The sequence below is a fragment of the Mustela erminea genome, chromosome 8 (genome assembly GCF_009829155.1).
Source record: "Mustela erminea isolate mMusErm1 chromosome 8, mMusErm1.Pri, whole genome shotgun sequence".
NCBI lineage: Eukaryota > Metazoa > Chordata > Mammalia > Carnivora > Mustelidae > Mustela > Mustela erminea.
In genome coordinates, this window is record NC_045621.1 from 101,267,154 (window position 1) to 101,411,332 (window position 144,179).

At 44.5% G+C, this 144,179-nt stretch overlaps 1 protein-coding gene across 1 annotated transcript; it reads right to left on the reverse strand.

Moving 5' to 3' along the window:
- Positions 1–6,260: 6,260 nt before the first annotated feature.
- CCDC93 (coiled-coil domain containing 93) lies at positions 6,261–92,831 on the reverse strand. Its single transcript, XM_032353845.1, is given in 25 exon segments — positions 6,261–6,664; positions 11,103–11,216; positions 16,058–16,142; positions 17,488–17,525; positions 18,608–18,690; positions 22,239–22,347; positions 24,501–24,563; positions 26,276–26,329; positions 27,707–27,778; positions 28,242–28,323; positions 29,483–29,556; positions 33,158–33,220; positions 36,286–36,402; positions 51,232–51,318; positions 52,168–52,218; positions 52,494–52,586; positions 55,612–55,648; positions 63,659–63,743; positions 63,746–63,758; positions 72,703–72,759; positions 73,543–73,641; positions 78,362–78,473; positions 86,714–86,808; positions 88,274–88,387; positions 92,629–92,831. Coding segments are annotated over 25 exon segments (1,893 nt in total). The 5' UTR covers positions 92,671–92,831; the 3' UTR covers positions 6,261–6,610.
- Positions 92,832–144,179: the final 51,348 nt, after the last annotated feature.

The following is a 144,179-nucleotide window of genomic DNA, read 5'->3' on the forward strand; positions in this document are numbered from 1 at the left end:
TCCCCCACATAGGTAACCCTCACCGATGGCTCATTCCCTCATTAATCACGTGTTTGTTTGTTTATATTTCCTTAATGCTAAGAACACAGATATCCTAAAGAGACAAACAATGGAGAAACTTTTTTCTAGGCTGGATTTGATCACAATTTTGTATTCAAACTTCTGAAACAAAACAGCACACAAGTCTAGAAAATGCCCATTCTCTTACCTGAATTAATTTGAAAGCATGTAAACATTATCTTTAAAAATTACAAATATTAGGAGCGCCTGGGTGGTTTAGTTGGTTAGGCGTCTGCCTCTGGCCCAGGTCATGATCTCAGGGTCCTGGGATCGAGTACCTGCTCAGTGGGGACTCTGTTTCTCCCTCTCCTTCTGCCCCTCTGTGCTCTCTCACTCTCTCTCTCTCTCAAATAAATAAATAAAATCTTAAAAAAAATAAAAGGTATCAAAATTAAGTTCATGCATCTGGTTTTCTACATGACAAAAATAAAAGCATGTAAAATAATGTGCAGTTTATAGAATTCAAAGAAGATCAGGGTGGCTAAGAGTCAGGTCAAAGAGGCAATTAGGGACAGGAGACATTTTGTAAGGCGGATGCACTGGTGACATCTATGGCAAGGCTGGGCAAAACCAGGAGGCTGACACCGAGCAGGCCCCTATAGGAGGCACACCACCGGGTACGTGTCTCCAGTAGCCAGCAAATTAACTGGCGCTCTGGTGGTTTCCAGAATGAAAACCAAGGTAGCGCTCAGTAAAGAATGCAAAGGCAGTCCCTAACTATTCAGTATAAAATTGCAAATCACCACCAATCCAGACACTCCTGATCCTTCTCCCTTAATTAGCACGCTGAAGCAACAAGCGCTGTAGCTTACATGGTCTTACCTTGCTTGTATGTCTTCCCCGCTAGAGTGTAGTGAAGGCAAGTGCTTCTGTCTGCTTTGCTCACAGCTGTATTCCCAGGGCCTGACCCACAACAGAAGCTCAAATATTTGTTGGTTGAATGAAGGATCTGTCAGGGATTTATTTTTCTCATGGAACAAGGAATACGGGGGTGCGGGGCCCCTGGGTTGGTTCAAGAGGCTCGTCATACCTTCAGGGAACCAGGCTCTCCCTGTCTTTTCTCTCTGCCCAAAGCTCTGCATGTCGGCGTGTGTCTTCTCCTGGTCTCAAAATGGTTACGGCTGCTCCAGACACCTCATCCTTCCCCAACAACGTGCAAGAAGAGAAGCTCTCCTAACGCATCTTGTGCTGACACCAGCAGCAATGTCTCTTTGGCTCAGGGGTACTGCCTCCATCTTTTGCACCCCCAAAACCAGAGGAACAGGGGTGGTGCTGTGACCGTCGTGAGAGAGGGGCAAACCAACAGAGGGGAAACTGCTTCACAGTCCACTGCCCCCTTCCCGTCACTGCTTCCTCTCCCTAGAGCTGCTCTGTCAGAAGAGGCGAGCCCCCTTTCCACTTCCCTATTTTCCCCAAGACCCAAGAAAGGGAGAGGTTAATTATTTTTCCTAAGGAAAGCAGATTTACCGAACATGAATCTTCTAGCATGTTTCTGATTGGTAGAAAATGAAATCAAGTTAAGATTTAAAAACTTTTATTTTTTGAATAGATAATACATGTACATGGTATAAAATTCAAAAGGTACAAAAAGTATACAGTGAAAAGCAATTCCCACCCCTCTTCCCAGAGGCAACTGAAGCCGTCAGGTTCCTATGTATCCTCCCAGAGATAGTCTAGGCATATGCCATAAGATCCGTAGTCAGATGTGCATGTTTGCACCACACATGTGTGTATGCCCATCGACACGCATTTTTCTCCACCCTTTCCCCCTTTTCAAAAACAAACACTAGCATACCAAGAGCCTCTTGTCCCCTACTTTACCATGTGCCTTAGGGATCATCCCACGGCAGTACATGCAGAGTGACTCCGTTCTTCTAAATCTAAGAGCCCGTTGCACGATTCACCATGATTTTCTTATCCCCTGCCCTATGTTGGTGGTAGTTTCCGACTTTTTGCTATTACAAATAATGCTGCATGAAAATCCCTGTACGTGGGGAAGATTCCCAGAAGTAGCATTGCCGGCTCAAGAAGTCTGGGCACTGTTCAGAGATATTGTCCGACCACGGGTCTGCACAGTTCGTACTTCTACCAACACCGCATCCCAGTGCTGCTCCCCACTTCCTGGTTTCATGTGGCTGAGTCATGTCAACTAGTCAAGTGACCATTAGGTTCATGACATACTTTGAACCAAATAGACTCATGACCTCATAGTCCCTGACACCAGTGTGTTCCCTTTCTCTTTCCCCATCTGGGGAGAAAAAACCCACATGAAAGGTAATTGCTTTGAAAGGTCTGAGACCTCTGACACCTCTGTCGTTCCGACGAGGCTGGAGTCTGACAAAGACACTCTAGGAGATCCTCACAAGCTGCCGAGTGAAACTGCCCACCTGTATGCAAACGGAGCATCAGTTAGATGCCAAGTTTCATTCCAAACTCTGCTAATACAGGGATACAAAGTCACAATTTAGAGAAGCTATTTTTTTCCCGCCAGGATTTCCTGGCCATGAGCCTGAGCAAGACTCTGGGAGACTGCGAGGTAACTGCTTTCTCCCACTCTGTGGGGTGGGCACGCAGCAGACTTCACAAAGGACTGAGATCAAACAGTAAGTAGCCTGTGCCACCAAGAGAGACAGCAGGGGAAAGTGCAGAAGGTGATTGGTGCTGCAGGCCACCACTGAATGGGTCTATAGCAGATTAGGAAAGCCACTGCCCGTGACCTTGGATGGACGGCGGTCCAGGCAGAGGCAGCAGCAAGGACAACAGCCACGGGCAGGTATGAGCTTGGCGCGTCTGAGGAACGGGTATAAGGCTGATGCGGAAAACCCACAGTATTCCCCACAATGTCACATGAGTCATAGGCCAGCTACTGGATCCCCTCAAAGCCTCTACACGTTTATCGTGAGGAGAGTGGGCACCATGACAACAGGATTTTTTTACATAGTGTTTTTCAGCCTGTCGCCATGTGCTGTTGGAAGAAAGGCTCTGGACTTGGGGAAAAGCACTGAGAGAAGGCGTGGGGATTGTGGGGGCTCTGAGGATGCCTCATATAAGGTGCCCCACCTGACTATTGTGTGGCCACACAGATGGCCAGCAAGTACCTCACCTTGCTGGGGCTCTTTGCCAGACTGCTGTGTGGTAAGGGCTTGTACCCTGAAGCCGACATCAAACCCAAGGAAAGCATAAAGCGCTTCCTCAACGTTCTTCCCTGAAGCAAGCTTCAAGCCAACTCCACCTCTCAGGCTCAGGCAAAGTACCTGTTACAGTTTATTGCTCGAATGGCTGCTTCCCTCTACACTGATCATCAGTCACGTGCAGAGAGGGCATGACCAGGCCACGCCTGGGGCACAGGAATCAAGGTGGCCTGCTTACAGGCCACTGCTTGCAGTCCAAACCTCTGCTGGCAGGCCTGCTCTGGTCACTACAGACGTGATCAGGGCCAGCAACAGTCAGCCTGAGGTCATGGGGATGGCGCTTGGTGAGGTAGTAGAGGGCTGCCTGGGGCCATCCCTGTCCTCTGCTCCTGGTTTCAGAGGGTCCCAAGAGCTACGCTGTTTGTCAAGGAGTGCTTCCCCAGCCCGAGAAAGGCCTGCTATCTGTCCCAGCCCCTCGGCCTTCTGGTCCTGCTTTAGCAGACACTGGCAGGCCCTGGCTACCCACAGAATATGGGCAACGGACCAGAACCCAGTGAGAACCATACACTCGAGACTCTAACAAGAACTTAGGCCTGACAAACCTGGAATTTGCTCCGTTCAAAAAGGAAACACACCCCGACATGTCACCTTGGCAGCATTCTCAAACATTTGACACCTCCCTCTAGCACAATGAGCTGACCCCAGGGACCCATGAGACCGAACCCAGGCAGAGGACAATAAGGAACACGTCTCAATGTCTCCGCATATACCTCGTGGCCCTCTGGTTTGTACTGCTCAGCAGCTCTGACTTCGGTTTATACCAAGGCAGCCATGTACTCCACGAGACGTCTGTGTGTCAGGGAGGACGGCGCTCCACCTGAGGCTGGCGAAGAATACCAGGGCACCCGGACAGCAAGCTTATGGCTCTGACTGAACAGGGGCAACAGAATGCTTCCTGGGGAAGCCTCATTCCTCCAGAAGCACACATTTCATATAAGTAACTTAAGCATGTTCCTGCTGCCCCCCCCTTTTTTTTAAACTCCAGAAAAGTCTGTGGGCTTAGCACAATACCCAGTCATACTCTGGGCCCACGAGATGTCCCGGAAGGAACTCTCCTGAGGGGCTTCTGAAATGAAGGGGCCTCAGGGCATCACACTGGCCTCTAAGGCTTGACTGTAAGGCATGCTTATGGTCCTAATTCCTCACAAAGACACCATCCACTCTGTGGGTCACCTGAAGCAAACACAGACTTTTCTAATCTGGCTCCTGCAGTCTAATCAAGATGTGTCCAAGGAATGGGAACGAACTTGTCTGTATTAGGCCTTGTGGGTTAAAAGGGGAAAGGAAATCTGATACCTCCCTATAGCAAAACCAAATCAAAATGAAATTCTTTGGAAACACAGCCCAATAAATGCCCCTAAATGGTTATTAATTAGTAGCTTTGGATTCGTCATGCCATATTTGCCCTGACAGCAGAGGTGGGCTACCGAACCCCAGATATAACCTACTCTCCTCCCTATGACCTCTGGACAAATAGACAATTTCATAACGGCTCAAAACAAGGCTAGGGAGTGGGTCCATTAGCTTCTCAACACGAAAACACAGATGTTTCCCCAAACCTGAAATAATTGGCAAACAGCTGCCCCCTCCCCAGCCCTCAGAGGGCCACCTGCTTTCTGGCTGTCACTGGCTTCAACTTCATGGGGCCGTTTCAAAAATCAACCTGCAGCTGACAGCAGCCCCGTGGGAGCCACTGAGGGGAGACGTACAGGGCCCAGGAAGGGCACACTTGGCACAGGGGAGCATCACCTCGGGACCTGCTACTTCCACAGCTCTGGGAGCTAGACAGGCCTTGCTGCCTGACCACAGAAACCAGTGCCTGCTGCTAATCCAGCAAGGGATTTTTAAAGGTCTGTGCACATCAGATTTGTTTACTGCACATCTCAGAGAACTAAGAATGGATATGCTGTTCCTGTGACTGCACTGAACACCCCAGCTGCCTCCCTGTATAAGCTTCTATGTGTCACGTTCGAGCCCGCTGACAAGCACGTGTGCAAGCACGCAGAATGAAATGTCCACCTCGTGCCAGGGTTCACTGGACACGGCTGGGCTGCCGGATCCCTGACAGCCACGAAAGGAGGGGCTCCCCATCTGGTCCTGACTGCTCATTTCTGGAGGACAGAGTCTACTGCTCTGCCTGCCTTCAAGCCCCCGCCTCCCCTGGTCCTGAAGGCTGGTCCCAGCCGGCCGTTCCTGCAGAGACAGGCCCCTCCACTCCTTGCCCAACAAGCACCTTGTACTCTCCCTGCACCCTTTCAAGTTTCTAATTACAGTCATATTTATCCAAAGTGGCCTTCCCACCTATCTCCGCCTGTTAAAATGCAGCTCCCCGTTCTGCTCTAGTCCCAGTACTGCCTCCCCCACGAAGTCTCCTGGATCTCTGTGTGCCTCACTGTTCTTCCTCCTCCAATGCCCTCTGCTTTCTGCTCACAGCATTTATCACGCAATCCCTGGAGCCCAGTGGATGGTGTGTGTCTCATCTCGTTGCTTGGCCCAGGACCTGTCCATACATGGAGCTCCTGGCATGTGTGCCTAATGAAGAGGGGGGCACCACGTCTGGCTGGGACTCATGTGAGAAACAGGGCATATTAAGGTGTCCTTCTTGTTTACGAGGTCCTCAATATGAGGCCCCTGTTTTCAATTTTTGGTGAAATAAACTTGAGTCATGTGTAAGAATTCAGCCACTGAGCTTTCATTCTTGTGGCTACACCATTAAGACTGCTGGCTGGCACCTCGAGGAGCCAGGAACAAAAGGCACCAAGGGTAAGCAAAGGGCCCACGTGACCCATATTCACGTGGGCTGGTCATTCAGCTAAAAGCCTTTGCTTACTAAAAAAAAAAAAAAAAAAAAAGAAAGAACCAAAAAACCTCAGGTGACTGAGCTGAGCTCTGGGTCAAATGGGCTGTTTCTGCTCCCTGGGCCACTTGCTGGCTGCCCGAGGCACAGGGCCTGGATTTTATACTTCTGTTTCCCTCAGTGCCTACTTCTCAATGGTTGCTCAATTAACATCTGCTGAACAAGTGAATTCCTTTTTATTCAGAGTCCACACAGATACAGGTACCTTCATATGTGCAATGTTACTGGAGAAATTCAAGCTGACCCGACACAGAACAGATACTGCCTGCATTTCTTCATAGGATGACTGACGGGTGTTCTCCAAGCCACCGCGTCTGCACCGTCTGGTTCCGTCAACAACAGAGAGATGAAATGGAAGCAAATGGGAGAAAGAAAATATCCTGGTGCTGCGATCACGGCCCCTGCATCTCTCTACTGTAGTGTTCAGAACTATCTTCACCATCTTGCAGTTGATAAATGGCGTTAAAAAAAACTGATGACATATGGTGATGTCTGGGAATCTTCAAGAGGCCTTGGCTCTCATCTTGGACAGCAGCACCTCATTCTTGCGGCCCTCCTGGAGAGGAAACAGAGAATGTGTCCATTAGCTTTCCCTAGTCCCCGGAGACACAGCGACGGGCCAACTAGACTGGGCCCCGTGCACGCTGCCACCAGCACTGTGGAGCGGCCGGGACGGGTTCACCTGGCCTCCGGTGCCAAAATTACTGTAACGACAACTGGCTTCTGGACTGTCAGACTGAGAGCGGGGTGAGGATTAGGCACTGTCCTTCCAAAAGACTTCATGGAACCCCTGTAGCTCTCAAGGGGCCAGAAGCAGCCAGCAGACACTTAAGCGCCAATCCTGGACCACTGTGGTAACGAAGGAAGGGGAAGGTACTGGGAGCCCGCAGCTGAAGGAGTGATGAAAGGCAAACCTAGTTCACACAGCAAGCAGAGCACATGGCCAAATTCTCACCCTGACAACAGCGAAGACTGGGTACATCCTTAGCTTTAAGAAAACAAACTCACAGAAGACTGGGAGAGAGATATGCACTGAGGGACCCTCCTCTTTTACAAATAAGCTGTATGAGATCCATGACTGCGTGTACTGAGGGAGGTCACTGGTCCCAGCCCTGAGTGTGGAACCTGATGTCACCTCTGCATCACTCTGTATCTGCCTCTTCAAACATGACCCAGAGCTGCTCACTACGCATGCTCCTTCCCTCTTGTTCCCACTGGCCTTGACAACTCAGGATACCTCCATCTGCTGGCACTCACTGTCCCCTCCATCCTTGGGCCCCGTCACCAGGAGCTGGCTTTAAACTGAGAAGTGAACATGTTAGCAGGAAGGGCCTGGAGAGGCAAGCTGGAGGGGCCCAGCCTGAGAGTGAGGCCAGGTGTCCAGAAGCCATGCTCCCCTGGAGAGGCCCTTAGTGTGGAAGAAATTCTTCTACCCTTGAGCCCTCTGCAATCTCTGCAAAGTCAACATTTCCATCTCCCTGGTCCTAGCCAGGTGCTCCCAGCTCTCTGCAGGCCCTTGGTTCTTTCTGGCAGTATCATAGCTCATGGCTGCGGGGACCCTGTTTTAACTAAGTGCCAGTTCATGTGCAGGTACTTAGCCTTCTCCTCAGGGCTGGGCTCTGGGCCGGGGGTAAGGCTGAATTACTGTCAGAAGCAAGGCACTCTGACACTTTCTGACTGCAGGTTCCTGGAGCGGGAGGCAGTTCACTGGTCCTGGGGCGCGGGAAAAGAAAGACCTTTAGTAACATTTGTTTTACTAGAGAAGAAAGTTTTCCTCTTTAAAAGGAGTTACTGAAAATAAAATAAAATGAGTTACTGAGATTTGCTTGGGGAGAAAAGCTTTAGCCAAGAACAAAGTGCTGGTGTGGGGGTAAAGATGGAAGAAGAACAGGCAGAGAGTCATACTATTATGAATCTCTCTACTTCTGTGTAATTTTTGAAAATTTCCGTAATAAAAAAGATAACAAAGCCATGAATAAATACATTCAGGTGTCACCCACTTTCACTTCTAAATGAGGCAAAACAACTCAGCAGTGTCTGCTGCACATAGCGTCCTCAGCAGGGGCCAGGGTATGCACAAGACGCCGACATGATGCCGGAACATTCAGGACGGGTGTCCTCCCGTCACTTGCTATGTGTGAGCGCTGACGAAGTCTCACGCAATCTAGTGGAGGCCTCTGGGGAAGCTACAGAATGATACTGTCCACCTGTTCAAAGCAAATGCAGAATGGGTCCTTTAGGCATTTCCTTCCAGAAGAGAAGGGAAAAAACCTCCTTGCCTCTGTTTCTCTCCTACTGAAGATGGCATGCGGCCCACCACGTGCTGGACATGGAAGGTCAGCCCCCTCGAAACTGTACTCAAAGTCAGCTTCATGAAAATGCACGGCCTGCATTCGTCAGTGCGAGGCTAGAATTTAAAGCTTGTTTTCATGACCTTAAGAGAGACTGTGGTTTAGAGGCATGGCTAATTAATGTGACACAGCAGCTGAAGAGATTTCAGAGTATGTGTTGTTCCCTGGCAGACTTGCTGTCAGCAAACCCGGCTGCGACAAGCAAGCCCACGGAGACTCAGACATCACCGGATGTCCGTAACCAGTGTCCTGACACCAGAGGAGGCTGGGGCTCAGGATGGGGGGGGGCGCCATCGCGGCTCAGTGAGCATGCAGGACACAAACCCACTGAAGGGCACGATGGAGGTGGCCAGGGCCAGGCTCTGGATGCTGCGGTTGTGCTCTGCGTGTGGCTGCTGGCACGAGCACCAGAGACTGGGAAACGGTGGGCACAGGGAACCCAGCGGAGACCAGGCAGGCAGGGGAGAGGCAAGGACAGAGAGCAGAACAGAGAGGGTTCTGGAAGAAGAGCCTGGGATGAAGGTCTGCTCCTTCAGATGGATCTTCCACCACACAGGAGATCTTATCAGGTAACTGCCCTCTGGTGAAAGAGCAGCACCACTCGGGCTGAAGGAGTGGAAACCAGAGAGCTGCAAGCCTCTGCTGCCTCTTCTTCCTCAAGCTGCGGTGGCCCCAAGAGGGGCCACGTCACCTCAGACGAGCGGGTGGAAGAAGTTCAAGATTTCGGAACACTGACACGCAGTTGCTAATTTTAAATCTTTGCCAGGTAAAATGTTAAAAAAGAAAAAAATAGTAAATATTATCACTTTCATGTCAAAAACCAAAAAAATAGGCTGGTTTTTTGTTTTTTAAAGGTGAGTCCCTTAAATGAAATCTATTTAGTTGTCTGAAGAACACACACTCCCCTTTCTCTTTTTCCCCTGACTTGTTTTGGATGGAGGAAAATGGCACAGGCAGGCACAGGGTCTCGGGGGTCTCAGCGGCTTGGAGGCACCCCCTCGTGCTCCCTGGTGCAAGAGGCTCTGCGCCCAGGGAGACAGGAACACAGAAAGTCCGATGCTTACCATCCCTGAAGGAACTGCTGCCTTAGGAGGTCATCTCAGTCCTGAGAGCGCGGAGTACGAGAATGAGCTTGTCCATTTTGCTTTTATGTGCTTTGATTTGGACAGCTTATACTTATCCTCCTCAACTTATCTGTTTTCTGTTTCTGTTGTCAAAAGGGCAATGCTGGCTTGCCCAAGCAACATTTCATTCCTCCCTGCTGGGCCTTTTCTCTTTCTGAATTATTTGCATTAAAGGGGGAAAAAAAAGTTCTGCTGGGGAGCAGTGAGTCCTGTTTGATCCCTCAGCTCACTCATTAGCCTTTCCAAAACTTCAGCTCCAGTCCCTGCTAACCACATGGGGCTCCTGACCCCAAGCACTTCACCCAATCACTCTCCCAGCTGCCCAGGCTTACGTCTCCTGCTGTACCCATGGCCAAGTCCGCACCCGAGACAGACCTTCTCTGATCGCACCATCTCTGTTAGTGCCCCTTCCCCCAGCCAAAACTGAAGTTAGTTATTTGTTACTACTTGTTTACCAGGATTTGTGTTTTCTAGCTTGCTATCTGTCTCCCCAACCACAACATTAAGCTTCTTGACACAGGGAGTGGGTCTGTTTAACAACCTGATATATCCCCAGAGGCATGGAAGGACCTGGAAGAACATTTATGGAAAGTGTGAAAGATTTTGCAATGTCTGTGGGTTGTGGCCCCCAAAAGTTAAATTTAAAAAAAAGGAAAGGAGAAGTAGAAAAGGAAAAATTGGGAAGGAGAAACAAATTTTTAAAAATGTACAGAAATAAAATTTTTGGTATGAAAAGATCATACTTTTCACTCTGCAGACCCAACACCAGGATACATACAAGCTACATCTCTAGCTGTCTATATTCAGCAATCTCTACACTCTCTGAAATCACACGGATTTGAGTTAGAAAGGGGGAAGGAATTCCTAAAAATGAAGTTGCTGATACCCCAGTAAGTGACAAAATGAAGTCTCCTTTCTGGAAAATCTCATAAGAAAAGGGCAAACACTTTTCTTTCTGAGCCCATGGAGCATGGTCCATTCCCAAATGCAGGGAGAGAAGACGGAGACAAAATTCAGCTGAGTGTTGGACATCATAGGACGCAGACGCCTTTATCCCTCATGTGACCCAGCAGAATCCACCCTTGAGGAAACAGGTGTGAGGGGATTTAGCCACTGCCCAAGTGCACAGCTCAAAGTTCACTCTTCCCACAGGCTTCTCAAGGTCCCTTTCCCACCTCGGATGGGATGAAGGAAAATTCCAGATCTGAATGTGTAATGAATGCTGTTTCCAGGTGGCCTTTGATGCTATTTTCTTATGGGTTTAATATGCTTACTAAACGTTAGGGGAATGAAAATGAAGATGTGATGTCTCTCAGAACGTTCGAGACTTGAGAATGGGCCAGCGAACCACACAGTCCGGAACTAGCTAGATGCGGTACTTCACTGTGGGATCACACAGCTGTGGCCCATCCCCAGACCAGTGGGGAACCAGGCAACGGCTCTGGTTTTTCAAGGCTCGTCTTGAGAGACACACACCGCCCCCCACAGCCTTCTGTGGCTGGCCCCATCTCCGCCTTACCTCCTTGAACTCCTTCACAGTCTTAAAGTACAGCCTCTGCTTTTCTAACAGTTCCAAGTACTGGTCGTTCAACTGGTCTCTTCGCATCTTGTTCTCTTGCTTCTTCTTCTCCATCTGCGGAAATAGTTCGGGAAATGGGGAGGAAGGGGCACACTGTGACCAAGGGCTGCTGGCAACACTCAGAAGGCGACTATTACCAATATTTTCATGGACTTCCTTCCAGTATTTCTCTTTCTGCACACCACTTCTGAGACTGACCTATTTATTTGGGTGAAATTACAAAGAGGCTTCTCTCATTTCTTCAGCAATTCTATTACTGGGCACTAACTGTCCCATTTGCGTGTGTGTGTGTGTGTGTCTACAGTTTCACAATCAACGGCCTGGTGCTTCTCAACCAGGGGCTATTCTGGCCCCTGAAGAGCATGAGGTAGTGTCTGGGGATGGATTAGGTAGCCACAGCTGAGAGGAGAGGGTCCACTAGGAACCAGGGATGCCGCTAAACCTTCCACAATGTGCAGCCCAGCCCTCACACGACAAGGTGTCATCTGGTCCAAAATGTTAACTGTGCTGAGGCTGAGGAATTCCTATGTAAATAACTGAGTCTGCTTTCATGCATTATTTCCATACATTTTCATAGTATTTCCATGCTATTATACACTTTCTACAATCAAAACCTAAAAAACTCAAGGCACCTGGGTGGCTCAGTGGGTTAAAGCATCTGCCTTCAGCTCAGGTCATGACCCCAGGGTCCTGGGATCTAGCCCCGCATCAGGCTCTCAGCTCAGCAGGAAGCCTGCTTCTCTTCCACTCTTTCTCTGCCTGCCTCTCTGCCTACTTGTGATCTCTGTCAAATAAATAAATAAAATCTTAAAAAAAAAAAAAAACCTAAAAAACTTTAAGAATATTCCCAATCATACAGCTATTTTACCCATTTTTCTATTGGTGGAAAATTTAGGGTGTTTCCAGGACAGTGACCTCATAAATACAGGATGCATTTGGGTTAAAGAGACTTTCCTAAGGTACCGAACAGCTTAACATTTGAACAAATATTGTGTGATCACCCTGAGGACTAAACGTGGTGGTGACGAGGTCATGTGACTGTTCCCGTGGAGGGTGCGAGCTAGAGGGGCTGATGCTAACCACGCATCTCACACAATGAGCTCCATATGCAAAGTCCTATTCATGATCACCACTGTGAAGACAGTGACAGGGCTGGAGCACAGAGGTGGGTGGGTGCACGGCCTCTTCAGGCTGGAGGGTCAGGGAGGGCTCTCTGAGGAGACGACATTTGGGCAGAGTCGGCAGTGGTATGTGCATGATTTCCAGCAGCAAGCGAGAGCATCGCAGATGGCGAGGGCAGAAAGCTGTGGAGGCAGCTGGTGCCTGGCTCACAGCAGGTGCTCATGAGTGCACTGGACGAGCTCACTGGCCTCTGATGCCTGAGCAGCGCTTCTGAGGTACGCATTGGAAGGGACCGCCCAGTAAATTCAAATTAAAGTTTCACTGGCTGGACGGGATCCCAGGCATCCCCAGGCCCATCACCTGGTGAACTGCAACCCGGTGTCCCCATAGCCTATCCCACCCACAGAGCCACTGATCTGCCTGGACCACTCCTGACCATGTGTCCAGCTCCAAAGTCACCTGGTGACCTGATCCTGAGCCCCCTGCCCTCTCTGCACATGGACACTGGTCACATGCCTGTGACCACATCTGGAGTCTGCTAACCGGGAGGCAGGCAGTCCCCTCTGGAGATGCTGGTCAGGGCCATCTTACACTTGGCCCTGGCTCAGCAGGTGGCCCTGGTCCCTTCCGGAGGACTTCCTGATGCTGCCCAGATGACCATGGTTCCTGTAACCCATGTCCACAGCTGCTAGGAACATTTTCTGCTGAGTGGTGGGACCTCTCTGCTGGGCCACCACCCCTTGAGTTGCAAAGCCTGGCAGTTGGATCCCAGACCTTTCCTGCCTGCTCTGTCCTCCAGCAGAAAATTTGGCCATGAATAACTACATTTTAGTGATATAAATAGGGAACTTGAATAAATTTAATTTGAATGTCCCAGGACTCACTGTAAAAGGTAGTACAGCAACCCCGAAATGGACTGAGCTTGAGGACAGAGAGACCTGGGTTCCAATCCTACTTCTGTCACTCACTGTGTATACCTGGACAGGTTATTTCATCTTTTGGAATGACAGGTATCCTAGTTGCAAAATAAGAATATTATCACCTAGATCACAGGTCACAAGGTACAGATGACATTAACTGTGACGTGAACGACACATCACTCAGTTCAAGGTAGCTCTTCAACAGAGACTAGGTTTTGTCTTCACACAACACCCAGAATGTGAGTGATAACAAGCAGATAGAGCCCCTTCACCCTCAGAATCAGGAGATGACTCTTAGGTCTGAGTTTTATTTTCACACTGTCCTAGAAGCCCGTCCCCAGGTACACTGTTCCCATTCCTTGCTCACCCCCACACCCTAGATCAGGAGCCCCAGATTCTTCTGCTGAGCACCTGCTCCCTGGATTCACCTCCTTGGGATGAGGTGCAAATGCCTCCCAGCGGGGCACCTGGGCGGCTCAGTCATTAAGTGTTTGCCTTCAGCTTGGGTCATGATCGCAGGGAATGGGGATCGAGCCCTGCATTGGGCTCCCTGCTCTGCGGGAAGCCCGCTTCTCCCTCTCCCTCTGCTTGCCACTCCCCCTGCTTGTGCTCTCTCTCTCTCTATCAAATAAATAAAATCTTTAACAAAATAAAATGCCTTTCACTACGTGACTCTCTCTTCACTCAGGAGCCCCTCTGTGTAGCATACACTGTTGTGTGTATACACTGCTGGTCTATGGTCCACTCTGTGTACATCCCACAGCCACCGATTCTGGGGGTGTGTGTGCTCCATGAGGACACAGACTCCCTGCCACATACACTCTGAGCAGAAGCCACTGTGGCATCCATACAGGGAGTTTTGGTTTTTAAACAAATACATCAAAAGACTGCATTCAAACGCATGCTGTTCTGCAAAGACAGCCTTCTTGCATTTGAAGTGCCAATATTCAAACCTGACCGGGAACCCTCTTTGAGAACTGCCTTTGCAGTCAACTGAACGAATTCACTCACTCAGCAAACAGTTCCTGAAAGCCCACCGTGGGTCAGGTGCCGGGCTTGCCACTGGTGATGCACACATGAAGAAGAGAGCTCTCTCTGCCCGTGGGCACACCCATCCCCCCCATCTTGTACCCCACCACCTAGCTGGGGAGGCAGATGCACAGAGCAGCCTCTTCCACCGGTCAGCACTGAGGTACCAACAGCACGAAGTCTGGGGAGAATGGAGACGATGAACGGATCACATCTGCTTCCTTCCCTAGGAAGGCATCTCCTGGTAAACAGGAAGGGGAAGCCAAGGGGAAAGAAACAAACCCCAAATCGATTGCCAGTGTTCTTTACTATGGACAAGAGCAGCTCTGCAGGTTGCCAGGTGGTTCAGTGGCTTGAGCCACTGTCTCTTGATTTCAGCTCAGGTTATGATCTCAGGGTTGTGAGATGGAGCCCCATATCAGGCTCTGTGCTGGGGTGGAACCTGCTTAAGATTCTCTCTCCCGCTCCTTGACCCCCACTCAGCAGCTCTCTTAAATTCTCAAAAAAAAAAAAAAAAAAAAAAAAAGAGCCACTCCCTGAGGAGCATGATGGCATGAAGGCAGGGCGGAAAGGTCTGCCACGCTGTGATCTTATTAAAGGCTTGTGGTCGGCTGGGCTCTCTGTGCTCCTTCTCTGCTACACCCTACCTAGTTCATCAAGGGGCCGTCCTGACTTGGGTTTGTGTACCCGTGCAAGGCAGGCCACGTGCTGCTTCACAACTGCTTTCATTTTTGGGGTCGAATAGTTTTGTCACTAGTGGTAATTTTTTTTTCCTCCACTGACATCATTTTATTGAAGTCACTAAGGGGGAGATTACTTTTTTTCTAGATGGGAAGGGATATAAAGAGCTTCTGCCCTTAGTTCATCTCTTGTGAGATGAAATTATAGGCAGCGTGAAGGTTGGCCATCTGTGCGTGGGTTTTTACGAAGACAAGTACCACAGACACTCTTTCCTTTGTGTGTCTGAATTCTGGCGTCACTCCCAATATCGCTCTGTCCAAGCTCAAGACAGCAGGTGCCGAGTCCCCAGAAGGTCACACGGCCATGCCTGAGGACCATTCCAGTGTGATCCATGTTCTTAAAGGGATCAAAAGTAAGAGATGTGGGAGTATTAGTGAGTTCCGGTCTGGTTATAACAGCAGAAAATTGTGGCTACGTCTGATTTCCAGACAGTCATCAAATTCCTACTGCTGTCAAAATGGCCCAAGTGCAGAGCTGCAGAGTGATATAAACTCCATGCTGGCCCCAGACTGAATGATTCTCTGTAAAGCTATCTCTGGAACTCTTACAATGCTTACTGATATCTCTCTTCTCTTCTGAGGCATAACACCCTCTCACTTCAGAATTCAGTTTGGTAATTATTTGCATTTTTTACAGAGGATTCCTGAAAACTAAAATGCTCTCAGGATCCTAAGGAATGAATCTCTAATGGCAGAAATAAAGGAACCAAAGATCCAGTGAGGAAGAGACTGTGGGCAAGAAAAGAAGACGCTGGTGAAAGTTAGTTTCCTCATCTATACAATGAGGGCAACACTACTCACTTAGGAACCTTCTAGGAGGACTAGCACCAGGCTTGCCCCATAGTGGGTGTTCAATCCATGGGGCTACTGTTAAGAGCTGCCTTTAAATCACCAGCCTGTGGAGCTGGCACAGCCCACTGCAGGGTCGGAGGCACGCTGGGCACACACGCTGTGGACATTGAAGGTGGGTCTTCAGGACTGGGAGCACATTCTCAAGACAAGCAGAAGAGGCCTGCTCTTCCCAAGACCTTTTCTGAAACCAGGCTGAGATCCCAGCTGCACTACAGAAAACGAGCCCTCTCACCTTCATTCTGCTCTGCTTAATCCCTTCTACGATCTGTTCCATCTGACGTAAAAACTGGTCCCGGGCAGTAGGGGAGGCCATGGCTCTGAAAGGAACAATCAGCAGAGTGAGGAAAAGAATGCGGGATGCTGAGGAAGGGGGAGGGATTGAGTCCGAGGCAGTTAGGAATTCTAACCTCCGAGGAAGGCACGACAATTAGCCTCATCTCATAACTGAGTATCAATCTTCTTTCCTCACTTTCTCTACAAATTGCTTAAGTAATATGTATTTATGTAAAGTAAAACAAAATGTTATTAAAATCAACAAAAGCATTTCTTACTTTGATGATGACATACACTGCCTAAAAAATGATTTCCATTTAGTTTTTAGAAATCTGAGGATTTGGAGGCACGGCTCCAGACTGGCAGACGTCTTCTGAGATTTTCCTAAATACACGGTCAGGAAACCTGGTCCTGTTTCTCAAGGCAGCAGCTAAATGAGTGGATTTCCTGGTGTCCTGAAACTGTCCCCTTCACTTCCTGTTCTGTGCTGGGAATGGCACCACAAGGATCCAAGCCCACAGACATAGGGACTGAGAATTCTTTCACAGGATGGCTGACAGAGCAGAGCTCATCATGGCACCATCGAACACTGCAGTGTCTCTCAATTATCAGGAATAATGAGGAAGTCACCATTTTTTAGAAATGTCACAGGGCTATAAGTCACTAACTGAATCTGAATCTTATCAGGGAGCTGTGATTTTTAGTTAGAAATGAAGTTTAAGATCCAGAGTTTGTAATCCATTCGGATCTTAGTTACCGGTCACCTCTCAGGGGCTAAGAGAGGTTTGTGCTGGAAGCAAAAGGAGCCTGCTGTATAGACAGCAAGCCCTGGGCTGCTGGACGGTGAGCAGACCACTGGGCACACTTGAGGGCTGGTATGACTTGGGTGCAGGTCGGCCTTGCCATATAGTTCTTGGAGAAAAAGGATTCCTATCTGAATAAAGTTGTTTAGAAGATGCACAGTGACCTAAAAGCAAAATCTATCATTAGATTTAAAAATCTTTTAAAAAATTAGATTATTTCATTATCTAGACTGTGAAGCATCTCTACGTGCTCAAGAACTAATGGTATTGATCAAATCTTAACAAGACAAAAAAAAAAAAAAAAATGGATTACACTAGTGAGGCACAAATTACTTGGTAGTTACTTTTTTCCCCAAGATATTCCTTGGTGTTTCTCAAACTCCCTCTAACATCACGGTATTTTTGCAAGAACCCTGAGACTGTGTAAAGCAAGACGCAGGTGCACTTCGCAGTAGGGGTGAAAGCATAAAAACCACCTGTCTAGCCCCGTCTCGCCCCTTGTACTTGCTACCGCAGGGAGGTGAGCAGAATGCACCGTGCAGGGTACGCCCGGGTACTGATGGGAGGGAGGGCTGCCAGTACTTACTGTGAGAAGTTCTCATGAATTGAGTTCAGCAGGCTGATCTGAGGAGGAAAGGAAAAAAAAAGGAAAACCTATAAGCAAAAGGAGGTTAAGAGCCTGCTATGTGCCCATCACTGTGGAAGACCCCAGATATAGAGAAAAACAGAACTCAATGCCCCTCCTCAAGAAGTGTCCTCTAGGAAGACAGAGATTGATCTGGTTTGGCTGACAACAGCCCAGAAAGGGGACGCTAATTACACAGGCCTCCATTTGGGGCCAGGTCAAAGATGCACCTGTGATATGGTTCTTATTGAGGGGTAATCAGTGTGGGTTGGCCCAGTGATGAAATGGAAACAGATTCTGCCCACCTGGAGGTGAGGGGTGGGCAGGACTAGTATGTCCTGCCTGGCGTCACCAGATGCAAGGACCTTCACCGTCATATCCCATTCTGTCTCCGTCATAGTCCTACAAAGCGGGTGCGATGCCCTCTTTACAGAAAAACCCCTAAACTTGTCCAACTTGAAAGCGCATACAGTCGCCACCGCGCTGCGCTGCTCCTGTGAAGACCGCATTGTTCCTTCTCTTCTTCCTTCAACTACAGCTGCACACCCTGCCGGCCCGCTCCAGTCATCTGCTGCTGGACGGGCGGGAGCCCGGAGTCATGAGTGTATTTATGCCGAGCACTGGAGTGATGCGGAGGGCGGCGTCAGTGTCTGGGGCAGCCTCTTCACTCTTGGCGAACGGTGATGACGAAAGAGCTAGTTTCCCCGCATCAACTGGAATAAGCCCACCATCCCCATTTTATTTAGCTACTTCCCTCCCTTCCTTTAAAACTCAAACATAACTTTTGCCAAGCCGGGCCCCCCTTTGTGTGAGCCTCTTGTGTTTGTTTCTAGATGTCATTTCTCATAGGGCACCATGAAACCACGCTCCACCAGTTCCACGTAGGCTCAGGTGTGCGTGCCACGTTAGCTCCGAGGTGACCCTTTCACAGTAACTTTGTGACCCAGCACGGGGCGCACAACAGGCTCTCCTTCCACTTACGCTGACGGCCTCCCGCTCAGTTTGTCTGACCTTCCAGGGGTCAACAGCCCTGGTCTCTGATCATCTGATTAAGTTATATTCTTTTCATACAGGTTCTTACCTCTTTTTCCAAATACACCTTTTTATCATCCAGGGTATTATACAAAGTGAAGAACTGCTTGGTTTCTTTGTGCACTGCTGAAACTGTAAATGCAAAGAAATTGACACACGAATAAGAAAATGGATCAGAACACTCCTAAGCACCCCCTGCCCCAGGAAGCCCGCCCGCAGGAGTCCGGTGTGCTCAGGTGTCTGTGCAGAAGCCCCAGTGCACACCAGCCTGTGCAGAGCTGCCAAGGGCTGGCAGGAGCCGGCCTCTTGTGACTGGCCCAACTGGGACGAGGGGCTAGACAAACCTGGCAGCACCTGGGACAGGCAGGTTTCTCAGGTAAGGTGTCCTGGGTCAGGCAGGGGGAGTGGCAAGGATGAGGAAACCACCTCATGCCACCTCCTCCTGTCATGTGGCTTCCCTTCCTTCCCACATCGCTCACGAGAAGGACCCACAACGTGCTGCTCCTTTTTGTAATCCCTATGCTTAGCAGGGGCATATACAGCAGGTCCCCCCAAATTATCTACAGGATGAATGACATGCCTAACCCAGGGCAGCATATGTACCTGGTAAGTATGAATATTCTTCCCATTTCTGTGCATATAACTAGGGGGGGAAAGTCTTATTTACCAGGCTCCCAGCACCCCTTCCTGTAACATGACTCCGCACCTCTGTCCGCCTCATGTTCTTCACTCTTCCCTACAGAATGACTTAGGAGGAAAGCACCAAATTCCAGGGCTGGGTCTGGGCCATATTCACCAGGGGATGAGGTCAATGGGAGGAAGGGTTCCGGCCTCAGCTCATCCTCCTGCTTTGTGGCTGCGTGCTTGGGTGGCCCCCACGTGGCTCTGGGCCCATGTGCCATGTGCCTTCCTCATTGCTCTGAGTTCTCTTTAGCAATCCATGACCTGGATTGACAATTAGGCTTTGGGCCTAACCTGAGCCCTCCGACGTAGCTGGAACCAAAGATCTGGACGTTTAATGGTGATCAGGCACTGGCCAGATGACAGTGGGGTCTGTCTCCCCAGGGGCTTTTGCTCCTTGAACACAGGTTCCCTCTGGAGCAGGTCCCCTCATGTCGGGGGAGGAGAGAGAGGCACAGCAGGCCGTGGGCACTGGTGGTTTCCTTGGGTGACTGCCACTAACACTTAACCCTGAATCTTTAAGCAAACTGGCCAACTTTTAATTTTATCACCAGGATAGCTGTGTCCTCCCGCAGTGGGGTGGGGACTGGCGATGCTGTCGTACACGTTTGGTAACAGAAATAAATAACCCGATACAAGTGTTCTGAGGCAACAGTTAAAAACATTCCCAATATCGAAATGTCTAATTTGTAACAAAATCACTACATGAACTACTCAGCATAAAACATGATTCTTGCTCAGAACTTCAGAACAGTGGATGTCAAGCCTGGCCAAAACATGGAACAGTCTGGGGAGTTTTAAAATCTCATGACCAATGAAATGAGATTTTCTGGAGGTGGGGTCTGGTGATTACAACACATAGCCAAGGCTGAAAATCACTGCCATAAACAAACCAATCAACCTTTAGTTTTGTTGCTCAGGAATGTGCCTGTCACCCTTCCTCTATCCAGATCAAGGACTGGGTTGCGGCTGTAGATATTTGACAATAATAATAATGAAAATGATATAGATATTTTGGTAAAACTCCTTGAAAATTTCTTTGATGTAAAAATGTGCTATCAAAAGGACTTGAATATGTGTCAAATTTTGCTCTGAAATACACAGATGCAAGGTATTGTTGATTATTATTACTGTTAAAAGCTGGAAAGTAGGGGCACCCGGGTAGCTCAGCAGGTTAAGCCTCTGCCTTTGGCTTGGGTCATGGTCTCAGGGTCCTGGAATCGAGTCCCGCATCGGGCTCTCTGCTCAGCAGGGAGTCTGTTTCCCCCTCTCTCTCTGCCTACTTGTGATCTCTGTCTGTCAAATAAATAAAATCTTTAAAAAAAAAAATTTGGAAAGTAGGCAGGGATACAGAATTACGGGAAAGACTGAACTTAAGGCAGAAACTATTTTCTGCTGAGAAGCTGCCACTGTTGATACCTGGCTCAGACCACCTGAACCAAGCTCAAGGCTGTATATAACATCAGGATGGGGGCAGACATGAAGTGAAGCATGACTCGAACCTGAGTAAGGACACTGCTCTGGCCTGAACCAGGAAGGATGTTTGAGAAGCCAAGAGCCCAAGGCAAAACCTGAGGGGGATTCTAGAAGAAGGGATGGAGTCTGCCAAATGAGAATTGTAGGGCAGTGGCATTCTGGACTTGGGGTACAGCTCACAGGCCAAAAGGCAGATGTCCTCACGAGATGGGTGAGACACTGAGGGACAGCTAGGGAAGCTGGCCTGACTGATGCAGGACACTGATCAGTATCATGAGGACCTGAAGATCCTCCAATGATTATGGAGAGCTACTCCATGTTAATGCTTTTAAAGCAAGAGTATAAAGTGATCAAATTTCTGTTTGGGAAAGACTTCTCAGACAAGAGTGCAGACTCCGGGCAGTGATGAGAAGGTGGCTACAGCAACAGTCCAGAAGAAACGGACTTGACCATTACTTGTATACAGAACCAGAAGAGCAGCGAGAGCCAGAGAAGACTAAGGGAATGGGGGTGCTAGACAGTGATCCCTGTGACCAGAAGGAGAAACAGGGTAGGGAGGCTGAATTCAGTTTTGTATATGCTGGGTCTGAAGAGTTGGGAAGGGGTCCCAGGTACAGGTAACAAGAGGAGTCATGGTCTAAGCTGTGTGTCAAAGTGCATGGTGTGTGGAGGGGTGGTGTGTGGACTGGGGAAGCCAGAATGTGGGCGTGGAGAAGGAAAGGCGGGCTCCAGGCAGGCTGCTCAGACTGGGGAGGTTCTGGAGATAAGAAGGAGAAATGTTTTCTTCAGTAGGCCCACAGAGCTCCTGAAGACTGGTCAGCAGAGAGAGAGGGCACATGACAGGGGGTGAGGGACTCAGACCAGCTAACGGTCATTGAGCTGAGCTCTGACACAAGTAAGAACAGTTACAACAGTGGCAGTGGGAGCAGAGTGGCAGTGACAACTCTGAGGGTCACTCTGAACCTGACAGGACCATCTCACTGATTCTAGCTGAGGGAGACCCAGTCCTGGATTACTGGGTGAACGCAGGGCCGTCAAAGTCAGGACCACATGGGCAAGAAGGTTCACCTAGAAGAACAGTGACCAAGGACTGATCCAGAGGCCTATATCATGGAGTGCTCATGTCCTGGGTAAGGCTGGAAAGCGGACGGGGAGCTCAGTGGCCAAACGGCTGACCAGGAAGAGGGTGGGTTCAAAACGTCAAGCTAGGAGCTCAGTGAGCTCTATCTGGCCACAGAGAGGGCGGTAGAGTGTTCCAGGGCTGCTCCTGGAATTAAGAGTCACTTAGCAGTGGGCTCTGCGGAATGAGGGCCCAGGGGGCCTGATGATGGCAGGTGGTGGTTCTCACTGACTGCCCTGATGCACACCCTAGCCCGCGCACATGGGACAGAACCCTTGCCCCCCGTGCCTCCCAGACTCAATGTGGAGTGATGCATGCCCTAGCCCACGCATGTAGGACAGAACCCTTGCCCCCTGTGCCTCCCAGGCCCAGTGTGGAGCATGACTGTGTTCACTGCACCTACTCTGACGGTAGAGTTCAATGAATCTCTTCTGATACTGTATTAACTCAGCTCGGCTGGGGACTTCGTCAATCTTGCGGTGCAAAATTGCTATTTCTCGATTTCTTCGAGCCTAAAAGCAAAAGGAAGGGGGAGACAATGCTATTTGGTAAAAGGTCTTACATGTTCTCTGGGGAGCCAAAATATTGCCCCACCTCCTTCTGAGCATAACCACACACCCCACCCCAAAATCTGCTATTGGCTTGAGGACTCCATCTCAGACGGCCCCTCCTCCCACTTTGCAACACAGGGAGAAGGGGTGTGTGTGTGTGTGTGTGTGGCTATGAACAAGAACCAGAGAAGGCAGCAAATGAATGGTGAGGTATGGAAGAGTCCGAGTGAGAAGGGCTTCTGTGGACAGCCCTCAGCCATCCCTCCAGGCCGCAGAGGACTCGAGCAGCTGACTCCGCCATCAGCAGGTGGGGAGCGGGAATGAAAAGGCAGGCCTCCCAGGTGACGGAGAATGGATACCACCCTGCTACCTCCATATAAATTCCAAATTCCTTAGCCTACTGAAACGCTTGAACAACTTATTCTTATGGTGTGTTCCTCCTACTTCTGCCCTACCATGGACTGTGTGGTACAGCAGGCAAACTGGCCACTGACGGCACCTGGGGAGGCAGAGCGTGGCGTGCGGCGTGGCTGGGCTCTCACACCGTCCCCTTTCTTCTGTGCCACCTCATCTCCCTTGCTGGCCTCCCTGCTCACAACAGCACGTGGGGGTCTCTAAGTACCGGGGAAATGCAAGCCTCCCGGAGAGAAACCCACCAAACCCAGAGCAGGGTCTCTATGGGTCTAGTCAGAGGGGAAAATGTGCTTGTCCTGTTGGCCAAGGCTCCCCTGTCCCTGGAGGCTCAGGCTCTGACTCCTGTATTGTGTTTGTTTGTTTCAGGAATCTTACTGCTTTTACTGCCATCTGTAGCCTTTCCTTTTCTACTGGCTCCTTCTCACCAACATTTAGATAGGCTAACGTCCCTCACCCCTTAAAAGCCTTTCTATTTGGTTGAGTGCCCAACTTTTAAGAGCCACAAACAGATCTCAGTAACACTCCTACACACACACACACAGACACACAAACCCTTGAACCCTGTTCTTTTTTTAATGCTTTTTCTCAGTGAATAATACAAGTACCCATCTGAGTCAGAAATTCAAGCACCAGCTTCTCAATCTCTCCTGTGCCAGTTCATGTCTGCCTGGGCCCATGGCCCCCACTCTGGCTCAGGCCCTCAGGAGGCTTATGGTATTACTGTAGCTTCCCTCTATCGAGTCTGAAGCTGCCCACAATAGGCAATTTGCATAACAACTCCCTTGTACTTGCATGGATAGGGATATCTCTTGGTTCTCAAATAGCCAGCCAGCTCCCGGAAGATGGGCCATCCCTTTTCTATTCCTGGCGCCTAACACAGCACTGAATATACATACAGGAAACACAGAGTCACAAAGTCTTCAAGCTATATACTTTCCAGGCTCCATTTAATTCTGTTTCTTTAAAGATTAGCAGTGTCCCCGTATCAAGGACAAATCTGACGTACTGAATCTAACCAAACAGCTGAGCAAAGGAAGCAAGAGCCAGAGACAGGAGAGAGGCTTACACGCCCTGCAGCAGTTTGGCTGTTCCCGCCGGAGCCTGGCTTTCTCTTCGCCGAGAACAGGGAGAAGGCCCACGGCAAAGAACAAGGGATAACTCCAGGCTGCCAAGCTTCTGTGAGTCACATTCTGGCAGTGCCAGGGAATTGTGCAATGAAATTATGACTCTATGGGACTTCAGCTTTGGAACCAACTCTAAAACCTACTTCCCTCATATTTGATGGCTTTCTCACAAACCTCCAAGTTTATCAAAGAAGACCGCTAAAATGGGCACATGGTTTTAGAGGAAAAGTACTAGACAAGAGCATCGGAACCTGAAGGCTGGCTTTGGCACTTACCAGCTGCTTGACTTTGGACAGTACTTAACTGACTGGAGTCTATCTCCTCGTACAGAAAATGAAGCTAATACCTACTCCCCATGCAGGGATCGCGGTCAAATCCATCGAGATGACCGTGAAGTAATGAACTGATGTGAGGCATTACTGTCAACATCTTAAACCACGCAGTTCCCCTCCAGACTGAAGACTGGCAAATAGCAGCCTTCGTATCCATTGTTCTTAGACACTGAGACGTTTTTTTTCTCTCCAGGATACCCAGGCAGGTAAGTGTACTTGTTCTTCTGCTCTTGCTTTTACTTACCTGTAGCAAACGGATCTTGTAAAGTTTCTCTTTCTCCATGTTATATCGTCTGTCCAGGTCTTCCTAAAAATTGGAAAAGGACAGGACACAATAATCTAAAAGCAGGAAGCATTCGGGGCACCCGGGTGGCTCAGTGGGTTAAAGCCGCTGCCTTCGGCTCAGGTCATGATCTCAGGGTCCTGGGATCGAGCCCCACATCAGGCTCTCTGCTCAGCAGGGAGCCTGCTTCCTCCTCTCTCTCTCTGCCTGTCTCTCTGCCTACTTGTAATCTCTATCTGTGAAATAAATAAATAAAAAATAAATAAAAGCAGGCAGCTTTCAATCTTCGATAAATTATTTTCAAACTGAATTTTATTTTGATCACATCTTTCCATTCCAAGGCCCCAAATTTCTTTTCTCAAATGGCCAAGTTTAGGGTTTGGGTCCCGTGTCCTGTGAATCCCTTGAAAATCTTTCAACCTCACTTTATAACAGTTCTTCCTTTTTCTGGGGTCTAGCACACTTAAGTGAAGTATCCTCCAAATTTATGTGCCTCCCCCCCTCCAAAACCATGATGATAAGAAGATAATTATTAAGGAAGCTGTAGTTTGAAGTCGCCGTGTTTATAGTGATACTGGTTTGCTTTCTTTGTTTCTACTTAGATTCTATTGTCCAACGTGATAGACGCTAGGTGTGTGTGGCTATTTAAATTTACATTGAATGAAATTTAAAAATATTCAGTTTCTCAATTGCAACAGCTGCATGTCAAGGGCTCCGTAGCACAAGGAGCTGATGACTGTCGTACTGAACAGCGCAGATACAGAACACTGCCCTTGCTGCAGAAAGTTCTTTTGGACAGCACTGAAGCACAAGAGAGGAACTAGCTTGTGCTGAGCCCAGTGAGGTAAGAGACACGGTGACGTGGTTTGTTGCACCAAAGCAAGCGACGAACAGCATCAGAGGGGGCTTCTCCCCAGCACATGTATGTACACGTGCAAGCACCCCCCCCACACACACACACATACTCCGTCTCCTCCACAGGGCTTGGCGGCACCCAAACCCCACACGGCTGTACTACAGGACTCCTGAAGCTCGGTCTGAGGCCACGAGGGGAAGAGGTGAACCTTATAGGAGGCAAACCTTTAGAGGCTTTCCTGCTTTGCTCTTCTTCCTCCTTTCCTTTTTTTCTTTCTCCTGGATGTTTATTGGAGTGTGGGGAGCGTGGGTTTAACTCAGAACAGGGGTCAGCAAACTTGCCTGTTGAGCTAAGCCTTACTGCCTATTTTTGTAGATAAAGTTTTATAGGAACATAATTATGTCCTTTCATTTGCAGACTGACTATGGCTGCTAGAGTGGGGCTGGCACACCACACTGAAAGTATTTCCTATTTGGCTCTTTACAGTTTGCTGACCTTGAACTGTAGTACGGTAGAGAGTTTTTCCCCGTGCATCACCTCCACCCCTTAGAGCCTATGTGTTGTGACAAGCCTGTATGGCCAAGTCATGAACCTCTCCTTCTCAGCTGAGATGCCAGAACAGACACAGATGCCTGGGACAGGCACAGAGTTGTGGGAGAAACCCCACCAGTACGGCAGTCTTAAGGGCCATCCCTGCAGAGAACCCGCTTCTGACCGAGGGGCTACAAGCGTACAATGGGGCAAGCCCTCAAGACCCTGCCTGTGAAGCGGTGTCCTAGAGAAGACAAGTCGGCAGGAGAAGCTGTCAGGGGAGGGCACAGTGCTGGCCACTGCGCCCGAGGAAGACAGTGGCAGTGCTGATGGGTAGGCGGGCACTTACACTATGAGTCATCACGGGGGTTAGGCCACCACGTGGCTCTCCAGCAGAGAGGCTCTGAAACAAAGAAAAGGAACACACACTTTCCTGAGTAAGGGAAATGGGACGGAAGCTGTGGGTCTGTGCTGCAGGAAGCAGTCGGGGTGGGCATGGGGGACAGTTCACTGACCATTTTCAGGCCCCAGATTTTAAATTGTTCCTAAATGGGTGTCACACCCGAACAAGGTAAACGGCAACTGTCTAATCCCTCTAACAAGATGGGACTGCCAAGAAGAAAAACAGGATCCTGAAAGTCTGATTTGTACAAACTCAGAGGCTGACTGGGCTGATGACTTCAGCCCTAAAGGTTCAGAGTTTTAGAAACAACTGGAAAGGCCATCTGGGTGTTGACGGTCCCAGGACACCACAGCACTGCACGGCCAGACTCTGCTATTCCTCTGTGCCAGGCCTGTCCCAGCAGCATGGAGGCAACTCCAAGATACACGTGCTGCACAGCCAGGGGCACGGTCCCCGAGCGGAGGGCATGCAGACGGGTGCTGGCCAGCTTGGACACAGCCAGGGGCACGGTCCCCGAGCAGAGGGCATGTGCACGGGTGCCGGCCGGATTGGACACAGCCAGGGGCACAGTCCCTGAGCTCAGGGCACGCAGATGGGTGCTGGTTGGCTTGGACCAGTCCCGTCCCCTCCCTGAGCCTTGAGCTGCCCAAGCTAGTTCTAAAGAGAGAGAGTGCGGTTAAGGGGGGTCAGAGACCAGGTCCAGCTCATGCATCCTCAGCCTAGAGGGCCTCAGAGAATGAGCCGGGAATGAACTGTGAGAAGGGAAAACACAAACAGCAATCCCTACACTCTTATTTGGTGAGAGAAACATTTTTCTTTCTGGCCTGTGTTTTAACTTAACTTTTAATGGAAATTCACACTAGCTCCTTGGAGGACCAAGGCCTCTGTCCTGAGAGCACTGGTCAGATATGTTCCATATGCCCAGCAATGTTCAGTGCTGTTGGGGCTCTGATACTACCTCTAGTTCCTTGCTTACTGCTGCCTTTTAGGAGTGGGGCCTGTCGCTAGGCAGGAGTGGAGGACGGAATGAATAAAGCAGTAAAACACTTAGAGGACGTGCTGCACGGGCAACAGCGGGTTCCTAGAAATACCCTTCCCTAAATGGAAGGAGAGGCCAGATCTGTCATTCGGTTAGTCCTGTCTGGAGCTGCTGCTGAGCACACCCACTGCTGCTTTTTACCCGCCAGCAGAGGAGAAAGGGCAGCCACGGAAATCTAAGGTAATCCTGTGAGGAAAACAGTTGAGAAGTGTGCGTGCAGAGGACCGGGAAACGGGCTGGTCCTTCTCAGCATCAGACTCACTGCTGGAGTCCTCCAGAAATCCTTCCACTGGTAAGTCACAGCAGCACCTAACAGGTCCTCCGGAGCCTGCATTTACCTTTTCATCTCCGCCCGGCACTCTCTCAGCTTTCAGGTTTTCAATATCCTGCTGCAGCCGTGTCATTTCTTCCTTTAAAAGGGAAACAAACATTGACAGAACTCAGAGTGCTAGTAAATGGACTTGGGCACACACCGCCCCACCGTCAGACCGCCAGGGGCAAGGGCTTCTCCCGTGATCCACAGACAACCTACGCTGACGGGACAGCCCTGGGTCACATGAGGCTATTCTTTCACACTTCATGAGACTTTTAAATAGATACTTGTTCGTAAGTTAATGTTTGTAGACTGTGTTTGTGAGACTGTGCTCTCAGTCTGGGGTTTGGCACACCCAGGTACTAATCTCACTCACTTCCGGTACCATGGGGAGCACCCACTGTCGCACCCCGTTCCTCTTACTCAACTGACAGAACTGCTCCGGGAATCGGCTTTTCTGATGGCACCTGAGTAGGATGCCACAAGAGGACAAGGGGAAGTAAGGTGACGCATTTCACAAGAGTCTGGTTCAAGGTCTGCTGACATCAAGCAACACTTACTCGACAATGTGCTTTAAACTCTTGTTCCTGACTTTTCAGATTTTCATTCATGGCTACAAGTGCTCTCAAGTTCTGCAGGAGACTGAAAAAGGAAGACCAAACAATGACATACAGAAAGCTGTTGTGATTTTCTGAATCACAACTAAAACCTAGCCCCCAGCTAAAAAGGGACTCCCTTCTTAATTTCCCTTGTCTCTTGCAAGAGCTTCCAATGGGCTCTCCACAAACAATAATTTAACTGACTACCATTTACTACCATTTAACTGACATTATTACTCATTTATACACCCAAGTCCATCAGGCCACGTCCAAATAAATATCATAGAATGTAGAATGAAAATGTCAATTGCAGAGACATCAGTGAGTTCAAGAGCCCTGGGTCTCCTTGGTACCAATTACTCAGCAGTACTCAGAGCATAGACAGCATCACAACCTGTTTCTAATTTCCAGGAAAAGGAAACAACTTGCTTAAGGTCATTAAAAGAATTAATTTGAAAATAAAAATACAAGTATCTGACAGGACTTGCTCCATATCATGAGAGAAGGGACTCTAATTACCAAGCCAAATAATCTGTGGGTCCTTCTTTGCTAAAAGTGTCCTTCAAACCTGGGACTACTCAGTCTGGGCTGGAAGTTTTTAGGATTTACAGTATCACTCGAGTGACACTTAGGGAGCATGGACCAACTAACTGCTTTGGAGCTAAGAAGGTCAAAAGTAAGTGTGTCTTACATGTAATTTAAATTGTTAAAGACAATTAATTTAAAATGAAAAAAAAAAAAAAAAAGACAAAAACATTGCACCTTTAATACCAAGGAGGCAGGGCTGAAATGTCACCGGTAAAAAACCCAACCTGGTAGCAAGGGCTGACTCTAAGGAGGAGAACTGGGTGGCTGGCGCATGGGGGTGGGAGGAGGACTTTCACCACATGTCTTTTTGCTCTGTGAATGTATTATTTGGTTCTTAAAAACCCCCAAAAAAGCAAAATCAAGAACGTGCTGCATTGGCTCCCAGGGGGAATCAGGTGAAGGAGGTGGCAGAGTCATGCGGCCCCGTATGTCAGCAGGTGCCTGAGCAAGGGTGAGCTGCCACATTCTGGATCAGGTGTGTGAAAGGAAATGACTGACTCGGGGCTGGAGGCAGTGACCCTGGGCTCCTTAGCCCTGTGCTCAAAACAAACCACCCGGCACTGGCAGACTTACTTTCTTTAGGGAGGAAACACACACAGGCAGAAATCTCTCACCTGGGGTCTGCTTTGGATTCTATCTTCTCCAGGGCTGCCTGCTCTTTGTCCAGTTTCTCACTGTGACGCTTCAGCTGCGAGACACAGAGAGAGAGAGGGGAGGAGAGAGAGAGACATAGAGAGGAGGTGCTGCTGCTGGGGACTGGGGAGGACCGAAGAGTGAGTGCGTCTTCCCTCCCCCGGCTCACATCTGCGCCCCACGTCTGGCAGCTGGCCCGGGCCTCCGGACTTGGCTTGGGTAGACGAGGGAAACAGGATGGGGGTGGGGAGCACAACAGGGAAGGTCAACACTGGACCCTTTTAGACACATTCTGATGGTCCAAGAACCTTGGCAATAGCTGTGAACCTTGGCAATAGCTGTAAACCACAGCAGCAGACAGGTGGGAAGCCGAAAGCAATGTGGACAGCAGGGGCCCTTTGGCAGGTCAGGAGGAAGGGGGAATAAGAGGCTACAAGCGACAGACCTGGTTGAAATGCCATGCATGGCTATTAGCAGGGGAAGGGTTAAGTTCATCCTCTTGAATAACTTCACTTTCTTTTTCTGAGTCAAATGGTGAGGATTTTAAAAAAGAAATTTTAAAGAAACTCCTATTTCCATTTATAAGGTGTACTGTTATAACATGGAATGCTAAGCTGTTAAGAAAAGGTAAGAATAAAGCAGCTTTTTAAGGATGATCTCTAGGATCTACTGTTAGCTGGAGGAAAACAGTGTACAAAAAAACTGATGCCCTGTCTTTCCAGTGTGTAGGAGGGAATGCATACCCTGCATGTAGACATGTATGAAAGGATATACGTGTTCCTTGTATGTGCATGAAATATTTCTGACTCTTAAGAGACTGGTTCCCCTCTGGAGAGGGTAACTATACGGTTGGGTTACAGTGCTACAACGTTTGTGCTTTTTGAATTTTGAACTGTGTGAATTGTGTTACCTACTCAAAAAACAAACAAATAAACAAACAAAAAACAAGTTAAAAAATGTTCCAAGGGTACTAGCTGAAAACAGAAGAGCACAAGGTGCGATCAGCCCTTCTTGCCTCCAGCCCTAAAAAACCCAGATGACTACGCTCAAACAAGGGAGCAGGTACCTCAGGGCCAAGAAGGTGGCTGACAGAGAAGCAGGGCCTCGGAGGCCTCTGTGTGGGATCAGCAGACACGGGAAGAGTGGTCTGCAGAGCTGGGATCACAGCAGGAGCAGCTGGGCTAAGCGGAGACACCGGCTCCTCTAACATCCAGCTGGAGCTCAAGCCCTAGAGGCAGGCAGGATCCCGGAACTGGCGAGACCGGGTGAAAGGTGGAGTGTCCAGACGCCACGTACCACTTACTACTGGCTGATCTCACCCAACAGGAGAACCCACCCTTCTAGAATAATCACATAAAGCCCGCTGCATACAATGGGTACAGAATCCACACAGTTGGTAATGGGAAGTTTCAGAATCAAAGATAAGCATGCCACCAAGAACTATCAAATTCATGTGCAGAACGATAAAACCATAAATGAGAAAGATAAAATAGAACAAATGAATTTTGATCTGACGAAAGTTTATAGATCAAGAAAAACCTTAGATACAATTAACGCGCTTAGAGAAATGGGAGAGAATATTGCATATACTACAAAGAATGAACCTTACACACAGGAAATTAAAGTCGCGACTGCTGAAATTAAAAAGCGGACAGGCTAGAGGCAGGCGGCCTGCCAAAGCAAGGGCGCACAGCCTCCCTGCAGCTGTCAAGTGCTGCCATCTGTCCTTGACCTTCCCTGCCCTGCTCCACTTTACTCAGTCCTCTGGAAAGACAGGTCGTCCCTGTTTTTCGGTACTGCCAGGTTATCCTGGGAGGGCAGGTGTCACCAAGAAGGTGAAACCAGCGCACCAGGAGGTGAAAGGGGTCAGAGTACTTGTGTTGGCCAACCCTTGACTGAAACAGATAAGGAGGCTGAGGCCCAAAGGTGAAGTTCACCACTTATCCAGGGGTCTGGTCTTCAGTATTCTGACCAGGCAGGCTTCTCCAGAAGTTGCTGAGCGCTCGGTTTGGTACAGATCCCATTTCCCAAGATGGGACTCGGGGTGAGTGCCCTAATACACAGTGAGTGAACCCTCAGAGAGGCAGGGCCGGACAGCCAGTGCTGGAGTCTGGCAGCCTCTGCACGACCTCAGTGCCCCATCTGCAGCACAAGGATGGTAAGAGCGTCGCCAGCGTGGTTATGGCGAGTCAGGGGACCAGTACAAGGCCGGTGCCTGGAGCACACCAGCACACACTGAGGTCGGCTACTATGATTATCTGAGGATAGAACACCAGCTCCTATTATCGACTTAAATCACATCCCTACCCTTCTAGCACATCAAAGGAGCTCAACAAATATCTGATTTAGTGTTCAGTACAAAGAAAACGACTTCAGAGCCACTTAGGATTTATATCCTAAGGCATGTTAAGTGTCCTAGGAAACTGATATCAAGATGCTTTGCCTTTAATCTCCCCCAGATGGCTATATAAAGACTGATCCATGACTTGGCAAGCTTCATGCCAGGGACTCTGTGGCATTAACATTTAGATAGCAGCAGGGCTTCCCCCCAGGAGTCTGCCATCCAGCTCATAGGAATGCAGTCACAGAACAGCGTAAAGAGAGCTCATCTGTACAAATGCAACACAGGCATCTTTGGAGAGTAGGACAAAGAATTCATTCCAACTCACATTCTTTTGCCTGCCCTTTTCAAACATTCTGACAATCACTGAAGAGACTAGCCCAAGTCAGAATTACAAAGTTTTGTCAATCTGACAACAAGGCAATGAAATGAGTGCAACACATGGCTACAGAAACAAGAACTTTAGGCAAATTTCATGTGAAATTTAAAGAAAAGGGGGGGCTGCCTTGGTCTCAGAGAGATCTCTGAAGATCAGTCCTGTTTCCACCTGGTTCAGAAAGTCCTGGGCAGAGCCCCACCCCGCATGTGGTCCTTGTAGAGTACAGCTAGGGCCCGAGCACCAAAATAACAGAGGAGAGACCATCAGATCCAGATGAGGACAACTTTCTATGGAGACGCGAGGGACAGAAATATCGAAATTCCCCTCCTGACACAGTGTTTGTTTTCTTGGCCTGGTTTCCTAGGCAATGAGCAGTGGGAGGAAAACAACACTAACACTGACAGGAGACGGCACACTCCAAACGCAGGTGAGAAAACAGGTCACATGGTTTGAAATACTCCTACCACCCCTCCTCCTCCTCCTGAGACCCTGTCCCCCATCCCACCTAGAAGAAAACTGGCAATTCTGAATAACAAATTACAGCCCTCGGCAGTTCTCTCATCTTATAAAAAGAAACCCCCTCATTCTTCAGGAATTCAGGATTTTGGAGCTGTTCTCTAGCCTGCGGCTTGTGGAGGTTAAGAGGAGCGGGGCCCACTTCAAATTCTGAGGCCCGTGCCCCGCCCATGAGCCTGGCCTTCCCCAGGAAGCCCTTCCCCATCCTTATGGCCCATGGCCTTATGGCCCGTGTCCCCTGCCAAGATTGCTGAGGCTTTTGAACATGGCAGTGTGGGTAAACTGACGGCAGGGGTCATGGGCTACAATGTGCTTATCCTCTGTCCCCAGATGGCCCCTGAGCCCTCAGAGTCCACAAAGGCTGACAATCCAGGGTGTTCCATTAATGATGCAGATCAAAAGCGGTTCTGAAAATCTCACCTCTGTCAGAGTTTGCTTTGTTTCATCGTATCTGGCTTGTAGGCTGGTATGACTTGCCTGCAGCTGGAAAAGAAAGGGAAAAGATATCGGCTCTTGTTCAGTCCTCAAAACAGCACAGCTGTGAGGGGATCCCCATCTCACAGAGGGGAAAATGGAAATTCAACAGAGATTTAAACTGAGTGAATGTGGGAATTTTAGAATGGTTGCTGACAACAGATGAAGACAAAATTCATATAGTTAGCACCGACTATATGTCAGGGGACAAATGAGGCGTTCTACATGAATCCTATCACTGAATCCTTATATTCAAAGGAAGAAGACATTTTTCTCATTTTTCATATGAGGAACTAAAGACTCTGAGGGGTTAAGTTACTGGACGAAAGTTTCACGGCTGCTAACTGATAAAGCCTGCTAACTGATCAAATCCAGGTCTAACTTTTCTGTATGGCTACGGAAAAGTAGCCAGTTTACTTACCCACTGTGCCCATTCCCAGAATATAAACTGCATTTCACAACTCAGGATGCTAGCACAGAACATGACTGGCTGGCAAACAATCTGAGATAGATGAAAGAATTCAGGACTTCAACACGAAGAGACAGAAGATGAATGACCTTTCCTGTTCAAAGTTACATGATTGCAAACTTACATCAGGAAAATGTCATTTCTCTTTTCCTTACTAAAAGATATATTCTTGTGCTATGAACTTTTAAAAATCTGAAAACATTCATCGAAAGCTCAGAGTCTACACATTTCCACTTTTGAAAAGGGGAAGTGGCAGAAAATGAAAACAGACTCTGGCTGTTACCCGCGTTCAAATTAGCAAAGATATCCTGTATCTCAATGATTGCTTCAAAGTAACTTGCCCCATCCTGAACTGTTTAAGTAACCCATTAAAGAATTATGCTGCCTTCAGGAATCACTACTCCTAAATCATGCTTCTAGTCTTCATAACTGATGAATGGTTACATTTCCCAAAAGGCCTATCAAGAAGCCAACTCAAGCAGAGAGCAAGAGTGATAAAGGAGGGAAGCAGGTAGGCTCCGGCTTCTCCCTTTTCAAGGAAGCCATCTGTGCAATGAGAACTTTCACTGACATGTTTGTGTAATTGGCAGAGAAGAATTATTTCTGGAGAATTTTTCTTTTGAAATACTAGTGACTGAACTCCTGAAGCCCTTTTGAGGCTCCAGGAAGGGGTCCTGGCATTTCCCACCTTCCTGTCCACCTCTCACCCATGCACTCACCCAGTCCCCCATCTAACATTTACCCAGTGCTCTGCTCACATGAGGCATTTAGGAGAAGGTGAGGAACATGACCTAGTCCTTACCCGCAAGGAGGTGGACGAGTGCACCAGGGATCAGAGTATGAGAATATCTGGGGAAGAGCCAGGCCCAGAGGAGGTCCCAGGACAGTCTGGCTTATCAGCATGTCTAAGGCAGGCTTCACAACAAAGACTCATGCGAGCTGGATCTTGGCAGGGACGTAGCCTGCTAAGAAGTGAAGACTCATTTCTTCCACTTGATTAACTTGTAAGAGCTCTCTTTATCTGCTCATCTGACCATCTTTTCCCAAACACGGGATGTCTCAGTAGCTTAGCCTACTTTTCATCTTGCTGGAATCCTTCATGATCATCCTGCCCTCGTTTTCTTCTTCAAAATTAACTCCTAAACCCAGCCCCAAATTCAGCAGTAGATTACCATCTCCTTTCCGGATTCCTCTTTCCTTCCTCAATGTCAGGTTTCTGCTCAGCTACCTACTAGCTACATTCTAGTTCTATGCCTCTATAATGCATTCCCCTGTTGGACCATGAGATACTCTTTACTCCTTCTCTTGCTTTGGCCCTTCTTCCATTTCTCTGTTGGGGCAGGACTCTCCCCATGGTTGTCACCAAGGCCATGAGTGCCTCCTGCTTACTTTCCACCTGCATGATCTTGGAACAGGGGTTCCTGGATTTAAGGAGTTTGGATTCTCTCCTATATTATTGATAAACATACAAACTGGTAGAATGTTTGGTGAATAATTTGATGGTTTTAAGCAAAATAGAAAATGCCTGTATTTTTGACCCAGCAATCCCACTTCCTAAAGTCATTCTTATACAAATACATATTTGCACAAAGATGACCATATTACAAAAATGTTCATGGTAGTGTAAATTTGCAGTTGGGGGGGGGAGCCCTGAAACAATCTACATACCCGTGAACAGGGGACAGGTACAGTAAATTATAGTACATATACACTATGTTGCGTTATGGGGTCAATTAGAAAAATGAGGTAGATCTATGTATTCAAAATTTTGGTTTTACCATTAGTAAGCTGTGTAATCACAGGCAAAACTACCTCATGTCTCTGTTTCTCAGTTTCCTTATTCATAAAAGGAGGAGAACAACAATACCTCCTCCACAAGGATGTTGTGTGAAAAGAATAAGTTAGTTCTTCGTTCATCTCCACAGCCGAGTTTTAGGCCTAGCATGGAGCAGCGCTCAGTGAACACTGTCAATCAATAAATGCTATTCTTTTTTTTTTTTTTTTTTAAAGATTTTATTCATTTGACACAGAGAGAGAGAGAGAGAGAGAGAGATCACAAGTAGGCAGAGAGAGGGGGGAAGCAGGCTCCCTGCTGAGCAGAGGGCCCGATGCGGGACTCGATCCCAGGACCCTGAGATCACGACCCGAGCCGAAGGCAGAGGCTCAACCCACTGAGCCACTCAGGAACCCAATAAATGCTATCCTTAAGTCTTGTGATGTTCTTCTAGCACTGGGTTGGCAAATTTTTTCAGTTGGGGCCAGACAGTAAATATTTTAGGCTTTGTGAGCCACATTTGGAAAGGGCCAAGTAGTAAATATTTTAGGCTTTCTAGGCCATGTGGTCTCTGCTGCAATTACTTAGTTCTGCCCTGGAGCTTGAAAATGGCCACAGAAAATACGTAAACAAGTTGATGTGCATATATTCCAAGAAAACCTTACTTATAAAAACAGGTGGCAGCTGGATTGGCCCAAGGGCTGTAGGATGTTAATCCCTGTTCTAGAACCTCCACTCTAACATGAATATCTTCACTCCTTCCCTGGTTTCTCCCTTCTTGAAGAAAAGCTTCATATTACTTGAAAGAAATTATAAAAAGAAAACACCAACCTCTTCCAGATGTTTGGTCTTCTGTAGAATCTGCTTATTCAAGGAGATGACTTTGCGACGATGAAGTTGAGAGGTTCCTAATTTTTCTGGACTTTCTTCGGCTGACAGCTCAGACTGCTGTGGGAAACACGGAGGGCAAGCCCAAAGGATTTAGTAAGCCCACCTCAGTCTGCGTAAGAGACCCAGCCCTGCTCACCCTGGGCAGAGCACTACCTGGCAGCCTGTCCAAACCAAGCCAGCTCAGCCATGGGATCCTATGCAACACCCAGGTCCAGATGTGAGGAGCCAACACAACGATCAAGACCCTTACCAATGGAATCTGCATTCCTGGCAGAGGGAACGGCATGTGCAGAAGCACAGAAACACATATAATAATACGGTTATGTGGAGGCAACTGGCACCATCAAAGCAGTAACTGTCTGGAAGCACTTAAAATGAAAAGCAACAGCCTATTCACTTGTTTCTCCCCGTCCACGGATCCATTCCCTTTTAACCATTTCTTATTTCTACTCTTTTGGTGTCCACAGATGATAGAGCTGAGAGGGATGGAAGCTGCTGATGGGGCAGCAGGACGGGGGGGAGGTGGGGGGAGGCGAGGGGAGGCGAGGGAGAAAAAGGGTTGCACGGGTGGCAGGGACCTGCCAGGCCTTGAAGGGAGTCGGGGAGAGATTTCTCGGTGAAGCAGCAACAGCACTGACAAACCACACAGAGGAGGACGGAACTTGATATGGACTCTGAACACAAACACCAGCCTCAGGACAAACAAATTAAAAGGTTGATCCTGTTGTAACAGGAGTCCTTCCAGTACTTCTTGGATGGTCATATAAAGGCTTAAATGAGCTTTATTAAACAAACGCCCATTTCTACCACATTTCCCTTTTCAACTGGAAGTATCCCAGTACCAAACTAAGCACTGACTTTAAGCCCAAGTGCAACAAAACTGTTTGGGTATTTGATTTTTTTCTTGCATTTTTTAAGTGATCATAAGCCTTGAAAGTCTGGAAAATCTGTCCATGGGGAAAAGAGATGGGAAAGTGAGAGGAGAAATTGGATGGAATAGTCACCATTTATTTTGGTTAAGGATTTCCCTGAATAATTCAGCAGCACTACTAACGGATGATGAGTTTTTGCTACTTAACGGTTGCGGAGGTGGGGAACAACCAGCAGGATGTGGCTGCATAAAACAGTAAGGAACATCACTTTCCATCTCCTAGACTGGTAGGCCATAACAGAAATAGAAAAACTGAGCATTTGGTACTGCAACACACCTTGCCTTGAAAACCAGGATTTCGGAAAATGTCAACTAACATATTCCAGCTTATTAGATCTCTGGAAATCGGAGTTAACATTTAAAAATACATTTGGTCGTATCAAGATATTCACAACCTATAGTCTGGGGAGGGAGAATGGTTTCTGAAAATAATTTGAGTATATAAAAAAAGAGGGAGGAGGAAGGACCACTTCCTCTCGATTTCCAAATCACTTGTCAGAAACAATTACAATGAGCTAATTATATCTCCTTTACTTGATAGTGTCACCCTGAACTATGCTATTAACTTGGCCACTTTTGTCTGCTATATATTTAATAGCTTTTTCTTATAGTTCATTTTCAGATTTGGGTTTTAACATCCAACTCAGATTGCTGGACACTGATTTCCAGCATGTCTTTGGCATATCCTCACAGCATTTAACGTAACTTGGAGAATTACCCAAGCCTTCCAGCTCACGATTTATTGACATCTGAAAGAGAATTCCTTGTTCACTGGAATTACCCCACAGGTTATGTCCCTCTGTTTGATGTCAGGATTATCTTGAATATTCTGACCTCCTCCAACTTGCCTCTGTGGCTCTGGACCAGACAGAGCTGTGGGCTGGCAGGATTACCCCCCAGGACTCCCTCTAGTCCACTGGGGCAAGCACATACTCACTCAGTGCTGTTCTGCACCTCTGGCTTGGCTTGATGGTGTCTTCAAGTTTTAGCAGGTCTTCCTGCCAATGAACTGCTTTTATGGCCAGGGTCCTAAGACCATGGAAAGTGTATTTCCCACCCAGTTCTTCTACCTACCTGGCATACCCGCAACATTGTTTTAAAATCAAGGCCTCTGACTTCGCTGCCAAGAAATGCTTCTTGCAGGAAAACCAGTAGCTATCTTGATATCTGGAAAGAAGGTTTTGGGGCTGGTTGGCTAGCTCTTTCTTTCTCTTTTTCTCTCTCTCTATCTTTCTATCTAGATTTAATTTTTAGCCACAGGGTCCCTCAAGAGCCTCATGACAGGGGTCTTTGGGGTCAAAATCTTTTTCATAATACTAAAATGTCATTTTTTCATTCTCATTCTCTCATTATTATACAGTGAAGTTTTCCAGATGTAACATGTCATGTATTAGTATCATTGCTTTGACATTAATATATAAAGCATTTATTATTATCCTCTGTAAATGAATTAATATGTAAGCTACTGAGACCTCAGTAGTTTTTAAGAGTTCTTAAAGGGTCCTGAAACGAAAATTTTGAGAACCACTACTTTAATCTAAGGGGACTGGCTCACTTGAGAATCATGTATTGGAACCAACCATGCATTGGGGTACCCTTAACTCCAATCAGAAGAGTGGGCCCACCCATCACTTTTACAACATTGAGAGAGGAAAGTTCTTTCACTAGATAGGTGATTCAGAGAACTATATGCATAGAGAAAATACACTTAGAGTTCACAGAAAGACCTTGAAGTCACTCTACAAACTTAATCTATCTGTTATGATATGCTCTAATAAGCAGACATGGGCTTTCAACATCCTTTCTCTCATTGATAGGTAGCAATTCTCATTGCTAAGTGCAATCCCTTTAATTTTAATATGCAAAGCATTAATACACATTAATACCAGAACATTAAATGCCATTTCCATATGTGATATCTCTCTAGCCCAATTAAAATGAATAATATGCACATTACAGGCCCATAGTTCACATGAATTTGTAGGTTCCTCTGTTTGCCTTTGAGTCTAGAGATGGTGCTATGCCAAGTGCTTTGTTTAATGGGAAGTTATTTTTCTGCAGATATCATTGTTTATTCTAGTGCTAAACTGAAGAGTCAACCACGTCAATGGAAAGCTGATAGCTCTACTTTTCAAACATACTTTTTGTTAGGCAATCTAGAGACTGATAAAGGCAGAAACAGGTCTTGAGAGCACCTGGCATCCTGGTCATTGCCAGTCACAGTGAGAAGGGAATTGAAGAAGACGAAGTTGATCTGGAAGGATGAGACAAAGCTGGACAGATGGAGAACAGGAGAAGAAACTTTACAGTAAATTCTTGACAGAAAAAATTTAAATCCTTGGGGCATCTTAACTGATTTCTATGTGAAAAGTGCAGTATCTCTCCAAGAATGCCAATCATCTACAAATAATTCCATTTGTGTTTACACTGGAGGGAGGGCTAAAGAACCAATCTAATTTCGTTCAACAATTTCAGATTAAGAACGTGCTTTCAAAACCACAGAGTGGATTAAGATGACTTCTAGTGCAGATTCAATGCTTCCTAATAGCTGACAGATACTCACAACTTCCACTGTTAGGCGAACGAGATTTAAATGTCACTTGATAATATTAGTCTTGTTCAAAATAGTAAATTCCTAAGAGAACTAAAAAATGATTACTTTAGCTAAAACTATATACTTTTATAATGAAAAAGACCCCAAAGGTTATCTACATATCAACCTTCTTCCTAAAATAGGAATCTCTCCTGTATGACTTCCCTCCCCACACTAAAATATGGCTCCTAAGTTGTCAGCAAGAAAGATCCCTATCTCATGATATAGTTCTCTGTCCGCAACAGATGGGGCTTCGGTTTCTGGCACCTTGATGAATCTTTCTATTGAAAGCAAATAAACAGATGATATAAAATTAATTAATTAATGGATTGATTAATTTAGTGTGTGCATGCACACAGGAGGTCGGGGGTGGTGGTGCGGGGAGTCCCAGGCAGACTCCTGACCTGAGCTAAAATCAAGTCAGATGCTTAACCGAGTAAGCCACCCAAACAACCCAAAATATTTATTTTTAAAATATTAAAAAAAAACCCTATGAGCTAACAAGAATATAAGAAAACCTACAAGGCCAAAGAGTTAGTGAAAGTGGAGCTCCAGGAAGGTATATATAACCACTGAGGTTGGCTGTTTTCTTGAAAGTACTTGCCCATACCAGGTGATCTCAAGCAATGATTTTTTATAATTCAGTAACTGCTTTGCATAAATGAATGAAAGAAGAAAAAAAATCTGCAGTGAGATTTCATAACAGGTCCAGTTCTGTAATCCAAATGCATACACTACCTGGATGGTCAAAAAAACCCACAAGTCAAGACTACGTATGCGATGGACCTGGGCTGGGGTGCCTCCAGATGCTTGCTGGAAATAAAAGCAAAGCCCCCCCGGAAGAACAGAGATTCACCTCTAGGCTTCAAAGAATTTCTACAAGTAAATTTTCAGGGCACACGAGCTCACAGTCCAAATTTGAAAGCATGTGCACAGTAGGAGCAAAAAGCCAGCAGAGACAGAATCAGACCTTGTAAAGACTCAAATGCGTACATGGCCATTCTTCCCGAAGGCAACAGAGGTAAAGTGCAATCACTCTTCCAGGTAACAGATTCACCTATAAGTATCCACAGCTCTTTCATCTCCCCTTTCTGTAAAACATGTCGGTACCCTTCCATCTTGGTTACTACTCTCTAGAAATATGCTAGCTGACAAGGGACCTTTGCAACTCTTGACTGGAGTCTGAGCCCTGAAGACAGGACGGGACTATTCATTCACCCTCTCTGCTTCCACTGGTGAAACGGGGTACGTAAATATTTTTTTACTATCCCTGACTCCCACTGAGGAAATCCCATGAACCTCGAAGACCCATATTCATGCAACCCAGATGCATCTAAGACGCAGCTCTGGGCTCCACGGCAGGCAATGCAGTGTATCTGCCCAGAAAGCACTGTGCATTTAGGAGGCATGAACAAGTCCAGAACTCTCCACTCTTCTCCCCACAAACTACCGTCCCGTCAGATGGCAAGCTCACTGAATCCTGAATTGGTGTGACTGATTTTTCTGAAGTGAAATGGAACAGTTCCCGCATACCTTCTTGAACAAATGGATTTGTTTGGGCTCCTAATTTCAATCTAAGATATTTTTGAATGTTGACTCTATTCTCTGGGGTGTAGCCATCTCTTTGTTTTAGCTTTAAATGATGTCCAAATCTGACAAACTCATTCTGTGCCTTTATCCAGATTGATGAAGACTCTAAAAAGGTATATTGTGCTGTGCAGCTTGAGACAATCCTATCAGGTCGAAAACTAATTAGCTGATACCATTTTTTTCCCTCTTTTTATGCCGTTATTACTTACTGTATCAGTACCTCAGATTTTAGGAAATCCTGGAATATTTTAACCCCACATTTAGCATCATTCTCTCCAGATTTATAGGGTTCCTTAATTTCTAAATTCAGATTGTAGTTTTAAATCTCTCTATCCCACCTTCCTTTACCTCGTTCAATTACCCTTTAGTCAGATCCTATTATGTGTGAGGCCCAGTGGTAGGTAGTGGGGACACAGACCTTACTCCTGGACCTCCACGGTTCAATCAGGTAAAACCAACTCATGCACAAATAAAGGTGGTGTCCTCTACATTCTCTCCTAGCCTAAACTGTGCTTTGGAGGAAGACAGAGTTTTCAAAGGTCTTCTTGTTCTGTCTTTCCTCTCTCCCACAAATGGTCATGAAAACCGTATTGTGTTAGGCACTGGGAATATACAATGATCCCAGCTCTCATTTACAGGAAGACAGATAGAGACAAATGAAAACAGCATATTGTCAGTAGTGCTCGGAAGGAGACTACCAGGAGTGGAGCCACACAACATCACAGAAAAGCCCGTCATAGGGAGGAAAGTCACTGGTCCTGGCCACTAGGTGAGTCTCTGCACAAACCTGCAGAGACTTGTCAGCCTCTGCTGAGCAGTCATTATGCATCAGGCAACAGAGATGAGAGTTGCAAGAGGAAACTTGGCCCTCCGGAAGTTGACAGATTTAGGGTGTAACTTAACACTTGTGACCTCGTATGAAGAAATGCAGTCCAGAATGAAGGATTTTTTTGTACAAAAATCTAACCCTGGAAAAAAAAAAGAAGACCCTTTTTTCTATCTGTGGTCACAGCAGGACGTTCCCAAGAAGACAAATTCTCCCTGGCACCATACTTCTTCCCAAGCTCCACATGCTAATGCTGCTGGAAAAAATGGTAAAAATGCTTTCCTGTGGTGGGACTGGTGGGATTAGAAACATTTGCATCTTAGCTGACTAGAAACCACACTGGTTCTGACTCAGGCCTGATTCTTATAACAAAGGAGTCAGGATCTCCCCGTTGCTAAGTTTTCCATGATCTGCTAATCTCAGCAAGGTTCCTGGGGTGCAGTAACGTTCCCCAGTCCCCATCCCCCTTAAACTATATCTTTCCATTTCACCTCAACTGGGTATAGTTTTAAAGTCATTCATTCTGCCCATTTATTCCTAGGACAAAAAGTTCAATGTCAACTCTGTTGGGTCGGTGGCTCTGGGAATGCAGGAGGAACAATAAAATGACGGCCGGGCTGCCCCTTCCTTAACGCTTGACTCTCCTGCCATAAGGATGTATGCCCACGTCACATTTCCACAAGTAACCCGATACCTATGCAGGAAACAGGACTCCCCCGACCCTCCAATCACCAAATACCCTACCTTATATGGCTGTAAACCTATGCCCTGTCTTAACCCAGGTAAAAGACTCCCCCAACCCACTCCCTGCACGACTTCCCCAACTCTCCTCTCTGGAGTCCCGGAACCTCGCCGGAGGGCACCTTTAATAAATCTTGCCTTGTGCCTACCGAGCCTGCTGTCATGTTTATCTCGCCTGTAAAACCTTACAAACTCTACCAACCAATTTGCATTGGGCGCATATACTGACATTTCAAATGGCAACAGAAACCAAGTAGCAACTGGTATCCATCTGAGATCATATAGGTCATGTTATTCTGTAACTTCTCTGCTTACGGGCTGACTGAAGGCTAACTCGGAGCTCCCGGAGGCAGCAGGCAGCATCCACCTCTTCCTTGTAACTAGACCCTGCAACGCCCCCCACCCCCGGCGGACACTGCTGGAGTATACAGTGTGTGCACAACAGGTGTTGGCTGCAGGAGGAAATCATCCCATCTTGGGGCTCAACTGTCAGTTCCCTGGCAGAAAAGAAGTCAAAGCTCAAGACTGAACATATCTCCAAAATGATACCGATTTTCTTTATAAGTGTTTGAAAAAGCTAACTGGAATAGCCCTACCTGGAAATAAGAAACCAGGGTAGAGAAACAACACCACGAAGGCAGTAACTGCAAGAGGGCGGCTGATATATTAGCAACTGACACTTTTGGGTCAATCCCATCCAATTCAGTTAGACAGATTCCCTGAGTAGGCACCGGCCATGGTGAGTGCCTAGCATCACCTGGTTTATAACATTTCCTGTGGGGGACCACTATCACCTACTCACTCTCATGCCAGACAGGCTGCCGTCAAGAGGCAGGCCACCACCTGGCCCAAGCAACTGGACCCCGGAGGTATATGGGACCTAAGCCACGCCAGAGATATCCTTAGGACTCTGCGCATAGAAGTGGGGAGGGTGCTAGAAGACTGACAGTCTGTGGTGAAGCCAGCAGGTGACAACAGAGAGAGAAACCAAGTGAAGCAAGAGCAGAGATGAGACAAGGCTGCTGGAGTCCCTGGGACCCCTGCATTCACAGACCTCCCAGTTATGATAAACACTCCCTTTTTGCTTATACCATTACGGGCAGCTTCCAGTCCTTGCAAACAAAAGGCTCCCACACCCATACTGTCCAAGTTAGCGAGCGTGGAACTTAGGAGGCAGCTGGTTTTGCATCATAGTGGAATATAAATTATCACAAAGGAGAGGGACAAGTGGGACAAAATCCACCCTAATCAAATGTGGTTGTCTGCATTCTCTAGAGGGGACTTAATTTCCTTTGTGTTTTTATATGTGCATTCCTGACCATGCCCTGGCCACGACCTCTTTTTGGCTACACCCAGCTCAATTACCTGAGCACCCCCAGGTGCTCCTGAAAGACATAACTTCAAGACTGGCCGGGCTTCCAATTAACTGCCAGAGAATGGGCCTCAGAATCAAAAGTTCAGAAGCAATGGTGCCAGAATTTCTTAATTGCCGGAAAGGAACATTTCCAAAACCTATTAAGAAAAAAATTTCTTCCACAAATAAGTCCTTTGATGGCTGAAAATTCATCAGGATGTTACATTCTAAAGGTTATAAAAGTGATATGAAAAATCACACATGCACACACCCCAAATAGAAACTTCCACAGCTTTTAGCAGCACAGGTGTGATTGCGTGTGTGTGCCTGGGCCACACCATTTTCATTTTGCTTATTTCTGTGGCTAGTTCCCAACATGACCTGGTGTCTCTCTACTTAGCCTAAGGTAGGCAGCTGGACAGTGACAGAATCTAAAGAGATTTGTCACTGCAAGCCTGGAAGGTGGATGAGAAGGAAGACGGCAAAGGATGATGGCTGGCCCCTACAGACACTCTACTTTGCCAAGGAGACAGGTTTCAAAGTCAGACAGTCCTGTATGCGAACCTGGAACTTCTTAGCTATGTGACACTGGACAAGTGACTCAACCCTTTAGTGTCCTCATCTGCAAAATGGATATAACATCACACGCTTACATACTGAACACCAACACTGTTAGGTCCTTGCTCCGAGGTTGCAGAGAGCAGTAAAACGTGGTCCACATACACATAAACAGAGAGTTTCAGCTGCAAGTGAGGAAGTACAATGATGAAGGAAGGCAGAGGATTATATGCAAGAAGGCAGCACACTGCTCTGAGAATTCACGAGATCATCACATACAAGGCACTGAGCACAGAGAAGGCACTCAGGATAGACTCTTCTTTTTTTTTTTTTTTTTTTTTAAAGATTTTATTTATTTATTTGACAGAGAGAGATCACAAATAGGCAGAGAGGCAGGCAGAGAGAGAGAGAGGAGGAAGCAGGCTCCCTGCTGAGCAGAGAGCCCGATGCGGGACTCGATCCCAGGACCCTGAGATCATGACCTGAGCCGAAGACAGTGGCTTAACCCACTGAGCCACCCAGGCGCCCAGGATAGACTCTTCTGATTCCCCAAGGCAGATCTGTGCTTCTAGATTAACAAAATGTTCTAAGATTCTATCTCAGGAAGATGCTGACCAAGGAATGATTTAGCTGGCTGTCACGTATTAAAGTGGTTGAAATGATATAGGGTTCATTAGTAAGTGGCATTAGGGAGAGTCCCTTCTTGTCCTTCTAGGGGACCTGGCTACTTCCTTGGCTCAGCTTCCTTCCCCTTCTTCTGACACAAGCTAGTGCAGGATCGTAGAGCAGAAGTGGGTTTTGGACAGTCAAGTGTTTTAGTGTTCTGCAAATGACAGTCATAGACTCTCCTTCCCTATAAAAATGAAGGCTAAGATGCAGCGAGCGTATTAGACATCAACACCAAAAAGCACAGCAGTGTCTCATCTAGCGCATTCTGGAAAGGGCATTACCCTTCGGAAAAGAAGGGAGATGGTGCTCTTTGGCCGAGAGCCTACATGAACTCATGAATTATATATCTGGGAGCTTCTTCACATTCCTCTTCCCTGCTGCTTTACAGGAACCATATTAAATTGAGTTACATATCTCAGAGGCTTGCTTTGAAACACATGCGTTATTTATCATGTTACACTGTTAGAAGAACTTGTGAACTTTACAAATCAAAGAGAAGCCTGCACATGTGTTTTCCCACATTTTTTATATCCTAATGCCTGTCAGCTTTCCAAGCACCAGGCCAGCTGTTCGATTCACTGCCTGCTCACAAAATCATTTTCACTCTTTCATACTCCCAAAACTATCTTGTCCCTTTTCTCCACTAAGCAGAAATCCATCCTGTTGCCAGATTAATTTGGGTTTCTTACAAGTACCTCTGAAGGCCTCCCTCTGGGGCATCCCTCAATCCCATCTCCACTTCCAAGGGATTCGTTACGGAAACCCGAAAGGTGAGGGCATGGACTTCTGATAAGCTGCCAGTGCCTGGTATCAGCCCAATTCATGGCAGTAAGATTTTTTTTTTTAAAGATCTTATTTATTTGACAGAGATCACAAGTAAGCAGAGAGAGAGAGAGAGAGAGAGAAGCAGGCTTCCCGCTGAGTAGAGAGCCTGATGCGGGACTCGATCCCAAGATCCTGAGATCATGACCAAAGGCAGCGGCTTAACCCACTGAGCCACCCAGGCGCCCCATGGCAGTAAGATTAAAGCGGAAACCAAACAGTGTGGTGGACAACCCTAGGAAAGCCCTATCCCCTCTGCCTCCTGGTGTTCAGGCCTTCATGTAAGCCCATCCCCTGAATGTGGATGGGACCTGTAACCTGCTTCTAACCAAGAGAAGACAATGAAGTGATGGGATATATGTGAGTGCATGCACCTAGCTGTTATATAGAACTACAACGTCTAGCCTATGAGGAGGTGCTCTTCCTTGCTGGCTTTGATCAAACAAGTGGCGATTTGGGGAAGGCCACATGGCAAGGAACCGAGGGTAGCCAGCAGCCAGCAGCCAGCAAGAGCTGAGGACTTCAGCCAACAGGCTGAATCCTGTTAACAACCACATGAGCTTAGAAGTGGATCCTGCCCCAGCTGAGCCTCAGATAAGAAAGCAGACCCGGGCAGCACTTTCACTGTGAGAGCCCTAAACAAAAAAATCCTGCTATTCTGTGCTCAACTGCTCACCCCCAGTGACTGTGAGATACTAAGTGTGTGTTGTTGGGGCACCTGGGTGGCTTAGTGGGTTAAGGCCTCCGCCTTCGGCTCAGGTCATGGTCTCAGGTCCTGGAATCAAGCCCCGCATTGGGCTTTCTGCTCAGCACGGAACCTGCTTACTCCTCTCTCTCTGCCTGCCTCTCCACCCACTTGTAATCTCTGTCTGTCAAATAAATAAATAAAATCTTTAAAAAAAATGTGTGTGTTGTTTTAAGCTACCACCTTTGTTGTAATACTGATGTGCAACAGTAGATAACTAAATGTACGAATAAGCAGAGGAGAAGTAAAGTAGCCTCTGGCATCTGAGAGCCAACCTGGCCTTCTCGACAAGACCTCGATGTTGCTGGGAGCTGCCCTGCACCTCCTAGATTTTGGTGCTAAACATAGGTAATTTCAAAGAATGTCAACATCACACAATGTCTTGAAGATGAAGGAAAAGACATGAGCATTCCGTAATCATGTCTGAACATGGACAAAATCTCATAATTGCTCAAATCGCAAAAATGACCAAACATATCCTATGCTGGCTAATAACAGTACACAGCTTTAACCATGATTCATTACCTCATCTTTTTAATTTTTTTCATTCCCCATCTTATTAAATTTATTTAGACACTCATTTGTAGGATCACCCTTCCTTAAAACATCCAACAGACAGCAAAGCCCTACTTTCTTGGTCCTTCCCACAAATCACCTAAAACAAGCCAGAATCCCACAGTAAGTCTTTCCTAATGCTTCCTTACTGAGATGTTGCATGGCTCCCCACCCGTGCACAGTCTCTCCACCAGCACCAGCAATAAACCCGACTGTTCAACTACAGTTGTGCTCCTCATGCTCTCTGGTGAGAGGCCACTGATAAAACAGGAGCAAACAATAAAGCAAACAACAACTACAACAAAGCCACTTCACCATGGAACTTGCATAAAATTAGAGAAGTATAAACCAATAAAGTAAGAAAGAGTCCATAAACAGTTTAAATTAGATAAAAACCACAAAAATACAATAAGCTATCTCCAAGTAAGTATAAAGAAATTATTAATAAATGGTAATTAGGAGAGTGGATAGGAGGAGGAAAATTGGCATGAATCCCATTTTAGAATAAATAAAAGTGAACTCCACATAAGTTAAAGAATTAAACATCATCAGTAAAAGATGAACTGAAATGTAATGGATTACTTATTGGATCCATGGGAAGATGATGACCCTGTCACCTGGAAACAATAATAAAAAGATCCATTGATTTACGTACAAATTCCTTGTTTCTAATGAAAAGCAATCCAAAAATAAAAAAACACTGGGTGTTACATGCAACTAATGAATCACTGAACACTACATCAAAAACTAATGATGTACTGTATGGTGGCTAACTTACTGTATATTAAAAAAAAAAAAGCCAAGAAATACTTTAGTGATGAAATATATAAATCTAAAATACAGACTATATTCAAATTTAAAAAAAATTTTTAAAAATTTTTTATAAACATACATTTTTATCCCCAGGGGTACAGGTCTGTGAATCGCCAGAGACTATATTCAAATTTATATGCAAAACATCACATATCCAAAAGATAAATGAGTATAGGTAATGACAATTTATATAGTACAAAACAGAGCAAACAAAAACATGGAACCATGGCCCATCCTCTCAGGAGCAGAGGTGCTATCTTATAGCTACTAAAGTAGCAAGTTAGACAAATGAACAAAGTTGGAAATGTGGGGCCATGGTGAAGCCCCTTTATCACTGACAGTATTGTGTGTTGTTACAACTTATTTGTAAAGCAACAAAGAGAGATAACCCAACACCCAACTCCTAAAATAATCTCTTAGTAGAAACTATCTGCTCCGAGTTTATGACAGCATTATCCACAGTGGCAAACACAGACAACTTAGAAGTCGAACTACAGGGAAATGCTTGAGGAACTGGGCTGTATTAACACATGAATTATCTAGTATTCAAATAAGTGCAAAGGCTAGAAACATAAAAAAGGTTTAGGATTCGACATGACAAAAAAAAATGCAGACTATAAAAAGCAAATGAAGGTGAGTATCAGCTAAAAGCTCTCACGTGCCAGATACTGTTTGAGGTCTTTAGTCACATTTCACTTAATCTTCACAAAATCCTGACAGTGAAGTAGTATTATCTCCATTTTACATAGGGAGATAGGAGGACAAAGAGGGGTTAAATAAATTGGTCAAGGTCATACAGCTGGGACGTAGAGGAGACAGATATGAACCAAGACATGACTTCAAACGCTGTCTTTTTAACTGTACCACCGGACCTCTTGATGCCCTACCTGATGGCTGCAACTAGGAACCACCATGGAGATGTGGGACCAACCCTGGAGGGTAATATGCAAATGTGAGATGACTCTGATATGAGAATAAGATTAATAGGATATAATTTAAAAAAGCATTACCTTTAACGCTATATGATCTACATACTTAATGCAAAAACACAATCAAGCGGTGAACCCTGAACCTCTAATTCTTCATTAGCAGTTTAATTACCTATGTCCTTGGAAAAACACTGGGTCCAAACTACTTCCAATGTCACTCCTTTCTGGCAGAATGGAATGTAGGCAGAGAGTGCAGTCACAGGTTGTGGGTACAGATCACAGTACAAGGGTGAGGAGGGAAAGTTCAGGGGATAACAGACCCAAAAGGAGACACGGACATGCAACAGCTGACTGGGGAAAGAGGTAAGCTTCAGGACTCCCAGGCAAAGAGAGGCATACGACCAACAAAGGAGGGTCAGCCTGCTTGGTTTCCCTCTTAAAATAATCTGAGCTCTTATCTACTGGCAGTGGGTGAGTATGAAGACAAAAGTCAGGGCCCCTGCAGTGAGTACCCCAACTTCTAGTTGTTTTTTTTAAAAAACTGGATTCATCAATGCTATGTGGCAATATAAAGGCAAGAGCCATCCAATTGTGTGCTGACCACCAATCAAGAAACTTCCTTTTTGGGGCAATGTATAAATCGTTCTCCTCAATTACACTTTCAAGGCTTTTAAGCTGATCTGTAACTTTGAGGATTATCTAACTCCTTTTCCAGTCAAATCTCTGAGGACACTTTGACTACTGTCATCTCTCCTTGGTGGCAGACTGAAACAGAGGACACTTTGGACTCCATGAAAGCTGGATTAGAAAACCCGTATTAAGCAGCACTGACTTGGCGGGTAGCAGGTAGGGGAAACGTGAGAATCACACCCCCGGACTTTCTAAGCCATTTTACTCATTGTATTGCTCAAAGACCCCTCATTGGTGGGAGGTGACCCCCTGCAGTGTTTACAGAAGGTCATAACTCTCAGTTTCAGGAGATATCCTTTCCCCAAGTACATCATCTCTGCAAAATCACTTGAGAAGAATATTGCACGGAGGGCTGGAGCATAACCAATTTGTCGTCAAGGCTTCTGAGACAGGGAAGGCAAAGCTGGATGCTTTAATACACATCAACGTTTTAGGGCGATGGACTTGAGTATGGCTGGGAAAGGAAGGATGTGAAACAATGCCCTGTAAATCTGATTTCACCGATACTACATCTCAGCCGGACCAGAATCAGTTATGTGCAAAATGATTAATCACCATCTCCCTGAAATAGTCAAGGTCCTGCTGCCTATTCTTAGGATAGAAAAAATCTAACACTGAAATATAGCTTTTAGGCTTTAGTTCATTCTATACCCTTTTAATAAAGTGGAACAAAAAATTTTGCCTTGGGCTTGGCTGAGTTATGGGGTTTGTCTCCTAAGTGGCAAAAGCTTATTCTTCGACCCAATCACCAAACTGAGCCCGAGTTATAAGAAGCCTGGTAGAGAAGGAAAAATGCCTATGCTATACCTCGGACATCAATTTATGAGATGTGATCCTTGCTCTGAGAGACAGGCTTTCTCTTTATATGGATAGAAAAATAGGCACTGCAGAAGAAAATTAACTGAGCTAACGGACAAATGCTGACAGCTTTGCATGGCATGCATGTTTCTGACAAATGTTGCTGGTGAATTACAACGTGACTCCATCAATGATATGGAAGGGTATAGGGACACAGAAGAGATCCTGGGGGCATGACCTGAGGCTAAGACTCCACCTGGGGCCCCACATACCTTCTCTGCGTACTCGGACACGATCTGCTTGATCTCGGCGGAGCAGAGTCCCACGATCTGGCCTACGGAGCTGGCAGTGAGGCGGCTCTGCAGTCACGGGGAGGGGGGGTTCTTAAGGCCATGCCTTGTCTTTCACAGAACTGGAAAATCTGAATGCTCTGAGTCATATAGCAAAAATAGATAATACTCCAGGGGAGGAGGGGGAATACTCTGGGCTTTGTTTAGGTATCTATCAACAAGGAAAGGGGAAAACAAGCTGTGGGGCAAAAGGTAAGCCATCTCTCCATCATGTGAATCATTCAGATGTTTGTGCCAGATTCTTCCTGGTCCCTGGGAAATCATTCTTTACCCCAAATACCCCATCTCAGGGTCTCTTCCTGAGCAGAGGAACCTGGAAGTCTTAGAACTGAGGGGAAGAAAAAAATACACATGGGACAGAAACAGGAATCTTAGAGCTCTCCAAATACCTCATTACTGCCACAGGCTTTTCCTGCCCTAAAAAGGAGGGATCCTTTCAAAGCCCTTGGTTAAACCTTTTGGACAGGCCCCGAGGTCTGGGAAGACCAATGAAAATTGTGGTGTTGTATTTTCTAAGCAGATGGCGTGGGAAGGACGAGGGTTCTTCTGGCATGGGTGGTTGTGGAGAGGCAGGGCTGAACCACGGCTCCTCTACAGATGTCCTTGTGATGCCGTCCCAGCAAGGACATCCCACTCTCACAAGGGTCCTTGCAGATCCCCAGAGGTTCCCATGGACGGCAACACTATGCACTGGGAGAAAGCTTCCTAAAAGACCCTAAGGAAAGAGGAAGCACTGACTGCTAAAAAGACAGGGCTCTGATGAAGGAGGTCCCTCTGGGAGGAGGCTCCCTGGAGTAGCAGAGGGCGGTTCCACATCCCCACCTCCACATGGCGCCCCCCACACAATGCCTCCCTCACCTCCTCATTGGCCATGGCGGTCATCTTGGTCATCAATGACTGGATACGCTGCTGGAAGAACGGAGAGAAGGAGCAGAAGTACGTAAGGCTTCTGCAACGGGTCTACACAGACTTCTCCGGTGCAATCCAAGGTTGTTTACTTGTTCTCTCTAGTGAGGCTCATGAGGGAAGGGGTGAGGAAAGGAAACTGGAAAGGGTGTGAGAGGCCAGCTAACAGCAGTGGGGTGTGGGAGGCAGTTGGCCGTTTGCAAAGCTGGGGATGAAGGGACAATTTCTCCCCAGATGCCTGAAACAGAAGCCCCAGGGGACCTACACTGGCCACACACCTCTTCAGCAGCTTGAAGCTCATCTTCCTCACGGGCATCAGCTTTTTCTGCAGCCGAGAGCCCTGCGGGAAGGACCGTCTTCTTGTCCTCGGCCTGGAAGGGAAGATGCAAAAATAGCTGGGCCCTGGAGATGAAGACTCAGTGGAGAAAGGCTGACAATGCAAAGAGGCACAGATCTGTGAAGGACAATATGCAGATCTGGAAAGGTGAACCAGTCCCTGCCAAAGAGTGGGGAATCCAGAGACCTGAGCTTCCAGTCCTACCACAGACCGAGCAGGTCAAGGTCCAGGCCTTGGCCCGTGCCTCACTCCATTGCTATACTGCTTGCTGGTTCAGTGCCTATCAAGTGGCATGCATTTGCCAGACTCCTCCTTTGACTGGGTCTCCTCCCTGCCTTAACGCCTTCAAGAGCAAATCACTGCCTAACAGAGTATATTTTTCAAACGGCCACTTGAGACCCACTGGGGGACATGCAAGTCCTTTAGCAGGTATGGCCAGCATCTACAGACATGACACGAAAATAATAGAACAGGACACATCAAAGTGCTTTACACATAGTAAAGGGTTAGGCACTGCTCTGTGAAACCTTTATTTTGGAGCAGTCTGTGTGTGTACTGAATCATGATGAAAAACAGAATTCTTACTGCTAAGGGTAGCCAACAAAGTTTAAAAACCACTAGCCTGAAGGATAAAAATCGAACTACTTCACCTGGTGATCCAGCTTCTGGCTCTGGATCCAGCCTCAGGCTCTAAACATACCCACCGCCACACTCAAGACACCTGCATGACCTGAAGCTTCTCAAAACTGCACTGCAAGTCAAGAAAGCTTGCTCCTAGTTCCGTGTCTGCCACCTTGCAGCGGGGTGACCACAGGCTTACCTTCTCTGGATATCAGGGTCCTCTTGGATTAAAAAAGAGAAATGGCGGTCTCAGACGGCCTCCTTAGACCGACCCAATTCTAGAAGGCTTTTCTATAACCTGCCTGTAACTGACCCCAGGGAACACTGTGAGCTCCTCACTGCGGGGGATATAGGTATCCCCTGATTTCAAAAACTCGTGTTAGGCCACTTTGCTTTCACAAAAGACCCCTATTAGTACCTGTTGTTGCTGATCAAAAGAAATCTGAAAAGGATTTTCGCTTTTACAAAAAAAGGTGAAAGCGAAAACAGTTTTCAGCGTTTAGCTGTGAGCCATTAGGAGGGAGTGTGTAACCTGGGCAATGAAAGCGGGCTGCTGAGCTCCTTCCCTGGGAACGACATTCAGCATCTCAGCATCAAGCTGCAAGAGCTTCGAACTGTATCCAAGCATCTGTGCTTTGTCTCAATTTATTTTGTGTGTCTGTTGGCAAGGCTTGTATCAGAAAAGCCTAAGACTTAACTTTTTGGGTCTAGGAATGCTCACAAATTTTTCATATAAACTGATGGCAATTGCTTCTTTGCTTTATACCATTTTGCCTTATAAAAGGCTTTACAGCTACACTCTACTTTGGGATAGTAGAGGAAACCTGTATCTGTATTTGTAGACAAGCCCAAAGTGAATACCATTTAATGAGCATCGCATGGCTTTTCCAATCATAATTAATACACCCAATAACTATATGCACAGACATTCTTTTCAGACTAAATTACATGCCAAATTGAAAGTACACATCAAATTCTTATTACGTATCAGATGCCACCTGACATACACAAATCCAGAAAACCCTTGCTTTGGAGGAAATGACTGTTTAGTTAAAAATAAAAACACAACGGTTGCAGAATTAAATAACGAGAAGACCGAAAAAGAAGGTACCCTAATCAATGACTGGCTGCCCTGAACTACCACTGCCCCTGATAAAACAGCTCATGCTTATTTGGTATCTCCCGCGTGATGACTCATTCTCCCCACCAAGGCTGCGAGGGGGTACAGTGACCACCCCTCCTTCACAGACGCCGTGAACTGAGGCGCAGTGAGTAAGTACACTGTCCGAAGTCACACAGAGAAGGGATCTGAAACCAGCCAGCCTGCCTTTGGCACACACGCTCCTATTCACTCTCCATGCCCTCTGCTGACTGAGACAGCAATCACCACATAACACAGGAGCCTGAGAGCCAGGCAGGCTTCCTGGAAGGATCAAGGTTCTGCACAGAGCCGGGGCGGCAGGAGAACAGAGCCTAGAGAGGAAGTGTCCTATGCAAGGAACTCTTGGGAGTCTGATGGGGAATGAGGGAAAAAAAGAGTACACATGGATCTCAAACTATAGGACTCTGCTTTTTAAGAGCCAACAACAACTTTAGTCAGCATTCCATTATTTAACAGGCAGTGGTTAAGAGCACAGGCTTTGCTGTCCCACAGACCTGGGTTCAGATTCTTATTACTTCCCTTGAGGGGCCTGCGTGATTGTGGACAAATCCCAGAGCCTCTCTGAGCCTCACAGCTTTCTGACCTCAGCTTTTCTGAAAAAAGGTAGTGTCTTCCTCACTGAGTTGCTCAGGGAAGTAAATGAAGAAAGGACATGCAGAGCCCTGCAAAAAGGGGCCGAGGCACAGTACGGGGTATGGCACTGTAAGATGCACATGCCCGCCCTGCAGCTGATGGCTAAGGCTCATCAGTAAACACAAACATTATGGGAGGTTTCTGAGACTGCCGTGTGAAGTTAGAACGCCCACTTCTACTTCCCTGAGTTCTCCACACTAGGCTGTCTTAGGGCAGGCCTGCAACATGCGGCTGTGTTCTACATCACCGGCAGCACTCTGCTCACACCTGTCTAGGGTCTCCCTCCTCCAGCGGGGAGTGCCCAGGGCCCTGCAGCAGACTTCATCTTCATACCTCTGGAGTTAGGAGAGCCCAGCTGGTTGTCTCTGGGGCCATGAATTCCAGCCCTTCCATGAGGCTGCTGCTTCAGCGCCCTGGCCCATGAGGGTGGCAGACCGCAGCTAGTACAGGGAGATGCAGTGGCCCCAGGCAGCTGCCACATCCCTGCCGACCCGGGTTGCCCAGGGACTGGAGCCCGGGTCACTGTGAAGCCGCATACCCCCATTCTTGCTAAGCCCGAGGCCCATCAGCATCAGACAGAGGCAAAGGGGAGGGGTGCTTCCATCTCTCCAATGTTCTCTCCCATTATCTATGCTTTTCTTACCTTCTCTGTTTTGCTCTGGCGGCTAAATCCATATCTCCTGCAGGCCACAAAAAAGGGGAGTTCAATTACTATTCGAAAATCACACCAATGTGGTCAAATGCATTTGGGTTGGATTTTTATATGAAAAGCACCAAAGAAAATTTAAGCGTTATGGTAACTGGAGAAAATGTTTTAAGTGCCAAACCACAGACAGAGGCCACTGTTTTTGAATGAAGGGCCAGCCATTCTACTTGCCAGGTGAACACTATGACCGGGAGCTCTCCGAGGGAACACAGTGCAATGTTCTTTTTTAAGTGCAGCCATTCCTCCCTGAATCAGGAGCTGTATTTCAGGCCCAAAGTTTAAGCTAAAAGCCTTAAAACTTTCTGTATGAACAAATGCAAGTGTGTTTGCTTGGGGTAAGGATGCTCCCTAATGGTTCTGTTCAGAACCTGGAGTCCGGCCTATTTTTCATTCTCCAGCGTCGCCCAGGCATGATGCCAACAATGTTATGTGTTCACTTCAGGCAACCTTACATTCAAAGAAATTCACAAAAGCACTTTACTTTAAATTAGTTTATGTTTAGGTTCTTTTTTTTTTTTTAAAGCAAGTACAGCAATGTGCAAACCATTCAACCTGAAACAAAAAGTAGGATGCAAAACACCACACCTCACTTACCTTCAAGCAGTTTCTAAAGAGATAAAGGTACAGGCGGCCATTTAAGGAAAGCAAAGGAAGGATGCCTGCTCCGCCCTTGCTCAGGCTGGGCCTCACGGCTTGGCTGGTACACTGGCCTCCAGGCTCACTGCACTCCCACTCCACTGGCCTCCAGGCTCACTGCACTCCCACTCCACCTCACTCCCTCTCCGGCTCCCCAGCAGCCTCATCTGCACACGTCAATGGCAGGCCTCTTCCCTCTTCACTAGGGCTTCCCTTCTGCACCTTCACTAGGGCTTCCCTTCTGCAGCTCTGCTTAGCAACCCCTTAGCCTCACCTTCTCACCTGCCATGTTCCCGTGTGGTCCCTGCCTGGCAGACCGCTGTGCACACATGGGCTGTTCTCCTGCTTTCCATTCACGCCCACAACTCTGCTCTCAAACCCCCTCCTCTCTGAAGCATGGCCCACGAAGGACAATCTGCCTGGGCCAATCCACCCCACCTCTGTCGTGCCCCATCCACCCTGCCTCCGAGGGCAAGCGCGTCCAGCAGTCTGTGTGCCTGTCTGCACCCTCTTCCCTGAGGGCATGAGAGCTCCTTTTACATTTTGTATTTCCAGTGCACACTGAACAAATAAAATGAACAGAAGTGGAAGAACTTGCGGGAATCCAGAAGCCAAAGCATCACCTGGCCTTGGGGGAGGCTGTCATGTAACTGGAGAGACCCCAGAGTCCCAGCTGAGCACAGTGTGCCCCTTCACTTGGCACAAATGTACAGATAAGTGCAGCCGACTAAAGGTAAATTCGGAGTGTCCACACGGTTTCTGAAAGGCCCTGCGGCAGATTCTGTGCATTCGTTTCACAATGTCTGAGGCAACTCCTTATACTGCAGAGGTTGGAAAACAAAAGACTCTAGTTTCTTTTTCTTTCTTTTTTTTTTTTAAGCGGGGGAAGGGCAGAGGGCGAGAGAGACTCTTAAGCTGGCTCCACACTGAGTGCAGAGCCCAAGACAGGGCTTGATCTCATAACCATGAGATCATGACCTGTACTGAAATCATGAGTCAGACGCTTAGTGGACTGAGCCAGCCAGGAGCCCAAGCCCCCAGAAACTCTAGTTTCTACACTCGGGCGCACCAAGGGCTGCGAATGCTACCCTGAGTTCCAGCAATCGGGGCGCTTCCCGGCCATGTGAATGAGCAGCAGCCAGCTGAGGAGAGAGGTATGCTGTGCTGTCTGGGTCACAGAAGTAACCTGGTTCTGGGGCCAGCAGCTGTGGCAGTGGCATCCTGATTCCGGCTGAAGTGGCGTGGTTTCTTTGTGAGCAGCCATGACGCTGGCATCCCAACCCCTCAGGCCACTAGCTAGCTTCCCCATGGTGGAGGTAGAAGCAGCATCCTTGCTCGGTTCTGATGTGCTGCTTGGGCAGGGACCCCACCCAGCCTGGATCCCACCTCTCAAATGTTCCCAAGGATCCATGGAGTCAACCCCTTCTGTTGGAACTAGCTGGAGGGTTTGTGTTCTCACACAGCGATCCCTGACCAATAGAGGATCTCACCACAGTTCTCCATGCCTAGAAGTAACCTTGTACCTTGGGTGTCCTTGGTCTAGTCTGTGGAGACCCTCAGGGCAGATGACATATCCTCAGACAGAGAGGCCTCATCTAAGGAGCCAGAACTTTTTGGATTTTCCAAATAAAGCAGTAAGCAACTCAATGTGAGTGACTCAGTTCCTGCCTCTTCTACTCCTTGGTAAAGACAGAGGTTTTGGGAAGAAGCTTCTGACCACCCAAAGGCCTGGGTTAGGCACCAGTGTGCTCATCCCAAGGGCTACACTAATTACATCTGATCCTACAAATCTCTCTGTTACACTCCTGGAAGGAGTACTTCACTCATTTTTTTAAATAGTTTTTTAAACTGAAAAATGATTCGTATCACATAAAATTTATCATTTGAAACTATACACTTCAGTGGTTTTTGGGCAGATTCATGATTTGTGCAACCATCACTATCTAATTCCAGAATCTAATTCTGGAATTCCACTAATTCCAGAATAGTTCCATCACTCCAGAAAGAAACTCCATAGCTATCAGAAGCTCATCTCAAATCCCCCTCTCCAGCCCCTGGCTACCGTTAACTGATTTTCTGTCTTGAGGGATTCAACTGTTCTGGTGATACCATATACACAGAATCTTGGGTAGCCTTCTGTGACTGGCTTCTTCACTCAGCATGGTTCAGACAGTTCCACTGACTTATGTTTCCCCAGCACCTAGAACAGTGCCTGGCACATAGTAGGTACTCAGTCAATGTATGCTGAATGAGTAGAGTCCAGCTGATTTTTCTAAAAGTCTCCTTCTCCATGTGTCATGGTGACAAGGCTTCCAGGACAAAGAGCTGCCCTCGGTTGCCTATTAATGCCTGCCTCATTACGTTCACTGGCCAAGATGTCTCCGGGAGACTTCCATGTTGTTTGAGCTTCACCAGGAGAACATGTATCCCTTTCTGGCCTAGCATCCCTCATAAAGAACAAGGGGATGCTTCCCCTTCTTTCTGCCACAAGCATTTACTTCACTTTTATCTTTCACAGGTGTGCTGCTCTACCCTCCCAACTCCCTCTCCTCTTGCCCTGTCTTCCCTGCCCCTTCCTCACAAGGGCCAGCCCAAGATCGGTGCTGCCAGATGCTTTAATTTGTTCCCACCTTTCCCTGTGTTAGCTCTGAGCCACCAGCCCCGCTGATTTAGCACCGACAGAACTCTGGTCTCTCACTGCCCACCTTACCTCCTCACTTCCTACACCTCACACTTGATCTTTAACATCAAGGAGGTACATCTTCTAGAACAGCATAGTCTAAAAAAAATGTAATGAGAGCCAAATAGATAATGTTAAATTAGTAGGTTCACATATTCAAATTACTTCAAACTTAAACTTTTCCCAATAACTAAATCAAGCATGAGTCTTTAAATGTAACTTAATTAAAATTAAAATCCTGTCCTTGAGTCACACTAGTCAAACATCAAGTACTCAACAGCCACATATGGCTAATACTACAGCACTGGAGATCACGGTTCTAGAAAACAAACTAACCTTCAAAAACAACTGCTGCAGGGCAAATTAAGTCTGGTATCAAACTATCTGAAATCCTGAACAAAACAGGGGCATAAAAAAGCCCTGAATTGGGGGGTGGGGGGTAGGGATAGCGTGGCTGCATTACGGACATTGGGGAGGGTATGTGTTATGGTGAGTGCTGTGAATTGTGTAAGCCTGATGATTCACAGACCTGTACCTCTGGGACAAATAATACATTATATTTTAATAAAAATAATTTTAAAAAACACACTAAATTGTATGTATTTAACAAATGTTAACGGGATGAGTTTTGACAAATATATGTACATCTGTGAACTTAGATTTCTTTTAACTCACGTACTGCTTTTATACATACAAAAAACCAAAACTCAACTAAATAAAGCTCCAGTGTTCCTAAAACACAACACAACAAAACAAAACGCAATGCCCTAAACAGTAAGGACTGTGGACCCTATTCTCCGTTCATTCCACAAGCATGTACAAGATACCTTCCATGAGCACGACACAGGCCTTGCCATCACAGAGGATATAAACAGGTTGCGAGAGTCACGTCATATTTCATTTACTAAGGAAGAGAATGACTTCAAAGCAACTAAAATCAGGTCTCAAATAGTGTGGAAAAGGCTAATGCCAGGATTCTAGTGGTTATGCTTCAAAATTCCACCTCTAGGATTTTGGAGAGAGTCACAGGCCCAAGGTACAGTCACTTGCTGCTGTGACAGCAAACCGACACTCATAGTTTCAACGCCTCCAGGAGTGGAATTTCAAGTCAAACAATCTAGGATTTTCTGGACAGAGGTAATCTGTCATAAGGGCCCTCTCCATCCTCCAAAGGAAGATGAGGTAATCACCTAAAAAGACTCCTTTTCTTCTCCCTAAAGGAAGGTGACCTTGACTGAAACAATCCTTTGTTTTCTTTTGCTAGTAACTTCTTACCCTATCCTCCTTCCTATAAAAACCTACTGTTTTGTACAGCTCGTGGGAGCTCATTTCTACTTGCTTCATAGAAGGCTGCTGGGTTCATGAATCACTTAATAAAGCCAATTAGATCTTCAAATGTACTTGGCTGAGACTTGGGCTTTAACAAAGTCAAATATACTGCACATAAAATGCATTTCCCCACAGCGGTAGTTCTACAGCACGGGTAGGTGTTTTAATTTAGCTCCTAAAAGCTGACTGGATGCATAACAAAACTGAAATAGTATAAACTTGCAATTTTGTTGAAGTCTAAAATCAAAACCATGAGTCTTGTTTTTCCAATACCATAACACTTAAACAAATCTATCCAAATGTGAACAGGCATACACAGCACGGCTGACAGGATTCAAAGTCCAACTTCATTTCAGCAAATAAGTCAAAAAAGGTGAAAGAAGCTGGAACACTGACCTCAAAGCCACATGCAGTGTGGGGCCTAGGCTAATGAGTAACCTTCAACCCCAAAGAGTTTCAGACCGTCTTACTCCAGGAGTCAAAATACTTGCCCTCTTATCTAGAGGTGAGATACAGAGGAAACCAGAGGCATGGACAAGAGATGGGGGATGTGGATTCTCAGGTGGTGGGGATGAGCAACTCAGGGGTGCCATGATGTTCACACCAAAGGGAGAGACAGGATGGAGGGTGAGTCCCAGGGCCAGTGGAAGCCCAGCCTTGCTTGACTGGGGAAGGGAAGGAGGAAGAGTGGGTTAGACCTCTCAGCAGGGGTTGGGAGGGACTAGTGCTAGGGGTACAGAGTACAGGGACAAGGAGAACTAAAAGAAGAGGCGCATTTGAATCTACAGGTCATATTTAAGGGCATGTGAGAACTGAAAACTGTTGCTACTGCTGACAGAGCTTAGCAGTTGACATTTACTGTTTTCTGCACAGGACAAACTACTCAGAATTCTTCACATGTAATCCTCATTTAATGGGCAAGACCATTTGTCTAGGGGACAGTACTGACCAAACCCTGAGGAGAAAGTCTGATGGCCAGAAAGGAGGTGAGGGCTTTCCCAAGAAGGGGTAATGAAATGCATACTTGCTGGAGCTTTAAGTTTTGTCCAATATGCTCTGTCAGTTTTAATGATCACTTGCTTCTTATTCAGTGTCAGACCAAACAATAAAGACTGGGCCTGTCTTCCTAAAACCAGAGCCAAACTTCCCCTGGAGGCTCAAACAGTACTTGTAGCTAATGATAAGAGCATGTTATCAGGGTCCAACAAACCTGAGTTCAAGTCCCAGTGTGAGGCTCTTAATAATTCTTAAGAGCAGTTAATAGTTGATGTTGGGCAGGTTACTTCTTAAATTTTCTGATGCTATCTTTACCATTTTCAAAAAAAGAGAAGTGAGGTGACTGAACCATCAGAAGGACCTAAGTATCCACTTCCCCACCTCTCACAAACTCACCATTATCTCATCAGGAAAGCTAAAAAGAGAGAAAAATAACCTCTCTCCTTAAAAAAAAAAAAAAAAAAAAAAAAAAAAAAAAAAAAATCCTTCAGCGAACACCCACCCTAAGATCAGAACTCAGCAGAAGTCAGCCTGACCCCACCAACAGGAACCAAGACTGACATCGATACACTCTGCTCTTTCTTACGCTCCAAATTTGAGAGGAGTCACACAAAAGAAAACCTGTGCATTGCTCCCTTCCCTAGAGAAATCCCCACCAGGCTCTGGACCCTAACTGCACCAACCACTCCTGAGGATGGGCAGGGACATCCTGAAGTCACCCAGTAATCACAGGACAATAATGACTGCCCTCTATGACACATGCCAAAGAGCCAGTTTAAAACTGAGAATCTTAAAAAAAAATAGTGAAATATTGTCAGCCTGGTCTCAGTAAGGTAGACAATTCACCAAATCTCTGACTCCTTTTCATCCCCAGGAGCATGTGAGTATTCCGTGACAATGCGCAAAAAATGGAGGTATGAACAATACAAACTAAGAAAACCATAACACTCCCCTGAGTATTTTTGGGCTCTGGAACATGTGACACCCAGCGAGGTGATCTTTCCACCATGGCTCAACTGGGGCAGTATGGCCCCACCTGCCCACCTACAGCTGGGGCTTGGTTGGAAAACATCCCAGGGCCCAGGACTCACAACCCGTCCAGCTGCTCAGGGCCCAACACTCAGAAGGGGCCCACGCTTGGTTGTCTTTGTGGTCCTGAAATTCCTAATAATTAGTCATTGCTAGCAATTTTTAACAAGGGGCTCTGCATTTTCATTTTATCCTGGGCCCCACAAATTATGTAGATGGCTTGGTGGTGCCTGATTCAGAAGAGGAGTTCAATTCACAGCAGCAACTAGGGAGCGGCGAGGAGAAGACATCAGACCCGGCTGAGGGCCAGAACTCACACCTTCCTTCAAATGAAACACACCAGCTTTCACTCTTAGGAAGGACGGACCTGATGCCACACAACTCCCTCCCAAAGAGAAAGGAAGAAAAAAGGTGGCGACTTTTTGGGAAAGGTTTTCTATATGAAAGATGAAGTATTTAAGCCAATGAAGCCGAACTTCTTTCTGGTTCTCTCTAGTGCCTCAGAGTGGGGAAGCCTTTAGATGCTCACACAGGGAGGTGCTGGGGTCAGAGCTGTTAGTTCCAGCCACCGGAGGAGGGCTGGGTTACTAGACAGGGCAGCACACAGCAACCACTCTCAGCATAAAGAAAGGAAGCACAAGGAGACATACTCACATCAAGGAATCAGTTACCCTACGTAGAAAATACAGGACATCAATGAAGGTTAATACCCAAGGTCAACCAAGAAATTCAATGAGAACAGCATTTCTTTATGTGCTTTTTAAGTGAAAAATGAGAATAAAAGATAACTGGTATTTTAAAAAAAATTACAAAGGTTATTAAGAAATGACAAAATACTTCTAAGTTCTTCATCTTCCCGCTCAGGAAAATCCCTCACGGGAAATCAAAACTACTACTCTAACACTTAAAACTACTGTTAACTGCTTTCGATCCTGTAGTTTACCTTAAGATTTTAACCAATGGCAGGAATATGAAGGGCAGACTACAGCTGGCCTCAGCAAATACCCCAAACACTCCAACTCCCCAGAAGGGCAGGGCTAGGGCCCACAGTCATACACACATTTCCAAAGGGGATCTGCAAAAACCAGGCCTCCCCCACCCTCGGGAATGCTACCCACAGAAATGTGGGTAGGTCAACCCCAAAGAGGAAAGTCCCCGGTGATGGAAATCTTGGGAAGAAACAGTAAATTCAATCAGGTAAAAAACAAAAAACACAAAACACAACCAAATTAATCTCAGTGAAGCAACCTAAATTAGCTTTTCTTTTCAAAGGCTTTATAAAACAGACGCTTCAGTCTGGGTCCCCTTCGTTACCTGCCATATTCCAAAAGTGTGGCATGGACTCGGGATTCTTCATCGAGCAGCTCTTCTGCTCCCTGCTGGCGTTTGTACTTCCGACGGGCGTGTAAACATCCTAAGTGGATGAGACAGATGGCTTACTGAGTGTCAGAATGCTCCCTTTCTGAACTGACTGCTGGTGCACCCGGCCAGTCAGGGAGTGAGTCTCTACCCATCATGGCGGGTGTGCCTGCCTCCTGCAGGAGAACAGTGAGCACTCAGGGCGGCTGCCTCAAGGAGGTCGCTCCTTTGACATTCACACAGTTAGTAAATATTCCACTCAAGATACTGCTTGTCAACTTTAACTTGGTGTTTTTCTTTTCTTTTCTTTTCTTTTTTTAAGATTTATTCATTTATTTTTAGAGAGAGGGAGAGAGTGAGAGTGGCAGAGGGAGACAGACAGAGAGCATCCCCAAGAAGACTCCCCGCTGAGCAGGGAGCCTGACACGGGGCTCAATCCCATGACCCTGAGATCGTGACCTGAGCAGAAACCAAGAGCTGGACACTCAACTGACTGAGCCACTCAGGTGCCCCCTTGGTGTTTCTTCTGTACTTTGGCATTTTAATATTTTTTGTGGTCAAACTTATCAGTCGTTTTATTTTTTTTTTATTTATCAGAGAGAGAGAGGGGGAGAGAGCGAGCACAGGCAGACAGAATGGCAGGCAGAGGCAGAGGGAGAAGCAGGCTCCCTGCTGAGCAAGGATCCCGATGCGGGACTCGATCCCAGGACGCTGGGATCATGACCTGAGCTGAAGGCAGCTGCTTAACCAACTGAGCCACCAAGGCGTCCCTATCAGTCGTTTTATATCTTACTTATTACCAGGGATTGTTACAAAAAAAAAAAACAACAAAAAAAACCCAACATCCCACAAAAAGCAAAAAAACAAAAACAAAAACAAACTTCTTGTCTGTTACTTGTACAGGTTATACTTAGCTTTTTAATCTATTCAGAAACTTTTTTCCCTGAATAGAAAATTAAGAATCCCAACATCATCAATTTAATAGTCTAGCCTTCGCTTGATCTGAAATAGCACACGTATATGAAACATGTACCAATGTTACCCTCTTCAATTCCTCTTGCTTTGTGAACCTTTATCCTGTCTCCACCGTTCGTTTTCAAATTTCCTGGCTATTGTAAGCATTCTCTCTTTCAAATGAATTCTAGTATCAACTTGTCAGGTTCATAATAAATAACTGCTGAGTTTTGATTAGAATCATACCAAATTTACAGATTATTTTGGAAAGAACTGGCATATTTATAATATTGAATCTTGCCCCGGGAAGCAAGGTTTATTTCTCTATTCAGATTTTATTCCATAAGATGTTCCAGAAAAAAATACAAACTTTCTAGTCACTGCATACCCAGACCTTTCCACCACCCAGAGCCACAAACCAGTTAAATGACCAGTTTAACAAGTTAAAAAATTCTGGTGTATCGGTTAACCCAGAATCCTTAAAAAAAAAAAAAAAAATTGCTTAAATGGTAAAGGAGATTTCATTTCTTAGACTTTAACAGCAGAAAAGAAGAACAGATACAAAGCCTTCAGCGATAATAACTTTTTTACAAAAGTATTGGGCTAAGGTTTATCCCAAAAAAGATGTATAGAAACACAGATGCTCTTTCAATTTTCACTGACTTTTTAAATTACTAGAATGTAATTTAATTATAAATGTAGAACAACATAGATCTATTTTGTATAGGACAAATTCTGAAAGCATATATATATATATATTTTTATATATATATATATATATATATATATTTCTTGAACAAAGTACATGGCATGTAGTAGGTGCTCAATTAATGTAGTTCTTCACTCCCAGATGACCTGATTTAGCATTCTGCCCCAACTTAATGTCCTCCTTGAGTGTCAAGCTGGCAGTCAAATAGTATCTTAGGAAAACGTGCTCAGGGCTCTGGGTGCAAGTAGGCAAAGATTTATGCAAGGAAGGTATTCCAGTTGTTTGTCCCTGATCTTTTCTTCTCCACGACCAGAGTTCATCACAACTAACCTCTACCTGGACATCATAAGGACAAGTACTACTGTCAGGTTTCTTCAGAGAGTGGTATTTTTATTCCAAGTAGAACTGTACCTCCCTTGATAATTCTTAACTTTAGTATTTTACTGTTTATTACAAAAAGTTTCAAACATACAGAAAAACATCCTTTTGTAACACATACCATATAATTTTAACAATTTTGTAAATTAAAAAAAAAAAGAAAAAGGAATGGACTAGGGTCTGGGATGACGCTGGAGTGTTCTTGTAACTTGCTGCCAGAAATAATTCCTAGTTTGCTGCTGGTGCCTACATGAATAGGAAGCTATAAATAATGTAAAACAGATTCATGGGGAAATGCAACACATAACGAATCCGCATGACGTCAGTTACTGAATATGATTTAATTCTCGCTGAGCTCTACTATTACAGCAGTACTATATAATTGAGCTTAACTGCTATCTTCCTTAGTTACCACTGATAGAGTCAATGAGCTAAGACAGGAAATTGGATTCTTCTAAAAAAAGGACTGCTCCAAAACAATAGCTGAAACCAACAGCTACAAGGACCTTTTATTCTGGGAAACAGTGACAATGTTGGCCTTTGTGTAATTATTCCTTATACTTGAAAACGCCTCATACATGTCTCACCTTTGCATTTATTTATTTATTTATTTATTTATTTATTTATTTATTTGACAGACAAACATCACAAGTAGGCAGAGAGGCAGGCAGAGAGAGAGGGGGAAGCAGGCTCTCCTCAGAACAGAGAGCCCGATGTAGGGCTCGATCCCAGGACCCTGGGACCATGACCTGAGCTGAAGGCAGAGGATTTAACCCACTGAGCCACCCAGGGGCCCCTCACCTTTGCATTTCATAACTGTTCCCAGAGGTAGAGACAAGGCAGATGCTTTTACCCCCACTTTATTACTTAAGAAGCAGAGCTTATATAATTTGTCCAGGATCTCTAAAATAGTATTAGACCTGGTCCTAGGTCCCCAGACTGCTAGTCCCAGGGTTTTTCTAATATGCTCACTTGCTTCTGGTGGGCACTCCCGCTACCCTCCGGTGATCTCAGATGAGTCCTCTCACAAGACCACCGTATACCCAAGGCTGCTGTATGGATCATTACAATGGTTGCTTAAGTAACAAGGACCTAAATGTCAGAGGTTTTCAGGCCAACTTAAAAAACTATTGCTAAGTCACCCTTTAAAGCAACAGGAGTCAGCACTAATGTCTAGACTCGGGTATGCCATTAACTAGCTCTGTGACCTTGGGAATTCCCTTCAATGGGCCTGTTCCATTAGCTGTAAAACCAGGGCTAGACTAATAGTCCTTGAATAGGCTCTTGTTCTCTGTGCTGAAGGACATATGAGCAGGGTGAACATACTAAAGTGACTCTTTAGTAAAGCAGAGCTCTGGCACTGTGAGAGTCACAGATTTCTACCTTATGGGTCTGGTTACAAGACTGGTTAGAAGAATTCCTGAGTCACATTTCAAACGGCAGGGAAGGGAGGTGGAAGGTGGAAGAGCACAACACTGGGGCAAGGTCTGCAGCACAGACCAATCACTATTACGGAGGGTTTCTCTTTTCTGAAATAATGAGCAGGCAGGGAGACAGCCACCACCAACTTGGCCTTCGCTGGTTAAAAGCTCCAGTGCGCCAGGCCACACGTGGGTCAGCTGTCCCCTGACTGGCCTCCGCTGACCTTAACACATTTCTCAGGGCTCAACTTTCAGAGACACACCTCAGCCCGGGTACCCCACAAACTAAGTCTGCTTCACCTAACAGGGCTCCACAGACCTCTCCACCATCAAGACCAGTGTCCTGAAAGATCCTGTAGGAAATGTTATGATATCTGGGACAAATACATTTTCCCCCCTCCATTCTCACACTAATACAACAACAAAGGAAACAAAGCCCCTAGGTACTAATTGAAGGAAATGGGAGATCGATGGATGGCGACCATTTCTGGACAGCGGAACACGTCTGCAGGGAGGAAAGTTAGCTGGGGAGGCAGAGTTTTCTCCAGACTTTGTCCCCTTTTCTCTTCTCTTTCACATGAGCTCTGCTCTGCTCTTTCAGGACCAACACACATCCCACCGCAGGGCTCCAGTGTAATTTGCTGGGTAAGACGAAGGTCACTGTATTAAATAGAGGGGCCAGAGATGGCTTCTGCACTTTGGCTCTTAGGTTTATTTCCTCACAGCAGGCTGAAACCTACTGGCTCAAAAGCATGCCAGGGTCAAACTCTAATTTTTATACATCCAGTCATTTCAAATGTGGCCCAAATAGGCAGATTGTTAGCCACTGACAGCCTGTCTGTGTCATATACTTTACACAACTGCATGTGCTGACCACTGATAGAGTAAGCCCTGGGACTGGAAAGACCCAAAACTGTTGCTGCAAATCTCCTTCAGAGATCTCTGACTACACAATCTCTGTGCTGTTGCTGTGTGACATTGCTGAGGCACCTGGACAATCTCCAGGAACCCCAGGGGGTTCCCTCGCTCCCCTCCCGTTCAGGATGCAGCCCTGGCGCCTAGAACTCTGGATGGTGGCTTGCTGTGAGGGACTGACTGCCCCATCCTACAAGTTCACCTGTCAAAGCATCACCCCAGTATAGCTTCTGTGCTCTGCTGCCCCCTCGTGGTCATATCTTTTTCCTTGAAGAGACCCCAAATTCCCTTGATTCCCTTACTGATGGAAATTCACTGCTTTGACCTCACCTCCTAGAGTGTGATCGGGCACATGGTGAGTGTGCAACTAACATTACTGAATGCATTCGTGCACAAATAAGCTTTTAGTCCTAATCCCGTTTACCTTACTACCTGCCTGATTTGGGGCAAGTTACTTTAACCTCTGTGATTCTCCGTCTATAAAAAAGATGTAAGTACGGTTATTATGAGGATTATTCCATAGTATCTGACACACAGCAAGAGCTAAGTTAGATAATATATATCTAAGCTAAGATATATATATAGATATACATAGATATAGATATATCTATGTATGTATATCTAAGATAGCTATACATATATTTTTTTTGTGTAGGGGGAAGGGGCAGAGGAGAGGGAGAGAAGAAATCTCTGAGCCAACATCAAGAGTTGGACACTTAACCAACTGAGCCTAAGAGATCTGTTTTTAATATAGTATTATTGATAAAATGTACTAACATTTTTTTATGTATGTAGCCACATCTGTATTTTATGTGCTGAATGAAAAGGCCTTCCTCATAGCATTTGTGCAGTAATAATTTCAAATGTCATGGTCTCCTAGGTGATCCCATCAGTTCCGCAAAGCATTTTCTTCAACTAAACTGGAAGTTCTAAGGGTCCTTTCCCCACTTCTACTCTTACACAAAATTCTAAATATTACCAAAAAGTATTCAATGAATAGTAAGCGATTACTTTTTGAAGCTTTGGGTAAAATTTCACAGGTACTCTTTACTCCAGGGTAACCGGGAGTAACAGACCTCACTGCACAGAACAGACCCTTGAGATATATGAAGGCTGACGGCTGAGGCAAGGAGGAAGGAAGCTGTACAACAGGCTAAGTGAGACAAACGAGCAACTATGTGATGACATGAAAAGGAGAAGGTGGTAAGGGGGGACCTGTCCTGGGTGGCAAGAGTTTTGATTTCTTACGTGCTTTGAAAACACACCTCCCATCAGCAGGACTTCTACAAAGCAGCTAGCTACTCTGTAAAAAGAAGGTATGGAGAAGCCAAGAAATAACACATTTCAAGAGAAAGCCAAAGTACTGGGAATAATCCCCAAGAGGAAGAAAAATGAGGCCAAGACAAAGAGAGAAAACCTCAAAGTGATGAGTGCAGAAATTCAAGTTCACAGCAGTCTTTCTGCCTGGCAATCTGCCAAGAGGTACTAACAGCCTTAGACATAACCTCTGACCCAAATCCATTTCATCCAATATTTCCTAAGTAAATAAAGATAAAAGGAAAAACTTAGTTATGAGAATGTCCTATATAGTGGCCAAAAGAAAAAATAAGATACAAAGTAAGCTAGTTAAATTAATACCACATAATGAATAATCTATAGCCAGTAAAAAAGGCTATGGGGTAAAGACATCTCAATTACACTGCTGAGCAAAAACCAAAACAGAATATACAATGTAATGCCATTTTTAGGGATCGCTACTTCTTTGTACTGATATCCCTAACTCTGTACTTCCTACTTGGAATATATATCAGTAATTACCCCTGGCTGGTGGCATCATGGTGACTTAGTCTTTGTAATTTTTCCCCATTTCTTCATCTTTTGTTATTATTACTAAGTTACTAGTACCAAATATAGGATTTTTTAAAACAAAAAAATCATGCACCAAAAAATGGCTGGGCTACATAACCAAGGACAGATGTAAAAGACTGGAAGAGTCTTATAAGGTAAGTATAAGCTAAATATTTTACTTTTTTTAAAGATTTTATTTATTTATTTGACAGACAGAGATCACAAGTAGGCAGAGAGGCAGGCAGAGAGAGAGAAGGCTTGATCCCAGGGGCTTGATCCCAGGACCCTGAGATCATGACCTGAGCTGAAGGCAGAGGCTTAACCGACAGAGCCACCCAGGAGTCACAAAAATAAGCTAAGTATTTTTAAAAAATATTAAAAGGTTTAATATTTATTTTTTAAGAAAAGGTTATATCTAAGTAAGAATAAGTAAAAGCCTGCTGGCTGAGGTGCAATGGTATTATGTTCATAGATGAAGAAAGACAACACGATAGTTTCCACTTGGCAGACATTCTCTAGCTGGACAACGGGTTTTCAAGTAGAAAAGTCACATTAAATGACCCCGCAGGGGACTGAAGAGGTGGCACAAGAGCACCTTGCCACTCTAGATGCCTCTGAATCTCTGGGACCTGGATAATTAACATCTCAGAGCCTGAAATAAGCCAGGAAAGTTGCCGTTAAGTTGGAGGAAATCAGAGTCCAGGCAAAGAGAGGAAATGGGAGGAGCACCACACCTGTCATATTTGAGATCTGATGTAAAATCAAAATCTGGCTGCTTCTTCCAATTCTGCAAATATGAAGGGAATCTGTTAACCATTCTGGCTTCAAACTTCTGATTTCTAAAACAGAAATAATAACTCGCTGAGTGTTGGGGAAGAGCTAATGAGAGGATGCTTGGGAAAGGCCTAATTAGGTGCCAAACACATAAAAGGCCCTCAATCAATATGTGGCAGCTACAGATATATGTTTTTGAAGGCTGGGTCTGGAAATTAGGCACCTATGGTGGGACCTTATTTGAATCCGTAAGTTACCATTCACAATTTAAGTTTGGGATTCTAGATTCATCGGTAAGAAGCAGGTAAGAAACACTGAGGAGGCAGGTGAAGGGCAGACCTGGGAAAAGGGTAGAAAGAGAGGGAAACAGCCTTCAGAACCCAAGACATACCCAACAAATCAGTTATTATTTTTCATGACAAATGTAGTTAGGAGGAATCCTTAATAGCTTTCAAAGACACTACATTGGTAAGTTTAAAAAAACACAATTATATTCAAAGTATGACTCCAGCTCAGTATAAAAATGCACATTAAAAACATGGAAGAGGGGGCACCTGGGTGGCTCAGTGGGTTAAAGCCTCTGCCTTCGGCTCAGGTCATGATCCCAGGGTCCTGGGATCGAGCCCCAAGTTGGGCTCTCTGCTCTGCAGGGAGCCTGCTTCTTCCCTTCTCTCTCTCTGCCTGCCCCTTTGCCTGCCTGTGATCTCTCTCTCCCTGTCAAATAAATAAAATCTTTAAAAACAACAACAACAACAAGGAAGAGGGAGCCTGGGTGCTTGGTTGGTTACATGTCTGCCTTCAGCTCCCATCATGATCCTTGGTCCCTGCTTAGCAGGGGAAGTCCGCTTCTCTCCTGCCTACTCTGCCTGCCACTTCCCCTACTTGTGCTCTTTTTCTCTCTCTGACAAATAAATAAAATCTTAAAAAAAAATGGAAGAAATATGTCCAAGCATCAAAAGAAGCTGCTTCTGGGCTGGGACATTAAGGCTGATTCTGTTCCTCTGTATCTATCAATCTTAAAAAAAAAACCAAAAAACTTTAAGGATGTCTAAACAGAACAACTATTTCATAACCAGGGGAAAACAATTACTCTGAAGTTGTATCATGTCCTGTTGTTATTATTATCTGACACTGCCACCGTATCTGCGAATAGTGTCTGGCTTCAGAGTGTAACTGTCTTGAAGGTTTTCTACTCCTTCCGTTTCCAAAATGGAATTGTGAAAAGAAAGAAATTTACAACTATAAAGTGACAAAGACTTTTCTTGTTTTAAATGAGCACTTCACGTCATCAAATGATTCTTATTCTTTTTAGAGTGATCACCTTGGAAGACCACATATTTATTCTTAAAGTGGGGGGGAAATGCAAAATAACTGGGCACATTATTTTTGGAAGGAAGTGAACTTGCCCCCAGGCACTGAGGCTTCATTCCCAGCAGCTCCAGTAGGAAGGCTGGGGCTGGGTGGGGGTGTGTGCTGGCGATAAGGTTCTGCTGGGCTGGCCTAGAAAGGTTTGAAAAGCTCTCCACTGCCCCTCGCAGCCGGAGTAGTGGGCGCGTGAGTGCAGACTCCACAGTTAAGATCCACTGTGTGGGTGGCCAAGGCCATCCCAGTTTGTCACACAAAACTCAGGAGCTGCTCTGCCTCTCCAGAGCCATCACAGGATGCTAACCTCAATTTGCCAGCTCCAGTTCAAAGGAGCTCTTCAAAGTTGACACCTGCCACTGGCACAAATGAGGAAAGGCTTTGGATCTGGAAAATTCCTCCCAGAAAACTGGAACGCAGAAAAACATAGGGCAGCGGTTGTGGCATTTTCTACCCATGAATGCCAGCGTGCAGGTATGGACACTGAGGTAGGCGAGGCCTCACTCACATACCTACTTGAGGTCAGCACCTAGGCAATCCCAGGAGGGACTGGGCAAGGGTTTTGGGATTTGAATCACGGGGCTATCTGGAGGCTATGAACCTATGTCCTTCCCTCACACAGGGGCAGGGGAACTTACTGAAAGGTCAACAACTGTCTTGATGGCCTTTTCTTTTCTCTTTGTGAAGTCATCATCCTGCAAGACAAAACACAGGGATCAAACAAATGGTGTGTGAAGACTGAAACTCAACTGGACTTCTCAGAAACCTGTCTTACAAACTGATTTCCCATCACAGCTTTGCCTACAGGAGCTTCCACCTTCTAACAAAGTGGACGATAATGTTCACGGGAAGAAGCCAGGGCCTCTGCAGATGGCTCCAGAACAGGTCCCACGGTGGTAAGAAAGAGGGGGACCATGGAGTGTAGTACTGAAGCCAAGTGTTCTCATTCAAACCCTGATGAGCTCTGACACCCACGGCAACCGACTCAGTCTCCAAGCCTCAGTCTCACCATCTGGTAACAGGGACCCCACCACCTACATCAAGGAGTGGCTATGAAGCTTAAAGAGAAGGCATGTGAAGGGCTGGGGCTCAGCAGTAAGGACTCAATAGCTATGTGGTATTATCGCAGTGGCGGAGGTTACTATTAAACTGGTACTATAGGAATGCCCTAGACAATGACCTATGTGGTCTCTTGAAAAGCTTTATTCAATCATTAAAAAAATAAACTCATGTTCTTATAGTTTAGTAAGAGTTCTGACTCAAGTACTAAAATTGAGAGAAAAGGACAAGACTGCAGGGCTTTATATCAGTGCCCATTTGAAGAGGCAGTTCTGACGAGCCAGGAGGCCTGCTATCAATGCTGGCCAGGAGGGGGCACAGACATCCCGCAGATGGGTCCGAGTTCACTCTGCTCCTCCCTGGGGAGTCTCTAAGTGTACCCGCATGTATACTGGACGAGAAAAGAAGAGAATACTGACCTCGGGGAGACTGTAGGTTTTCTGGAACTGGGATATGGAGTAGGAGCGGATGTAGTCCCCCATTTCTTCCTTGGTTTCTATAGCTCGCTTCACCAGCCACTGGGAAAGAAAGGTGGGAAATGTGAGGTTTGGGATGAACCATCACTGTGGTAAAGGCCGACTCTGAGACGGTACAACTCGTGAACCCAAATCACTTGAACCCAATATTTGAACTGGCTGAGTGATTAGAAACTATCCACACCTACTGTCCTATGCGAAAAGCAGCCCGTTGGGCATCCGAGATGCTGACTGAGATCCATTGGGATCAAGAGCAGAGCCGCTGTGCAGGAGGCTTAAAGCCTTACGTCGGATGCTCAGGCCTCAGTTTCCCTCTGTGTAGAGGTGAGAATATGTCGTTTCTTTCACCTCATAGAGCTACTGTGGGAGCACATGAAATCCTAAGCACTAGAAAGCTCTGTAAATGCCTGAAGCACAACACGAATATAGTCACACAGACCCCTGGTTCTAGTGGCAGATCTGAACATCACTCTTTCTTGTGCTGCCGGCGCCACAGACCAGAAAGAGGGAAGAGAACCTCAGAGAAGGTCTAGTACGATCCCCTGTTTCAATGACTGCAACGACCTCCCAAAAATTCAGGCTGGTTGATTATACAGCCCTAAGCTTCAAGGGAGCAAGGCACTCACAGCATTTTGCTCTGTTTTGTTGTTGTTGTTGTTGTTGTTGTTTTGTTTTGTTTTTAAGATTTTTATTTATTTGAGAGAGAGAGAGCACGAGAGGGCAGAAGGTCAGAGGGAGAAGAAGACTCCCCATGGGGCTGGGAGCCCGATGCGGGACTCGAACCCAGAACTCCAGGATCATGACCTGAACCGAAGGCAGTTGCCCAACCAACTGAGCCACCAGGCACTCCAGCATTTGCTGTCTTAATCCACACAATATCATGCCAGCCACGCAGTCCAGAACCTGAGGCTCAGAGACCGCGTGATCTGTCCATTGCTCTGCAAGTAGCAAGCACAAGGCTGGGAGTCTCAGAGTCTCTCCCATACCGGAAGACTGGACATACAGGTTTTATTTGTTTTCTAGCTGCACTGGGCTGATATACAGAAATAGCTGTTCTTCACTGCTCCCCACTTAAAGCTCCAGTTAGTGACAACACACACAGACACACCCCCAGGACCTGTGGAAGACGCAGGTGCTGAGAGTAAGAATGTAGGATTCAGAAACACAGCCTCTGCCTCTCCTCCCTGGCTCTTCATGCAATCCTTTTATAACAAAAGAGCATCATGGAGGGGGATGCCATCTGTCTGAGTCGCCATGCTCTGTCCAGACAGCTAGTACATCTCAAAAGCAGTACATGGACAGTAGTTGTATTTCCCCATGAGCACAGCATACTTGGCAAGCCTTAGCTACCAAGGAAAGCAGACACATGGCATATGGCATGGTGCTCCAACAGGGATGGATGGGATGCTTGCTCACAGAGGACAGCCAACTCAAGTAAAGGACATGTTCAGGAAATCGCTGCCCAAGATGGGGAAGGCTGCAAAGAACTCTAGAAGGAATATATCTTTATTGTTAGTTTCATTTATTTCCATCACTCCACTCACCCCACCTCCAAAAAAGGACCTCGGGCACTAAAACCCAGAAGCAAGGACAAAAGATTGGACAGTATTCAGAGATTCTGTAGCCCCTCTCCCACACCTCACCCAGCATCACAGCCCAAGACAAATAAGGAGGCTGACTCCCTGCTCAACTCAACTTCTCCCTACTTTTCTTTGGATGGGGAGATGCAGCTTCTGGACTCTCAAAGTTGTTTCTTTTTCAGATGTTCCTCCATGAATTAGATCTACACTGACTTTTTACTTGGCTGGATCCTGGTGAGTGTGATGTGATAAGAAAGATATGGAGTGTTAGGATTCAGAGAATCGGTCACTGTTTTGGAGGTCCTAGAGTGAAGGGCTTTGGAGGGAACCTCTTAGACAGCTGAGCTCTGCTGTGGGCCCCCAGCATTCAAGCAAAGTACCTACCCTCACAGGATTCCCATGTCTGGCATGGAAGGAAAAGATAGGGCCTAGAACTACTGGGGTTGGAAGTTAGACCCATTCTTCCCGGGGCTGCCATTCAGAGTGCTCCTAGTGCTAAACAGTGTGAGCACAGGTGGTGAGCCTCTACAAGTACACAAGACAGCTAGTTTGATGACTGCTCTTTACTGGTCTCCAGGAAAACGGGCAAAAACTACAAGTATGTGGTTAGTTTTTCATGATACTTTCATAGTATTCCACTTAAGGGACTATCCTTTATTCTGAGATTGGGGGTTAAAAAGCCTTTCTTTTAGGAAATGACAGAGAAAGACAATTGTTACAATTTCTTCATTGAAGTATAACTGAAATACAGTGTTATATTAGTTTCAGGGGCACAACATAGTGATTCGACAATTCTATGCATTACTCAGTGCTCACCACAATAAATGCAGTCACCGTAGGTCACCACACAATGTTATTACAGTAGTATTGACTATATTCCCCAGGCTGTACTTTTCATGTCTGTCACTTATTTATTCAATAACTGGAAGTTTGTACCTCTTTACTATTCCCTTCACCTATTTTGTTCAGCCTCCACCTGCCTCCCCTCAGGCATCCACCAATCTGTTTTCTGTATTTAAGAGTCTGTTTATTTTGATAGTTGTTACTCTTAAAGATTTCTTGCCTGGCAAGATACAGGTGGCAACCATAGATCAGTCTCCAGTTTTTTGCTTTAAAATTTTACAGACACATGTAATTAACAAATCTGGTAACTATTAATGTTGGTTCTCACACCCAGACAGGAGGCCCTTCAGCATTCCACATACAGCACAGAACATTCAGATGGGGACGCCTGGGTGGCTCAGTGGATTAAAGCCTCTGCCTTTGGCTCAGGTTGTGATCCCGGGGTCCTGGGATCCAGCCCTGCATCGGGCTCTCTGCTCAGCAGGGAGCCTGCTTTCCCCCTCTCGCTGCCTCTCTGCCTACTTGTGATCTCTGTCTGTCAAGTAAAAAAAAAAAAAAAAAAAAAAAAAGAACATTTAGATGTTCTAAAAGCCCAAACTAATGCCAGAAGATCACTTCCTTTTCATCACCTTCTCCTACCTGGACCAGATGTTTTGCACTCAAAGTTCTAGCTTAGGGCTGAGTAAGGTTGAATCACTAGAGATTCAGGCTTTGGGGGAAAAGCCAACAACTTCACAGCATGGTGGTGATGGAAGTTTCACTGATAATCAACTAAGGGTCTCTACTTCCTGTTTTCACAAAAAGGACCATGTACCATTCCTGCTGCATCAGAGGGAGAAAGTCCAACCAAGCCAATGAATCAAATTCTGAATTAAAGCCTTAGCTTCCAATTTACAGACTTTATGGGATCTGACTGAAAGTCTATTTCAGAGGAAGTTCCCAAACATAGTAACAAAACCAGAAAAGACTGTGGAACACTTACAAAGCACTTACTAAAACATGCTGGTCCCTCAGCTGAGTGCTAGCTACATATTAATGTACTTAATTCTCATCCTGTCAGACAGGTACTATTACTGTTTCTATTTAACAGATGCAAAGTTAAGTCATTTACCCAAGGTCATGCAGCTAAATGGCAGAGCCAAGATCTGAACCCAGGAAGTCTCAGTCTAATAATATCTTAACTAAGATATTAACTAATAATAATAATCTTACCACAGGACTGGAAGGCTCTTCAAGCAGGGGCTGCATGAATGGCAGAGTGGGAACAGTACAAGGTCCAGTGACAAGGAGTTCAGACAGGAATCTTGCTTGTCTGCACACCAGCTCTCTGGCCTTAAGCAAACCAGTTACTCTCTGTATCTCCTTGCCTCAGACATAATGACTGGGATTATAATAGGTGCTTCAAAGAACTCTATAAGGATCATTTGCAAAGCGCTGTTCACACAGCAGGCCCTTTGCGTCTCCTCTTTTCACAGTGCCCGGAGGAGGATGAGACACCAGACTGCAAGGATGTAGGGGTTGTACAGCGTGAGCCACTTAATCACAGAGCCTTGGGAAACAGCCAGGGTGGAAACAAGCTCCCATTAGACATCCAGTCATCAAATAAAAACAGACAGAGATCACAACTGCCAACACCGTGCCAGATATTCCACGAGGTGCTGGAGACACTACGGTGAGCAAGGCAGCTAGCTATGGTGCCTGCCCCCAAGAAGCTCACGGTCTGACAGGAGGGCAGAAGTGGTTACAAACTATAGCAAGAAAGATTCCTACGAAGGAAAGGAATATGGCCAGGAGGAGTGAATACGGCAAAGGAGGCTGTTCTAGATTAGGAGGGGGTCAATGGAAGCTTTCTCGAGGAGGTTTGGTAGAACTGAAATCTGAAAGATGAATATGGATTAAGTAGGAAATGAGAAAAACCTTGCAGCCTGAGGGAAAGGCCCTGTGACAGGAGGAAGCATAATAATATGTATGAGAAAACCGGAAAGAAAGTGAGAGAAGCTAGAACAGAAAGAACAAAGAAGAGCATGGAATAAGGTCAGGCTCGACAGGTGGGACAGGTCCAGGGCACGGAGTGCTACAAAGTTCTATCTTTACCAAAAGGTCAATGAAAAACAGTTAATGGGAACGTTCAAAGATCACGACAGAGGATGGTGAAACCAGAGTGGAAGAGATGGAGTACTGTCTCCTGAGGATGCCGTCAGGGGGCATCACCCTGCCGGACTCCACCAATTCCACACTACACCCATGAGGTCCAGGATCTAGGCCAGACAGCCTGACAGCAAGACCCGCTGTGGGGATTCTGACATGCAGAGGACAAGAAATCATGAAGAGGCTCTCACCTGGACAACAGGAAATATGTGAATAAAATCCATGCCCTGGATCTGGTGGGGCTCCAGCTGGTGTGGACACTTCATCCTTGGCAGGACTGAGACGATTTTTTCGGATAGTGCTCTGTTTGGAAAAAACCAGCAAAGAGTGAGAACACACTAAGTGGCCCTTAAGACATCTCTCAAGTCTGGGCGGCATTCCAGAAGAATCTGGGGCTTCTCAGCGCCAGACCGTGACCAAGCTTCTCCTGGCTGCCTGCAAAATGAGAAAAATAAGCACAATTTAGATGTGAGTGTATGTATGTGGCTGAGGCCACAATACTGCTTTCATGCTTTATTCCAGAATGTTTTTCTCCCTATCTTTTTTATATTAAACCACACCATTTCTTTTTTTTTTTTTTTTTAAATTTTATTTATTTATTTGACAGACAGAGATCACAAGCAGGCAGAGAGACAGGCAGAGTGAAAGGAAGGGAAGCAGGCTCCCGGCCAAGCAAAGAGCCCGAATCGGGGCTCGATCCCAGGACGCTGGGATCATGACCTGAGCCAAAGGCAAAGGCTTTAACCCACTGAGCCACCCAGGCGCCCCTTAAACCACACCATTTCTTTACGAAATTGTGGTGATGTCTGAGGTAGTAATTATTACTGAACGTCCTTACATGGTAAAATAGAAAGTTTTCAGTGTCCCATGTTCTTTTACATTTTGTTAAATACTGACCTACTTTTTCCAAAGATCTGGGAACCACTAGGTTAAATATTAAAAAAATGGTTCTAAACATCATTCAGGCAACAAATATTACCAGGCCCTGTGCTGGGTGCCCAGAATATTAAGACAAAACATGGGGCCCTATACTGGAAAAAAAAAAAATTTTTTTTGGAGTTCTTCACTATTGCATAAAAGTGTTTTTAAAATAAAAAGATAGCCTTTCTTTTTTTTAATACTTTAAAATTAATCCCAGATTTGGGGAAACCATGCCCTAGTTCTTTTTGTCCAGGGAGCAGAATTTTTCTGCTTCTCATGGGGGGCACTCTGATCTCTCTCCAACACCTTGCTTCAGTCCTAGAAAACATCAGGGAGTAGGGAGGGGAAGAACGGGGCTCCCTGAGACCCCAGAGCATCCTTCTAGCTCTGTTCAGGAGGCCAGCATCCTCCCCCTGCTCCTGCCTGGACCTGGGTGGGGCACTTTTATGGCTGGAGTGATAGAGCCATCTACGGGCAAGTCTACACCATGGCAGACTTCAGTTTCCTTCTCTACTCAGCTGATACTTGATCTCCAGATGTTGGGTTCTTGTTTCTTACATCCTAATTGGATCAGATTCAAGAGGAGAGAGCAGAGGTTATTTAGTGGGTCTGCCTTGAGAAACAGTCACAAGGCATGTCCTTGTGGGGCCATATGGAGAAATGGGGGCATCTGGCTCAGCTTACGTGGATAGTTTAGGTTACAGTCCCACCTAAAACCCTTCTAAAAAATAACCCTGTTACAGCAGCTACTGTGGTCTTGTCTCAAAGTGAAGACTGTTTTCCCAGGTCTTACTAGATGATTCAAATTCAGCAAGTCTGGGTCTACCTGAAGGATTCCTTGTTCAAGGAACAAGGAAACTTTTATCTTTCTGCAGCTCCATAATCCTTCCCAAAAAACAGACACCCTTAAGACCAACAACTAACAAAGGCCTGAGTGAGAGCAACTATTGTCTTATCTACGTTGCCCTTAGTAGATTCTATGCTCTCAGTCTTGGTGGGAACTAAGTACAATCTAGGGAGAAAAGCTAAACAGCTTCCCCAGGAATGGTCCTTGGAGAACACACTACAAAACTATGTTTATTCCTGGAAAGTAGCTTTACATGGTGGCACCAAGGTTATGACTGCTAAAAGAGAAATAGTCATGCCCACAGCTCCATGGATCACAATATCCATGTCCAGTCCAATATGTTAAGAGAAAAAATATGGTCAGGGGAAGACGGACACCCTACTGTATACATTCACAGAAGGAGAGGACACCCATCTCCCAGGAGGGAAGCCTAGGAGAGAACATTTTCACCTCCCACAGAGGGAGTGCATATGTGAATTATCCAGAAGGTCCGAGGCATGGAAGGACACTGTCCTGTGGCTCTCGGCCACTACTGCAATCCCTTCTCTCTGACCAGCATGTCTTTGGGACACATGTATCTTTCTGGTCACAAGATGTGTGGCTGCCCAATGGGAAAGCATTGGCTGGCCAGCTGTTGCTGGGGCTCAAATGGGATAGTTTGGTAGGTAAGTATTAACAAACCCAGTTGACAGCATATCTAAGGCTCTCTCTACAACACACTTTATTTTTTATTTTAATCTCCATCAGACTCTCATGTTTAATTTCTTTGAAACTTGTGAGGGGAAGAGGCTGGTGCTTAGTTGGCTCTGCATCCTAAACTCCAAGCTTAGCAAATGAAGGACTTGGCATTCTTGCTCAGGGCAGGTATTAACTGTTGATAGACATGGGGCTTTTCTGCTCAGTTATATTTTGGTTCAGTGGGAGGAAAGCTCCCCCTAGTGGCTACAGATCTGAGTCTGCAGAGGGCTACTGGTTGCATGGAACCATTCAGTAGCTTAAAAACAAGAGGCTCAGACCGCGAACACTATCCAGCTCAACCCTCTCTACTTTCAGACTGAGTTGTCTCTGGCCACTGATCAGAGACTGACTACCTTTCCGGGTTATAAAGGCCCTGAGGGAAGGCTGCCCCGGGTCATCTCGGGGTTTATAAGCCTATTAAACCTGCCTCCCAGAACTCACTGCCAAGACTGAGGTCTTACTCGCAGCATATGGAAGCAGCTGGAGGCACAAATACTGCTGGACTGAGGGAGGGACGTGGGGGAGACACAGGCAGGCTGGGGGGAGGGGAGAAAAGTCAGGAGAACTTCCTGTGGAAGCCCACCAGCCCCTATCTGTTTCTCTCTGTAGCTCAGGGTAGACTCTCTGACTTTCTGAAAATCTGGGAAAATGACAAATGCAGAGGTCCCCCGTCAGGTTTCCTAGCCTACTAAGACTGAACAACGCCCACTTGCGACTACAGGTGATTGGTTGGATTCCTTCAGTTTCTAAGTGTTCAGTACATGGTTTCCTTCTCCACTGCAAACAGTTTGAAAGAGAGTGAATTAAACCAGGGTGCAAATTCCAGTTCCATCACTGGCTCTGAGACTTCTGGCAAGTCACCTGATCTCTCTGGTCCAGTACTCCTATCATACAATGAGGGAAAAATGCCTTTCCTCCTTATTTGAACTTACAGTGAAGGTGAAACAGTAAAATGCGTGCACAAGTGCTCTGCACACAGGTGCCTCCTACTTCTGTGTTACCGCACTCCATTATGAGCCTAAAATTCTCATGACCTCTGAGCACAGGACTCTGTAGTATGGGACTTTAGGAAAGGCTGGGAGAGCATAGACAGAAGGAGGGTATAGACAGAAGGCAGAAGCTCATGAAACCCTCCAGCAAAAAGGATCAACAAGAAGAGAGAGTCCTCAACTGGGCATACACAGAAAAGAGCCTGAAAGATAATGACGCTCTCAAGAGGTAAGTGCACTCCTCAGACAGTGCTATCTGGCCCCCTATCACATCAGCTGGGACATACTGAGGCACTGCAAACAGAAGGCAGTATTAAGTCTAAATTGTACACAACCAGAACATATTAGAAAACCAAACAGAAAAGACTTTTGAATAATTCAGTACACTGTGGCTATGGCATTTCTCTTACAGATAACAGAGAACCGAATGCCTGATGCACTGCTAGAGGCTGGTGGATCTTCAGTCCTGCAAACTGCTGCCCTCAGCTTCGCCCACAATTACAGTCCATGGCTCTGCACTTAAAACACACTAAGTACCTACCAGAGAACATACTACTGGATATCCTCAACCCCTTATCCAAACCCTCTGGGGCACATGTGTTTCAGAATTCACAACTTTTTAGATGTTTGCACTTTCATGGACCTAACAGGCATATACTATATATTATGTAGAGCCCAAGTGAAATCTAGACTTGAAATGATTATTTCTGCAGCAAAAGTTATGAATATTTACCTATGTGGGGGTCCATATAGACTATAAATAGCCTTAAGAAAGTTCAGGTCATGTTTTGTTCCCAAATCAATTTTGTACCCATACGTAGAATGAAAGAAGCCTGTTTTCATTGTTTTTTAGATTTCAGATTAAGAATCTGTATAAAAACACTGTACTCCAGTATCTGTTAAGAGTACTGTCACTGCTGGGAAAGTATAATAACTCTCAAGGACACGAAAGTGAAAAAGGGGCTAAGAACCACTCTGAAACACCAAGGGAGTTTAGGAAGAAGGGCTACATGGAATCTAGGAAATGGGAAGACTGGTGCAGAAAGAATGCACTAATGAAATCCCAGAACGTCAGGGGTGCCGTAGGTGTCAAAAGCAATCACTTAAACTGAAACAGAAAGAGGCTTCATTCAGGAGTATCTTTGAGAAGATAGTGAATTTATGTTAATAAACAGACTAAGAAAGAATCTGGTCAATCTTAGCTATAGGTAAGGATATGGTGCTTCTTTGTGGGAAAAAGAAAAAGGCAATCAGAAACTCAAGGAAAATAAGCTGGATAAACATGAGGCAAATTACAGCAAGCCTGATTTTCAGTGACTTTTTGTACAGACCACCTCCACTTGCTTAGGCCAAACCCCTCAGAACCAGTCTTGACTCTGCTCTTACTCACACCCAGATCCAATCTGTCATGACATTCTGTTGTTTCTCCCTTCCAAGAGGATCCAGAATCCCTCCATCCAGAATCCCTCCATCCAGAATCCCTCCACTGCTAGCCCACTGTCCTGGCCACCATCTTCTCCCCTGAGCACGGCTACAGTATGCTTAAGAATCTCCCTGCTGCTAACTTCATCCCCTCACTCAGTAATCAGAGGGGTCCTTCTAAATCCGATTATGAACAGATTATGTTCCTCCTCTGCTCAAAACCCTTCAAGAATTTCCCATCTCGCTCAGAGTAAACTCAAAGCCTTTATTTACTCTGACCTACGAAGTTCTAGCCGATCTGGCCCCTACAACCTGCCCCTCTCCCATTGTTCCCTCCGCTCCAGCTCACTGTACACCAAGCAAGCTTCTGCTGGGAGCCTTCACGCTCACCGTCTCCTTTGTTTGGAACCCTCTTTTCTCAAGTCTTAGCTCCCATATCACCTCTTCAATGAGGCCATGCTGACTTAAAGTCACACAACTTCCTCCAAAGCATGTCCCTCTTCATATACCATTCCAGCTGTAATTTTTTTTCAAAGCACATATTATTTCTATATGTAATTCCATTATTTATTATATTAGTTGTTTCTGGTCTGTCTCACCGCCAAAGACTCTAAGCTCTGTGAGGGCAGGACATGTTTCATTAACATACCCTAAGTACCCAGAACAATGCCTGACCCATAGGCGGGACTCCATAAATATTTGGTGAGTCAATGAATACATAAGGATTCTTTTTGACTGTAATATTTGAATATTCTTCACCAAACAGCACCACTGTCATCCAAAAGATTATATTTCTTTTTCTCTGGCACCATCACAATTCTTAGTTCTTATTGTAAACACTGTTAATAGATTTACTTTTAGAATCTACTTGTAGATAAAGCATGGACAATTTAATTGCTAGTACAGAAAACAGACCATAAATATTATGCCCTAAACATTGTAAGAGTAATGATATGCTGGTAAATGGAGGCTGAAAGGAAGAAGGAAAAACGGAGAGCAAAAACATTTACACTACATAGTTAGGAACCAGGAGAAACCATCTCATATAAATGAGTCAAGAAACAGCAGCTTATATTGATTAAAGCTATCCAACTAATCCTAGAAAAACAGATAATAATTACAAAAGTGGAAGAGGAGAGGCAAAGGGGATGTAGTGAGTAGCACAGGTGAGCTAAATTCCTCCTCTTATCAGATTTAAATGAAAAATACATAATTAGAGATATGGAAGTGAGCTCTTTGAAAAAATCTAAAAGCTAAACAGGCAAAGATGGTTCTTTCCAGGGAATAAAACCAGGGTTTTATAGAATGGGAATAGGGAGAGATGTTAGCAGTATATTTTGTACCCTTTGGCAGTATTTGAATTTTTTTTTTTTAACTTCATGAAGGTGGCACCTACACAATAAAAACAAAATAATATATAATAAAAAATAAAATAAAAAACACATGTCTGGATTAAGCCCAGCCAGCAGAGAGTAGAGCCACACACATAGACTCCATCCCACCGACTCCTAGTAAGAACTTTTCACGACAGGTCACTGACTGCAATGCCACGGTCCCAGAGTGACAGATGCTCCAGATGCAGAGCTCATCTATTCATGGCTGGGCACTGAGGAGCACAGTGTCACAGAGAACAGTATGTCCTCTTTAACGAGCAGCCCAGAGATGTCCTTTGGTCCTGTTATTGTAAGAATTTCGGTGATTCCGTGGGACCAATTTTTCTTCAGCCTGGAAACTATGAATTGGGTAATTTATCATGCGTTTCTCTTTTTGTTGGCTGCCAGAAAGCCTGGAGCCAAGTCTGTGGCTCACCCTTATAAAAACACGGCATGTTGTGGCCCGTGACAAATGTTGTAGCCTTATCCCCACCTCAGTTTGTTTTCCGTTTGCTTTGCTTTGCCTTTTCTCTATCACTGCTTCATATACATATTTGTGAACTACCTTCAATCCATTTGGAAGAGTTTTTTTCCTGGGGGAGGATTAAGCTTCAGAAAAATTAAGTCACAGATGCACAGAGATCTGAAATCACAAATCTCTCTCCTGACAGATAAGGAAACAGGCTTGTCCAAGGTTACACAGCTGCCCACTGGCAGGGCAGGGCAGAATGTGGGAGCCTAGTGGTCTAATGAGATCACCAAACCCCTGGTGAGCTACGGAAGACTGGGCGGGGTCCACTCAGGTGAAACCTGTAACAGGGAGTCCATGCTGCCTTCTCTCAGTGGCAGGCAAAGTGCAGCTCTGCCTTACGAAGAAGCAAAAAGGGGAGGGAAAGCGTCTCTTCTCACTCTGCTCAGCTTCCATCCAGTACCTTCCTTCCAGCTGCCTTTGGAAAGAGATAAACTAAGTAGTCCGGGACACTCTTAGAGAGTATCAGAAAAACTATTAGAGCTGCTGAACATCACTCATCATTGGGGGAAATGCAAATCAAAACCGCAGTGAGATATTACCTCCCACTTGTTAAAATGTTTAAACTCAAAAAGACTAACAAAAAAGATAACTAACACTGGCAAGGCCACAGAGAAAGGGGAACTTTTGTCCACTGCTGGTGAGACTGTAAATTGGTGCACCGGCTATGGAAAACAGTATGGATGTTCCTCAGAAAATTAAAAAATTAAAAATTCTAAAAAATCATAGAACTACCTATGACCCAGCAATTTTATTTTGGGTATTTAACAGAAGGAAATGAAATCAGGATCTCAAAGAGATACCTGTAGCCCCACATTCATGGCAGCATTACTCACAATGGCCAACTGAGGAAACAACCTGAGTGTCCATCCACGGAAGAATGGATAAGGAAGATATGGTGTGTGTTCACTCTGGAACATTATTCCACCATAAAAGAAAAAAGGAAATCCTGCTCTTTGCAACAACATGGATGGACCTTGAGAGCATTATGCGAAGTGAAAGAAGTCAGAGAAAAACAAATACTGTATATTTTCATGTGTATGTGGGAGTCTAAAGTAACTGAATTCACAGAAACAGAGAACAGACTGGTGGTTGCCAGAGGTAAAGAGTGTGGGGTGAGGGAACTAGGGGAAGGGTGACAAGAAGTACAAAAGGTACTCGTAATTATAAGATAGATATGTCCTGGGGATGTGATGTACAGCAAGGAGACTTGAGTTAACAATACTGTATTGTGTATTTTGAAAGTTGCCAAGAGCGTAGATGTTCACATCACAAGAAAAAGTTGTGATAACAAAGTTCACATAAAGTTATGATAAGAAAAAGTTCGTATCACAAGAAAAAACATTTATAGCTATACGAAGTGATGGATGTTAACTGAACTTACTGTGGTGATAATTTTGCAATACATATATCAAATCATTGTGTTGTACATCTTAAATCAATACAATGTTATGTGACGATAATCTCTCAATGAAACTAGAAAAAGAGAGTGAGAAAGAGAATAGTCTGAGCATGAAATGATGTATAGGCTAGCTTTGTGACTGTGGCTTCTATCAAACTCCGTTTCATAATCTATAAAACTGTGATAATACATACTTGTTGCAATGAAAATCAAAACAAAATATGTAAGGCATCTAGCACAATTTTTGGCACATAGAGAATACTCAAAAGCTCGTTCCCTTCTCCCCCTTTAGGCTCATCTGTGGCAAACCCTAATAACTTACATTTTTTGTCCTATTGTAGAGTTTTCCTGAAAGAGCAAATCAACGTCTATGTCAAAGCTGCAAGTGGTAATGCACCAAGTCATCCCTCCTACTACCTGCAAGACACAAAGAAAATACCTGTTTTCTCCTTCTAGTCTGGGGAGAGGGGAGGAAATGGAAGGGAGAAAAATACGTCGTTTTTTATAGAATCAGTGATCATACAAAAGTGTATCTCGTTAGAGAGAGAGCACATGTCCTTCTGACTCCATCAACTACAACTCATCTAAAACAGTACCGCCGAATAAAACTTCCTGCAGCGATGGAAATGTCCTGTGTGCATACTGTCCAGTACACACATGGCACACATGGGGCTAGTGTGACCAAGAAGCTGACTTATACTATGAAACAAACATATCATTCACAGATCCTCCTTATGTTGAGACATTAACTCTTAGCCAGGAGAAGGCTTAATCCAGTTTTAGGTAAGTGCCAGATTCCAGAGGAATTACGTGTTTTGAAGATCAGACAGGTTAGTAGCAAGGCTGACATTCGTGGCTCATTACTGAATTTCCGTACATCTTGCTTTTTTCATGTATCTAAAGGAGAGAAGAATCCCTGTTCTACTTTTCGCAGGGGACCTTTCAGAGGTGCAAATGACCTCTGAGGTTAAAAACAAAACAAAACAAAACAAAACAAAAACAAACAAAAACTCCAGCTAAATACTTTTTAGATATAGCTCGATGGGGACTCTAATCTCTGGCTGTGTTTAAACACAGTGAGATGCCTATAAATACAGATTCCGGGCCCCAGCCCAGATCTAACCAAATATCAAAGGGTGAGGCCGCAACATCTGTATTATAAAACAGTCCACAGCGATTGTTATGCCAAGCCAGGCCGTGGTCCACTGGGGCACTCAACACTTTCTTCCACGAGGAAGCTTTTCTGGCCTGCTCTGTCTGATCTGGAAGCTTCATTTCTGCTGCACTTACTACATCATGACACTGAGTATGCTGCTTTGCTTGTCTCCCTTCCCTATTCTATAGAAGCTGGCCTCCTTGAGTACAGGGCCTTGGTCTGGTCTTTGTGCCCTCAATACTTATTACTATGACTCGTACAGGATTCTTGAAGGTTCTGCTGAATTAACAGACTTCAACCCATAGTGACTTTTCTCCCCCCATAGTGACACTCACTGCCTCCAAATTCAGAACTAACCATCATTAGAATATGTGGCAATTGTGTGCACAATGACTTGGGACAGCTCCTTATTAACTCAGATTTTATCCCACATAACCTTTCTCTCTCCACCCAAACTGTAAGTTCCTTAAAAGGAAGAACTAGTTCTAATGTTTTTTGCACTTCCCAAAGCTCTGTATACAGAAAAGGAATTCAAGGCATATCTACTGACACATTTTTATTTTCTTGTAATAGGAAATTGGAACACTTCTAATAACGAACCTGAATCCAAGAGAAACATGGACATTAGAGAAAGTAAAAACACAACCTCTTCCTCTTTTCTCAGCCCTGGTAAACCACTCCGTCCCAACAAAACACAGCCTAATGTTTAGAAAGGTTTCCTCTTACCTTGTCAAAAGGTGACAAACCTTTAATTCGTGCCCTGAAATATCCAGCTGCAACCAAAAGTTCCAGAATTTCAGTCAGCTTGACGTTTTGTTCTTCATCTTCTCTTGTTTCAACCTAGAAGAAGAGCCAAAAGTTAGGCTGCTAAAATCCATCTTGAATAAAGGAACACTGGGTGTATTTCTGACGCCACAATTTAATAGCTGAGGAGCTGGTGACATTGGCTTTCTTGCTGTGTTCATGCTGGAGCATGGGGACACAGTGCCACCAGAGTCACAAAGAACAGCATCCTCAGGCCTCGATAAGCTGTGTTTACTGTCACAGGTGGCAAGAAATGACACACAGGCGATAAAGATTACGCCTCTGGTGCTGAAGAAAACCAGGGACAGGCAGATTACAGCATATTACCTCCCTGTTCTCTAACGCATCGCTTACTTGACAGATTCCGACTAAATAATAAACTTCTAACAGACAAAAACAAGGTTTTTTTTTTTTTGTTTGTTTGTTTTAACTTTATGCACATCTTGGTCCCAAAAGCTACTGACAAACAGAGCAAGAACAAAGAAGGGAGTTCAAATATGTGTCTTTCTCTGCACTTCTCTTTAGATCTCTAAAGCAAATACAAGGCGGGCTTTCAACCCAGATCCACTGAAGGATGATTACTGCCACAAAATGGGATTGCCTTAAAAATAATAAATTCAGGGGCACCTGGGTGGCTCAGTGGGTTAAAGCCTCTGCCTTCGGCTTAGGTCATGATCCCAGAGTTCTGGGATCGAGCCCCGCTTTGGGCTCCCTGCTCGGCGGAGAGCCTGCTTCCCTCTCACTCTCTGCCTGCCTCTCCGCCCACGTGTGATCTCTGTCAAATAAATAAATAAATAAATAAATAAAATCTTTAAAAAAATAATAAATTCATCTAATATATTTGAATAGGGACCTGATTTTAAAATTTTAAGTTGTATCTTACCTTTGCTCCCAGGTGTTGACAACTTAAAACTACTGACGTATTCTAGTGCTTTTGCCTCCATCTGCTTTCACCTCATCTGCTTTATTATACATGTCACATTGACCTCCTCCCTTTCATTTACACTTCCTGCCAGGACTACTGCAACTGCCTCTCAATCTTCTTTTTGTTAATCTGTTTTCCTCCCTCCCTCCTAAATCACAACTTTCAGATCTTCCCCCTTTAGCTCATCCCCCAGACCTTATCATTAACACATCATACACTGTCTGTAAGATAAACTCCAACATTCTTAGTCTGGCATTTGGATCTTTGGCTGCAACCTATCTTTTCAGCTCCAGCCTTCACCTCCCTCCGGAACAATCCAGTCGTGGTATGGACAACCTCAAGCCTGGCTCATTCCCCTTTCTTCACTATTCATACCCCTTCTCTTCTCCTGATACTCCCTAACCACCCAGAAACCAGTTTCAAATTCTAGCTCCTATTTGATGCCAACCCTGACAAATGCAGCCAGAAATGGTCACACCTCTGCATTTCTCTTTTATTTATAGTTCTAGCCATTCATACAATTAAGTATCAACCTCTTCTGAGTGAAATGTCTGGTGTTAATATATATGCCTGTCTTTTGAAATGGCCTATTAACTGGATCAGGAGAGGACAATATTTTATTCAGTCATGTTTACAACTCTTCTGAAGCAGCACTAGACTCAGAGGGCAATTAAATACGGAATGACATGTTCAATCATCACACAAAGTGCATGACCTATGCCAGTCATAGATTAACGAAATGTTTTCGTAGTCATGACACTGATAATGGAAATTCAAGTTTATTTTGAAGTACAAATTGCCAGGAGAGGGAGCTTACATATTAACAAATAGTTGAACAAAGAATTATTAAAATGACTGACAATCTCTTGCAGTAGGAGGTGGTAAAGGCGACACCTTGTTTCCCTCCTCAAATCACCTTGGTCCAAGCTATCAAAGCATTTCCTGGTTCTTAGGGGACATGCAAAAATAAAGTAATATTAATTATTCACACCTTCTCTTCCTTTGCAAAAGATCTGGGATAGTTAAGCAACATCTCTAAGCGGGGAGACTCAAAGAAGAGAGAAGGTGAAGAGCGATATGGTTCACAAAGTAGGAGGAGAAGAGAAAAATGGGATGATATAAGCATTTTCTTCAAACTCCTAGGATGTAAAACATGAACCTTTCATTTGTTCAGTCATCACTAATCATGAAAACACTTCCAAGAAGAGGACATTTCATCCCAGGAGGATTATTCCTGGTTTGCCTGGACCTAATGAACACCCACTGCCAACCCCAAGGCAGATGCATGGCCCGTGGTTTTTATCCACTCATCCCCAGAAAGGAGAAGTATGTATAGTTTTGCAATATAATCTGTGAAATAACTTCTGGTGCAAGACACTGAATGGAGACTGTTAGTTAAGACTCCACATTCACTTCACAGATTAATACTGAAACAAAATGAGAAAGAGCCACAGGTTAACACACAGTGACTGAACGAATGCCCTCTCTTGACGGTATCAAAAGCCATCAGATTGGCTAATACACCCATTGTTAAAAAACTAAAATTCTGATAAAGATGAATGACTGTGAGGCTCTTAAACCAGGCACTCTAAATTTTCATTGCTCTGTACTATAGCTCATGGAAGCTGGAAGGCAGTGCCAAGTCTAGCTATCTTCTCTATCCTTCACAGACATAGAGTAAAGGGTTTAAAAAATTAAATTTAAAGAATTAACTGGATTAGTGACAGCTTAATGACACAGACTATCCATATTCATAGGTACTGGTCTTTGAACAGAATGATACTTATTTAACTCTATCTACCCTCTGTGCCTCCTAATTGCCAAGAACTGTCTTAGGTCCCCTAGAAAAGTGACAAATCAGACCCAGCCTCCTGGCAGTCAGAGAAAGGTTACACAAAGGACTCAGAGGACCATGTTGCTTTTTATTTTAGAAAGATCCCCATTTATAGTACTGTAGGACAATGAATTAAAGGAATTTAAGGTGGAACCTGAGAGGCCAGACAGGAGTCTACAGCAAAAGGTCAGGCAAAAACTCGATAAGAGCCTAAAACAAACAAGTGACAAACAAGAAATATCAAACAGCAGGATACAGCTCTGAGTCTTCACAATCCCCCATTCCATCGATGTAATATGCATGTAACGTTTTACCTAATAGAAGGGTTCTGACAACAGGACATTTCTTAGGTTTTCCTAAGATTACAACAAAATGGACTTACATTCTGTGCACACACACTCACAGATAAATCTGTCCTTCCATCACTATATCCCCAGCTTTTATGCACAGAACAGCGATCCCTCAATTAGTGGGTACTTGTGGGATGAAGAACTGAGGGGATGAAGAACTGAGGATTAGGAGAGGGTCGGGTGGGTGGGATGACAGGCGGTTGAAAGGGAAGGAACCACTCATCATGTCAAGGCATCAGTCCTCCTGCCAAATGCCTGCTTCAAAACCTTAGGAGGGGGACAGAGGTGCAGTGTGGGTTCCATTTCTTTCCAGAATCTAGTAATCTAAACTAGACTTAGCTTTGGAGTAAAGCGACTGGAAGAGAAGACACTTGCAAACCACCTAGCTCTAGGAATGACACTTGCAGTCAGAAGGAAATGCACGTTCCCTTTATGCCTAGCCAGTGTGGAAATCCGGCCACTGATTATCCTATCCCTTAGGACCGAGTGAGTATTCAATGACACCGCTGTAAGGAAAGGCACCCGCTACGCTCTGGAGAAGCAGCCACGCTTCCGCCAGGCGCACTGCCGGGCCACACAGCCCCACCGGACAGCGCGTCGCCTCCCGCAGACAACCCAGTGCGCGCACGGTTCCCAAACTTCCAGCTGCTACAGGGTCTGGTGTGCATTTCCTGCACACACCGAGGCGAGTTGGGGGTGGGGGGTCGGGACCCCGCGGGCCCCTCGGGGCGGCGACGGGCGCCACAAGGTCACCGCCCTTGGCACAACCCGAGCCCGGACCGTCCCAGCACGCGTCTCGTGACTCCCAGGGCGCTGCAGCCCCGGGTTTCGGGGCGAGCCCTGCGGCGCCAGGGGTGGGGGACACTGCCCGGGAGAAGTAGGACCTCGGGCCCCGCGGCGCCTGGGGCTGCGTGGGGCTAGGTATGGGGCTGGGAAGACCACCTCCCTCCCCGGGGACCCGAGAGCGGCTGAAGTTTGTCCCCGCCCCCGCCCAGGCAGGGGGACCTCCCCGGTCCCCAGCGCATAGGGCCAACTCTTCCCGCCTGGGACACACCTGAGAAGGGGGCGGGGCGCTCCAAACGCTTCCCGGGCGCCGCTCTGCCCGCCACCCCGCGGGCTCGGCCCTCTCCCAGGAACCCGGACGTGTCTGGGAGAGGGAGGTCCTTACCTCCGGGAGACCCTGGCCCTCCGGGCCCTTGGGCAACCCCATGGTCCTGTGACAGCCCTGCGGCGGCAGCAAAGCTCGCGGAGCGCCCGGAGGAAGCTGTCCCCGGACGCGGAGCTGCTACCGGGGTGGAGGCAAAGCGGAAACTTCCTCCGCCGTCGCTGCAGCCGCCGCCGGCCGGGAGCTCGGCGGTCCGGCGGAGCATGCGCGTTAGGACGGGAGCGCGGCGCGACTGCGCCTGCGTGAGAGCCGCCCCGGGGCAAGGCCGGACGGCGGGGGAAGCTGGAACTACGGTCCCGGCTGGGCTCCGTGGCCGATGTTCCGCGGGAGCCGCGCTCCAGAGCTCCGCACTTTTCTCCGAGTCCTTCACAAAAGGGGCGATTCCCTCACCTCGGGGAAATTTTGCATTTTGGCTCCCTCTCTGCGTTTCACAGGCATCGGATGCCCCCAGTGGAGTTGCTGTCCGCTCCGCGAGCCGGACTTTGGAAGCTCCCTCAGTCTGGTGTTGAAATTCCAGCATGAAATGCGTTTGGGAATTCCAGACCTCGGCCCGGTTCTAGCTGAATCGGCCTGTCCCCCTGCTTCACGCGCACTTGCGCTAACTTCTCGATATGTATACGGACCAAGGAACAGAGCCCCCCAGAAAGGTTGCTGCACGCCCGCTGCTTCTTCAGTGTTCCGGGCAGTGCGTCTTCTCACCTGGTTTGGGGTAATGTCCCCCTACCTCCAACACCCCTAACTCTGGGTCTTCCTTAGGAAAAGGTCGCCTCTGCGAGTGCATCTTTGTTTTGTCGTCATTTTAGCCTCCACATCGCTTCCATGCTGCACCCCCTGTCTGTCCCAGAAAATGGATGGCAGTTACGTAAAAGGGTTCTCTCTCGGGCCACAAGACCCCCTCCAAACCCGAACTTGTTTCATAGTGGCTTCTCTAGCTTTTAAAGTTTTATTTTTTTATTTAGTTTTAAGCGATGAAGAAAGAGGTGACTTGAAAATTTGCTGTAGAAAAGATCTTTCCCGAGTGGCGGGGCGGGGGAAGGGATGGGGAGAGTGGGGAATAAGAAGCTCAGAGCTCCTAGAGATAAAGTGGGGTGTGTGTGTGTGTTTCCTCTCTGCATACCTAGCATCTTAATAAGCAGAAAATCAGTAAATGTTTGTCCTTGGAGGAATTCTTTGGGCTTTTGGTATTCTTCCTGGAGTTTATCCTGACGGAATACCCACCCATGTAATCTCAAAAGCTCTAGAAACGGCCATTTCCTTCTTAAATCCAGTTAGCAAATACCGCTAACAAAACTGTGTGCCAGGCATCACAAATTTTAGAAAACTGAATAGGGAAATTAAGGGGGTTGAGATGGGAACTCTCATAGCAGAGTTAGGGGACATCTTGTGCTCACCCATTGGAAAGCCAATGAATCTCAATTTTTAAGGCACCCATTATCAACTTCCCAAACGTATTTATTTTTGTAATTTTAAAATCGCCTTTCCCGGAGGTGGTATACAATGAGAGGGAATGGAGGGTAATTTGTGGCTGCTGTTGAATGACTAGAAAGTATTGATGCCTAGGGACAGATAACAAAATCTCACATAGCAGGCAAGCCTAAATAGCTGTATATAAAGTAGTTCAGAGAATAGGGTCTAGAGAATAATAGAAATCAGGTAGGCCACACACAAGTTCCCTGTTGGAAATGCCTTCACAATATTTAAATAAACATGAGCAGCTAACTTGCCCAGTTTTACTGTCTGGGTAGGGTGACAGTGGAAGACTTGGGTTGGCAGTGTGCCTTTTTTCTCCCCCCCCCCCTTAGAGATCCCAGCAAAAAGGCCATGGCAGCAGTCAAGAAAGCTTGGGCTTTCTGTGTTTGAGAGCGGAACCCCAGTGCAGCTTTGGAGAAGACCTTGAACAGACAATGTCAGAAAAGGAGGTTTGTGAGGGCTTTGGAATAAATGTATCTCTGTTCTTCTCCAGTGGCTGAGGGTATCGCTACAAACATTTTGTCACCCTAATGGGATCTTTGGGGGTTAGGAATCATTCTCTCTCTCCTTTGCACATTGAATACAGAGCTGTATGATGTTTTTCTAAGTGCACACTTCTCAGGAACCTCACAAATACTTTCCCTTTTTGGGTTAAAAAAAGGGGGTGCCATAGTAAAGAGCTTCCTGTTAGGATTACCTTTATCCTAAGTGACGTTTTCTAGAAAACTTCAATCATTTTGTTCTCATTTCTCCCATCCCTTCCTACTTGGCTCTTGCTGTGACCAGCAAGGAGAATCCTTTCTTAAAGCAGAAAGGATCTTAAAGGCATCTAGTGTGTGTTTAGGAAAGCAGAGTGACACCGTTTAAGTCACATAGCATGTTAGTGGCTGTGCTGAGACCAGAGCCCCAAATTTCTGATTAACAATGTCTTTTTATTCATCTATCAAACTTGCATTCATACAACAGACATTACCTCTATATCAGTGGCTCCCAAACTTGCTGCACATTGGAATCAAAGCTACCAAAGTCTGAATTCTACTCCCAGAGATTCTGCTTTAATTGGTCTGCGGAGAGACATAAATATGGGAACTTTTCCCCTTGGGGTATATTGTTTTATATGCAGCACAGTAGTGAACAGTGACTTCTTAAGTTTCCTTATAGATCATGGTGGCACACAGAATTTAAGATCCATAAATGAACTAGGAGTCTTTAAGTTAAATGAGTTCTTCCTGAAGATTCTTAATCGTATGCTAATCTATTCTCAAGCAGTAAAATTTTGCAACACACCATTCTTTATTTAGCATATCCCATTTCTATAGTGAAAAAATGAAGGCCTGGGTGGTGCAAGCAAACTTAAACCTCCTCTGCTTCTGGACACAACCCAACACATACACTCACACACACTCCCACACACATACACACATACATACACTCACACACACACACACAATACAGTCACACACAACTCATACATACGTGCACACCCTTACATATATACTCACACACACACGCTATATCTCCTGTAACAAATGGGATCTCCCATTTTCTTGGTAACATGATTTAATATTTTAAATTGTCTTATTGAGGAGGGCAAAGTTTAAAAAATGTGACATGTTTAAAATTTCACAGGTGATTCCATTGAGCAACCAGTTTGAGCCTCACCCTTCTCTGTGCCAGGGAATAGTTCCTGATGCTGGAGAAGCTGCAGTCGGCAAGCCAGATGAAATATTACTGCCAGAAATGAAACATGCCACTTCATAAGACAATATTGGCTAGATGAGTTCTCTTCAGGGAAAAAAAAAAATAGCACAACAAATATGAGAGGGAATAACTGGAGTCCGAGGCCCTTCCAGATGAAGCGGTCAGGATAGACTGTCAGGCTCCTTTCGATGTGAGATCTAAATCTCAAGAAGGCGCCATGAAAAGAGCCCAGAGAAAAGCATTCCAGGCAGAAGGAGCATCTGGGGTGTTCTGGACAACCTCCCTTTGCCCCCGCCCCAGACCCATTCTTTCCCCTCTCACCTTGCTTGCCACCAGGCTAGGCTGGTTGGTTAGGGCTTCTTCAGCAGGGTCTGGCATGTAGGCACCTGTAGGGTGAGGAGCTAGTGTGGGGGTCCTGGAGGGTAGAGTCTTGGGAATCATTTGGCAAATATATGAAGAATTTAGAAAATATCCTTGGATATGATGCTGCCACTTTTAGGGCTTATGTGCAAAGATCTTCATCACAATGTTATTTATGAAAAAAAAAAAAAACCTGGAAACCATGTCAATAGCCCATGAAAGCGAATGGTTAAATACATTTTAGTGTGTCTATTTTGTGCTTCAGGAGGGTGCTGGTAAAAATGTTCACTGCAGCAGGCCTGCAAGAAAAGGGTGAGAGATGAAGCTAGGTAAATAAGAACAAAATCTGCCTGTCCTGTCAGAAAACTGGTAAAACTTTTAAAAGGCAAACTGGGAAAATGTTCATTACCTGTAACAAGAGTTCTTACAAAGGAGAAAGAAAAATTTGATACAAAAGTGAGCAAAGGAAAAAAAAATGAACAAAAGACTTGAAGAGAGAATTTCTAAAAGAAATTTTCACTATGCATATGAAAAAAATTCTCAGCTTCACATTAAAAAAAATTAAAATGAGGTACCTTTCATGAAAGTAATAATTACTGTTTAAAGGACATTTAAACTGCCATTGTACCCCCTAGTCAATAAGTACATTTTTACGAAGGTTCTAGAGGGTGATTTGGCAAAGTTAATTTTTCTCCAAATATTCGTTGAGTGCCTGCTGTGTGCCAGGCACTGAGAAGCGATCTCACTGGGGGGTGGCAGGAGTGATTCAGCACCCAGGGGGCATTTGGAGTTTTCACAGTGATTGAGAAGTATTATCAACATTTAGCACCCAGATGTTATGGATGGCAAGGGTCCTGCATTGACTTTGGGTCATAAGAATTGCTTTGGCCAGAGGAGTGTGGGAAGCTCCGGGATTGTGTCAGTTTGGGCTACGGGGCAAGAACCCTTCTGTGTTTCCATCACTCTCTCATGCTCATTCCACCTATCATGAGAACCTACCCAGGCAGCCACTGCTCCCCGCCTGGGCCTCTGGCTGAGAAACAGACATGAGAGAAGGGAGGGGACCTGAAACCCCAGCCCAGCTCAATCCAGCCAGCCCGGTGAGCAGTATATCAATGGTTGTTCTGAGCACTGAAGATTTGGAGTTGTTTGCTAAGTGTGGTCACTTAGCAAACCTGACATAGACATGGCACAAGGAAAAATTGTCCCTCCAAATGCTATACCACCCACCCACCCCCAGCATCCCCACATGGCAAACATTGGATACAGAAAATGAACAAAGTGGAGTTGTGGGATGAATGTGCACAGTCAACAAATAATCATATCAACAATTATATGTTTGCATGTTGAAGTCAGTGCTCTTAATGACAAGTTGAAAGGTGGGATGAAAAAGAGGAACAAGAGGTATGATTGTGAGTGAGGAGTCATTCAAAGTTTCTCCAAGGACATGGCGTTGGAAACCTGGAGTTGAGCAAGAGTTAGACACGGAGTAGGGAAAAGCATTTCAGGCTGAGGAACCTGCATGGCCAAGCAGAGGAGTTCTGAGTACCTGAGGGGCTGGAGCACAGATGGCTCAAGGTGGTTGGTGAGACTGTGAGGCCCAGATCAGGCAGACCTGTTGGATCATCAGAAGGGGTTTAGATAGGGGCGACTGGGCAGTTCAGTTGGTTAAGTATCTGCCTTTGGCTCAGGTCATGATCCCAGGGTCCTAGGATTGAGCCACACGTGGGGGGTCCCTGCTTGGTAGGGGGTCTACTTCTCCCTCTCCCTCTGCCCTACCTTCCTCCTCGTGCTCATTTTCTCTCTCTCAAATAAATAAGTAAAATCTTAAAAATAAAAGAAGGGGTTTGGATCTCATTGAAGCACCAGTCAGATGGCTTAAGAAAAATTGTTTGATAACAATTTAGTCTTATCACTGGAATCAATTCAGCCCTTGGTCTATAGAAATGGACTTTGAGTTTCAAACATCCCCAGTGGCAAGACTGCTTATGTAAAATTGCTACTACCCTTCATGTTATGGGGACTTGGTAAATAGCTGCAACCAAAAATCCAACCCTGACCCTGTCTGGAAATGGAAAAAAAGAAAACAATGCACTCAGGAAATTAACTGCTAAATAAAGTGCATTTATATAACATTGTCCTAGGAATTACAGTTCTGTCAAGCTTCCATGGCAAACTAAATGAGAGAAAACCCAAAATCACTTTAGAAGAGAGGACAAAGGATACTGTTTTTCTGGATCAATGGACTTCTTAACTAGCAATAAAGCTATGTTATGCTTTCATTATCTTGAAACCAAATAAGATGGAAATAATGAACTTTTAAGATTCACACATATATTGTGAATTTCTAAAATGTTATCCTAAGACCCTTCACGTGTCTCAATAAAGACAAGAGCTGCTGCCATGGTTTCTGGGTTATTTTGTTGGGCTTGTTAGCAACAGCAAAATTACTCTACCCACAAATAGGATAACACAGACATCACTAATTTATAAGATTGCATTTAGGTAATCTAAAGTTGTAAAACATCACCCTAAAAATTATAATCCTAACAAGCATTTATATGAACCGTTGCATCATCCCTTAATAGCAATAAAACTAAGAGGAAAAGAAATCTGAATTCCATTCATGGCAGAAAAAAATCTGTTGCTGTTCTTGATCCTCAGAAGTGGACTCATTACAAGTAGGATCAACTTGGAAGGTGATTCACTTCTGTTTTCGGGTTGTGTAGACAGAGGGCTGAGTCCAGTGCTTGGCATAGCAACATTTCCTGTTGCCAGCAGAGGATGTGATGGGCCAGTGAAGACCCTCAGTGGAGAGAATTCCTGGAGATATTCTTCCTCACTTTTTAGAATGGGGGAAAGGATACAGAGTCCTCTTCTCAAGAACTGCCCACATGAGTAAAGAGATGTGCATGACACTGTCCATGGCAAGTATGGTATGAGATAGAAAAGTACTTAACATGACCTGATATTCATCAAAAGAATGAATGTATGAGGGGTGCCTGGGTAGCTCAATGGGTTAAGCCTCTGCCTTCCGCTCAGGTCATGATCTCAAGGTCCTGGGATCCAGCCCATCGGGCTCTCTGCTCAGCAGGGAGCCTGCTTCCCTCTTTCTCTCTGCCTACTTGTGATCTCTCTCTCTGTCAAATAAATAAATACAATTAAAAAAATTAAAAAAAAGAATGGATGCATGATTTGTGATATCTCTGTGGGTTAATACACAGTAGTGAAAATGAGCTAGAGTTACATGTCTGAATATAACATGATAACTAGGAAAAATATACAGTTGAATTTTTAAGAAAACAGCATTCATAATGATTTGCTAAGTTTACAAACACTCCAAATAATATTCAATGCTTATGTATACAGAAATGTGTAATAAAAGTGTGAAAACGTGCACGAGAATTATATTCATGATCTCTGGAGAGATTGGAGGAGGAGCAGGAACAGAAAGGAAGGCATCAACTCTATACTGTTTTACTTTTAGGGGAGAGAAGATCTGAGGCAAATGCAGTATAATGACAATATTTGATAGAGATATGATAGATGGGTAATTATTACACTGTCTTTATTTCTGCATATATAAATTATTTTATAATCAAAATATGCTAAAAATGAAATATGGAGAAACAAGCACTAAAGTGAATTAGAGGCAAGAAAGAGGGAATGGAGGGTGTTGACTCCTCTTTGGAAAAGCTTGACTATGATAAGAAGATGGTCAGGGGTAGCATGATTGATGGAGGGTTTGTTTCCTTGACTTTCTTTTAAGATGGCAAAGAGTTAAGTATCTTTCATTAAATCACAGGGAAGAATCCAATCGAAAAAAAGAGACTGAAGACATACACTTGAGCCTTAGAGCCTGAGCTCTTACAAATCTCTCACAATTTTTCCCCATAGATTGTCAGCTCCTCAAAGAAGGACAAGACTGTGTGTGTTCTATTTATCTGCAACAAGTGCACCATGAATGGATGAGTGGATGGATGGTTGGATGGATGGATGGATAGGTAATGGATGGATGGATGGATGGATGACAGCCTGGTGGGTGAATGGATGAGATAGAGGGTGGGGATATTAGCATAATGTGCTTATCAGAGTGGCCACCAGATGGCAGATGTGACAGGCAATGATTATCCTTTCAAAGAAAGTTCAATGGTAGCTACAAGTTACAATTCTTTTCTTACATAAGCTTATCTAAGTGGAATATGCTCAACATTTAAGTGGAAATTTGGGAATTTCCTGCTGTCGACCTCTCATTTTGAGTATCAGTAGGCCAATTTAGTCTTTCCTGGAAAAAAAGCTATAGATGCAAAGAAATGTATAGTTGTATTGACTTGTGGTTATAAAGGGACTGAACACATGTGTTTGTCTTCTGTTTCTTTTGAAATCCAAATAAAAGGACGGCAAAAGTATGATACTACAAAGACCAAGAGAATGGAAAGGGAAATGAAAATGCTATTATAACCAGTTGATTTAAACGGGTTACACTTGATAAGGTGCAATCAGGCTAAAACTGGGTTTTCTTGGGGCACCTGGGTGACTCAGTGGGTTAAGCCTCTGCTTTCAGCTCAGGTAATGATCTCAGGGTCCTGGGATCGAGCCCCGCATCGGGCTCTCTGCTCAGCAGGGAGCTTGCTTCCCCCTCTCTCTGCCTGCCTCTCTGCCTACTTGTGATCTATCTGTCAAATAAATAAATAAAATCTTAAAAAAAAAACCAACCTGGGTTTTCTTCCCATCCATCTTCTTCTTCTCCCCCCCTTTTTATTTTTTAAAGATATTTGACATAAAGAGAGAGAAAGAGAGAGGGAATATAAGCAGGGGGAGTGGGAGAGGGAGGGGAACAGACTCTCTGCTGAGTGGGGAGCCCAATGCGGAGCTCAATCCCAGGACCCTGGGATCATGACCTGAGCCAAAGGCAGCCACTTAACGGACTTGAGCCACCCAGGACCCCCCCCCCCCAATCCATCTTCTTTAAAGTTGTTCTGCTAGGTGCCCTTTCCCCCACACCTGGATGATATCTTGTGCAGATCCTAAGGCTCTTCTGGGTACTTTTGCAGATGAAAATATTCTCTTCTTCAGATATTAAAGAGTCCCATCAAATCTGATCTTCAATCTTTCATCCAATTCATACTGTCTCCCCCTTCCTAGCTTGGATCCAACCTTGAATTTTGCGAAATGTAAGTAAGTAGGGGTTTAAGATCTGTGCTTTTATCTCTCTCTCCCCCCTGTTCTTGCCCCACTTACTAATTTATGCCTCTGACCCTCCCATTAGGAGAGAAAAGGAAAATTGTATTTGATTGAGTTATTGTATTTGATGTTGATGACTCTGTGCAGCATGTGCCCCAAAGCTGACCCTTTTCCTTGGGGCGGGGGAGGATTTTTGCCTATTGCCTTGTGTTTTTTGACCTTGCCCTGTTCTCCTCACACTTCACTAGGTGAAGCACCATGCACCTGACATCTCATGATGTCGCCTTAATTCTCCCCCCACGTATTCCTGGTGCAGGCCCACTCTGTTTGTGCAGAACTCTTGGGTAGGATCCTTTCAAGCTCACGCTTCCTTTGCTGGTTCCTACTTAGTTCTGGGGGGAAACTTATGGATCTCTGTCTAATCTAACTAGTCTCTGTCCAATCTAATCTAACTATGGAAGTTTAGGCCATTCCACTCTGGTCCTTTCTTTGTTCTACTCAGACGTCCCCAGGCAGCCTCAGGTGAGTAGAAGGCACTAATCCTCCTGTCCCCCCACCCCCCACATGATACCCCTCAGTCCAGAGGACATGTGTCTAGTTCTCCCAAGGACACTCTTTCCCCCACCCTTTTCCCAGGCTGCAACACAGAGCAGGCCCATAGGCTTCTGCAGCTCAGCAGAAGCTGGCTGGTGGCTGAGACATAGGTCTCCATCTGTGACAGGTCCCCCCAGAGTTTTGAGTATGTTCATGACCCTTGCTTGGCTAAAGAGACGAAAAGAAAGACCTATTTTAAATACTCACTCCCAAACAAGTAACTCTTCAAAAATAATTCCCACTCTGAACAAAGGGAATAAAATTGTTTGCTTATATATGTATGTCTGTATTATTTTCTTATATGGGATAGAGACAGGAGGTGAGCTAGGACAGAGGAATAGGATTTGTTTTATTGTCTTATAGTAAGTCCTATATGAATGATCTGGCGTCTTCCTTTGGAATATGGGAGTGCATTACATTCTGGGCTTTGAGCCTTTGCCAGAACTCCAGATTTATTTGAAAAGACTCATTTAGCAACCTGGCGTACCTTAATTACATAATTATAATCTAGATAATTACAGATTATAACTAGTAATCATTAGAATATTTAAAAAGAGCTCTTGGAAATTTGAGAAAAATGATAGCTGAAATTAAAAATCTGATAGAAGAGCTGGAAGACAAAGCCTTGGAAATATCTGGGAGATCAGACATCATAACAGAAGACAACAGAAGAGGGAATTTCCAAAGCAATAATAAAGAAGTGTCCAGATTGAAAAGGCTTTCCATGTATAATGAGTGGAGAAAGGATCCATACCCACACATATTATAGCAACATTTCAGGATACTAAAGATAAGGAGGAGATGCTGAGAACTTACAGAGAGAAAGACCAGGTCATGTAACAAAGAAATGAGGATCAGAATGGCATAATTTCTCAAGAGTAGCACAGGAAGCCAGAACACAGTGTAACAATGCATTCAAAATTCTAAAAAAACGTTACTGTTAATCTAGATTTCTATACTCTGGTAAGATTTTTATCAACCAGGAGGATAGAATAAAAATATATTTAAACATGCAAATGGACTTGCTAGTTGTCTATGCAATTTTCATTCTCCCTTGCACCCCCTCTAGAATCTCTCGGATTTAAAATTGCGCCCTGTCAATTTCTACAGTTCCCAGCTTTCTGTGAAGATTAGTAGACATAAGACCTACTTTTGAGAAATAAAATACAGATAGATATGTCCTCTAAAAGATTTTCTACTTATTGTTTACCATATCCAAGTCTTGTCTTTTGCTTAGACACAAAGCTTGAGTTGGAGCAGCATTTCCCCCCATTTTTGTACATGGTCCTGTTGACCTGTACACTCGGGTTGTTTTGAACCCCATGGCTTTCCGCTTTATGGTTCTGTTAACTACTCTTGAGTTCTTCTCCTGCCCAAAGACAGTGAGTCTCCTCTTTTGATAAAAGTTGGTGACTTAATGTCTTTCTGGTGTCTGTACTCCCAGTGCCTAGAGAAGTAGGTTTTCAAAGACAGGTTTTTGAATGAATGCATGAACCAAAGAGAGAAGAAACATCCTCCTCCTCGATCACTTTCTAAGACACTCTCATCCTCCTTGAGACTCTAACACTAAACTCATAATTTATTTTCCTCACCATCTCTTGCTCACAACCTCCATGACCTCAGCACCTATGAGATCCTTCCAACCTCTGACTTCAACATGCCTTGACTTCTAGGGGATGAATGAATGATTCCCAGTTTCCTTCTTGCATCCTTATTTTCCTCTCCCACGGTGCTTTATTGGCTCTCTTCAGAACAATGAGCGTACCTTCCAGTACTCCTTCATGACACTGTCACCAGGTGTATCATTTAACCAGCAGAGCCCCCGATTTAAAAACCAACTTAGTACAAATAGTCTGTGCACTTGGTTTCCCTTTCACGATTTGATCTCAATATGCTACCCTAGATTTCTTACCTCTTCTCAAATCCACCTAGAACCATCCTCGTGCTTTGCAATTGTTCATACTCCTGTCTGCCTGGTATCACTCTTGCATTTCCTCCAGCCCACAGCCCCTCATCACCTGCCCCCCCCCCCACCAGTTGAAAGTGTACCCATTGTCCTAGGACCAGTTCCAGTGCCACTTTCTCCCATGAAGCATTTCCCAGTGATTCAGGCAGAATTAATCCCTGGAGCCTCTATGGCTGCAAAAGCCCTTTGCTATTATGTCTATTATAAGCATTTATTAGGACGGTTAATACCTTACATGGTTACCTGCCCATGTGTACTCATGGAGGATGTTCCATTTCTGTAATACTCACAGACTTAGCATATGGTGCCTGGCGTGTAGCACACACTAGAAAATTGTTAGATGAACCGAATTGAGATTCAAGGAGCTTATCCCCGACAATGATTTAAGTCTAGTGACTTGTGGTTAGAGGCAAGGGCAAGGCATATCTACTCCCTTAGGGACGCTGCCTCATAATTATTTTAAAAGTTTTCTATTTTATCAAAGGGCCTTAGAAACTGCTCCTTTTCAAAGCTCCACCAAACTATTATTTTCCTAATTAATTATTGCAGCGGGATAACTATTGCATAAATCAATCCTCAACTTAGTTTGATCGTGATCACTAATGAAATAGATTGGAGATCTGGAGCCCCAAAGAGAATGTTTTCAGATGAATAATATATTTTATTTGTCAGCAGTCCTCAGACTCAATTTATGGTGAAATTAACTGAAAGTGGATTGCAAATAATTGTCAGCTCATTGTCAGTCTGCATTTCCAAGGCCCTGAATAGATAGAATGACGAAAGGTAATTTCGTTTTTCTTCGTAATTGCTTCTGGATAATACCAGGGCCTTTGAAAGAGAGTGTGAGGCTGTGCATTTTGAAAATTGCAAAGAAAATGTAAAGCCTGGGTTGAATACCAAAAATTCTCAATATGTCAGATGCAGCAGAATTAACATTTCTAGGGTTCTTGCTATCTGTTTGGCTAAAATTGCCTACAACAGATAACATGATTTTGGACTTGAGATATGAAAAGCATTATTTCACGTGTCAATAGTGATCATTAGGTTGGAGATTTGAGCTCGGGTCACTTTCTGATAATTTCCGAAAGGGGTTAAAAAGCAACAAGACTTCTTGCAAATGATATAAGGGCTTAGAGAAGACTTTTAGGTATTTAAGATTACCAGAGAAGAAAATAATCTACAGCCCAATGGAGACAAATGAGCTTCCCAAGAACAAATGCAGAAGATGAGCAGATGAAGAAAGAAATAAAACTTGGTGAAAGATGAGAATAAAACAACCACCTCAGTTTTCCATCACTTATTCTAAAACTAATTAAGTTGAAGGAGATCATCGCCTGTCACCGTGCCGCAAATCCCTAACCAGTGAAAAGTACCTGACCACTTTACTGTCAGACTTCAGATCTCCACTTCCCACAGTGTGTTCCACTGAATATACCTTGAATTGCTCCTATGGTTCATCCCATGAAAGGGTTGCACAGCTCAAACAAGTTTGGAAATGTTGCACATAGTTTTCCTGTTAGGGGATCATAACATTAATGTAAGAAACCCCTTGGAAAGTCCTGCCATAGAACAACTGTACAACATTGACCAAATATTCCACAAGCATTTTTTTAAAAGGTATCCAGTCGAATGTATTTATTTTTTCATATGTACAAGTGGACATCTTTGTTACATTTCTTGATTTTTTAAAATTCTAGTGTAGTTAATGTACAGTGTTGTAATAGTTTCAGGTGTACGACAGAGTGATTCAATACTTTTTTTTAATTTACTTGACAGACAGAGCTCACAAGTGGGCAGAGAGTCAGGCAGAGAGAGAGAGAGAGGAGGAAGCAGGCTCCCTGCTGAGCAGAGAGCCTGCTATGGGGCTCAATCCCAGGACCCTGGGATCATGACCTGAGCTGAAGGCAGAGGCTTTAACCCACGGAGCCACCCAGGCGCCCCCATTCAACACTTTGATACCCTCTTGATCCATCCATGTTGTTGCAAATGGCAAGATTTCTTTTTTTGTGGCTGAGTAATATTGCATTGTATACACACACACACACACACACACACAAACATATATATCTCTTCTTCTTCTTTTTTTTAAATTTATTTATTTGACAGACAGAGATCACAAGTAGGCAGAGAGAGAGAGAGGAGGAAGCAGCCTGCCCGCGGAGCAGAGAGCCCGATCTGGGCCTCGATCCCAGGATGCTGGGATCATGACCTGAGTCGAAGGCAGAGGCCCAACCCACTGAGCCACCCAGGCGCTCCTGTACCTCCTCTTCTTTATCCATTTGTCTATTGATAGACACTGGGCCTGCCTCTATAGTTGGCTATTGCAAATAATGCTGCAGTTAACAGAGGGGTGCATGTATCTTTCCGAATTAGTGACTTTGTTTTCTTTGGGTAAATAGCCAATAGAAGAACTACCAGCTCATATGCTAATTCTACTTTTAATTTTTTTTCTGTTTGTTTTCCATAGTGCCTGCACCCATTTGCCTTCCCGCCAGCAGAGGATGAGGGTTCCTTTTCCTCCACACCAAAAATTCTTGTTTCTTAGTCGTGTTCAACTATAGGTACCAACCGGTGCTCCATGGAGCCCTGATGTTCCCATGGAAGCCTGTTTGAGCTATGGCTCACTAGTAGACCAGGCTTGGCTGGTAATGCAAAAAGGCCTTGCATATTGGTCTGTATATTGAGGTGTAGTGCATCCCCAGAGCTTGTATGTGGGAGAAGGCTGTCCATGCTTGATTCTGTGTGTATGTCAGAGACTGACGCTGTCTTGAGCAGGATGGGCAGGAAAAGTAAGGAAGCGAGTTGTGGTCTCTATTAAATAACTGGCTCCCCTAAAGGCAAATGGGAAAGTTAAGTATTGTTATGGAGAGACCCTCAGTTATCAACCAGCCAGGAGGAAAAGTACCCAAATGGAACATCCACTCTCTTCTAAGTAATGTGCGGTATGTTTCCTCCTTGAAAGCCTCCATAGGTCTCAGTGCCGTGACCTTAACAGAGGCTCCCTGTGGCTGCCGTCCCAGGCTCAAGCCCACCTCCACACACCCGCCCCACACCACTCCCTCTTCTTGCTCCCTGTGCCCCAGGCCTCTGGCTGCAGATCTCCCAGAGGTCCAGCTGTTCTCAACACCCACCACAGGCTCACCTTTGGGGACCCCTCTTGGAAGCTTCTCCTGACTTCCCTGAAGAAACCACCCTACATACACCCTTTCCTCCCAGATCAGGTCCTCTGTGGAACACTAGATTTTCTTTCTTTCTTTCTTTCTTTCTTTTTTTTTTTTTTAAAGATTTTATTTATTTATTTGACAGACAGAGATCACAAGTAGGCAGAGAGGCAGGCAGAGAGAGAAGGGGGAAGCAGGCTCCCTGCTGAGCAGAGAGCCCGATGCGGGGCTCGATCCCAGGACCCTGAGATCATGACCTGAGCCGAAGGCAGAGGCTTTAACCCACTGAGCCACCCAGGCGCCCCGAACACTAGATTTTCTTGCTAGCATTTTTAGCAAATGTTAATTCTATGTGGGGATACTTGTTAACGTGGTACTGGGGTATGACATACATTCAATAAAGTGCCGAATCTTGAAGAATGTTTATGGGTGAATAAATCCAAGGAACCGCCACCCAGATTCGACTATAAAACATGGCCAACATCCCAGAAGGCTGTGCCTTCCCTCCCTCCTCATAGATGATTCTCTCTTCTAACCTTTATCCCCATAGGCTAGTTTTTCTGTTCTTGAACTTCCTATAGATGCTCACCATTGTCACTGTGAGGTGGACCCAGCTTGCTGTGTTTAGAGCATTTTACTGTTACTGCTATAATATTCCACTGTATGAAGTACCACAACTTCTTAACTCCCAATATATGTAACTCTGTTCTTTGTGAACTTCATGAAACTACAGAAGATGTGCCTGTGTTGTTGATTGGAATGTCCTTGGGCCTTGCACAGTGCCTGGCAAAGACAAGGGACCCAGAATTTTTGTGGCAAAAAATGGACTTAAAAAAAATTATTGGTATTGGTGTTAATCCCTTTTATTAGTGAAGACAATGCCTTTCATTTTATGGATAAAGAATCAGGACCTGAAACATAAAGAAATGAAGCTGATGTTAAAACAGATCCATAGACCCAGCCACTTACAATTATGCAGATGTACGTGAGGAAATGCCACAGATTGCCAGCAAACCAGAAGCTGGGAAGAGTCAAGGAAGGATTCCCCTGCAGGTTACAAAGGGAACATGTGCTTGCTGACACCTTGATCTTTCAGCCTCCAGCACTGTGAGGCAATGAATTTGCCTTGTTTTAAGCCATCTAGTTTGTTGTACTTCATTATGGTAGCCCCAGGAATCAAATACAGAGAGTAGGAAGAGGGAAAATCACAAGTCTCCGTAATCCCCTATTGGCTGATGACACCTTTGTGGCACCTTTGAGAATGTGCCTCTCGATTTCCCAGTACAATGAGTCCAATTGACCCGTGGCTCCAATGCCAGGCTCTGATCCATTGTTGAGTTTGTACCAGCCACACTGCCCACGCTCCAATGACTGGACACTTCCAGGCAACTTTGCTGTGAGCATTTCCTTCATCTCCCTAATTTCCTTTGTGAACTGGGAAATGGGTAGGGATGGGACTGCGGTGACACCTAGCACCCTAGACCGACACTGAGAATACGATGGAGCCTGCTTCCCTCCTTCCTTTTTCCAAACGTCACACAGATTTCTCTTGTCCTAACCCAGAACCACACAGGGAAGGGGATTCTGCTAAATATATCTCCCACCTAGCTGAAGGGCCACGATACAAATCAACATTGTTTGTCCTCTGCGTTGTTTCTGCAGAGAAGCTAGTTCAATGTCTTGCTTGGGCATATATTCCTGACTGTGGTGTTCTGGTAAAACGCAGGGGACAGGAAGGGCTATAGCCCATAGCATGACCCGAGAGCCATTCCCCTAATCTCTTAGTTGGGGGCAGAACTTCATCCATGACCCCACTCTGCTACAGGCTCCAGAGTCAAGATTCTGGTCCTTTCAATGTTTCTGGACAATGGTTCTCTGATTTCTTGTGGCCATCAGCGGGTTAGTGACCCAACTATAACAGACAAAGGTGGGAGATTAGGGGTGTGTCCAGTTCCTCTAACAGGCTACAGACGGTCTTCCCTTTGTCAGCCTGGAGCCTTTTCCTCCTGTTCTCCTGACTACCTGGCCCCTTAGCTCTGGGATTTGGAGGTTCTCAGTGGCAAATGACTCTCACCATTACCCCAAGAGGGCTCTGAGTTGTCTTCCTCCCTCCCTTTTGTAAAGCCAGAGACTAGTCCTCCATTTGTTTTCCTACTTCCAAAATTTTGTGGCCTTTTTTTGTTTGCAAGTGCCAATTTTCATCCACGGTGGTTTCTCTTGTTCTCATTATCCTCGTCAGTTAAACTTAATTATTTTCTTATCATTTCAGTTGTGTCTTGGCAAGAAGTAGTGATCAATATGTATATGCAGCCCACTATTTTAAACACAAGATTTTTCCATTTACTCTTCGCACCCAGGCCCCAGCCTTGTTTCCCACCACCCAGGGGACTCTGGCACGAGTTTCCACTAACCTCCAATTCCCAGATCAGGAGACTCTTTCTAGTCCTCATCTTGCTTAAATATTCTGTAGTACCCAGTGCTGCCCATAGCCACTGCCTACTCCGGCCTGGTGGACATTCTGTTCTGTTCTGGGCCTCCTGAAAACTCCCTGATGGCTCTCTCTGTCCTCTTTGCTGGCTTCTCCTTTCCTCTCTCTTTCCTTGGTATTCTTTAGAGCTTTATCTTTGCTCCTCTTTTCACTACACCCTTACCATGGTTTCAATGACCATGTCTACACAGGCAATTCTCAAATCTCTACCTTCATTTGTGTTAGGGCGAGACTCCTTGTTGCAGGAAATAGAAACCTGGTTCACATTTGCTTAGGGCTGAAAGGGGCTCATTTATGTAATTGAGGGCTCAACCAAGGTGCTCCAAAGTGATACCTGCATGGACACTTGTTTCTCTCTGCATCTCTCCGCTCTGTCTTCCTCCACAGTGTCCTTGGTCTCACATGGCCACTGTCTACATAGCGACAAGTTAGCGACTGGATGCTCCAGGATCCCATGGTCTGCCCGTCTCAATATCCTGGGCATATATTGTGGAGGAAGGAGGGTATCTCTCATCCCCACAGCCATAGCAAGGTTCTTGGGAGTATGTGGCTTTGCCAGACCTGCCTGTGAGCTCTTCTCTGGGCCCTGGTAGAAGGGGTGGGAGTTTGCCTTGCCCGAACCAAAGGGGCTCAACAGGCAGGGTTGCCATGGCATTAGAGAGAGGAGGAGTGGGTCCACAAAAGAGAAGTGGGCCAGGGCAGGGCTGGAGAGGGGAAGGAAGGATGGTTGCATTCATTCCGACAGTTTGATTGCCCAGGGCTGTCATCCTGGCTCTTTAGGCCCCTTATCTGTGTCTGTAAAATGAGGAGGCTGGACTCCCAAGGCCCTACAGCTACTATAATCTTTATTTTAATTCTATGAATAATGGATACATAAAGTAGAACCTTGTAAAGGTGCCTCTGGGCACAGTCTGAGGGCAGTAGAGCATGATGGTTGAGAGCAAGAGCTCTGGATTCAGACTGCCTGGGTTCTGCATTTGGCCATCACCTCGGGGTGGGATTTGTGGGGGTATGCTCTCCGCAGTCTCACCGGATGCCACGTGCAGAGAGCCTTGCACTGGGTTTTATGTTGTGCTGTCACTGTCCTGAGATTCAGGATCATTTTATCTTTGAGCTTAAGTTTAACAGGTGAAGCCCGACAAGACATTGTCGGAGCACGCACGTGAGTACAGAAGATGAGTGCAGTGTCAGTGTCCATTGCTCCTTGCCAGCTTCTGCCCCTCTAGGGTTTTGCAATGGCCCCAGGAGTGCAGAGTTCTGGTGGGCCCACAATATCCGGGAGATCAGTGAGACCCAAAGTGCATGTCAGGTAAACCCATTATGTCTGTGACTGACTTTCTGTTTGCACTTGGACTTGTTCTGAATGCAGAGAGAAGGCAGTGGCATTCTAAGATAGGTGAATGGCCGGGAACCCTACTTTGTCCTGCTATATATTATTTCTCTGTATTAGCCCCCCAGTCTGTGCTGCCAATGATGGCATGGAAGGAAAAAGAACCATAATTCCTTTTCCTTTCAGTCCTTCCTTACTCATCTAGCAAGCCAAAGGTAGAGAGTGTTAGTAGAATGTGCACTTCTCAGGTGAAGTAAAATCACCTGAGTTAATTTTGTGCAGGGTTTCTGCTGTTCTGGGAAGAGCAAGACACATATAGAAGCTACAAAATAACACACTGCATAATTTCAGTGATTTTGCATGAGTTAAATGTTCTTATGTTTGCCTTTAAAACTGATAAATTGCACAATATAAAAATAAATGATCCAATCCATACTTATAACCTAAAGATAACATTTTCTTTGCTTAGAATGATGTAAAATAGCAAATAAGAATTCATAGCAAAGTGGGGAAAGACTGAGGAAGAGAGGCAAAAGCTTCTCTTGTATTTGTATTTCAGTACCGTTAATGGCATTTTTCTCTTGCTGTTGAAACGAGAGACCCCACATTTTCATTTTGCACTGGGCCCCACAAATTATGTAGCTGACCCTGCATCAGCAAATTATTTGACTCTCAGTGTCTCTGTTTCCTTGTTTGTAAACTGGGCACAATAACAATGTCTTCATCCCTAGACTGATTGCAGGATGAACAGGGCTTGATATTCAGCAATCCCTCCACAAACGTTAACTTCCATTATACAGATGAACTAGTGTGGAGTGAATCTGTATGATACTTGGAGATCAATTTTAAATTTCCCCCTCTTTTGACTTGATGTTAACCACATCAGGTAGCTGATTTCCTCTTTTCTGATACGGCTGTAATTTGAATATTTCACCACAATCTGTTAATGGGCTCGCTTAGTTTACTGCTTAGATAATGTTATTGGAAGTAGTCAGCAGAATACCTTAAAGTGAAGGAAAACATTTCAGGAGAGAACAGTGTGCACCAAACTTTTTTGATTCCAAATAAAAGCTGAAGGGAGGATTAAGCTATTGTTTCCGCCAAAGAACCCGAAGAGCATGTTTTCCACTTCCTGACAACAGATGGCGATATCGCTAAGCAAATGGAGGACATTGTCCCTGCTTGGAGAAATTCTGCGATCAAGGGTGAGGAGGGAAGCAAAGCTATAAACAACATATGGAAAACAATGAATATTTTAATTAGCTGTTAATAACTGAATATCGAATCCTTGTCTTCCGCCTAACTCACAACAGTGTTATGACAGCTAATTAATAAGTGATTGTAAAGGAAATGATTAATTATTTACAGTAATAATTAGAATGGCTTACATGCTTGTAATCATAAAACAGTTTTCAAAAGTAGATGGATCCCAAGCAAATATCGTTCTGCTGTTGCAGGGAAATTGTGGTGCCCTTTTGGGATGATTTCTATTTTATTCCACACTGTCTGGATTTATTAAACAGGTACCATTACGCATTTGTTCCATCAAGTTTCATTCTAGCCATGGAATAGAAAATCACGTATGTGTATTTTTTCTTTTTTTTGAAGTAACTCCTGTCATACTTATTTAAAATTATGTACATGAGGGGAAATGTGAAAGCTTCCACGTGTCTCTTCGAAAGATATCAACCATAGAACAAACCAAAACAAAATCCTGGACCAGAAAAATAAAGCCTTCCCCTAGAGTCTCTGTTTCTAGTGCCTGATTCTCATATATAAAAACAAAACTAAAAAGCAAGTGTAGAAGTCCAAGCTTCTCCTCCTCCTTCTCATTCCATATTTCAGATCTCTTTGAACTGCCTCATGTCTTCAGGATATAATGAAATCCCTTGCTCTGGAAGGAAGCCACAAAAGATAGATTTCAAGACCTTTCCTTTCCTCTCTGCTAGTAGCAAAGCTAATGCAGTTTACTTATTAGATGAATCACCATGGATACTGATACACTCAAGCCAAGTCTACCCGAGTGAGGGGAATTGGAGAATTGAGGCAATTATCCTCATAATTTAAATAAACAGCATCCCCTCGTTTTTGTTTTGGTTACCTGAATTTTTCAGGTGAATGTCTAATTTTAGTCTGGAATTACAAGAGCTGGCTCCTGCCTTAACTCTCTGATTAAATTAGCTAGCAGAGCTTGGGGCTTCTTTGCTGGGAAGCACTATAAGAACATGTACCCTGGGCAAACGTATTCCTCTACTCTCTGTTTTATAATCCCAAGCATTTCTGTCTGGCCTTTGGATAAACAAGGGCATTAGCTCAGGTCTAGGAAGAGATATTTCTGGAGGGTAGGCAACATTCAGGGCTGCAAATGGTTGCTCAGAGAGACCAGATCTTTTCCATCAGACAAAGACATTCATAATACCATGTCCTTCCTGACAATATGGCCCCCAACATGTCGTGCACGGACCACGTGTTTCTCTCCTGGCCCCAGTCCAAGCCATAACCTGTACCGGCACTTCCAATCAGGATTTTACGGCTGGTCTTGGCTGCCTCTCCTAATCCTGTCTTCTCAGGCTGCATCCCAACTTTGCCAGTGTGAACCCCCCCATCTCATGACCGCTACCTCAGTGCCGATGAGTATTCTTGGGAGTGCTAGGGGAGAGGAGTTTTGTAAGTGTAAGGCATAACTGTATTTCTAAGTAACATGGCAACATATGATTGTGATTTAATATCCATATTCAGTGTCTTAATTCTTTAGCACCTCTTGTCTTTAAGCCACTATTGTTAGAGTTCAAAGAGAATCCTGGTGGTGGTTAATGCCATAGTGACCCACGATGGAGCCCCAGATGACCCTGATCTGCATTTCTTTTTGTATTGTGCATTTTCGAAGACTGAGTCTCTGCTGTGGGCCATCCTTTATTTTGCTCTGTGACTCAGCACTGAGGATTCCTATGGCTATCTCATCTCTTAATTTCTTCCCTCCACTCACCAGTGGGAGATGGATGTGGGGCATGTGCAGAGGCTGGGATTCTTTCTGATTGGTCAGTAATCTTGCAGGTGCAGGGGCTATAGGATATAAATATATAAATGGACACTGGCAGCTGATGGACCTGTGACTGACTCTCATTCCTTCACTTTGCTGTTGTTTCCTTTGTGACTCTATCTCATCTCCCCTGAACTTCCATTTTTGTTTCTGTGAAACAAGGATAATTACAGAGATCTTGCAGAATAGTGATTGGAAATAACTTCTGTGAAGTGTCTGGCATAAGGTACATGTTTAATAATGGTAGCCATTCTTAGAATTGCTCTTTGTGCCACAGGAGCACAGACAGTTTTATTTATTACTGCTAGGTTTCATTCTTCTTTGTTCACCTTATCACGGCTTTATCCATCAGTACTTACGTTCTGAAAACATAATGGGAACCCAACACTGTAGGGAGCGCAGATGACACGTGCGGCGGTGGCTCTGCCTCTAATGAATTGCTCTCTTGTTAAGAAAAGGCATGAACAGAGTAATAATAATAGCGTCAATAATAATCAGAGCTAATATAGATTGAGGATTTTACTCTGTATCACGCTTTGTGCTAAATGCTTTACAAATTGGATCTCATTGCATCGTCACAATAATCCATTAAATGAACACTCTTATTGTCACTCCTGCTTTCCTGAAGAGGAAAAATGGGCCCAGAGAGGTTAGGGGACTTGCCCAAGGTCAAGATTACACAGCTAAGGGTGGTAGAACCAGCACTTAAACTCAGGCCATCTGACTCCAGAACTTGAGCCTTTAACGTTTCTACTTACTTGTTCTGTGGGCAGTATGAAGTGGTGAAAACAAAGAACAGTATACTTCCCAAGAATGGAGAGGCCATCATAGGATAGAAGGCAACCAGGAGATTTTTTGGAAGGGGGGGACCTTAAAAAGTAGTAGTTACTGATAAAATGTAACAGGCACAGGAAGGGGAATGAGAAGCTCCCCCTATGAAACTGCGTGTCCATCATTTTTCTGTTTGAGTTGATGCCAGGGCCCAAATCTTCCCAAGTGATTCAGTCCTGGTGGAGGTGTCCCCGGATCCTACGATCTCATTTCTCTTACATCAATCTTTAAGACTTCATGGTTCAAAAATCAAGGGGTTTTGGTGCTGGAAGGGATGCCAAGAGTCACATTGCGAACTCCAGAGAGAGGGTATGAGTTGCCCAAGATGATATAGCTGGCCCAGCTAGAACTCAGGCCTCTTCACTGACATACTGGTCCTCTTTTCACTTGCCCCGTGGGCCCCTGACTGTTTTTGACAACAGGGTCGGGGATGTAAGGTTTTACCAAACTTCTGCTAGCTCTGTTTCAAGTGCTGAGTGTGTGGCCTTATTGAATACACACGTCTTCCCCAGATACTTTCTTCCCTTAATCAGGGAGGGTAGGTATTTACCCAAAGACATTATTGGCCAGTCTGCATCCCCCTCACCAAAATGCCTAGAACGGAACACAATATGCTGAGGGCCCGCTTTCTCCCACGAGGAAGTCAGGCTTCCCCCCAAACTGGAAGCAAGAGTGTTCACACTCAAAATCGGAGGGTTTGATTAGATTTCAGAGTTGGCCATACACCCTCTTCCTGCCACCTGCTATATTATGTGTTCAGCCAGACACTCTTGTTTGAAAACAATGTCTTTATTTAAAACAAAAATTCGAGCCTGGTTAGACAAATGCATAAACAGGTATTCAATGGTGATTGCGAGTAACTTCTTCGAAGAGGCAGCCTCTGCCCGTTGTCAGCTGGTCCCTGCTGAGTTGTTTGATGCATTCACTGCATTTTATATTACTTAATGTGCCTTATGTATCTGCCAATAAATCTGAAATACAGGTCACAGAATATGCAGCTCAAGGAAATCCATAAAAGTAGTAGAGAGAGGCTTCACCAACTGCATCAGATTGCTAAAAGCTGAGGTCATTTCCTCTTGCTAAAAATGTAGAGCTTCATAAATTATTTTTATCACCTCCAGAGCCAAGCAAACAGTTTTGCACAGATGCCAAAGGGGTTTCATTGCTTTTTTTTTCTCTTTAAGCTGAAAACATTTTTCTCAGTCCTTCTGCAAAATGATTGTGTGTGGGTTTTTTTTTTTAAACACATCCTGGCATATTGCATGTAGATCTAGGAACCAAAACACAATTGCATCTGGTCAGGGTCTTCAGTCAAAGTGACGCCAAATACCTGAGCTCAGAAGAGGGTTCCAACCTAGGTTTAATTACTCCCTGTGGTTGGGGGTTGACGCTGTTTCCTTTAATACATTTTTAAGGAGATGTTATGTACGCAGACACAGTAAAAATGAGCAGCGAACATGCAGTGAGGAACTTTATAGAAAACACTACTGAATTAACTTACAGTACATTTGTTAAACATGAGCACCTCTAATAATGACATTTCATTTAACAATGCCCTTTGTCTTTACAGTTCATCACTTACCTATTTCGGTAATGAACTGCAGTCATACCATTCTGATTTTCTCCTAATGTAAAGGCTCAGCTCACTTCACTGCCAGTGAAGCATGATGCTATTATTCTGTTCCTGGCTTAGGAAAAAAGCTATAGAATATATCACAATTCTAATTGGCTAACAACTATTAAACTCTACGATTGTTAAGGGCACCCAGTGATTCTGTTTGGCTTTTGATGGGGATAAGTAAAATAAAGAAAGAGAAATGGTTTGAAAAAAAAAAAAGAGGTTAGTGTGTATACTTTATGAGCAGTAACCCAAGTCTCCGTTGAAAAAATATGAGCACACATTATATTTAATAGCTCAAATGTTATCTTAATTCTTTATCAACAATTCATGCAGATAGCTTAATACCAAATATTTTAGTTAGGATTAACAATCTGTGAAACAGAAGGTTTAGCAAATGAGAGATGGAATTTGTTCTACCTGCAGTCACAAGCAGAGGCAAATGCAAGCTGCTGGAAAGCTGGGTCGTGCAGGAGACATTCTTTTTCTGCCAAGCAAATGCAAGCAGATTCGGAAAATATTATGTCTCTTGTAGCCCTGATTTATCCTTTCTACGGAAGGTAATGAAGCCTGTGTCCAAACTTCTTTTTGTCCCTTTTGCAAAGCTTTGCTGAGGATGAAAGATAGGTGCCTCCCCTGTTTTCCTTTTTCCACGTGGCAGAGTCCCCTAAGGCATCTGCCCCCCTCTCCTTTCTGAACTCACCAAAACATCTCATTAGTAAAGGCAAGATTCAGCTCCCCATCATCTTTCCCCAGCTGAGGCAAAGCTGCACAATTTACAATAGATCTTTGGAAAACTGCTTTTTACCGAGTGTGGCTGCATCTATAGATCTCTCTCAATTACCCACAGTAAATTTAGGCATTGTACAAGAGCAAATTTTACAGTCCATGAAGAGATGAAGTGAAATCTAGATGAAATTCATTGTGACAGATTCCCAGTTAGTGCTCTGATGTGTCTGTATTACAGAAGATAGACATTCTATTAGCATGGAAGCTCCCATAATGGACTGTGAATCATCTCAGGTAATAGAGATGCCAAGCAGAATGACTGAAAAGCACTATTGAATTCCATTAGAGCTCTTTGTTTTTAAATCAGTCATTTCTCGTGAATAACCAACTATACACTTCTTGACCCTATCTCCGAGTGATAATTGTGGACTAATATTACAATACATTAATCTGAGTTACTGTGTGATTCCCATTTCAGTTGCAGGCTGATTCGGGGTTTCCTAAAATGCCAGGGCCCTTTCCTTTGGACATTGGAACTTCTATCGCAAACTGGCAGCTTTGGAAATGGCCTGTTCCACGATCCCCTGTTTTGGTCTGTTTCGACATCACTGGGATCGTTCCTCACGGTCAGAGTGTATGCAAAGATGTTGTATTGTGACCCTGTGACTTTCTGCCCCTTTTTCCTTTAAGGATATCCCCTGCACCAGGTCACCCATCCTGGGCAAAACAATTAGCACAGAGGTAAGCCTGTAAGGAAACCATTTTAAGTAATCCAGATTAGCGAGGTTTTTTTTGTTTTGTTTTGTTTTTCATCTTAAGTGGGTAGCCAACCGTTGGGAAAATAAAGAAACCACATTCTACTGCGCAAACAGCCCCACCTCATTTATCAATCAAGTATGATTGATCAGACTTAGTAATTACTTGGATAATTAGGACCAGGTTTCAGTTTGTGTAGGACTCTGAAGGCTTTGGATGCCTGTGTAATTACCACTTGTACAGTAGACCAAGTTGCGTGATTTATTCTGTTCAATTATAATATAAACACGGAGCACTTAGAATAGATAGCCCGAACACCACACATTTCTTAATCCACTGCATTTGATACAAACACTGGAGCTTGTCATGAAGCAAAGCTCTCCCTGACCAACAGTTCTGAGGTTTGCATCTATACATGACCAACAAAAATAAGTCTCTCCTCGCGCCTCATGCCTCCCACCTGATTTACAAGGTAGGGGAGAGGTAATTTGGAAAGGGGACCGTGGTATCCAGAGGGTGGCAATGCCAGCTGAGTTGCTTTGAGATTCTCCCATACATCTCCTGGGGAACAACTTTAAAGAGAGTCGACTTTACATCTTCTGTCTACGATCCTCTATTCTCACATCAGGATGAACAACATTATCCTCATCGCAGGAGGACCCGAGCCCAGCGCCTCAACACGAGGCTCTCTCCTTAATGTTGTAATGACAGGTGTAAGATTAACTTTGTTAGGTGTCTAGCCACTCATGCAAACTAAATTAAATTAATGGAACAAATTTCTCTCATAATTAAGATAAAAATTCATGTCAGCTGTAACCTTGCTGTACACTAATTATATACAAATGATTTATCATCTGCTTCGCCCAGAATATTAATCCTTACCTCATTGATAACTGCAGCCAGTGTTAAGAGATGAGAGTTGATTAACTATGACAGATTGGGCAACCACAGCCCTCGGTGCCGGCACAACCAGTGAGACCAATAACACTCAAGTAGCTCTCCGGGTTGAAAATGCATTCCCATGGAAACAGATGCATGCTTAATGAAGGATACTGAGATTATTTTCAATAATGACTGATATTGGAACAGTGGGCAGAGCTGATCAATAACAATTAACCACTTAGGCTGCTAAAGACATGGTTAGAGAAAGCAGGTTATTTACACATTAGTAGAACCTTATTCGAAAACGAGTACTCCATAATGTCTCTATGCTGTGCCGTTTCTCTTTTTTCCTGCCTCGGAGGGGTTCCATGGTTGAGAGATGGTAATGTGCCAAGAGCCCTCCTGTCGCCTCTTAGCGCCTGCTTATGAAATGAGTGATTGATGTTGCCAGCGGTTCTTTGGATGCTCTCAAGATAGCTGCCAAATGTATCAAGGAAGGTCCAAAAGCAACTGTGACCATGAAACTCATACTGCTTTGTAGGGATTTGGTTTGGTGGAAAACTTTACTGCCAAGGCGTAACTCAATTGTACAGAAAATTCTTTTGATCTTTCATTGTATGCTCTTTTATTTAATTTTAAAGAGTCCAAGACGAGTTGTGCAGATATTTGAGGAAACCTTCTGCTTTGGACTCCTCTGTCACACTGGCTGGAAAGAGCTTTAATAACAGAAATTTAATAATAGATAAGGCTTTCAAAGCTATTTGGAAATTTGCACTTTTATTTTGTATTAATTTGAATCACCCCAGGAGTCGAGATCTTGTAATGCTAATTACTAATATAGACTCCCAGAATCCCTGCCCTGACAGTCAGCTTGGAGAAATCCCAACTCCCTGGGCCAAAAAGTGTTAATAAAAAGTGATTAGCTACTTAGGCCAAGTCCTATTATAATAATGCATTATATTTCCCTTGAATGGGTTACGTGCATTCTCATTTCTCTGAATGAAGAAAATGGTTGAGGGAGATGAAAATCGGGCGTTTTAGCTGGCATTGTGACCAAAAGAATCCAGCTTTAAAAAAAAAATAGGAGAGAATGCTTCTTTCTCCACACTTCTTAAATTTTGACTCTAGATCTGTAAATGCAAATAAACAGAAACATACTCTACATATTTGCTGGTGTAGCTCATCTATTTCTCCCGTTATGCGGACCGACCTAGATTTGAACTGATTCTAGCAGTGAACCCCAGCTCCAACATGCTATGTGTGTGTATTAGAAGTTTTAAGTACATAAAAGAGGGTAGCAATCTTGCCCTTTCCCCCTGTGGGACAGACATGCCCCGCTTAAATCTTCAGCCACGGAAAAGCTGTAGCTGGGAGTCCACATGGATGCTAATGAATTTGGAACAACATTTATGTGGCTGAACAAAAGTGGATCCCAAACACCCCAAGTCAAGCGCAGCAAACAAGAAATAGGCTGACACATTTCTATCAGGAAGGCAGCCAGAACGTCAAACTCTTGAATGATATTGGGCGATCTCAGCTCTGTTTTATCATCTCCGTAAATAAATCTGGAGATGATAAACAACTATAAATACCTGTAAAGATCGCTCCATAAAAATCAAATAAAAAGCATACACCCTCCCCACATCTCTCCCATCTCATTGCCCCCTTTCCTAATGAACCTTTTGCTAAATCTCCTGGTGGAGATAGAACTACATTTAACACAAAGGTAGTGAGAGTAATAGTATATTTCCTACCTACAGGAACTAGAACCTTCAGGAAGGAAAAAAAAAAAAAAAGCAAGAAACAAACGTAGCATTCTTAGGGTACAGGCTCATTATTTTATTTAGCTGTCTTGATTGGACTTTCTGTGTACTGTCTTTCCAAAAACAGCACGACCTTACCCCAGTGCTTTGGACGTCTTCAGTTTTTACTACAACTGAAAACACTTATACCCCTATACCCAGGCTGGCAATGTAGTAGAGGCAATTACGCTATCCCTATCGCCTGAACAACACAATTATTGGGAAGATAATAAGATTATCCAGGCTTTTGCTTCTTAAAATTATACTGAGGCACACGGGCTGACTCCTGTTTCTTATGCATTCATCTTTAAAACAAATAAGGGAAGTAAAAATGTGCCGCTAAGCTAATGAGGACCGTGAGACAGAGCCATAGATACATTTTCTCACTTGCCTAATGAGCAAAGTGACAGACAGTGAAACAGTTCACACTTGAGTAATTCCCTAGTCATCAGCAACTGCAGAGGGGCCCCTCCTTCTGGAGCTTTGGAGGGGGGTGGTCGGGACATGTAATAAATTGACCCTGGCTCTGCCGGCCGGAATAAGTTATCACAAAGAGAGAGGTCTTGGGGTACACTCCCTGAGGAAATCTAACCAGGAAAAAAAAAAAAAAAAGAGTCCATTAAAGGCATCTCCAGCCATACATTCAATTAGAATTAAATTAAAACAATGGAAAAAAGAATCACCTTCTCCTCACCCAGCCAGCTGCCTGAAGGCGGTTGGATGGCTAGGATCTGGAAGATAGTGACGTCTCCCCCCACCCCCACCCCCTGACCAAGGTCTGAACACTGCTTTTACATGGTCATAAGCACGTTTCATTTTTGGCGAGAGTGGGCAAGGCAGGAGAGGGTAGGTATGGTATAGTCTAGGGGTGGTGTGTGTGTGTGTGTGTGCGCGCGCGTGTGTGAGAAAGAGAGTAAAAAATAATCTTTTTACTGACTAGTTTGGGGCCTCTGTGAAGTCCATGGGGAAGGGGGTGCTGAAAGCCACCAGTTTTCCTGTTGGCTTGTTGAAAGGAAAGGAACTACAACTTGGTTCATACCGACTCTGGGCCAGGTCCTCTTTATCCTTATTTTATCCTCATGCTGAAGGGGAGTAAGTGGGACCTGTGATGTTTTAGCCAAGCGAACAAACTGAGGCCCCCACACCACCGTGGAGCCATTTGCTGAAGCTCATATGGCCACTAATGGAAGCAGTGAGATTCAAATTTTAGTCTACCCGGCTCCACAGCCCACACTCTTTCCACTCAGAAGAATCTTATCGGTCCCCTCACGAGAACGCTGATAAATGAGGTAGAGTTTGAGAGAGAAGCCAACCAGAGAAATGTAGTGGGGAGCACAAAGTCTTTCTAAGCCATTAAAACTTCGTGTCTAGGGGCGCCTGGGTGGCTCAGTGGGTTAAAGCCTCTGCCTTTGGCTCAGGTCATGGTCCCAGGGTCCTGGGATTGAGCCCCACATCGGGCTTTCTGCTCAGCAGGGAGCCTGCTTCCTCCTCTCTCTGCCTGCTTCTCTGCCTGCTTGTGATCTCTGTCAAATAAAGAGATAAAATCTTAAAAAAAAAAAAACCAACCTCATGTCTAGAAAAATAATTCTTTGACCTGTGGATTGAGACTTAAAATTCTTTCACTTAAATGATTGTATTTACTTCATAGAGGCAGTCGCCACGTTATGGAGAGTGAAACAGAGGTCCAGAGACTCTGGAAACCAGCCACAGGTCACTCAGCCAGGGGGTGATGAAGCCGGGTCCAGACCAAGTTCCCCAGGCTCTTTTCAGGACATTCCACCCACTGGTCTGCCTCCACATAGAACACGAAGGTTGGTGGACACGCTAGGACTACCTAAAGCTGACACAGCGTGATAGGAACATACAATGTCCTGCAAATGGTGGTAAAAACTTTCTATTACTTATATATGTTTTTAAAGATCTTATTTATTTATTTGAAAGAGAGAGTGAGCAAGAGAGAAAACACAAGCAGCGGTAGTAGCAGAGGCAGAGGGAGAAGCAGGTTCCCCACTGAACAGGGAGCCTGACACGGGACTCGATCCTACAACCCTGGAATCGTGACCTGAGCTGAAGGCAGATGCTTAACTGACTGAGCCACCCAGGTGTCTTCTTGCTTTTATTTTTATTTGTTGAGAATTATTGGTAAGGAAGCAGTACGTAAGGAGTTCCACCTTGTTTGTGTAAGATTAGCTGTCATAAATTTAAGAGACTGTATTCTTTAAAAAGAAAAAGACAGGAGGGCTACAGGGGTAGCTCAGTCGGTTAAGCGTCTGATTTTTGATTTCTGCTCAGGTTATGCTCTCAAGGTCATGAGATCGAGCCCCCCATCTGGCTCTGGATTGACTACTGGAGTCTGCTTGTCTCTCTCCCTCTGCGCCTCTCCCTGCTCTCTCTTTCTCTCAAGTAAATAAATGAATTTTTTAAAAAAGGAAGAAGCCAAGAAAAGCATACTTAAAGTATTTGACTCAGCTAAATGAAGGAGGGAGGGAACTGCTCTGACAAGTGTTAGTTATTAGCTGACGGGTGCCCACTATTGACTAAAAAGTGAAACGCATACATAATGATGCCACCAAGATGAGGGAATGCACGAATGTTACTCTCATCTTACAAAGGAGAAACCCAAAGCTTGTCACTCCCACTGTGTCCCTGGGCCCCGGTATATTGGTGTGACTCGGGGGCTGAAGATGGCTCCCAGGATACCAAATATCCAGTATGTTCGGTCTTCAACCATTCATCCTGGTGTCATTTATATCATACATACGCATGGCTTAAAACCTGTTTAAAATATTTAGCACATCCTGTATATTCTCATCTTAGTGCTTTAATGACCACAGTATCTTCCACGTCAGAGTGGGCCCGTTCAATATGTGCCGGTGCACCATCTTTTAGAGAGGTTCTTTACTTTATTCAAATTACTAATCATTTAGAGCATCACTAAAAGGCTTTCTCCCTTGCTCCCCATGCATGCTTAACCTAATTAACTATAAATGAGGAAAATGCTATCCACATTAAAAGAAAATGTTAACGTATAAATTATCCCACTCTTTCTGGTGAGGCTAAGGACTCCTTTAGGCAGCTCAACTGTGGGGGCAGACTCTCTGTTTCTGTGTTCTCAGTGCCGTCCTTCCATAGAATGGGCCACAGAAATTTCTGTTCATCGTGGGCCCCTTCCTCAGTATTGATCATGATGCTATGTATAACCTTGCAAACTGTCCCTCTTTGTGTTTGCTTAAGTACTCTCAGGAAACTAGAAGGATGAAGTGAAAAGCATCTAAAATGCTTTCAGGAGAGCCCCATAGGGTAGAGAAGTAGCAAATGACATCCTAGACTTGTCCCTCAGTACTGGAAATCCTGATGGTCACCTGCCTCCATCGACACATCCATCTAGAGGAAGCCAGAAGTGTCTCAAAAGCCTCAGTTCATAGATCCCCAGAATGTCCTCTTTCTGGCTGACACCACCCACCCACTCCCAATGCTGCCTTCCTGGAGGGGCCATTCCATTCGATGGTCGACACAAGTGGGCAAAGGTCTTCTGAAAACTCTTATTAGAAAGAGGGGGCACCTGGGTGGCTCAGTGGGTTAAGCTTCTGCCTTCAGCTTGGGTCATGATCTCGGGGTCTTGGGATCAAGCCCCGCATCAGGCTCTCTGCTCAGTGAGGAGCCTGCTTCCCCCCTCTCTCTCTGCCTGCCTCTCTGCCTACTTGTGATCTCTCTCTCTCTCTCTCTTTCTCTCACTGTCAAATAAATAAATAAATAAATAAATAAATAAATAAATAAATATCTTTGGGGAAAAAAAAAGAAAGAGTGCCCATTAACACATTAATCTGAAAGCCCATATTAACTATCAAATGGTCCTAGATTTAACCTTTGAGAGCTGAGTGCAGGTCACTGGCAGAACAGAATGTGGAGCAGAAAACTGGCTCTCGGGCAGGAGGAGAGGTTGGCACTGTAGATCATTCCCAGAGGAAGCTGTTGGGGAAAGACCCTGAGCGGCTAATGGACACCAGTGGAGGCAATGGGTGGCAGCACCCAAAGCAGGATTCCCCACTCTTCAGCTTGGCTTGTATTTTTGTTCCTGCTTTGAATACATGTGATGGATTAGGATAGACTATTCTGAGATTCTAGCAACTAGGAAAATGCAACTGGCATAGACAATTCCCGATTTTCTCTCCTATTATGCCCTTATTCCTCTCACCCTTTGCTCTGCTTGTCAAGTGCATGAAAAAGTCCACTTCATTCTTATAGCTCTGGGGGAATCTCTAGTCTTTGGGGGCATTAGTTGGAGGTCCCTGCCCACCCCCAGCTTTGCTGTGCACTGACACCTCCTATCCTGAGCTATGTGAAGTGGGGAGTAGTGGAGGCTGTGATCAAGCCACTGGGGGATGCCCGAGTCCAAGCAGGCTTAACATCCACATGTGCAGTCAATTCTTGATTATCCACACCAATGGTCTGTGACCCAGGCCCAGGTAATCCCAAATAATTGACAATCCAAAAGGAATTTCTCTTTGGTTTTGGAATATGCTCTGACTTTTCCAGCCGAAGCTCTTCTTCTCCCACTTATGCTTTCCTTGGTAGGATATTAAGAATCATTTATGTTCCTTTAGCTGGGCACGTGGTCTGAGCAATTGCTTGAAGTCAGCCCCAGATTGAAAATTTGCCTACTCCACAGACAAATGATTCCCTTGCAGGCAGTTGAATTTGACAGTATCATATATTGCATAAAGAATAATCTGTCCAGGCTACTGTTGTTCATTCATTCATTCATTCACCCATTTGACACACATGCATAGAGCTCCTACTGGGTTCTAGGCACTGTACTATGAATTAGGGATATAGTGATGAAAGATTGAGCCCCAGCTCTTGAGGGATATACCTTCTAGTGGGACTTAATGGAATAGAATTTAGTATCTCGCTTTTGACCTGCATATGCCCACTGCATATTCATTTATCATTCCCATTTTCAGCTTAACATCTATCTAGCTCCCTTTATTTGAGAAGTTTTAGTATTTGGGGGGAAGAGCTGTAGGTGATTATTGGATTGGTTGGGGGCTCCCACAGATGGAAAGAACCAGATCACTCCAGTTTTGAGGATCAGATATGCCAAAAATGAAGAGATGCCTAAGCCAGGTGTACATTTATAGATTCTGAATGTTTACATTTAGAAAATTAATGTTTTAACACTCTAAAAAGTATAGTGTTTATATAAATTTGTTTGGAGAAAATCTCAAGAGTATAAATTTCAGGCCCTTCATGAATGTGAGATTGGACTGCTCCTCCTTCTGTTCCTGTTCACACACAAACCCCACCAGGTAGAGCCCTGGTTGAAGGGAGGGAGGTCTAGGTGGGACTGAGTGGCGTCAGCGAAAAGCTCAGAAGAACCTCTGTAAATATGAAGTAGTTGATCCATGGCTCTCTGTCCTGTGGTCACAAAGAATAGTTCACAGCAAGACAAGACACATCTTAAGTACTTTGACCCAAAAGGCATCAGATCCATTTGTTTCTACAAAGTCAGCATGTTCCCATTGGAAGAATCTGATGGAGTACCTAGCGAGGGGCTACCACCACTCTGTTAAGTCTATATGACCCCCCCACAACTCTCTATACACACTCATGTCAATCCTCAGTCCTCTTCTTGAAAAGCCCATGGAAGGTAAGAAACTTCTGACAATGTTAAAATTGGGATTAAAAGTACGAGGTTGTCGTTTACCTTCTGTTTTTGGGAAGGTAAAGAGCACACTAAATAAATTTCTGGTGACGATTTCCCCATTTAAATTAGTTATGATGGATGCTGTATAATTAATGTTGTCTTAACCCCTATTGCTTATTAGCAACTTTGCAGGAGTTCCCTCCTGGAGAAGATCAAGATGAGATGTTTATAAATTGGTTTTTCAGATAATATGCATGCTACGAGGCATTTTCTCTCTGCGCCTTGTCTTCTACTTAAATGTTCAATGTTTGTTAATGTTATGACTCAGAATCATTAACTATCACCTCGAAGTCCCCTATGGGTTCAGAAATGCAGAGTAGTTTGGGTGGCCGAGATGGAAAAAGCCTTGGGCTATCTTCAAGGCTAATTTGGTATACTGAAATATCTGTCCAGTAGCCAGGATTATAGCCTCAGCTTTGCCCTCGCCCCTGTTCATACACAGCTCAGCTCTTTGCCTCCTGGCTGAAATAGGTATTTTCTCCTTTTTTTCCATTTCCTTTCAGAGTTCCCAATGTTTCATTACAAAAATCTCTATTCCTCCAGTGACTTGTACTTTATTCTTTCTTTTCTATCCCCAACACCTAGTAAGTTCTCTCTTTCTTTCCAGTTATTTCCAAAGGAGTGATTCACATGTCACACAAATTGAAACTGGAATTTTTGTGGTTGCTAAAAAGACATTCAGGAGTCAATCCTTTAATACTTAACATTTCCCACAGGAGAACTTATGGTTTAGAGGCATTTATTTATTTTTTATTTTATTTATTATTATTATTATTTTTTTTTGGTGTGTGTGTCAATGTGGGGGTTGGGTTTGTAGGTCAAACAGTGAGAACGGGAGGTTGGAAGCCACAGGAAGACCAATAGGATCAGACTTAGTTGTGGTTGTATATAAAGAAGCATAAGGTATGGGCAGAAGGTCCCATTAGTTCTGGCTGGTTAGGAGGGATGAAGTTAGTGAAAACTTTTCTGAAGTCCAAGTCAGAGTCATTTTATAAAGCATGTGATGATTTGCTGTCCTTTGATGGAAAAACCCATTACTTAAGTAACAGCTAACCTTCAGCAAACATTTATTGTGTCAGGCACTGTGTAAGTGCTTTATGGAAATGAAACTCACTCAAGGTTGGTGCTTCTATGAATAGGACCTTTAATCACCTCTCTTTTGCTTAGCGAGGAAGTAGAGAAGATAAGAATTAAACTTGGGTCTGCATGACTCTAGAGTCTTGAATGCTTGAACATCACATGCTAATAGCATAAAACCCATGCTTAGCAGTTACTGTTGGAGTAGTGGGGACAGGATGGCATGAAGTCTAACATCCTTCTTCCTTAAATATATCTCATGGATAGAAGACAGCTGGGACGACCACTGCAGTGTGGTCCAGGTACATACTGCTGGGTAAAAAATCATCCCCAAACTTCGTGTTTTATAGTATCTCAAGATTTTGTGGCTCAGGCATTTAAGCAGGGCTCACTCAGCTGGGTAATCCTGTCCCAAGTAGCTTTGATTTAGGTCACCTAGATTCAGCTGGTGGATGGGCTGGGCTGGGGGCTTCAGTTGTTTTTCTGCCACTTGGCAGGGAAGGTGGAAGTGGGGTTCAGTTGAGACTGTGATCAGAGCATAGTGGCGTTGGGGTGCTGGGACTTCTTCTATGGCCGGTTTGGGCTCCCAGAGTATTCCAAGATATGGAAAGTAGATGCTTCCGGGCTCTTAGGCCCTGGGCTCAGCATTTGCACTTCACATCTACAATGTTCTTAAGCTCATTGAAAGGAGAGTTCATTGTCACTAACTCCATCCCATATATCCCACTTATGACCCACATCTAGGCTCCAGCCTCCTCCTCCCCTAGTCCTCTGGAACTCACCTTCGTGCAGTCACCAAGAAACCTCCTCATCATTGAATTAAAAGATTTTTTTTTCCTGTTCTTATGTTATGTAACTTTTCTACGACAGCTGACTTTCCCAATCATTTCTTTGTTGAAAGTCTCCTCTCTTGATCATTCACACTAGTTTCTCTTCCTCTGCTTTCCTTTTAAATTCTGATTGACCTCAGAGTTTAATCTTTTGGCCTCTTGCCTTTATTATATACCAGTGGTTCTCTACTAGGAACAGTTGTCCTCTCCAGAGACATTTGGCAATGTCCAGAGACAGCTTTGGTTATTAAAATGGAGCGCTACTAGAACCGAGTAGGTAGAGGTCAGGAATGTTGCTAAACATCCTACAGTGCACAGGACAGCCCCAGACAACAAAGAATTATCCATTCCTAAATATCAGTGGTGCTGAGATCCAGAAACCTTCCTGTGGCTTTAAGAAGTGGGTACTGGTGGGGCGCCTGGGTGGCTCAATGGGTTAAAACCTCTGCCTTCGGCTCAGGTCATGGTCTCAGGGTCCTGGGATCGAGCACCATATCGGGTTCTCTGCTCAGCGGGGAGCCTGTTTCCTCCTCCCTCTCTCTCTCTGCCTGCCTCTCTGCTCACTTGTGATCTCTCTCTGTCAAATAAATAAATAAAATCTTTAAAAAAAAAAGTGGGTACTGGAAAGAGGGCGAATCTTGGTAGCTTCCCTTCCTTGGGGAGCTATCACTGAAGAGGGGCACCTTCTTGGCAAATAGTATGGTGTAAAGGAAAGACAAAGGTTTTGTGCTTAAAAGATCTAGGTTCAAACTCTAATTCTCCCATGGCATAGATCATAATTTCTACTTTGTGGAGTTGTCTTGATGACCAAATCAGATAATCCCTATAAAATACCAAGTACAGAGTAGGTTCATAAAAGCTAACCTTTCCCTCTAAATCACATAACAGATGTCTCCTTCAAGGCTAGGCTTTGTTTACCGTGTAATACTTGGAAGGTACCTGCTGCATCATAAGATTCGAATAAATATTTGCAGGAGGAAATATGAATAAAGCCACTTTACTTCTTTAAGAGGCTGCTTGCCCTGAGAGCTCTCTATCTAGAGACGTTTTCTTTTCTTCTGTCCTTGTTGGACCTTGTTTAGAAGTGGGTTTTGTAACTTTAATTGAATTATATAGCCCAGCCCCAACAGCATAATAACCATGTCATTGGCTTGGCATGTAACCTTTCAATTAGAAAGTAGGTAACGGCCCATAATATAAAGTAGTAAACACGGACAGCCTTGTGCTCTTGTAGTTATAGCAAAAGTTGCAGCAGAGGGTAACTTCAGAGGCTTATGTGGTACCTCTTGGTCCTTAGTATTGATACTCACTGTAAAAGGAAAGGCTTACATATTTGGGGTCTCTCTTCCTCTATATTTTTGTTCCTAATAAGAAGTTATCAACCTAACCTAATTGTTCTGGGATTCAAAGAAAGAATCATAAAGGAGACTACTTCTATGTGGTTTTGTACAATGTAAATCAGTAACATTTAACATGTATGCCCCTGTTTCCTTCAGACTTCCTCTCCACATGGTCATCAAGGTAAGCTTTTGGAAACCTGAAGCTCATAATGCACTATCCCCTACCTCCTATTATATTAGGATAAAAACAAAATTTTATAACATGGCATATAAATCTCTATGTGATTTATCCTCTACTATTTCTCCTTTGGACTTCGATTCAGTTCCCTGATTATGGTGAAGTCCACTCATAGAGTTGTGTATCTCTCTGTCATGGTCCTTGGCCAAGTCACACAATTATTCCTTTATTAGTGTCCTTCTTTGATTAACATTAATCTCTCTCTCATAAACTCTTTGCTCTTCTACCCTTCTACCATATCCCCAGAGCCTGACACATAATAGCTGCTCAGTAAACACTTCTTAAATGATAATACTTAAGCAGAAGAGATGATATCATTAGTAGTTATCACTTCTTTACTTCAGCATTGGACCTTACCGAAGCCCACTTCTGTTAAAATAGGTAACGATCCCTTCTAAACCAAAGGAGATGTGAGCTAGAAACAGAACGAGTTCGTTGATGATGATGGTGATAGATAGTATATAGATAATATTAATACATAATTAAATTAATAAAACAATTTTACCTAATAGTTAAATCTTAGTCTTTACTGAGTACTCGCTCACTATCTGCCAGGTAGTATGTTAGGTAATGGAGATAAAATATGGAGCAGATGGGTGACTCCCATCTATTATCTCAATCAATAGATCTGTTAACTAGGTACGATTATTTCCCCACTTTATGGACAAGAAATTGTGGAAGGTTAAGTAAAGTCATGACCATACAGCCAGTAAGTTGCTGATAGAGCAGGTATTTGAACCTGGGGGTGACTCTAAAGTTGTTAACCATTAAATCATATAATTTTTAAAGAAAATAGATTAGGAGAGAACTAGTGCCTCAATCTAAGGAGGTAATATCTCTTGGCAAACACTGGAGATACGAACACATTCACCAGCATCCAGAATGAACTGGGCATCACTGTGCGCCAGATGCTGTTTTACATGCCATGTACACCTTTTTCACTAATCTCCAAAGGAATAACTCTCCACAGCTTACCAGGCTCAGAGGGGAGAGAGGGGCAGAAAGGAGACGAAAAGTAAGTGGGACACTTGGAAACTTCCAGCTCTGAACGTCTTCACAACATAACTTTTAAATTGTATTTTAAAGGCAGGAAAACCTTTTGAATTCAGACTCAATAAACCCAGAATTTATAATATTGAGACACTGAATCATAGACTTTTACAACTGAAAAAGACCTGAGAGATCATCTAGTCCAAGCCCTTCATGGAGCTTCAGATTGAGTATAAAATTAGATAAATCTTAGGTAGCTCAAAACTTCTGTTTTATTCGTATAACGTCACGATTTATAGGCCAATCCCAACTTGTCATTTGAAAAGACCTACTCAGTTTAAATGAATTAGTAACCACTTCGATCAATTTATAACTACGGTGGTGTGCAGAAAAAGTGTATTTCTTTAAAAATATTTTACATTTGTAATAGTCACTAATTCATATAGGAGGTTACCAATAGGGCTCCTCTTAGTGGAGGAATGAGATACGAATGAAATTTTATTATTCAAAGAAGTTTCAAGACCCGAGACACACATATATCATGGGGTAGAAAAAGCACAATCCCAAAGTGAGACGAAAGTCTTCCTTCCAGGTCCCTTCCCTTCTTGCCTCCCTCCTTCCTGCTTTCTCTTAACCCCATGCTACTGCTGCATTCTATTGTCCTGGACCAGTGAGGATAGCTCGTATTTTAAAGCCTTAAAGACAACTGTAGGATTTAGAATGTTTCCAGCTCCCCAGGCCATTCAAAAGGAATAACTCTGAGCAGAAAAGATGACATTGTTGGTGAAACTGAAGGCTCACCTGAATTTACTTTAATAGGGTACCCCCAGCTCCCCAGAGGGAAATGTCGGCAAAGATATCACTGGGAGCTCAGAGGAAAATATTATGTTCTAACCTTTTAAAAATTAATCCAACTATTAGCAGGGATCCCAACTGTATTTCATTCAAGCCATAATCCGAAAGGTATGATGATTAAACCAAGACAAATGTAGTGTCATAAGCAAATGTCACGCCATAGATTTACCTACCAACAAGACATTGGCATGGTTCAGGTCAGAGGTTAATTAAAGACATCGAAAGGTCATTCTGTGATTAGGGGAAAGCAGAGTTTTAATAGGGCATCAGTCCGACCCACACTGACAGAAGATTTATGCCGGCCGCGATGACACCGCCACGAATCCTGCTGATAACAAGAGCCTCAATATTGGACTGAACAGAATGATGAATGGAGCACATATCTCCTCACACTTCTCATTACAAGCTCTTTCACTCCTGGTGGCACTTAGCAGCATTTATTTACTGGGGTTTGAAGGTGCGGGACAGCAGGACAGTATATCTAATACTTTTAAATGTAGACTTGTGATATAAAAATGAAACAAGAGATAAGATTAGGTCTTTGAATAATTGCACAGCTTTTCTTCCAAGATTATATTCACTAGTACTAACATTATTTTTTCCCCCTATGTTCTTCTGGTGTGTGAGCGGTTCAAGAAAATTAATTGTCTGAGGCAGAAGGTCAGGAGGAAAAATTACTGATAAGCATTAAACATGCTATAAAATAGCGCCTTGCCGCATTCTGCCTTCCATAGCCCTCAGGATGTGAACAAAAGATAATATAAAGAATAGGATATACACATTTCCCCCTATGCCATATTTAGGGTTGTTTCAGCACTGTTCTTATTTGGTTTCAATTAGGTATAAGATCTAGAAAGAAAGCCAAATGAATGCAAAACAAATAAAAATCACACAACTTACAATATCGCTCAGCTGAAAGCAACATGTAAGAGAACGCAAACCCTGATGAATAATGTTTACTTTTTCACGAAACTCCTTTCCAACATGTTATATATTTATCAAGCCGCTAGAGTGTAAATTCTGTGACTAAGTCCTATCATCTCTCCACCAGGAGACACCATGAAAATTCTAATTACAGAAAACTGGTAGTATTATAAAAAGGCTACTTTCTGCAGATTCGAAAATGTCAGTGGCTGCGATTTCACAATCGAAAGATCAGATTCTTTCTGCTTGGGCCGCCAGCCCCAGGCCGGACCAGGGGAAGATCCCATGCTACCTAACCCCAAGTCGGTCCTCACGTTTATTCAGAAACCAAGAGGAGTCAGCCTGAATGGAAGTCTAAGAGCTGAAGCTTGCAGCAGAACAGCTCTGAGAACATCGCCTTCCTTTTTCTCCCCCACTAGCCAATCGTAGTCCCGGGTGGAGAACAAATTGCAGGTGGATTTACACAGTCATAATCAGCCCGGCCTGGGGAACAGAACACCCGGAGCCACAGGACGCAGATGTGTGTGCGTCGACCAGGCACACAACTTAAGGACCCACTTCTTGGCACCGAACAAGCCAAATAAGCATTTTGAGTGGCTGACGGAACCCCACTGAGAGCGACTGACGGAACCCCACTGAGAGCGGAACCCCACTGAGGGCGGGCAAGGATGTTCTTGTTGGCTTTTATGACCTTTCACTTAGGATTTTCATTTGCCCTGACAAATGCCAGCTAGAGAAGTTTCAGACTAGATAATATGGCTGTGCAAAAGAGCTTCTGGTGTCCTCCAGTCAAATCTATCTGAGGCTCATTTATGTAGGTGAGGGGCAGTATTCAAATGAGAGGCCATTGCAGACCAGTCCTTGCTGGGAGCCCAGGCCGCAGCCAGGCCAGTCATTGCACCAGGCGGCCATTAGCAGAATCAGCCTGGTGGCCATCGTCATCCCAGAAGTATGTTGATCAGTTTCTGCCAGTCCACATCCTATCTGCTAATGTTCACAGAGCCTTCAGAGTAGTGCGTATGTGTGTGTGTATGTGTGTGTGCTGTAGCTGTTTGGAGGTGGCAGGAATCAGTATATAGTAGAATGGGGGAAAATAGTAAAGTTCTGCAATTTGTATATAGGGAGTATAATATTTTCCAGACTGCTAGGAAGAAATGTCTTCTTGAGGTTTTATTTTTATTTTCAGAGGAAACTTGAAGTGAACCAATGTAAACAGCCCGTGCCCACTTCCCACTGCAAACCACTAGACTGAAATAGTATGAAAATAATATGATGTTATTTACTCTCTTTTTTTCAGTACCAGGAACATCTTATGGGAGAATTTGGGAAAACCATACTCATTCAAAAAAAATCCATAAAAATAACCACCAATGAACTAATGCTTATTGATAAAAATAACCACCGATGAACTAATGTTTATTGATAAGCTATTCGAAGCTAGATATAACAAAGGACTTTAAAAAAGTACACATCATAGACCCTGCCCTTAGTGGGCTTAAGACTCGCTGAGAAAACATACAAGAACATCAGAAGTATGAGTCCCAGCACAAAGCAAGGCTGCATCTGATAGTTACTAAAGAAACAGTATGGAGTTTGGCAAATTTTTCTGTAAAGGCAGATAGTAATTATATTAGGCTTGCGTGTTATGTGGTTTCTGGCTCAACCACTCAGTTCTGCTCTTGTAGAAAGAAAGCAGCTATAGACAATACTTAGATGAATGGGGTGGCTGTGTCCCATTGAAACTGTTACTTACAAAAATGGATGGCAGGCTGCATTTGCATGGAGGACCAGGTTTTGTTCACCTCCGTTGTAGCCCTTAAGTACTTAGGTATTTAGAGAAAGGAGGAAGGAGTGTTAACGTGGGTGGAAAGGAAAGTCTTCATGTACTAGCAGGAGATTGAAGCCTCTGTAGGAATTAGGGGCAGAGAGGTAATATTCTTGGTGAGAACACTGTAAACAAAGGCTATGTATAGTAGGAAGGCTTTGTGCTGGGGTGGGTGGGAGTAAAAATAGAAAAAACAAAACAAAACAAAACAAAGAAAAAAACAGCTTCTCCAGTACTGTAGCCCAAGAGGGAAGGGCATTTCCTCTTCTGACAAGCAACTGCTGAGAGATTAAATGCACAAATAGGTCCTGAGATGCTTATTCCTTAGACCGCTCGGCCATCCTGACCCTGCTCTGAGATGCTTATTCCTAAAACCACAGTGCCCCATTTAGGTCCTTCGACTCTTCCACTAGGCAATGTTTTTAGACTATCTCTTTTTGGAGGATTGGCATTTCAGGCTCCAGGGTGCAGAGGTGCCAGCTCACAGAAGAATGAAATTCATTGTATGACTATCTGGGAAAGTTCTTTTGCAATGTTTTCTCTCTGTTGTCAAGAGCTGCACACCAAGCCAAATGACCACGGTCGTTCTAAAAGTCTGTGTCTCTGATGACAAGACCCCCCAGTTCAAGCCAAACGCTAAACCAAGAGGGTATCATTTTTTTTAATTTATATTTTTATTGAAATTCAATTTACTATATACTGTATTATTAGTTTCAGAGGTTTCAGTGATTCATCAGTTGCATACAATACCCATTACTTCAAGTACCCTCTTTAATGCCCGTCACCCAGTTACCCCATCCCCCCACCATCATCCCCTCCAGCAACCCTCAGTTTGTTCTCTATAGTTTAGAGTCTCCTATGGTTTGCCTTCCTTTCTGTTTTCATCTTATTTTATTTTTCTTTCCCTTCCCTATGTTCATCCCTTTTGTTTCTTAAATTCCACCTGAGTGAAATCTTACAGTATTTGTCTTTCTCTGACTGACTTATTTCACTTAGCATAATACCTTCTAGTTCCATCTATGTTGTTAACAAATGGCAAGATTTCATTCTTTCTGATGGCGGAATCATATTCCATTGTATATACATACACTACATCTTCTTTATTCATTCATCTGTCGATAGACATTGGGCTCTTTCCATGGTTTGGCTCCTGTGGACATTGCTGCTATAAACACAGGGATGTATGTGCCCATTTGAATCACTATGTTTGTATCCTTTGGATAAATGCCCAGCAGTGCAATTGCTCGGTCATGCAGTAGCTCTATTTTTAACTTTTTGAGGAAACGCCATACTGATTTCCAGAATGGCTACACCAGTTTGCATCCCCACCAACAGTGTAAGAGTGTTCCCCAAAGGGTGACATTTCTAAAAGTACACTAATTGGAACACTAGTTTGGCTAGATGATTCCCAGAAAAAAGAGGTCTCTGTGGTGTAACCTATGCTTCCTCCTAGAGATTGACCAGGATGTCAGAAAATTAAAGGACATGAGAAGACCTATTGCAAAGAAATCTGTTTAACTTGCATAACCACAAATTTCCCAAATATTTCACCACAGAATCTTTTTCCATGAAGCATCTATGAACATTTCATGGAACCCGTTTTGGAAAACAATGCTTTAAAGAAACAGTCATAGGAATAAATACTGTGAACAGTTTCTAGTCATGGCTTCAAGTTCACATGAAAGACAAAGTGTGGTGGTGAGAGAGAGAGAGATTGAGAAACTCAAGTGACTCTCGAGGGGTGTAAGTGTAGGGTAGAACGGAGCCTTCTTCTTTCCTGTAGCTATTTAAAGTCTACTGGTCCCAACACACCCACAATATTCTAATTTCAGGTGAACGGGAGTACTAAAATGCAAGATGGGATAGAGAAATATGGGAGCAGGATATTTAAACTTATTTTCTTCTTATTTTTCTTCTGCTTATTGTTGTTGATGTTCGACTCCTGGCTTTGTTCCCTTCTTCCATGTCCTTCTGGAGCCTTTGTTTGACTGAAAGCATGAAAATGATTGTCATCCTGAGCTATTCTTGGCAGGCAGAACTGAGCTTGGAGGGAAAACAAAACGTATGATTAGCAAGTACATAAACATCCCCATCCAGGCCTAACTCCCCTCCTCCGTAGAGCAGAGGAGAACTGTGCAGAGGAGCGAAGCAACCAAGAATTCCATCGCAGTATCTAGAGAATTCACTGGGAAATTCTGTGAAATTTGCTGCTAAAAAAGTCAGACATTACAATCTAATTAAATATGCTCCTATGTTGAAGAGGCTGCACTTAACAGTTATTAGCGTTTTTTTTTTTTTTATCTTACTATGTGTTTTCAGGGTGTACTATTTTTTATGCACTGTATAGCTATCTAGTTTTGTTAGCTCATCCATTTAGTAAGTATTTATTCAGGTTGTACTGTGTATCAAATACTTGCCAATCAATGAAGACTATGAAAGGAACCCTGCCTTTGAGAAGCAGATGGTCAAGATGGGGAAAGAGACACAGAGGCTTCTAAATGCAATCAAGTATTCTAGATACATGCTAGAGCTTGGTATAGGTAGGGGGCAAATCAAGGGAATCAGTTACCAGTTCTATCTGGAAGTGCCAGAAATCTCATGCAGGAGCTAGACTTAGAACCAAATCTTGAAAAATGAGCAACAGGGTATGTACCAAACGGATAGGTATTCCCATGATCCAGAAATGTTTTGCTGGTTAGTTCCATGTGCATTTAGTGATTGGCAAATCCTTGCACCCCTCCCATCTCTATGCCATCTTGTAGTTGAGAATATTTTATCATTGGGAATCTTTAAATTGAAATACATGAACCCAAGGTGGTGGTTGTTCAAGACGATCCACTGGAGTGTGGAAAGAAAATGTCAGAACTTAAAAAATTTCATCTCATTCCTTCGAAATTTCTAGTTTTGAGTTTTGCAATGTGCAAATGAAAACCATCATACATGTTTATAATTTATAATTAAATATCCACATGTTGGTGGTGCATGGTGCAAATTTTTTTTTTTTCACTCATGGGGCACATGGTCAAAAAGGTTTCATTTATTCATTACTCATCTGTGAAGTAATTGCAAATATCTTAGATTTGTCTTTTTTATTCAATAGGCTATTCCTTGGAGTTTTCTTAGACATTATTTTTTTTTTTTTTAGTGATGGAAATATATTATTTTGTGTCTCTATTATGCTCCAGGTTTTGTACTAGGCACTTTGCATAAAGTACCTCAGTTTACTTTTTGAATAGTCCTAATGAGATTGAGATAAGTATCCCAGTATTTGATTGAAAAATTTAGGAGCGTAGAAGTTTAGTAATGTCCTCCAGATTAAAAGGTGGCAGAACTAGGATTGAAATTAGAAGTAGTCTTATTTAAGTGGCAGTATGTTGAACAATTAACAATGGCCTTTTCAAAGCCAATGGCAACAAATTCCTAAGTGCTTTCTTTGTTTTGTCGAAGGTGTTAGAAATTAAGTACTCCTAGTCTTTCTGCTCTAATTTTTCTATGAAAGTGTGTATACCTATGAACAAAAGTGAACTCTGGTGCTTATTGGATTTATTCCTAAACCTTTTAGGATTGCATTTGATTTTTAAAAATGTATTTCTCCTTTGATCTAGAAAGAATTATCCATTTCCAATAATATAAATAGGAAACATGTCTTTAGTACTTATTATGCATCAGAGGTTGTAAAAAAAAATCTTTCCATATAACAGCACATCTTCAGCTAAGTTACTCCTTAGGTAATAATAGCTAGTAAGTAATGGAGCCCAAATTCTAATCCAGGCAACGTGACTCTGGCTTTGGGACTCATGCTATGCTGTTAACCATTAGGCTATATTCCCTCCCCATAAAAAGGCACAGAGTTGCCTGAACAAAAATGTTCACTGTGGTGTCGTTTGCAATAGGGAAAAATTGGAAGCAACCTAAAATGCCCAACAGCATCATCCATCACTATGTTACATTCCTTGCTAAACCTCCGCATGGAATGGAATATGACAAATGCTATGCAGCCAAGAAAAATGCTAATGGTATGGGTTTCTTAGGGCAGCCACAAGAGGTTTCCACAAACTGCGTGGCTTAAGGCCACAGGAGTTTCTTCTCATGGTTCTGGAAGCCAGAGGTCCCAAATTGAAGTATCAGCAGGGCCACACTGCCTCTGAAGGCGCTGGCAGTATGGGGCGCAGGGTCAGGGGGGAGTTTTTTTTGCCTCAGTCAAGCTTCAGGTGCCTTCCTCTTTTCCTTGGCTTGTGGCAGCATCTTCCAACCTCTGTCTTGTCTGTACATGGGCCTCTCTATGTCCAAATCCCCCTCTTTTTCCTTATACAGACACTAGTCATTGAATTCAGGGACCCTATGTACAGAATGATTTCATCTCAAGACCCTCAAATAATTAAAATTTCAAAGACACTATTTACCCATTAGGTCACAGTCTCTGGTTCTGGATGGACATGAAATTTGGGGGAAAATAACTCACTATACTCATTCAAACCTATATTTATTGAGATGCAAAATGAAATATTATTAAGTAAAAAAATTCCATTAAAAAGCAATATGCTTGGTATGATTTCATTTTTTAAAATAGATTTTATTTATTTATTTGACAGACAGAGATCGCAAGTAGGCAGAAAAGCAGGCAGAGAGAGAGGAGGAAGCAGGCTCAGCGCTGAACAGAGAGCCCGATGTGGGGCTTGATTCCAGGATCCTGGGATCATGACCCACGCCAAAGGCAGAGGCTTTAACCCACTGAGGCACCCAGGCGCCCCATGATTTCATTTTTGTAAAAAGCATATGTTAACCTGCATATGCACATGCATAGAAAAATGTTCAGAAAAATACAGCCAGAATATTAATACTGATTATCTCTCTGCAACAGTATTATGGGTAATTTTTTGCTTTTCTCTTTATTGTTTCCCCTACAGCCTTTTTGCTATGAAAAGGAATAATCAGAAAAACAATTTCTGGGTTTTTTTTTTAAACAAATCTATATTTGACTCAAAATTTCCCAAACACTTGGATGACAGAGTACAAAATCTTATTGGTCTTAGACTTTTGATGCTTACAGAAAATCACTTCAGGGAATGGTTAGAAAGGATTTGGCTTTTTTGTTTGCACAGAAAAACACTTTATCAGCTCTTCCCAGGTTCCAAACCTCAAGTCCTTTGTCACTGCCCACCCCCTCCCCCCCCATTAACTACAAAAACCCTGTAAACTCAATTTTTTCCTCTTGGTTATGGCCATACATCTTTCTTTCTCCACAGAATCTTTAGATATTAGACAAAGGGTTTTAAAGGTAGCTTGCAGTGTGAATCAATATCACTTTAATTTTTCCATGTGCAAAAACTCACCTTCCCACCAGTATTGTGACTTAAGGTGAAGATCGCATCCTACTTCTTTGCCTTCTCCTGTTGTGATAACCTATCTCTGAATGCTGAGAAAATGTGGTTATCTGAGAGACTAATTTTTCTACACAAAGATACCTTTTTTAAAATAAGTGTTGAGTTCTCCTAATGGTTTGATGTTTTATGAGAAGTTGAAAGGCTTTCCCCGGTACCAATGCCTTTTCTTTGTGGCAAATCTATTTCTCTCATGTGTGTTGATCTGTTACTGTCAGTTCTTTGGGTAGGATTGTTTCTGTACTTTCTATCTCTGCGGTCTGAGTTCTAGTCCCTTGGGATGTCCACACTATTTTGTCATCATGTTTGCAATTTGTTTTCATGAAAAATACATTTAGAGGTTCTAAACATGGAAAGTAATGTTGAAAACATTAACAGATCCATATAGTCAAATTTACTATGATGATCCTGCCAGGTTGAGAACTCTCTGAGGGCACAAACTGTGCTTTCTCCCTTCTGTACCCCCATGTCTACTACCCTCTCTGGCCTACAGCACTCAGTAAATGGGCTTGCTTACATGGCTTTCAGGACATGAGACCTCCCCTCAGCTTATTTGGCTGACACTCAGACTATTATTTTCCCACCATGGACGGGCAGTGACAGTGCCTTGTAGTCCGAGAAGAAAGAGGACCAGCAGACTCTTCTGACCCTGCTTCTCAGTGTGCAAACTTGTCCCTAAGATACAGGGCACAGCTCTGGGCACACTTGCTTCTAAGCTGTGATTTAGGGATGCAAGACAATGAGCAATAGGAGGAGGAGTGTCTGCGGTGAACATTTCTTAATGAAAAGGATTAAGGATCAAGGATATGTTGTCAGTTCCCCCATGTATTCTACCTCAGTTGTCACCCAGGCAAAACATTTGGAGCAGCCTTTCTGCTTCCGTGTCCCCAACTCATGTCATGTGCATTCCCTACATGAATACTCTGTGTGGTGCCTGGGACCAGCAAACCCACCACAGACAATGTTCATGAACACCCCCCACCCCACGCAGACAATTTCTAGGAAGAGTGTTGATATTGACTGTATTTATACAATATTTGATGAGTGTGTGAAGGACTCAGGGGTTTTTAGAAAGTGGGCACAAACACAGGATGGCACTTTTTCCAGCAAAGACATTAAGGAGCCCAGAGGACCTTTGGATCACCCTGTGGGGACAGGTGCTGCCTCCATTAGAGAGGTAATTACCTCAGCAGAGGGAGTAAGGCAGAATCCTAAGTGCAGAGGAAATGCTCCATCCCCTTTTCCAACCACATAGAAGATGGAGAGAACCACAGCTAGCTGAATGTTCACTTTGTGATTACCAGCATGAATGAACTTGGTATTGTTTTAGTGATGGTCACTCGAGAAAGGGGGTAACACTGGCAAAAAGAGCGTCCAGATCCTTGGGTGGCTTCATCCAGAACGGCCTTCAGGATAATATTGGGGGCAGAACACACCTTCCTGCTAGGTGTGTGAAACAGAAAAGGAAGCAGCTGGGTCAGTAGGGAGGCTGAATAACTGAACAACATTCGGCATAATTACTGGAGCAGGAAAGAAACGCCTGGTTGTTTGCATCATTTCTTACTTCAAAAAAGAGAAGTTAAAAACCCTGATAAAGACAGATGTAAATTTTTTGTTTCAGGACTCCCAACTGACACTGATAGATTCCTGCTTTAAAAAAAAAAAAAAAAAAAAAAAAAAGTAAAATAAAATCTTATTGCAAAAATAGCAAAATTGCAAAGGAGGAGAAAAAAGTAGCCTCAGATTTGCAAGAAATATCAATCTTTGAAGTCCATTATCCAAAGACCTTGTACATCAATACTTGATTTGAATTATGGAGCTGGGTTGTACCTTCATTTACATGGTATTTCCCCAAGTAGCCAGATAATATCAATATCTTGCATTTATATGACGATCATCTTCCCAGATGGCTTCATTAAATTGTATGTTTTATGAGACCCACTTTCTGAAACGTGGTCATCTCTGAATGAGAATGATGCTCCTGGGTAACTCGGGGCAAGGGAAAAATCGTGTTTTGCATTTATGCTGTCTTTCTATCAGTGATCATAAAAATCTTCAGTTAGCAAGCATTTCCTGAGCATCTGCGTGGGCAGAGCCCGAGATGAGGCTCTATATGGTAACATACGGAAGATTAAAAGGTGTGGTCCCAACCCTCCAATACCTCAGTCTTTGGTAAGAACAATCTTTCTGTTTCAGAAAAGTGAAAACTTGTGGCCAGAGAAGTTAGAGAATTGGCACGTGTCCTGTACTGTATCTGTTCCAGAAATGGGAGTCCTTGTTTCTGGGTTTGGGTATGAGTAATTGATTTGGATATTAACATCATGAAATGTTTCAAATATTTCAAAATCGCATTTAAGTGGAAAGCGTAAGGATTTGCTTTTAGTTAAGGAAGAAAAGATCAGACCCTAAAGAAGGAAAATGAAGAAGAGTCCTTTAAGTTGTCAATATAGATTCACACAGATTGCTAAAATATCTAGGACTGTGGTAATTGCGATGAGGGCACCAAAGATGAGTATGGATGACTTTGAAAGTAAACTATTGCTTACATGTGGTGGCTTCAAGGCAAGAGAAAACTGCACTTGCCTCTTGAATAAAGATTTAATGTGGTGTTTTATCTCTCTACCTTGTAAAATCGTAAGGACCCCTGGTAGAAAAAACTCACTTAGCGATGCCCAGCATGATGTTTGGGCATATGGACCTTTAGTCCATAAAGATTAGGAGGATGTTATATTAGCTAGATACATCTAGCAGAGCCTTTCTTGAGAGCTTAGGTTTTAAGGAGTTTGGACAGGGAGTACGGAGGAGAGGGGAGAGGGTAGGGGTAGTAGACTAAAGAAGGGAAGAAGGAATAGTCCAGGGTAAAAAGAAAGCCAAAAGGAGAACTTACAGGGCTGGGAAAATTTTGTTTTCTTTATAAACCCTGTAGGGACTATACTCACGTGGAGCATACTATATACCTAGAAATATGGGGATATAAGACTATTATATTTAAAATACCTACAAGATAGGGTGCCTGGGTGGCTCCGTCGTTAAGCATCTGCCTTCAGCTCAGGTCATGATCCCAGGGTCCAGTGTTTGAGCCTCAGGTTGGGCTCCCTGCTCAGTGGGGAGTCAGCTTCTCCCTCTCCCACTCCCCCTGTTTGTGTTCCTGCTCTTGCTGTGTCTCTCTCTGTCAAATAAATAAATAAAATCTTTTAAAAAAATCTTTAAAAGATCATACAACATGGTAGAAATTCCATTGTTAATACTGATCTCTTGGGATGTGGGGTGAGTCATCTCACTTACCCAGGCCTTAGATATCCTATCTGTTAAACAACAGGGTAGACTAGATGATCTCTAAGACAATTTTTTTAAATTATGCAGAAGTCTGTTATTCTATTTAAATGGGAATATGGGCCATTTGGAACAAAAAGTAGGGGAGTCATTGTCCTGATGCTAACTTAGCTCGGTAAAGAGAAGGGACAATATCAAAATCCAAGGTCTTGTAACCCTTTCTTGATGTACTACCAAAGCATTTTCTACACAACTGCCTATTATCAAACTGTGTTGAATTCTGTACTTTCAACTTTAAAAGACCTCAGCCAGATTCAGATGCCTTTTAAATAATGGATGTTTCATCTCCATGGTAGATTTCTCTGTATTTTTTTTTTATCTTTCTAAAGCTGAGCTCTTGTTCTAAGATGTCTAACTTCTGGTAGTCAATAAGAAAACTTTTGAAGTTTTTCATTTAAAATGAAACTATTTTCTATAAAACATTCTCAATTTCAAAACCTTTTCCTACAAAGCAAGACTGCTAGATTATGGGGTGCCTGGGGTGGCTCAGTTGGTTAAGCATCTGCCTTTGACTCAAGTCATGATCCCAGGACACCAGAATGAGCCCTGAAGTGGGGCTCTCTGTGCGGTAGGGAGTCTGCTTCTTCCCCTGCCCTTTCCCCTTTTCCTGCGCTCGGGTGTGCGCGTGCGCTATCTCGCTCTCAAAGGAATAAATAAAAAAAATCTTAAAAAAAAAAAGAGAGAGAGAGAGAGAGAGACAGTGGTAGATTATATGTTAAAATAATATTCTAAGTGATGTAACAGTTCAGGGACTATCAAGATCATAAAAGGTCATTGGTATTCAGGGAAAAAAAAAGCTTCAAAGTAGAAACAGGCTTAAAGTTCAGCCCGGAACGGTGGGACTGGAATTATTGGAGAAAGAGGATTTCTAGTTCTTAGAGTATCTTAAGGAAGAGCAGGACTTCCCGTACGCCTGTTTACGAATCATTCTGGCCCAGAAGGAAATTTTCACTGATCCATGACCGCTCAGAAAAGTAAAGAGCAATCTCGCTAAATATGTCCGAAAACTAAACACAAGCAATTTAAAGGACCATCCTTTATTTGAGACAATGTCCTTCCTTTGGTTTAGTGTTAAAACCTCCTTTTATGAAACGAGAAGGCTCGGTGGCTAGGAGATGTTTTTACTTGAGGAAATAATGGCT